Source organism: Coturnix japonica, chromosome Z (genome assembly GCF_001577835.2).
Source record: "Coturnix japonica isolate 7356 chromosome Z, Coturnix japonica 2.1, whole genome shotgun sequence".
In the NCBI taxonomy this organism is placed as follows: Eukaryota; Metazoa; Chordata; class Aves; order Galliformes; family Phasianidae; genus Coturnix; species Coturnix japonica.
In genome coordinates this window covers 58552259-58663294 of record NC_029547.1, presented here as the reverse complement: position 1 = coordinate 58663294, position 111036 = coordinate 58552259, and the positions used below count along the sequence as shown (strand labels likewise).

At 43.1% G+C, this 111036-nt stretch overlaps 3 protein-coding genes across 9 annotated transcripts; 1 reads left to right on the top strand and 2 right to left on the bottom strand.

Annotated features, from left to right (window-relative positions):
- Positions 1–14330: 14330 nt before the first annotated feature.
- Positions 14331–21911, bottom strand: HSDL2 (hydroxysteroid dehydrogenase like 2). Its single transcript, XM_032441510.1, is given in 7 exon segments — positions 14331–14623; positions 14626–14640; positions 15016–15144; positions 15698–15844; positions 19213–19311; positions 21485–21655; positions 21884–21911. Coding segments are annotated over 7 exon segments (684 nt in total). The 3' UTR covers positions 14331–14528.
- Positions 21912–33713: 11802 nt separating this feature from the next.
- On the top strand, positions 33714–89921 carry KIAA1958 (KIAA1958 ortholog). Of its 3 annotated transcripts, XM_032441534.1 has the most exons (5): positions 33714–34139; positions 59083–60344; positions 76401–77453; positions 77876–77966; positions 83815–89921. In XM_032441534.1, exons 2-3 carry the CDS (start codon positions 59189–59191, stop codon positions 77444–77446), a joined length of 2202 nt encoding a protein of 733 aa, XP_032297425.1. In that variant the 5' UTR covers positions 33714–34139; positions 59083–59188; the 3' UTR covers positions 77447–77453; positions 77876–77966; positions 83815–89921. The 3 variants fall into 3 exon arrangements, with proteins under 3 accessions (XP_032297425.1, XP_015705329.1, XP_032297424.1); XM_015849843.2 differs by having other exon boundaries at positions 33716–34139; positions 76401–77966; positions 83891–89921; XM_032441533.1 differs by having other exon boundaries at positions 33716–34139; positions 76401–77966.
- A 5346-nt stretch (positions 89922–95267) lies between these two features.
- On the bottom strand, positions 95268–104161 carry INIP (INTS3 and NABP interacting protein). 5 transcript variants are annotated; one of them, XM_015849848.2, is made up of 5 exons: positions 104034–104161; positions 103801–103878; positions 99844–99946; positions 97078–97168; positions 95268–95982 (listed from the first exon to the last, which is right to left on the bottom strand). In XM_015849848.2, the coding sequence occupies exons 2-5, from the start codon at positions 103823–103825 to the stop codon at positions 95887–95889; spliced, it is 315 nt and encodes a 104-aa protein (XP_015705334.1). In that variant the 5' UTR covers positions 103826–103878; positions 104034–104161; the 3' UTR covers positions 95268–95886. The 5 variants fall into 5 exon arrangements, with proteins under 5 accessions (XP_015705334.1, XP_015705332.1, XP_015705333.1 ...); XM_015849846.2 differs by having other exon boundaries at positions 104020–104152; XM_015849847.2 differs by having other exon boundaries at positions 103982–104145.
- Positions 104162–111036: the final 6875 nt, after the last annotated feature.

The window sequence follows — 111036 nt, the reverse complement described above, 5'->3', positions numbered from 1 at the left end:
CAAGATGACACTCCATTCTTCCTAGGTATCAGAATTACAAACAGAAAGTTACAGAAAATAAGTTGTGAGATGAAAAAGCCTTCTCCTGGTTACAGCAAAACACAGGAAGGTGTACACTGTTAGTTTCCTGAAGTCTTTCTCAGGTGTCTGGAGATACACTCAGCTTCCAGCATGCTCCTTAACAGTTCAGTGGATGTGGGCACCAGTAACTGTCTAATGCATACCCTGCTGTGGCTTATTTCTGTAATCAGTTGTATGGCACAAGCAGGCACAAGACAGCAGGGGCAGCCCTGATGACTGTCATTAATTACTAAGTATGTTTCCTGTACATGCCCTTTAAAGATGCAGACCTTCTTTTCTAACTCTGTGAAGCTTGTTTTTACAACAGATGGTGCCATGGTTTTTCCCTTCTTTTCCTTAGCTTCCACCTTGTAGGCTATCTTGAATGCCAACTTCGCATAGTCTCACTGAAACAGTGATCCCCACTTGTACGTGCTTTGAAATACCAAGACCCTTCTAGCAATATCATAACAAATGCTGAAATCTAGTCACTCCTTTAGTGCTTTTTTTCTTCCTTTCTGGATGTTCCTTCTGTCTCACTCCTTACCCACCCTTTTGTCAATATCCATCCTTAGGAAAACAGCAGCCTATTGGAGCTTTCTGAAAAAAAGTAACATGGAGAGCCACACTATTATTCAGTACTAGATGTAGTACTTTGTGTACAGTCTGCCCTGTGAAAGCAGCCAAACAGACACCTGCGATCTAATTTATAGTAATAAAATTCTTGTAAAATCCAAAATCATATAGAAGAACATCAGGTAGGAGGATCTCTGTTTTAAAGACATTGGAAAATAATTAAAAAAAAAAAAAATGTTTTCTGCTTGACACAGGTTATTTGGCCTTGTCTGAAGCTAGCCTTGGCATATGAAATTAAGGAAGAATGATGTAGCTGGAGTACTTCTAATTAATCTTCTTGTTCACATTGGCCCCTTAGTTTTTTTGTATGACTATGTATGTAATTCTTAAAAGGGCAGGCTGCATCTTAGTTGATACATTATTTAATGAATGTTTTCTTTTTGCTCAGCTTTGATTTCATGGTAGTTATACTCACTGATAATTTATTGCAGCCTTATTGAAAAGCTTTGCTTTGAAGATTAAGATGATAGTTTCACAATGAGTTTTTGTTTTGTTTGATATTGGTTTTGCTGGCTTTCTTAAAAACAAAAATGTCTAAAAGGTTTATCAGTGAGACATTAAACAGAAATAAGAAATTACATTTGACATTACATTGGCTTAGTGAAACATTTTTCTAGCCACCTGCATTTTGATCTGCTGTTATAATCACTGTTCTCCATTTATCAAACTATTCTGAGATATGATACTATGAAGGATATGGGCTAGATATTGCTCTTACCATTTTCTCTTCTTTTAACAGCAGAATCCACAGCATCAGTACACTGCACCAGCCTCACCACTGCTTCAGGACAGAAATGTAACTAAAATAGCCACTTATCAAGACTGCCTGTTATTTAGCTGTGATCAACACTGAAAAAGTTTTGCATGTACGATACATATTAAGAAGGAGTCTGGAACAATTTCTTAACCTCTTTGCTGGACATATCTCCATTAAGCTTAGCAGAAAATAAAAACATGAAAAAAGAATCCTTTTGATGGTATATAACTCTGGCTAACTCAGTCTAATGGAAGGATCATCAATATCTCTTGCATACAAGCTGGTAGAGGCTTGCTCTGTTAACTGTGTCAGTGGAAGCCTACATTGCCTTTACAAAGAGAGCCACAGCATACCTGAAATTACCATTGGCTTTTTAGCTGCAGTAGTAAAAGTAATAGAGAATGGATATAGGTTCACACTTGGTCTATTTGTTTGATTCCTGTCTAGCAGAGCTGGCAGATCTTCAAGGAAGTTTTCCTCAGGACACAAGAGCTCTCCCATCCCTAGGTGTAGGAAGTCAGGAAAGGATGGCTGAACCAGTATGGCTGAACCAGGACCTGTGTGTCAAACTGAAGAGCAAGAAGAAAATGCACAGGCAGTGGAAACAGGGACAGGTACCATGGGAAGAATATAAGGAAACTACTATTCTGTCCAGGGAGAGGATCTGGAAAGCCAGGGCCTGGCTTGAACCAAGCTTGGCAAGGGATACTGAGAAGAACAAGAAAGGTTTTTACTGGTACCACAACCAGAAAAGGAAAGCCCAGGGATGTGTATCCCCTCCTAGTGAGTGAAATAGGCAAGATGGAAAGAACAGGCAAGGAGAAGGCTGAGGTACTCAACAATTTTTTTGCCTTGGTCTTCTCTGATAACTGCTCATCACACAGCCCTCAAGTGTTTAGTTTGGAAGGAGGGGATTGGTGACGCAATGGTACCTAAGGTGGAACTGCTCTTCATATCTCTCCAACTGAGAGAAAAGAAAGTGATGTGGGACCATATGAATGACCTTGCAGAAGTCCAGGTAGATGACATCGATGTGATGTTGACTGATGCCATCACTCCATTGTAGAAAGCCACCTGACTAGCCAAGCACAGTCTATGCTAGGTGAAGACACATTGGCTCATATCACTTCCTCTTTTCACGCGTCCCTTAACATAGATTCTAGGGTGATCAGTACGGTACTGTGATCTTCTCAGGCACAGATACGAGGCTCGCTATCTTGTAGTTCCCAGGTCTTTCTACCCTTCTTAAAAGTTGGAGCAATGTTTCCTTTTTGTAATACTTCTACATGCAAATGAGCTACAAATATTAATGCCACACTGATAAATGTTTGAGTTTATTAAATTATCTCTATGCATTTAGTTTTCCTTCTTGAAATGAAGGTAATTATGAGTCTAGAAACAATAAGCAATTTGTCCATCAACTTTCATATCCATGAGAGCTGTGATTGTTCTGAAAGTTTTTAAGTGTGAACCTGAAGTTTTCAGTTTCCTTGTCTTCTAGGAAAGTTTTTCCACCAGCAATAGGTACTGGAAGATCCCAGGCAGAGCCATGCTCAAAAGACAGACAGCTGAATTTCAGAATCCAAATCTCAAAGGAGGATTCTGCAGAAAAAAAAAACTGAACAGTAGCCCAGAGAGGATGTGCAGAAACCTGGAGTCAGAGGTGTCTGATCAGTCATGAATGTGACACCAAGAGTGGTGAATGGTGATGCTGGCAGGTGCTGTCGCTGGACGTACTTATCAAGTCCTATCTCGCAGCTAGATCCCTGTAGGCAGAGCTTTGTGCCTGCACAGTGTCTGATTGAAATCACTGCATAGCCTCAGGCAGCTTTCTGTTATAATAATAACCACTGGAGCCACTAGATACAGGCTCCCTTTGCCTTAATGAGGAGTAATGCTTTACAATCCTTTATTGTCTACTAGATAACAAAGAAAACGCTTTCACCTGTTTCTCCTGGGTTTAGGGGTTTGTTGTATTTACTTTCTCCTTGTCTTAGATTGGCTTTAACACCCATTTTATTACCTGTATTAGCAGGCTTCTTTCAACCCAAGCAAGCACAGAAACCTTATGATAGTATTACAAAGCATTAATTTTGTAAAATCATGGAATCATGGAATCATAGAATTGCTCAGGATGGGAAAGACCTTAAAGACCATCAAGTACAACTACAACCTCACCATATTACCCTAACTAACAATCTCCCACTAAGTTATGTCCCTGAGCACCACATCTTTACAAACTTGTTTTTTATTTGATTTTAATGAGGACAGTCACTAGTATTTGTGTAGGGCTCTTCTGTTCTGTTCTGATCCTGCACATCTCACAGAGCATGGCTGTTGGGTTTTGTTTTGGTTCATTTGTAGTAGTATTTCTCCATAAATAATATCCATAGATTTGAGTTGTTGCTCAAGCCTTAGCATCACAGCTCTCTTCTTTCGCTTCATTTCACATGGATTTTTTATTAACCGACTCCTTTTTTCCAAAAAATAGATTATTTTGTCTCATGTTTGACACAGTCCTGCTTGTATTTGGTGTCATCTCACTGTGCTGGAGAGTCCTTCTGTCCCCTTGAATTTCCCTTTCCTTGAATTTCTAATCAGACCTTCCTTCACCTTGCTTGGCTTATTCTCATTCTGGATTACTATTTTTTTTATGTTTGGTTAATCACTGCAGTCAGCTTAGGACCTATTCTCACTGTTTTCCTTTGACCTGTTTGTTAGAATACCACATAACTCAGAAGGCAGTCATTCTGATTCCTGGCACATTTCCCTTCTCTTCCCTTTGATCTATAAAATAACTGCTCTGCAAGCTGACCTGTCAAGCAATTCCTTGTAAATAAAATGTGCATTTCCCAAGACAGGTTCTTGCATGGATCAGGAGGCTGAAGATATTGGCCTTGCCGAGTAGAAGGTTTTCCCATCTGCATTTTCTCTGGAATTGTAGTTGGAGGAGATGACATGCCCATGGATTCATAGCATCAGGAAACTGATGAGCCAGTGTTTTGCATATGGCTTTGAAGAAGTTTCTCTACTCCTAATAAGATGCATCTCTTAGTAAGGAAACTTCCATTTCTGGTAAGCTAATTTTCAGCTTCTGCAGGAGTGCCTCACAATCCTGTAACTGTAGGCACTACAGTGTGTGCTTCTGTGTGTGTAGCTGTGTGTGTTTTCCTTTTGTAGTATCTTGCTCCAACTCACTTCTAGGAAAATATGGAACTAGTACAGTGACTCCTTGCAGTTCTCTGACAGATCCTATCCCATGCAAAGGCAATTAGGTTTATTTGCTTCAGCTTTGCATGCTAAGAATGAAATTAGACAAGATATTTCAGTGACAAATCTTACATTGGCCTGTACTTTGTTGGGTGCAGTTACTAATGGAGACACTGACAGATTTGCACAATAACTGGATCATTTAGGATGCCTTTTCAGCATAGAGTAATATCCCAAATTTTTAGAGAGTAAATAGAAAGGAAATACTTAAAAAGAAGATTGGTTTTCAAAATCTATAGGAGAATTGCAAAGGAATGCTGCTAGTTAAAAAAAAAGAAAGAAAAAAAAAAAAGAGAAAGAATTACATCAGATTTACTAATCCTGCAACCTTTATTTTTTTCCTTATGTTTATTCTCATTCTTATGATTTGAAAGGCCAAAGCAACTTCTATGTTGTTTTTGTTGTTTTTCTAAATGAGGATTAACCTGGTTGTGCAGCACCAGGCTGAAGTTTATTTTGCCTGAGGGAGTTTGATGCATTGCTGAAGCTTGTGATAGACTTTGTCTGTGAAAATTCTGACTTTCAATCCCAGAGAGGATTCTCAGTGTCTCCCAGAACTGGATCAGAACTGAAGGCATTGGTATGCAGCAAAGTGGAACACCTGCCATCTTCCAGGTAGCCTTCTCTGCAGTCTTCCCTTGTACAAGCAACACCAGAACTCTGTTTCTCCATTGGTTACCTGATCACTTCTGTTGTATACTGAAATGCTACAGCTTGAAAAATGTGTGTCAAGTGAACCAAGGCACATGGAACATAACCCTTACGACAGCATCCTCAGGGAAACTGAAGGTCCTGCACTGTGCTGTTTGTGCCATCAGTCTGGCGCCGTCAGTGTAAATCTTCACAGATACACGCAGACATGAGAAAGGCCAAAGCAATAAAGGCTTGGTTGTAGAAGCTAAGCCTTAATCAACAATTGTTCTCACTCATGGATTGCTTACGGTTGCTTTGAGCTATCATGAACTTCTTGTTTTCAGAGAGTGGCTGATTTCTAGCTGCAAGTTTTAATGGATCAGTCATCCTTCTGCTGCTCAGTGATTCAAGAGCTACATGGGAAACTTCAGGCCCACTTGATACCTGTAGCAACTTGTTCAGTCACTGACTAAAGCATCATCTTTACATATATTCTTTCACAGTTATTATTCAAGTCAATGTCACGCAGTCAGAAACCAGAGTGTTGATCTGCTCAACAGTGCTGTATTTATCTCTGTTTTGTCTTAATGTGCGACAACATTTTCTGTTCACAGAGTTGTTTTTTTCTGTATGAATTTTTTTTCCATTCAAGAATAGAGGCTGTCCTTGAGGCTATGTTTGTCCCTTGGGAAGGATGGAAAAATAAGTGATAGAGCAGTTAAGCCTGCAGGTTTTCTGCCTGAACAAAAACTATGGCTTTAGTTTACTCTTCCGGTGGTGTCAGTGCCACTAATATGGATATGAATATGAATATGGAGTTGTAGGTAGCTGCTATGGAAGAGAGCTGTGATTCAAGCAGATCACATGCACTGGCTTGCACTCATGTTGGAAGGAAGTCTGATGGCTAATGTGTTGCAGCATAGAGCCTTGAATGTGGAAGGTGAATGTGCATGGGCTCAGCAGCTGCTATGCAAAGAGCAAAACAGGAGTCCCTGACTGCTTTGCAAAAAGGGTGGGAGGATAACTTGGAGTGGGAGCCCTCTCAGCCGTCCAGCTTTAGAAAGAAGATCTTAAAGATGGATAGCAAATATTTGAATACCATAGAAACTCCAATAAAGTTATTTCCTGTCAGAGATAAGTGATCATGACAAAGATTTTTTAAATGAATCATCTGCTTTTAAAAGCAGGTAGCTGAGCGCATCTCTTAGAAGTGTCTCTCTTGTCCTGTAAGTAGTTTGTCACCGTTCTTGCTTGCTTACTGTTCGGTTAGGGTGCTTATAGGTTCTGCTGCTATTGAACGTGTGAGGTACACACACCTCCAGCCACAAATCCATGCTGAGGGGGAAGATTTCTTCCTGCACTTTGAGCAAGGCTGATGAGCAAGTGCCCACCTGAGTTCAGGAGGTGGTGGTTTCTAAACAGATGAAATAGGATGATTCTGAGAGACCTCTCCACCCCACTGTTGTCTTTTGTGAACACGACCAGCCAGTCATGGATTGTAACCCCAATGATAGGTGTAATGGTGGCTGCTGCCCTGTCCAAAGGCCTCATTAGGGGTTCTTTTCCTTTCTGAAACACAGCAATGAGATTATCTGTGGGTTTGGGAAAACCAACCATCACCACTTAGCCAGATGCAGTTAGACTAATCCATCCATGCAGTTTTCCACAACATGTTTATCAAGGCTGAGTAAACCCTATAGAAGTAGGTGTTCAAAATTAAGAAATACTATGGAATATGAGTAGCAAAGATACAGCATTTTTGTCGTCTCTGCCGGGGTCAAGGACTGCCTGCTGGCAGAAAGGCTTGCTAGGGCTAGTTATAAGTTTTGTGGCATAGCTCAGCTTTTAGTGGAAGCACTAGATTGATTTCTGACCCTTCATGTAATGTTACTTCTGGTTTCATTTCAGGGGTATAGTGAGTGAAACCAGAACTTAAATCTCAATTAACTTTCTATGACAGCATATGACGTTATTATGACAAATACTGAATATATAAGTGTCATAAATAGTAATATTTTGAATGATAGCTTGTTTTAAAACAGTTATAAATCCATCAGTTTTTCTTGTACTTGACTTATAAGTAATATTTGCCTTGCTTCTTCTTTTCTGGCTACTGAATAAAGCTGTCTGCTATCAGTAACAACTGAATTAGTATGCTTAAGGAGATGAGCTAAAACTTTAAGGCAGTAGGTAGCCTCCTCTGCTTTTGTTAGAAATCTGATAGGATTTGCTTTCATTATCCTTGCTTAATAGCACCCAAGTTGGTGCAGCTCCTCTGCTGAAATAAGTCTGCTTGTAAAGGAAAAGCTGGACATCGTGTTTCTCTTACATAGTTGCTTTTAACTTTGCCTGACTTTGGTTAAATTAATGAACATGTCTTCCCTTTGAAATCCTTGTGCTACATAATGCATGTTAGAATTGTATTTCTTACCCATGTTTTGGCCATACTGGACCAGAGTAATGACTAATTAATTCTGTGCTCTGATACAGATCTCCTCTACCACCTGTGAAACACACAGTGTTGAATATTTATTGTTGTAAATTGCTAAGAAATTTTGATTTGGGGTTTATAATAGGGAAAACTCAGGACTTTTAGTGACTCTCTTCATGTATTTATGTACTGCTTTTGATTAGGATGCATAGTAAGATCCCATTACAACTGGCTTCTCTGGATTTTTGCACTGAGGTCAGACAGTTTTGGTCCTTTTGCAAAGGAATGAGGGAGGAAAGCACCATACCCTCCTCCTTGCATACCTGCCTGAAGGCCAAGGACACAGCAACCTTGATAGTGTTACACTGACAGCTCATTCCAATATGCCAGCAAAGGAGTTCCTGAAAAACAGCTCTAATTTTTAGAAGTTAGTGGAATTTTTTGAAGACAGAAAATAGCCTTCCCTCACCCTTTCCCTCTCTGACTCAGCTGACAGCTGTGCTTTGTATGAGAGCTTAGGAACAGGACAACGGGAGAGGGAAACTGGAGTCCCATGTCTTTGTGTCAGGACAGTTAGCTGCAGCACCAAGCTTACAGGATTCACCATTCACAGCTGATAGGAATGGCAGAAGAGACCTGCATCATAAACCTGCAATCAGGCTGTGTATTCTTTACCAGTGGCTCCTGGGGACAAGGGTGGGACAGGTCGTGCTCAGCCTGTGTTCATGGCTGAGCAGCCTCCCAGGCAATACAGGTTACAGCAACCAAAACACAGCAAATAGTGGTCAAGAGCAAACTTTGTGAGAGCAATTTGTGTTTCACAGAAACCTCTTGCTAAACACTGAAATCAAGAACTTTCTGCTAAGAGCACATTTTTCCTGCCAGTGTGCACGATGGAACTGCTCTACTGTTACAGAATCACCTGATGGAGTTACAGAGGGAATGGCAACTGCGAATGCTTTTTGCAAGTCAAAGAGAAAAATACCATGCATCAATAAATCCAGAGGAGGTGTAGTTGTCAAGTTTCTAAGTTTTAAGTCTGATTCATCACAGTACAATTTGTAAGAACTGAACAGTTTTGTCCAATTTTTAAAGTGCTTCTTTACTCACAGTGAGTCACAATACCTCTGAGATGTTTAAAATCACTGGGAGCAGAAATGCATCTAGCTGCTCGCAGTCTTAGACTACAGCAGTCTGCATAGCTGGGATGTTCTTTATTCACTCAATCAAAATAGAAGAAACATTTTAAATTCATTTTATCTGAAGTAATCCTTTATGATATACTCCCTATAGGATTCACCATTTTTAGTCTATTAAATCAAGAGGTGTGAACAAAGAATTTACCATTATGTTGACTTAAAGCTGTCACTTGGCTTCAGACCCATCTCTAATACCTGCTGAATTGCACAGAACAAGGCATAACCACAAAGAAAAGATGTTTCCCAATATCAGCTTGCCTTCAGGTGTCAGAGTTACACTCCGTAACTCTTGCATTTAATACTTGTCTCTCGGCTTCGAGTTAATAACAATAAACTTCCCCTCTAATTTTGAAATAACAGAAGGCTGACTTTTATCTACTGATTAGTAAGAAATAAGGAAGAGACTTTGATGTCCTCCCTTTGGAATTGTTGTAATACTTTTGCTTAAGCCTCCTGATCTGATTTGCAGGGGGCTCAGTTGATGAAGGATTACAATTTTCTCTTAACCAAAAAGCGATTCTCTGCCACTAGCTCCTTCTGAGATTCTTCTCTTATCTCCAAGGTCAGGTGGAGACATCAAGGCACTGGGAATATGCTTTGTCTGTGAGATAGCTCCGGAGGACTTTGCAGTGTTCTCCCACATACCAACTCTATTTATTTCTTCTTAATTTAAGCAATGTACTCAGGCTTAGAAGAAAACCACACATGAGTAGCCTCCAGCTATTTTAAAGCTGCACTTACCTACTTTTCAGGCTGTTTTAGACATCTTTCTTTTGTTAGTTTTAACAAGCAGTATTTTCATGAGGTGCCACTGCTTCAGGGCAGCTTTCTCTTCCTGACACGGCTGCTTTAGATTTTTATCCCTAGTAGACTACTTGCAAGATTCCCTTTTTGTTTTCCATAAGATATTAAGGAGGATTTCCTCTACAGATTACATCTTTGTCACTCTGGGCATTTCATTACACTGGCTGTTAAGGGAACATTTCTTTTCTATAGTTGATAGGTGCATGAAAGTAAGTTCTCCAGGAACAGAATCACAGAATCACAGAATGACCCGGGTTGGAAGGGACCTCAAGGATCATGAAGCTCCAACCCCCCTGCCTGGCAGGGCCACCAAACATACACATTTACTAGATCAGGTTGCCCAGGGCCCCATCCAACTTGGCCTTGATCACCTCCGGGGATGAGGCATCCACAACCTCCCTGGGCAGCCTGTTCCAGGACCTCACCACTCTCCTAGTGAAGAACTTTCCCTTAACATCCAAACTAAATCTACCCCCTTTCAACTTAAAACCATTTCCCCTTGTCCTACTATTGTCAGCCCATTCAAAGAGTTTACACCTCTCTTGATTATAGGTACCCTTCAGGTATTGAAAGGCTGCAATGAGGTCACCCCGCAACCTTCTCTTCTCCAGGCTGAACAAGCCCAACTCCCTCAGCCTGTCCTCATAGGGGAGGTGCTCCAGCCCCCTGATCATCTTCCTGTCCCTCCTCTGGACCCTTTCCAAAATCTCCATATCTTTTTTGTACTGAGGGCTCCACACCTGGAAACACAGTACTCCAGATGGGCCTCACAAGAGCAGAGAGAGAGGGACGATCACCTCCCTATCCCTGTGACCACCTCTCTCCTGATGGAGCCCAGGATCCCATTTGCTTTCGGCTGCAAGAGCGCACTGCTGGCTATGTTAAGTTTCTCATCCATCAGGACCCCCAGGTCCTTCTCTTGCGAGCTGCTCTCAAGGACACTCCTCCCAGCCTGTACAGGTGCCTGGGGTTCTTCCAACCTAAGTGCAAAACCTTGCACTTTGCCGTGTTGAACCTCATTAGGTTCACTCAGGCCCACCTTTCAAGCCTGTCAAGGTCCCTCTGAATGGCATTCCTTCAACTGCACCACTCAGCTTAGTGTCATCATGCACACACACCCATGTGGACAAATTCTGTATAATCATCTCCTCACTCTGGTGATAAAATCTCCCCGAAGAAGGATCCTGCAGCTCCACCATGGCACCTTCTAACTGAGGAAGAGGACCTTTGGTGAAGAAAAGAGCACTTGGGCAGTATGAGTCTCCAAGCACATGTGCTTCGTGTCTCCAGGCTGCTGCTGAGACCCAAAGGTGCTGTAAATCCATATAACTACCTTCACTTTTGCAGTATGACTGAATTAGGCACAGAAATATGGATAAAAGAGGCATTAAAATCAGAGCAGTTGGCCTTCAAGGCACACAGCTTTCAAAATGGCTTGGAGAGCAGAGCAAACTCTTTGCAAGTAACTATTACCACACAGTTCCATTTGGCTAAGTCAAAACATGTGCATTCTATTCGAGTATGATGATCTTTACATGCAGTTTATAACTGTAAAAAGGTATGTTTCAACTTGGGGAGAGGGGAGCTGTGGTGAGAGCCATGGTTTGGAATCCTTCAGGGCCAGCATGCTTATCTGTGAGTCTGAGGGAGACGCCTCCAGGCCAAAGCAGGTGCTACAGAGAGAAAGGTTTGACACAAATGGTTTTATTTGACTGCTAGAGACAAATGAGTAGGAAGAAGCTATGATTTCTTTGCTGACTGCTGGTAAATCAGAACTGCAGACTGTAGGAGAGCTTAAAGGAGCAGTAGTAGGAGTGTGAATGAATGCTCTCTGTTCTGCACTAGGATGGATGTGTGACCAGCATGACATACCAATCTTCCACTCCCAAATCATGCTTTCCTGGAGGGCCTTCAAAACACTCTCACTGAGCCAAAAAAGACACTTTCTGGGCAGGGAAGGTCCCCAGAATGCCCATAGCCCCACCTGAGCACCTGACACTGGCACTCTGTGCCTGCCTCACTGAGCCTCTTTGTATTTTCACCTCTGCCCAGCATCATGTAGAAGGGCTGCCAAGGGCTGTGTGCCTGCGTGCTCCCCTTGTGACAGCATTGTGTTGTAGGTGCCAACAAAGGGAAAGCACGGACAGTGCAAAGTAGCTGATAATTGCATTAAATGGGACTGTTTTGGCAGCACTTTGATTGTGTGCTGAACATACTTACACGGATCTTCATTAATTTAGGGGCTGAAGAGAGGCTGCAGCTCATTGCACAACATTCAGAGGTTCCCTCCCACATGCAAACGCATCTTTTGAAAAGCCAAGCCTTGATCTCGTTTGAGGTACCTTAGAAAATGTAACTGCAGTGGATCTGCTGAAGCTGAATTACTTGTGGAGAGAACATATTACATGTCTTCCCTTAGATCTAGTCACTAGTTATCTCACATGTGCTGTTGTATTAGACAGAAAAAGCACAAAATGGTGTACTTCCTCTTGTTCCAAAGGAAGTGACAGTCGTTATTCTTTCCAGCAAATGTAATTGCATCAATTGTTTCTCACACAATACTCACAATTAAGGTTTCCAAAAGAACAGCTAAACTATAAAGCAGAGGGGAGCTGTTATTCACAGGTGTTGGATTAGATCTAATTTATGAGTGTAGCAGAAGCTACTTAGATGCGGGTGCTTAAAGCACATTCCTTCCTCCTATATTCTGAAAGAATACTTAGACCACTCAAGGATATTTCAATACCCTGAGCTTTTCCTGGAAATGCTTGAATATGGCGTAGGCAAACGAGAGATAAAGGAGAATCTTATAGCACAGGCAGATGACTAATGATGGTGCAAGCCATAAAAAAACACAGGACTACTAACAAGGGAATGGAGATCAGCTGAGTAACCAAAAGAACAGGGTTTCAAATATTCATTTTTACACAAATGCAATTGTGATAGAGTAGGTGCATTATTCCGAGGGAAGGCAGAAAGTGAGATAGAGTAAAAGCTCTGCACTGTGCTGGTCACAGCACATTCAGCATTTTGCAAGCAGCTCCCAGCTGCATAGAATTGAGCAACACACCCATGAGCAGCCCACAGCACTGGAGGTGCTGCTGCCCTGCTGTCACCTACAGGTTGTGCTTAACAGTACTACTATATGTGAATACTTATGCTGCAGCTCTCTCCAGCTCCTCCAGATCTGAGCAAGACTGGATCAAAGAAGGGTAAGGTGCCCTGTTTTTTGAGGCAGCAAGGTTTTTTATTCATAGGGGAAAAGAGGTGTAGTCCAACATGAACATGTGCCTCTAAAATCTTTGTCAGTCTTCAAGGGAGGGAGCTGGAATTTCATCTGATTAATTTTTCCCCACTCTCAGTTCTCAGGAGGGTCACCGGCTGAGGAACTGGCAAAACTCTTTTCCCATTTTGTTTTCAACCTTTACCTTTTGTCAGCTCACTCTGCATCTTCTAGATCCCAGCCACCCCCAGTTTCCAAACACACCACCTTCTCACCCATCCTCTGCTCATACATGAGGTACCGCCAGCTGATGTTTATTCAGCTCAGAGAACAGCAGCGTATCTAACGGTCTTTAGTTATTAACACAAAAATCTTACCATGTGCTCACACCAAGACAATCTGGTACCATCACCCTTTCAGGTCATGCAGCAAAGCACTTGTTTGACTGCTTTTGAAAGATTCTTTTTCTTGCACTATCCCCTCAATACTCTTCATGTTATCTAGATGAGAACAAGCCACATCTGCTTACATCTCCTTCCAGATGTAACAGCCCTGGCAATCCTAAGGCATACTTCCTGATTGCACTGCTGCAACCAGCATTACACATACAGTATTGCATAATGTAGCCAAGTGTGGGAACAACCACACAGCCACAGGCAAGCTGTCACCTCAAAAGGAAAGTTCCTTCATGTTTTTCATGGCGCTGGGACTGCAGAGTGCATAAGTGAATTCAACATTCTCTGTATTATTACCAGAATTCAACAGGGATGGAACCTTTACAGCACAAATAATTTTGTTTGAGCACAGGCTTTGAAGACTATAAACTATTTGACCATTGCACGAGTTAGAAAATAAATTCTAAGTCTTGAAATATTCTCTACATACTTAGGAGTAAAATGCCCTACATTTTGAGCAGTTCTGTTGGCAACACTGTGAGGTTGCTACCTCTGGCTTTGCACGTGCTCTTGAACCAGGAGGAGGATCTGTGCTCTTGTCCCCTTAGAGAGCATTTGTGCTTTTTCTCATGAGTTTCCATTCTTTCCATGCTAAAGAGGGAAGGTGATGTGCCTGTAAACATGTTGTAGTTTAAACCTTCTGGTGCTGCACGCAGGTGCTGTGGGAGGGATTACCTTGTTTGTGGCAGTCTGGGCTGGGGGTGTGTTTGTGTGAAGATCTGCAAGGTGATATTTGCTCCTCCCAGACTTCTTATGGGACATGCACGCATGCAAGCAAATATGTAAAAGAAAACCCACTTCAGGTGTGTTGCATTGCTCCAAAGGAGTGTAAGAAAGGAAAACACCAGTTACATAATAGAAGTATTCTCAAGAAGGAATTGTTTAATCACAAACACCTTTCAGTCTTAATAAAACTAAATTAGATCTTCTCTAACAGATCAGCATTTTATCCACAGTTGTTATACACACAAAAAAAGAGAAAAAAGTAGATTATCGTTTTAAAATGTAGCATTGCTATTATAAAAGAAAGGCTGGATGTTCTGCTGGTACAGCTTCTCCCTCACAGTTTAGCATTAAACTGTGTCAGCATCTTCTCTAGCTTCAATGCTAGTGCCATGTTACCTTTAATCCTTAATTTTCCTGACATGAAGGCCATGTTGGCTTTAGTTTACCTAAAAAGAAGACACAGATCATCAGGAAAAGGAAAGGAACTGGAGATTGCGATATCATATAGTAGTTACTTTGCTACCAAGTTCTACTGTAAAAGCATCAGAAAAGAGGTTCAACAGATTGACTGGATGCTTTCTGAAGCTACGCTCTGAAAAGTTCAATAGCTACTGAACAAAGCAGTAGATATTTTTATTATAAAATCATGGACTCACAGAGTGACTTACGTTGGAAGGGAATTTAAAGGCCATGCACTTCCAGCTACAGCTCATCCAATTCCAAGACCACAAAGAGAGGTGAGCCTGTCAGCTCATCCATCAGCAAGATGTTTCCTGCCACCAGTAGCTGCCTCAGTTCTGCCAAACCCGTTTGTTACTCACCAGTGAACATCTTCACAAAGTCGCCACTCGACATGCTCATCACAACATCAGCTGCTGCAGGAGGCTTCCCAAACCCAGCACTCCCACTGCTGGTTTTCAGGTCAAGGTACCAAGTGCCTCCTTCATCACCTGAGTGGAACAGGGAGAACCTGTGGCAGCACCACAAGGACTGATGTGCCCTGCCCTTTGCTACCCCCGCTGCTTTCTCTCCCATCTTCGTGCTAGACGCTGGAGGTGCTGTGCCAGAAGCTGCCCCGCGCTCTCTGTGCAGACAAGGTCAGCCCCAGCAGATGCCCCACAGTGCCACAGTGTCAGGGGACAAGGCAGTGGCTGCTGGTGGAGCTGGAGGCAGCAGGGGTTTGGAACAGAACTACCATGCTGACCCTGTGCAGCACGGCCAGCAGGGTGACACAGCAGAAATGAAACACCAGGAAAACACACCACAGTCCCCAAAAGAGCAGCACATGCTGCTGATGCAGAAAGCATCTCCCTGTGACAACAGCAGCAGGGTAAATCCCACATGTGCTGAAGTTGGCTCTGAAAGGCAGCATCTTATAGAGCACACCCAAAGATGTCCCTGTTCCTAGACCAGTTATAAAAGACAAGTATTTACATGTGAAAATACAGACTGACTCTTGCTAGAAAAGTGAGCATTTGAGAATTTTACAAGTGATGGTCTTACCTGACAATTCAAACTGAAAGACGCCCTGCGTGGATTTCACTATTTCTTTATTGAGTTCTCCCTGAATAACTCTGAATGTTTCTGCAACAGGCCCCGCTGAAGCTGATTCTTTATTAAGCTTGGCTCCACCTGATGCCTGTGAAGCACCTAAAAGAAACAGATGGATTCTCTGTAAAATGCTGGAACGCTCTATCTCACTTATCTTTCTAAGAATATATATGTTTTCAGCAGTTCTTCTGCAAAAGCTTCTAAGGTGTGAATCAATTCACTACTTTAATCAGCAACTTTCTACACTGCAGTGAATGTGCTCATTTAACATTAAGAAAGAGCATTTGCAATTTATAAGGCATGTAATGCTTAGCAGCCCCTAAAAGCCATGCAGAAGGTCAGTGTATCAGGGAAATAATATTCTACTCAGTGAATTGCTACTGTGTTGGAGATCTGGGCAGTTGGCAGTATCAGTTCCTGGCAGAAAAGTCTAAGTGCGCACTCACAAATAGTATTTTCAAGGGAACTGGGCTCTTTTCAAACTTAGCCTCTTTCTTTCCTATATTTGTTTTGGCACTCCTATAAAACATATTCAGTATTCCTATTTGCCCTCCAATAGAAACATCACTATTCTGAAAAAGTGAACCTGATGCTTTTGTAAAAAAACAACTTCTCTATTTCATCTTGTAGACATTCACATCATGTACGACTGTGAGAACTTCATGTAGGAATAGAGCTTCTCAAGTTCTCACACTGCAAGAAAGATGTAACACTCTGCAAAATATGCTGATGCTTGTGATTTTTTTACAGCAATATTTACTCATAATCTTCATACCACTTAACTCTGGTGGTAAAAAGCAAAAAGGTTGTTCAAAACAAGGTGCTGATTATGAACTGTGAAAGTTGCAGACACTAAAGTCACTTCCATAAATCAAACAGCCCAAATACAAGAGATTTTGCCACATAGCTTGAATGTAGTCCAAAAGTAACTTGAAATAGAGGAGGCATTCATTATCATCACAAATAATCGACATGTACATGCAGAGGTTGCCCTCCACGGCCTTCTGATTATGTGGCTGTCATGTCAGTTTCAGCATCCAAGAAGAAGTCAGGCATCAGGGGGTGACCTAAAGGGGAGTTGAACAATAACAGTAAGCCCAAGTAAGGGTGAACAGCACAAACAGGAATCCATTCTGAAGGCAACAGCACCTCAATTTACCAGTAAATGAACTACAGGTTGAAAGAAGACGAGTGACATGTTTAGGTTCTGGTACATTTAAAATCAGACCCAGAAGCCTCTTACAAATTCAGTCAGAAACATCTGAAGATGAAGAAACACTATCTCACTATTTGGTAATAGTATACATGCGCTTGTGGTGCAGGTCTATTTTCTTTTGCTAATGGGTTTAAAATATATATATATATATATATTTATATAGGCATTGATTATTAGAGCCTCAGTGGACTATTATGTGCTTTCCCAGAATCCACATTCTCAAACGTGAGGCAAAGCATCTTTTGACTGAGTCAAAGGAATATATCCATATTCCCCATATGGCCTTCCTTCCTTCGCAAACTTCTCATTTTAAAGATCTCTTTTACCTGGTGCAATTGCATAGACATCAAAATCCTTAACGCCTTCTTCTCTCAGTAGAACTTCATCAATAATGAAGTTTCCAGTGAAAGTTTTCGGCTTTGTTAAAATGCAATATGCAGCATCTGCAATTATGTCAGTTTTTCTGCACTGCTTCTCTATTCCGGATCCTCCCAGCATATCCATAGCAGCTGTATGTATGGCTGGAAAATTCAGAGGACAGGAAATTACAAGTTTAACACTAATGACATCACATACTCATCTCTTTGGCAAATGCATAAACTTTATTCTCCTCTCACATGAAGTAAATCATGAGAAGACTAAACTGTGAAATACCATCAACCAGCGAAGAATGGTCAACCAGCAAACAATCCTCAAAGTGTAAAGATTCCCTACTTGAAAGTATTAAAGGAACCAAAAGAGAATAAAGGGAAGACTCTTGTATATTCATATTATTCAATGCTTCTATCAATACTTTCCACACAAAGACTTCCTCTGGCTTTATTCAGGACATGAAAAACTAACAGGACAACTATCTTTCTCAAAGTGAATGTGCATCAGCAATTAACATTTTCTGCAGCATTACCATACTGAAAATCTCAATTTTTAGCCCCACAATAACTTGTGAGATACAAAGTGACTCTAAGTTAAAGATGAGAAACCCAATAGCACAAACTCAAACTTTTCCTGGCTTATGCTCCTCTACTTTCACATTACAGCCAATTATTATTGTTCTAAATATAGCAAAACTATGGGCAAAGACTGATATGAAAAACCATCTACTGTCCTGCAATCTGCACATCCTTCCATCTATTTCATACAAAGTGCTGCTGGTTTTCCATTAATTCATACATACAGCATCTTCCACTTTGACCCTGCAGTACCTCTACTACTCATTCACACTCTTACATCCTTTTGGCAGGCTACCTCTTTCACTTTTAGTAAATCGAGAGCTCATAACATCTCACTATCAGCATATTTTCTTGTTTCAAGGAGCTGGATGAACCAATAGAACCATACTAGCACAGTGTTAATCTCCAGCATTGAAGCTGATCACATATATATGATGTTCTTTAATTAAAAACTTTGTAATTGTAATGTAGATACTACAGAAGTCACCTCTCTCACTCTCTAAAGTAGTTAACTTTTGTTTTGGCAGATAAACCTTTCAAAACAACATTTTTCTTCCTAGACTGAACATTACAAACTTTTATACTTCAGAACATGAACAGTTTTCATCAAGGAAACACTGATATACAAATTTTGAAAGCTCACTTGCTGCTTCTAATGCTTTCAAGACACTGGTCTCTTTGTTCAGCAGCTACAAACCTTCAACAGCAGCCCTGGTCCTCACTGACCCATGGACAATAAACTGGAGCTAGTATAAGATGGGCACACCAAGTTATTTTTCTGCTATGCGGCCCTTCAGTGTGCTGTGACTTGCAAGAAGTGTTGGATGGTTGTGTGAAAAAGCAATTGATTTCCCACTCAGCCAAAACTTTTTTTTTTTTTACATCTACAGAGGTACATATCTTGTCAGCTTCATCTATTTCCTGGCAATCTAACTAGCTGGGGATTCTAAATATGTTATATATATAACATATTTATATGTTATATATATAACATATTTATTTAATAATTAGGATATTATTAAAATATCCTAATTATGTTAATACTCAGGGATGGTGTGCAAACCAAAGTTTGAGTCATGTTGAAAGGAGCAGTGACAAGACAGGAGAAAAAGCAGAATGTGCTCAGGCTGAAGGCAAGTTTAAGTGAAAACAGGAAGGCAACAGTGAGAACTAGGAAAGAAAGCCAATACCCACACAACATCTTTGATCACAAAAAAATACACAGAAGTGCTCGGTGTTCTGAATCAGTCCTAAATAAGACCACCTGTATAGGACAAAACACAACAATTCAAAATAATCACCTGTTTTAGGCCATAAAGCATTGACAGCAACTTCTCCTTTAAATTCTTCTGCCATTCCCAAGACACACATGGACATGCCATATTTACAAATTGTGTAGGCTACAAAAAGCACACAAAAATCCCATATTTAGTAGGATACATATTTAGTCTACACATAGAATTTTACTTTTGAAGGATGTAAGTCACGGAAAAATCAACTTTCTGGGGTCAAAGCATCATCTTCCTAGAGTACAGAAACTCTCCCAGCTCCTACCACCCCCTTCAGATACAAACTGACCCTTTTACATGAGTATTGAATTGGGGAGGGAAAAAAAAAAGGAAAAAAGCACGTTGTAAATCCTTTTTGTATACTCTGAGAAGGGGATGTTGCAGAGAAGGAACATGGACCTGCAAGAGGAGTTTAACCATGTTCCAAGTGTTGAAGTTTAAAAGATAATCCACAGGTTTAAGATGAGCAACATATGTTCTAGCCCAAAGACGCAATTGGGGCCTCCTTCACTCCTCAAAGATAATTTCTATTTAAAAAGACAGCAATGAGCTTTATCGCTATCAAATCAAATGTGGAAGCATAGAGAAAAAAAGATTTTGCCTTCCTATCTCTATTGGGAATAGAAAACATGGTGTAGTATTAAGAAATCCTATGAAAAACTCTTAACTCTTACCTGCAGAACCTTCTTGGAAATATAAAGGCCACGCTAGGGGCATGAGATTTGTACTGTGTAATAATCCAAGGCTGCCCACAACAGAACTGCTGCATTCTCCAAAAGCAGAAAAGGAGTGACTTCTAAAAACAACAAAACCAACCAATTCTAACGTTTTGATACTCAGTGCAGCTCTCTGTAATTTAATTCTTTTGGCCCTCTGAACACAGAGGACCAGTAGCTCAACACGCTGTAAAGGCAAAGTCCAGGATCACAATCCCAATGCAGGGTGCCAAAGACAAGAGCCAAAAATCAGATTTTCAAAAATGACCATGATTTTCCTTAAGGCTTTCACAGTAAAACTCAGTTTGCAAGTAACTGCATTTAACCCAATAAATCCCCACAAGTCTGTCCAACCAACCAGCAGGCTGACACAGCTGTGCAAACGACTTGTGACTGAGCCCCTGTGTACAAAGGTGTCACACAGAGTGGAAGCACCAGTGAGATAAAAAGGAACTGGGAATATTGCATGAGCATATCAGCACAGTGTGAGGAGAACCAAAGTTCACCTGCAGCTGAGACTTGCAAGGGAAGCCAGTGGCAACTTGTTTATCTGCTATAATGTGGGTAGGAAGAGCATGAACAAGGGAAAGGCGTTGCTGAGTGGCATGGGTGATTCAGTGAGAGCAGACACTGGTAGTGCCTTGCTTAGGAACATGGTTTACCAGGACATGAGAAACTAGCCATAGATGAGAGGTAATCTTAGAACTTGGAAGGTTGGAAAAGACAATATAGTCCAACCTTCAACCATCCCCACTATGGCCACTAAACCATGTCCTTCAGTGCCACATCTAAACCCTTCCTGAACATCACCAGGGATGGTGACTTCACCACTTCCCTGGGCAGCATGTTCCAATGCATCATCAATCTCAGTAGGTAAAATCAAGCCTGGTGAACCTGATTGACTTCTGTGATAGAATGAAAGGATTTGAGGCCAAAGTGATAACAGCTGACACCATTCACATTAGCAAGGCTTTCATTACATCTCTCAAATACTTTTGTATCCAAGTAAATACATAATAGTCTGATGGTTGAACAGCCTAAGGGGTAAGAGAAATGTTAACTGGACAGGTTTCAGGGAGTTAGAATCATGCAGGTGGGCTCCTTTTGCAGCAGGCACGGCCGCAACCAGGGCAGCCCACAGGCTGCACCGTGGGCGCTTTCTGCACTCGTACAGGATCTCATGACTACTGCTTGCAACACACGGGAACGAATAAGGTCAACGTATGTCCCCGTTCATTAGCAGCGCAGAAATAACGCCGCAGCAGTCACTCAATTCAGATTCCACAGCACACCCACAGCCGCACTTTGCCCTCCGGACGTGCACACAGCTCGGCCCGTGAGCAAACAGCACGAGCGGGACTCGGGTCCGACCCAGCCGCTCCGGGGCCACCGTGCCCGGCCGCGGCCTCCACCCCGCGTCCCATCGCCCTCAAGGGGGCTGCGGAGCACGCGTCTGTCCCTCCGCCCGGCCCCGGCCCCGGCCCGGCCCCAGCTCTGCCCCGGCAGCTCCTGTGGCTCGGAGCTCGCGGCCCCGCCGAAGGAAGGAGGAAAGCCCAGGTCGCCCTTACCCAGTGTTGGGCAGCATGGCGGCACGGCCATGGGGCGGCTGTCGGCTCGGCACGGGACGCGCTCCCCGCTCACACCGCCCTCCGCGCAGCCGCGGCCCGGGGAGCCGGGCGGAGCCAGGGCCGAGCGGGGCGGGATGAGGGGCGGGTGATGGAAGTATCGGGATGAGTTCCCTGCGGGAGTACACCTCGTTCAACCAAGCCAAAGCCTTGCACGTTTTCACTGACAAAATTAAAATCGCATCTGAGATCTCGCCTCAAGGAAAGGACTGAATGACCAAACTGAAGTGACAACTGAAACGATTTATTATTGAAACAACCTGTCCTTATAACTATCGTCTATCCACTACCACCTCGGGCCACTATGCGGGCGCCGACATGACCCCACTGCAGGGCGCTCACTCGTCATCTTCATCACTGTCATCTTCATCGTGCGCAGCCAGCAGCCTTCTCTACCCAGACAGAGCTGGTGAAAGGTGGGCGCTGCGGGTCCTCCAAGGCTCCCACTCCTCTGGCATCACCGTGACTTCATGCTGTATGTTCACCGTGAGCGATAAGGAGTGGAAAAGCAGGCCGGCCTCAGGAGCACGCTGCTCTTGTTTGGTGCAGCAGGGACGGGTCCAGAGGCTGGTTCATTCCCCAAGCTGCTGCAGCACGCATGGCGGCTGTGAGAGGCTCGAGCTCGCGTCGGCTGCGGTTTCTCCTTCGGCGCTTGGGAGGCCGGGTCCCCTGGGCTGCAGCCGCTGGTGCCGGCTGCCCGGACCCGCTGCCTGCAGGCAGCCCCTGCGGGAGCAGGAGCAGCAGCAGCAGCAGGAGCAGCAGCAGGGGCCCGTCTCGGCTCTCCTTCTCCGGGCAGATCTCGGCCTGCGCTGCTCGAGGAGCCGAGAGCTCTCTCCTCCGAAAGTCTGGGTTCCAGTTGACGAGAGCTGCAAAAGGCAAAAGGAGAAGAGTCAGTTGTTATCACTTGCGCTTGAAAGACAGCAAGGTACAGGAGATTTTCAATTGCTAAAGACGGGACATGGGAGTGAGCAGCATCACGAGCCGATCCTTGACCACTCTTGCAGGGTGGGAGCGTCTTTGCTCAGTCCAATTGAAGTTTGTCCTTGCAGACATTTTCTGCGACAAAGCGTTTTCGCTGTGCCACTCGGCAAGTGAAATCCTTCTGAACACCCTGGGGGTTCTGATGGGGTGTCATTGTGATGGCACGTGTTTGTGATGGGGGCTTCGGCCACTCCCAACATGGAGTCACAATGATCACCCCAAGGTGATGCCCAGCCCTTTTCACAGAGCTGTGCTCTGTCCTTTCATCCCCATCTTGTCTCAATGCAGTGCTGCTTATAAATCAGATTATAAATCAGATATAATTCCATGGGCTTTCTGACTCTCATGATCTGCAAACAAGAAGAGAGCAAGAGTTTCTACTGCTTTGTCCAGTATTTAATGAAATGTTCATCTCTGATCTGTGGTTTCATCTCAGTTTTAAAGCTGGTTCTTTTTTTGCTGTTTAATGTACAAAGTATTTGTTGAGCGAGGGTCAAATCGCAGCTTTTACAATGTTGAGTTCTGGCCATGTTTTGGATCTGTGATATCCACATTTACTGCCATTCAAATCATTCCTCAGTTCCCTTCAGCAAAACTTTGGAACAGAGCAATTAAACATGAGGCAAAGTGACAAAAAGCAAACATAAAACACATACATAAAAATGTTATTCAACAAGTAAAGTAACTGTTATGGGTTAGCCCTCAGCTGTACTTCAGAAATGGCCTGGAAAAGCACATTCTTTTTCAGTCAGTCAGCCTCCTTGATGATGATTCTCTTTCTTCTTATTTAGAGACTTAAAGCCATCCCTGTCTTTCCTCACATGGCTTCCTAACATTGCATCTGTGTTAGGAAAGCTGGGATTTAATGTGATGCAGTATTTGAAATGAGGCTGGAAAAGGTGCTGCCTTCAAACCTTGGGAGGAAAGCATTACTAACAGAATATTGGCCTCTCATACCACGCATCTACAAAATGCCCGTCCTCATTTGACTTGACATGGTGTAAGCATGAATAAGATGTGGATCTCTAAGAGAAGACGTAACTAAATCTGCTGCAATGCCAGCAAGGAGAACATTTTTTCTGTAATGACTGTGTATAATGACTCAAAGAGAAGACATATAACAGTATTTCTTTATGTTTTGTGATAATACTTCTTTTGGTTTTCACCTTTTCTGCAGATAGCAAACTGCCCTCTGTTACTGTGAGATGTATGCCACCTAACTGAACGTGATTTTGCTGGAGATGCATCCAGAGCAGAACAAAGCTGTCTCTGGCTGCCCCTGTGTTTTCCCTCTCATTAAAGCAGTAGTTCATCCTGTGGGATGAAAGCTTACTGTGCTGCCCTGGGGGATAGTGATTGTGAATGGCAACTGTGTCAGGGCTGTGTCTGGCTGCTTGTGTGGTTGTACACATGTTTAGAGGGGAGAGAGGACAGGACTGTCATATCCATATATAAGCCATTATGGATTCGAGCCCAATGGAACAAGAAATTCAGTAGCAATAGACAAGGAAAAACAGAAAGATGGAATCTTTGTTTTTCTGATGATGTGTTTTTGCTATACTGCTTATCCAGGGATGAGCATGTGTCCTAGAGGCAGCATCATGGGAACATAGACAGGTATCACCACCTTCCACTCAGGTCCTCAGTGCTGTGCTGTGGGATATTGTGGGAGCTGATGGTGCTGACTATGAGGTGTACTTGATCCTTGCATTACAAACTTTCATGTGGTGCCATTCTTGGACTTTATGCTCTAAACAGACAAGGCTGAACAATGTGCCAGTCTGCTCTGCACTGGAAGGACAAACCCCACAGTGGGTGCTAAAATTCTTCTGGACATTTGCATTCCACAGGATTTTTACATGAGTGTAGAAATGCTCTGCTTATAAATCCGTTCCTCAGGTCACAGCTTTTGTAAAAAAGAAGTGACTAAACAAACTTGTTGCCCTGTTATCAGAAACTGAAGAAAAACTTCAGATTCTTTTTACTGGCCGTTCCAGTTAATAAGAAAACCAGCTCTAAGGCCTGTGTAAAATACAGGCGCTATCTGCATGGTGCTGAAGGTAATGAACGACGCTGATCGCTAACTGTACCAAAGAAGAAAAGGTAAGCTCAGCCTTCAAGTCCCACGGGCTCTGTTTCGATGACCTCTTTCATTTCATCAGCTCCACTGGCACGTTTTTTTCCCAGCCTGAGAGTAGGGAAAAATCAGCTATGTGTGTGTGCCAGCAGAGGGAGCGCTCAGCACACGAGATTGAATCACGGAATATCCCGATTTGGAAGGGGCTCTCAAGGATCATAGAACCACAGAATAGTTGGGTTGGAAGGGACCTCAGGGCCCAACCCCTGCCATGGGAGCGCTGCTACCCAGCAGGTCAGGTTAGAACAGGGCCATCCAACCTGGCTGACCCCTTTACTTTAACCCTTTGAGGCTGATCTGTCAGCCCATGGTTCACCCATATTTTGCCTGGATTTTATTTATTGTGGTGGTGGCCCAAATGTGGTTTGACTCCCCACCCCCAGTTTCTTTTAAGGCTAGGGCCCCTACTTGTTCTTAGGCTTGTGGCTGGATTCTCTGACACACACTGAGAGAGCTTGACATGCATTTACTACATATTTCCTACATTTAAAGTCAATGATTGACGGGATTAACAGACTACAAGCTGTGAAAGCTGAAAGGAATGAGGGTTTATTTAAAGCAATCAGTAGATAAAGCTTATCTTTGTTATAGGTAACATTCCTTTTCCATCAGTAAACTCAGTGGTGCAAATGTAAGCTGAAAAGTAGAGAAACAAAATCTGTCCCTCTCAAAGAACTAGCATAGATTTCTCACAACTTATAAGCCAATATGATAACTGAAAAGGCTAGATTTTTTATTTCTCTACTCATTGGTGTTTCTGCACATCTCATTATTTAAAGGGACTCTTCCTTGCTCAAGTATGATGGTCTTCTGAGTTCCCAACTGAAGTCATGGCTGTGTGGTACCCTCCTGCACCAGCTCTGCTTTGGGGTCTGGCAGTTCCTTCTGTAACTGCCTCCTGCCATTCCCACCTGGAGATTATGCTAAAGAATGGAGAGGGAACTTTGCAAATGAGTGAGGACAGTAGCACAGCACCTCCTGAGAAAGGCTTACTTCCACAGACTTTTATTGGTGGGCTGCACACATCAGCTTGATGTTACCTTAAGGAAATGAGAAAGTGAAGAGAAGGGACAACTGCACAGTAGACAGCCAAGAAACAAAGCCATGTAGTCCCCAGAGGATTTTCTTCTCCAGTGTCAGCAAGTAGTAAGGATGAGGAAGGTGACAATAACTCTTCTTGTCAGACTTTTCCCTCTGTTAGCAAGGGAAAATGAGGAAGAAAAGTGTATGCATTTCCTCCATAGCAGATAAGCTTAAGCAAGGCAACTCTGTGCAGGAAAACAAAAAAATCTTCTCTTGTATTTCCTTAATGTGAACAGTACCTTCTAGCTTTCCCCCTTACTTTCTCCCACTGATAGGAACCACATGGCATGAGCACTAGGTTGTGGAACACACCTTTTTCATCAATGGATGAAGTTTTATCAGGGTGGAGGATAACTGCCACATCATTATTTCCAGTTGTAATCTTTGTCCTAAGGGTGTGTTAGCATGTGTGGGATATGGTACTGGGAGACTACAGAGCACAAAGTTCTGGATCTTTTTTCCCTATAAATATGAACTGTACTCCATAAAAACGCTTTGTCCAGAAGGTTGTTGTCAGCTATTTCTTCATAAGCTGAGAGCTTGCTTTTTTATTATTATTAATTTTTGTTTTTATTTATTTATTTATTTATTGGGAGGGGGGAGGGGGAAAGAAAGCATTAATGTGATATGGGGGAATGCAGAGATTCAGACTTTGGAGTAAAAGGAGAATACTGAAGGCCACATCTATTCACCAAAAACCACATCTCTCAGAACTCCAAGTTTACCAGGCCCAAAATGGAGGGAATAAAAGATTAATGCTGTTGCCTCATTCAAAACTGGGAAGAGACAAGCCCAGATGGCTCGTTTTCTTATTTTCTTTGCCTGAGGAATAAGTGTTACACTGCTGTTGACTGTTAAACACATCCTAACTAAGCAATGTCCTATGTTTGTGTTTATCATTTTGATTGCTGTCATTTTCCTTTCTTTGTAGAAAGGGAGAGACCCAAACAGAGTGAGGTTTTCTCCATAGGAAATGAACCCTGCTCCAAGAATTCTGCAGCCTGAACAGATGTGACGCACAAGACAAGTTTTGTCAGCCTATTACAAATGGGCAGTTGCCTGAAGGACTGCAAATGGCCCTGGGATTTCTGTGACAGAACTGAAAATCAGCCCCTCAGCAGCCCAGCTTTGTCACCACAGACTTTCAGCCCTTCCCTCTGCCTTTCTGTGGGTGCAGCAACTGGCTAAGCCTGAGCTCTCTAAAGCATCTTATAGAACAGTACATCTGCGCTCACAGGTCAGCAGTAGGAGGGCAGAAGTGGAAGGACTGTGGGTCTGCCATAGCATCTGTGCATCACTCATTGATAGCTAATCCAATTCTGAACAGAGGATCTCACACTTAGCAACGCAAGAGGGCTAAGAGAATGATCCAGTTCCACATTCTTAGTGTTGTGAAGCACACTAGGGAATAACTTGGGGAGACAGCCTGGAGACCCAAGTGTCAGGGTTTCTTAAACATAGAAAACAGCCTATTGTACTTATCTGACACATAAAAATTACACATTGCACATTCTTACTGACGTCAGCCAAATATCCATTCTATAATTAGCATATATTCACACTGCCAGATCCCCTGCTTTCTTTCAAGTGGTTTTCTTGTTGAGCTGTTATTACACAGTTTTTAATCATATTCATTGTACAGGCTCTCGTTTAATTTACCCTGCATTACCTGTGTATGTCTGCCTTGTGACAGCTGACACATACCTGCTGTGACCACAGATATTTCATGTCCCACCAAAACCCAGGGGTCTCTCCCATCATTATTTACCTTCCCAGCACAAAGAGGGAGCTGCCATCAAACTAAGAAGGGAATGATGAACCATACTCCTGCCCTTGTTACCCATTCCTGTAGGGTAATAAAGAAGATGGTTACCCTAAGGAAACTCTGCCATACTCTTCATGTGCAGCTCATCAGGAACTTTTCTGACTCCTATTTCATATTTTCCAGATTAGTATTTTTTGCCTGTAAGACATTCATGTTATTCATCTAAAGCAGAAGTCATTTTCAGTCCTGAAAGGGGCTCGTTCTTCACACTTTAGAACATTTTTTCTATGAGCTTTGTCTTCCAGACAAATACTGAAGAAATCAGAAATATTTTCTGTATAGCAGCAGTTTATATTCTGACTTATGGTGCACTGTCAATCTCCTTTGTCCTTCCACAAGAGAAAGCAACTGGAACAGGTTACTTTGTGTGGTAAAAGCGTAAGGAGAGCTGAAAATGAGACTTCTTGGACTTTAAGGAGCCACAAGAAGAGCCTAGAAAGTGAATGACACTCATGTCTCTGAACATTTAGGTGGACACCAGGGGAGCAAAATCCTTCCTACTGTAAGAGACGAGCAAGTCCAAGACCTCCTCATAAGACTGGATATGTCCAAGTCCATGGGGCAGGATGACGTGCTTCCCAGAGTCATGAGGGAGCTGGTTGATACGCTCACCCAGCCATTCTCCACCGTATTTGAAAAGTCATGGCTGTCAGAAGAAGGCAGGAGAAGTCCCTGGGGTCTGGAAAAGGGAAACATCACTCCCAGTTTTTAGAAAGGCAGGAAGGAAATCACATGGGAAACTACAGGCCAGTGAGCCTTACCTCTGTGCCTGGGAAGATCATGGAGCTGTTCCTCATGGAAGAAATGTGGAGAACGATTTGGAGGTTCTGGTGGACAAAAAGATGGACATGAACCAGCAGTGTGTGCTTGCAGTCTGGAAGACCAACTGTATCCACAGAGAAGTGGCAGCATGGAGAAGTAGGCTCTTGCTCCCCTCCACTCTGCCTTCATGAGTCCCCATCTGCAGTACTGTGTCCAGATCTGGAGCCCACAGCACAAGAAAGGTGCAGAGCTTCTGGATTAGCTCCAGAGGAAGGTCAGAATGATAATTAGAGGTCTAGAGCACATCTCCTGTGAATAAAGAGAGGAGAATTAGGCTACATGTTAGGTTAGATACTAGGGGGAAACTTTTTCAGACAGAGGGTGGTGAGGCAATGGCACAGGCTGCCCAGAGAGGCTGTAGATGTGAGTTACCAACAGTGGAGTCTGGGAAGGACAAGAATCTTCCATTAATCGGTGACTGCTGGAAGGCGACAAAAATAGTGCTCTGCATTACAGTAGTTGAATTCCTGTTCCTCAAATTGTCCCACACTGCCTTCTATTTAGGAAACAAGCTCAGGGCACTCCTTGCCTCATTGCTCCTTTTAATTCAGACCTGCTGCTTCCTACAGGACCAGAAAGACGTCTGCTTAAACACTTGCGTAAGCCTGCCCTGCCCCAGTCAGGCAGAGTAGTATTTGCAACGCCAAACCATAGCAACCTTAATGCAGATGGCTGCACCCTCAAGCTTCTCTGCCTGAATCTGGCTTCTTGTGGTCTTGTGTCCTCCATTGCTGTTCCAGCAGGGAAGACGCCTCCAGACCCTTGTGGATCCCTTATACTTTCTGTGCCTTGGTTTCTGGCCTGTGTAGGAGGGATGTAGGACAGAGTGTTGAGCAGGAGACAACCAGATGCTGCGGCGATCGACTGGCAGAGAAGGACCAAAGTACTTCAAAGGTGAAGTACTGAAAGCGTCTTTGAGAGTGACAGAAATTGTGTGGCAACATGCAGTGTCCCCACAAGTAACTTTGGGACTGGCAGGTAAGTGAAGGGTAAATTAACTGACAATTCTTCACTATAAAACAGTGTATTAGTCTTTAACTACAGATGTTCCAGGAATATGGATATGGTACTTCACAGACTCTCCTTTTAACAACTTTCTATACATAAAGTGAACACGTGCGAGTGTGAAGGAGAAGTAGTTTAGTTGCTCTTCCTCTTTATGGATTGCAATGGATTGAAATGGATAAAGTTGTGAGGCTGTTTTGCTGTGCATTGGAAATTGAATTGTCCTTTGGATTCCAAATATTTTCTATAAAAATCATTAAATATATATATATATATAGAATCATAGAACCACCAAGGTTGGAAAAGACCTAAAAGATCATCCAGTCCAACTGTTCACCTATTAAATAAATCCCCCCAGACAATTATCTTTGTCCCTGCTGCACTCTGCTCTCCTTATTAGACATTCCCCACACAACTTCTCAGTGACAACCTCCCCGTCCTGTCCTCTGCTTTGCTCCCTGAACATGTCAGACAGATGATGTCCACAGATATGTTGTCAGTGTTTACAGCCACGCTGACTATTCTTGTTCTGGTCCTCCCTATAACAGCATAGTTCTGCTATACTACTACTGAAGACATGGGGATGGGTAGCCCTCAACCCATGAGAGAGAGTTTGCTTCCTTACTCAGTAACCCTCAGCATTGCTGGAGTGTCGTAACACCCCACCTCCACTCGCCACACAACTTGTCTACAAGTCCAACCACTCACCCTCTGCTGATAGGGAGGAACTGCCATCCACCTTGTTGCTCTGGAATTCCCATGCTTGTAGCTGGGTGGGTGTCTGGAAGCTGAATCTTTTCCACTTGCCTACCTCCTGCTCTTCCCTTCCATGGCACCAATTTCCCACCTTGTTCTGCCCATTAGTACCGCTTGCAGGCATCCACTCCTACTGAGCACTTGCATCCAGCGAGGAGTGTGACCAAAGGGAGGATGGTTCTATAGTACTCTGAGAACTCTAGTACTCCCTGGAGTTTTTGTGGTCATATGCTTATTCAGCGGGAGGCCATTCCCATAAGGATTCAGCTGTCTGCCTGCTTCTTGGAAGGATACCTGAAACGAGCTGCTCTCACACTGGGGCACAATGAGACATCACAGGGCTCTCACAATGGCTGAGGCCAGCATGCACCTTGGGAACTTTCTGACACCATACAGGTGTTAGTCCTTCAGAGCTACAGCTGACAGACAGCATCAAATCACGCTGGATCACAAACTGTCTGGAAATGAAGACTTTTGTTTTAACTGACTCTGCTGTCTCTGGGGGGTGCTGATGGCACCACTGCTGGTTGGTACTCATCCTTAGCAGTCATCCTTAGTGCACACAAGTGCACGTAATGTGCAGGCCCAGCCACATCTGTGGTCACGATAAATAGTACAGTGCTGGAGGGTTGCCAGGGAATACTGGTAGGTTCCTAATTGAGCCATTCAGTTACTGGGTGCCACCTGTTTTCTGCATGGATATGGTACTTGTGCTACAATCCATGACAGAGGGATGATACAACCCACAGGCTTATCTTCAGGCAGATGGGCAAGTGTTTCTAAACAGGAGGCCAGAGATCCCTTTACCTTCTGTTTGGCAGCTCATACATTCCATTTGGCAACCTACTGGTTCAGCCAGTTTTTCTGTGCGGAAGACTTTGTGCTTGTGGGATTGGAAGGCTTTTGCCTTTGCCTATTGTTTTTGTCCTTATTCTGTTGATGTTGATGGGAGAGCAGAAAGCCTGGCAGGCTGCTAAGGAGTTCTGTAGAGTGTAAGCTCATACTGAGCACCACAAGATGTTGTGTTTCCAGCACTGGAAAACCAGAGTGAGCAAATTCCTTGTCAGCCTGGTGAGGGATGTGATTGGTTACATCACAGATGGATAAACAGAAAATGAGTTGTCCAGTGTTGTAGAATAAAGTCTATGTTAAGTCCTGGATACAGACATAACATTCATTAGCTCATCAAATTAGAGACAGAACTCTGTACATGAACATGCACCCCATCTACTATGAGGTGCCTGGCACAGAATTGTGGGGTTTGTGCTGATAGAGCAGCAAACTAAGCCTCATTCATCTAAAAATGTAATTCTGTGCTGAAGGGCTGGTGACATTACTAGGCTAACAGAGATCATTGGCAGCACGTGTGATATGAACCAGAAACCTCTGGCGCAATTACAGCTCTGCATACAACACTGTGATGATAATAGGTCATATTAGTCAAGCAATGGCACCAGAGGTTTAAAAAAGATTCTCAAATCCTCCTTTTATTTAATGAGTGCAGATATGACATTGATCTGGGGCTGCTCCTAACAATGAAGAAGTGAAGGAGTAGGAAGGAAGCAGGTAAAAGGTGGCAGGTGGGCAAGTTTTGAGGCTATTTGTCCTACTGCCAGAAAAACATGAGAGAAGAGGAAAGAAAAAATGCAAAGCAGATTGGAGAAGGGGAGATGAGAAGCAAGACAGGAAATGTGTATGGACTGCTCCTGAGTTATCTGCAAAATCAATTGCTGAAAGAAAACTCACATAGAATTCAGCAGCAGTACACATTAATGTCATCGCAAACAGAGTCTGCTCCTCAGCTGCAGAAAGGGAGTGAACAAAGAGGTGAAAGACCACCAGCAAAGAGCAAGTCCCATTTGTTGTCTGACTACAGGCACCTGGTTTTAGGGAGCTAATTCCTTTCAGAGTGTTTGTTTGGAAGGCAGGTGTCTTCTGCAGGAACTCCTTATTGACATAACTTTTGGAAATATATGAATTGAATATTGAAAAGACCATTTGGTGGGTCACCTTGGAGCTGCATTACCTGTGTAGTCTCTGATGGGGGTGTGTCTGATGGAGCACACTCCTCAACTGCAGCCTATCCCAGCCCTGACCAAGCAGTGGAGACCAAGAGGATGATGGTCCCCTCCTCAGTGTCACCAGTGCTTTGTCTCCATGGCCATCCACTAAGAGCAAGATATGGGAGCAGAGTGTCATTCTTTTGGATAGAGGACAGCTGTCCCTTCTAGTAATGACTTATCCTGCTAGTAATGACTCCTTCCGCTTCACTTCTCAGTCTTCAGGATTTTAACACACAACCTTCAATTTCAGTGTATTTGAGATCCCTGCTGTGTTGCAGCAATGTGATGGCATCTCATTGAAAATAACAAGAGCAGAAGGCATGACAGTCTTCCCCTGATGCGGTTTATGCTGCAATCAGATTCCCCTGCCGCATCACAGGCAGACCTGGAAACAGCACTGCTCTTGGCATTAATACACTTCCAGATTGTCTCCATTATAATCTTGCATAAGCACTGTTGCCATCGTAGCATGTGTTAGCCCATTCAAGTTTTGCAATGCTGGCATATGAGAGAGAAAGAAAGGGAACCTCTGGGGCATGGAGCAGGCAGCTGGTATTCTGCCAGCAGCATCCAGGTCCATTTCCTTCTACAGTGATGCAACAACGAAGGGGAAAAAAGCCAGTGGAGGAGATGAACAGAGTTTGCTTTGGCACACATCTTGCTTTATTGTAGGAGAAACCAGCACTCAGAGATAACACTGCAAGTGCATGGTGAGCCCTCCTGTGATTAATTGCAAAAATATTCTCATATGAGTAATGTTGCAGCTAACATTTCTAGCCACGGACAAATGAAGAAATTAAAAGTTACAGTTTTCATGACAGATAAATTGCTTTGGTGTATGACTGCTTTTTTATCATGCTATATACAGACGTAGGAGGCACACACATGCATGTGTGTGCAAATTTGCCCCACATGAAATTAGCAAACAGACATTGTTGTACCTGCAATCTCATGCCAGGGGGGGAAAAAGGCAAGAAGCAAGTTGAGTATCTCTGTATCTGCATAACTGAGCAGCAGTTCTGTGGGTATGGCTCCTTGGAGTAGCTCAGCTGGTGTATGTCCACACACCTGCATCAGATTAACGAGGACAGCTATTTTCATAGAATCATAGAATTACTCAGGTTGGAAAAGACCACAAAGATCATCAAGTCCAACCGCAGCCTAACCATAGTACCCCAATTCTAACAACTCTAACAACTGTTAAATCATATCTCTGAGCAATTTTGTGCCATTACTACTGGTAGAACAGTCCTGGCTTCATGTACATCCTTGATGAAAATGGATGGATGCCAAGTGCCATCCCCAGGGGCCATTTTGCTCCCTCATCTTCCAATCATCAATTCCATCCTCCTGTGGGCAGCCTTCCTCCTCCTTATCCATCCGATTAACTCTGCCCTGAGCACCTGCACCTCCACCCTCTTCCTAGTCCTCCATTCCCATCTTCATCCCCCATCCTCATCCTCATCTTTCTTCTTCATCTTCCTCCTTCTCCAACCTGGTCCTCATCTTCCTCCTAGTTCTCCATCCACATCTTTCTCCTCCATCCTCATCTTCCTCTCCTCCCCCTCCTCCCCCCTCCCCAGGGGCCCCGCTCCATGCTCCGCGGGATGCGTGTTCCGAGCGCCATCCCCCGCCCCGTGCCCGGCGGCGTGTGCGGGTGTGCAATTGCACACTTCCTGCGGTGTGTGAGACCCGGCCCCGGTTTCCGGTAGCTGACAGCCGCCGCAGCCCGTCCCTGCCTCCTCCGGCGGTAGTGCCGCCGTGCCGGGCAGCTCGCACGGACACGGACACGCACGGGAGGAGGAGGAGGAGGAGAAGGAGGAGGGAAGAGGAGGGACCGGAGCACTCCCAGCACCATCACCGATCCCCCCATGCGATACGGGCGGCATCGCGCAGCCCCGCGCTCCCGCGGACAAGCACCTGCAGGTAGGGGACCCGCCCGTGTGCGTGTGCCCCGCCGCGTGGGGGGCTGCCCCCATCCCCCCAGCTTTGTGCTTAGCGCGGGGCTCCCCGTCGGCTGCTGCCCACCCTCCCGGCCTTTGTGCTTGGGCGGGGGGAGGGCTCCACGCCGCGGGTGGGGGCATCGCGGGGGGACGGGGCTGCGAGAGGTGGGGGCGGCCCATCCGGCCCCAGCGTGTGGAACAAATAGGGCGCCCAGCCATCCCTGGAGGTGCGGAGCCTGCGATCTGTCAGCCGGGGGATCCGGCCCGCGGGGAGCGGGGGACGCTCGGAGGGGCCTCGCGAAGTTGGGCTGTCAGCGGGCAGCGAGGGCACAGCGCTGCGGGACGAGGATGGGAGGTTGGATTGAGCTCGGGGGTAGGCACCGTCCGGGCCTTATGCAGCTGTCCGGCTGTGGTGCTCCCCTGCAAGGGAATAAGCGTGACACATGCGTGCAAACACAGCTCCCATCCACGACGTGAATGGTTATAAATATCCCCTGAGTGCAGCTGGCTACAGGCAGCACTCAACACACAGCCAGGATGCTCCCCTTCAAGTGAATGAGGGTGATCTTGCAGAGAAGCCAAGCAGCCCACTGGCTAAAAATGAAGTCCCTGGTATGCGCCCAACTTTGAGTACCAGAGTTGTTGATCTGTGAAGTTTTCCTCTGCCTGCTAATTGTGCCATTGCCCCACTGCCATGCTCAGAAACGTGGTCTCAGCAAGCAGTGCAGCAGCACGAACACCAGCTCACCTCTGAGCTGCTGGGGACAGTGATGGCTTTGGAAGAGAGATGGGACCAGGCCACTCAACTCACATGCTCTAGCAGCAGTCAGAAGTGCAGTAAATCAGTTGATTACATCGTTGCCATCCGGTCTTGATGGCAACTTTTCAGGTCAGCGATCAGGTTTCTTAAAGCCCTTCTTCAAACCAAACATCCCCTGAAGGAACACCAGGTGTTTCTCCTGCTGTAACTCAGTACTGTGGTGGTCATTGTAGTGTAACAGAATACTTTGTACAACTGAGCATCCCCAGCATTTCAGCAGTGCAGTATAACTCTGCTCAAAGGATGCTGATGAGTTTGCAGGTGCCACTAGCTGGGCCCATGGCTCTGCTCTCCATGGCCATGGCTGTTCTCCTTCCAGTGACACGGGCTGATGGGCAGCTTGGTGCCTTAGTGTGGCAGCTGTGTAAGTCATTTCTTTGTGTTCCTTCTCTGTGGAAAATATTGTAAAAGCAGTGTTAGTTTAGGTCAATTGTTTTGTTGATGGATCTGCCCGGCAGCTGAGAGGAACCTGAAAGACTCCGACTGTGCGGCTGTTTATGAGGCAATCCCATGGAGCGTGGCTGATTCCTCTTCAGCTCCTTGACCTCAGCTCTGATCTGCTGATTTATGGACCTGATTTACAGGCAGGACTAGCTGTATTTTTGGCTAATTCTTTCACCAGGCAGGACCCACCATGTTTCCTAGGCAACAAGCACAGTGTGTGCCCCAGTAGGACCTCAGCCTGTGTCTGTGGTTTGGCCATGCCAGGTCCTGAACCACGTGCCAGTCTTGGGCCCACAGCAGGCCCAGTGCCAGCAGTCCAGGTGGGGACAGGAAGGAAGGATGCTTCAGTGCAGTGACAGCGAGCAGCTCTGTTGTTCTGCCTCATTTCCCATTACAGATGTTGCCCGTGTCTGGTCTTTCTCATGGTTGTGTTGCTGGAGAGTTCCTTCACGTTACCCCATTCTCTTTTCCTATTTATTGTCCAGCAAAAGGCAGTGGCTACCATCATGCATTTGCTTGACGGGTGTTAGCTGAGAAACATCACATGAACCCCGCTGGACCTAGGGCTTTAGCCCTGTGAAAAGCTACAGGAACAAAAGTTTTCCTGTGAGTACGGAATCACAGGATTAGGTTTGTGGTATTTAGAGTACTGTGACCTGCAAGCATTTATTGCCACTGCTGGAATTCAAAGTCATTATTTTCTAAAGATGGCCAAAATATCTTCTGTATGCAATTCATAAATAATACCGAATATAAAATATAAGGGATGGGGTTGAGAAGCAGTGCCTCTCCCCTTGTCTGTACTGCTTTGTTTATTTCATCAGCCTTTTCGTGTGATCTGTCCTACTATTCTCCTCTGTGATGCTCTGCAAAGTGAGTGCCTCCGGTCAGTGTGGACAATCCAGCTAAAAGGAAAAAAAAGGGAGCATCGATGTGTTGCAGTGGGCAGACATCCAAACCCACACATTGCTCAGCTCTGGCAACTGAATGGATGAGAAGCAGCTTTCTTTTTTCTGAGCGGTAGTTTGAAAGCATTGCTGTTTTGTCCCTCTGCCTATCAACAGCAGCATCGTAATGACAGAAGAGTGCAGGAAAGTATCCTTGATAGAGTTGTCGTCTGTGTCAGGTTTATTCTAAATGCAGGGAAAGCCAGTGGCAACTAAATTTATTAATTTCAGTTTCGGGTGTCAATCCTCCCGTGGCTTAAGGCCAGAGAAGAGAAGAATCATAGATGATCTAATGGCTTGTGTTGAAATTCACTCTCTGCAACCTGCAGTGGTACAAGCAGTGGCATTTCAAAGCAGTGTTTCCCTGGCATGGAGATGTCTGTGGAAAAGGAAGCTGCAGTCCGTTTTAAGGCTCTGTTGTTGTGGCTGCTGCCGCCAAATGCTTGTTCAGCTCTATTGCCCAACGAATAGCCAAGTTTCTAAAGCACTCCTAACTAAACTAGCTGTTTTGCAGGTGGAGATTTCCACTCATCAGGCTGGGGACCTGGGCTGAAAATGGTAGGTGTGAGGTTTAACATGAAGGCTTCTGCTCTGTTATAGGAAGCTGATGCTGAATTCACAGGCTGAGTAGCAATGCTACAAGCAAGAATTATTCACATAAAAAGAAAAAAAAAAAAAGAAAGAAACCAACAAATGCTTTGCCACCCACTAGGTCAGGTTGTCCAGGGCCCCATCCAACCTGGCCCTGAGTGTATCCACAGCTTCCTTGGCCAACCTGTTTCAGTGCCTCACCGTGCATAGTGCAGAATTTCTTCCTAATATCTATCTAGCCTAAATCTACCTTGTTTTAATTTAAAACCATTTATCCTTGGCCTATACCTACAGGCCTTGGTGCAGATTCTCTTGCCATCTTTCCTACAAGCTTCCCTAAACACTGAAGCTGCATCTGAACTTCCAAGTGCCTTTCATGCACAGACCTTGTGTTTTGAGCAGCACATACATATGCTTCATCTGTACTGCAGTTGTGTGCTTAATTCCATGAACTGCCATGAGGGAGAGCCATGCCTGAATCACACACTTGGTGTTGCAGTGTTTTCTTGTCTTGTTCCATAATCCTGTAGCCACATATTGTGCTTTCTGTGCTTATGGTGTTCCTGCAGTCTAAGTACAGTGAAGAGAGGACATATTCATGTTGTCTGCAAACTGTACTCCTAAAGCTGTGTAGAAAACTCTCATCACCCTGTGATAGTTTGCAAAATTGGTTGCAACACGCCATAAGGAGCCAACATATTTTAGCTGGTAACGCTCCAAATGTCGTAGCTTAGAATTTGCAAAATATTGCAGGATGGAACAAAATTAATGAACAGTTCTCAGCATGTAGAAGCTGATGCTTTTGTTTTCTGTTTAATCTGTGCTGTTTTGATCCTTGCTGCTGAGCCACTTTTGCTTGGATGACTCTGGTGTACTCGGGGAGGGTTTTCCATTCTCCATCATGCAGACTGTCACCTTACAGCAGTCCATAGTCACACCAGATTGTGTCACTGTGCACTGTAAAGTTAAATATTTGCTCAGATCTTACAGTAGCTGCAAGCTTTTTATGGAATCTTATTCACATTTAACTAGGAAAGTGAATATTTCCTCTCTGAAATTTAATTTCATGCTGTCATTTTTTAAGCTTTGTCAGGGGGAAATATTATGTATATCTGGCTTTTTTGTTTGTTTGTTTTTGTTTTTTAGTTAGAACATGTTTAACTTTCTCATCTGCAATTATAAAGCCAAACTTAGCTCTTACTCACTGTCTCAGTGTTGCATGTTTTAAACCCAATAGGCAAACATTTATTGTGCAGACAGTAAACTACTATTGAAACCGTTTGATAAAGTGCATAGCATGGACTGTGCCAGATGTATGAACCCTAGCAATTTTAGCACGCTTGATTAGAGTATCTTCATACATATCTCATTACAAGGAATATTCTGTTCCTGCCTGAATCTCATACCAGATTACCCTGTTTGGTTTCAAACCTCCAGATTCCCTCACCAGCCAAAGAGAGTGGCCTGTAGCTTGCTGTGCTTACTCACCCCGTGCTGATGTGCCAGCCCTGGCTGAGAGTGAACAGCCCTACTGAACTCTGCAGCTCCTGCAGCTCTGCCCTTTTGGTGAGGTGTCCCTCCAGAGCAGCCATTCTGTGCTATAAATATATGGTGTACGTGTACCTTTTTGCTCTTGCCCTGCTTCCTCCTAACCATAGAAGATGTGAAAATTAACAGTTATCATTTCCAGTTAATCCTCTGGCACTGCTGAATCCTGACTCATGCCCTTGAATACTGTAGCTGATTCACACACCAACCATTCAAGTTAAACATCTCCCTCTCTGATTTCCAAAAATATGGATAACTCTTGTGGAGCCAAACCAGATAAATAGTAATGTTGTCTTTGAAAAGAGTTCATGAACATTTTAAATCCCCCAGAAGCTTGATAATTTCCAGATCTTCTGGATTTTAAGTTATATTTAGGTATAGATTTTTTTTTTTCTGCAAATTCAAAGCATGCTAAAAAACCTTGTGTAAAGAACTTAATAGGAGGGTGTAAGCTAAGAAGCCTGTAAATGGTGTATTTTCACTGGAGAGAGTGCAGTGCAGAACTCCAGCCTCTGAGTCTGACCTGGTACGTGGCATCAGCCTGTGTATCAGGCATGGTGCTGAGCATTGGTGAGCTGGCAGTGGGGTCTGATTGAAATACTGGTCACTGATAAAGGCATTTTGGCTGGGAAGGACTGAGTCAGACATCTGTATTTTTAGCCGCCTGTCTTGGTTCTTGAGGAAAAAAAAAGAAAAAAAAAAAAAAAAAGAAAAAAAAAAGAAAAAAAGAAAAGGATTTATTGCAGGAACAAGTGAAGAAAGGCAGAACATTATATCTACTATATATACACACGTTTAAGTCCACAGTATATGTATTTTTTTCCCTTGTCTTAGCCTGGTTGTATTTGCTTGCTTATCATAAATACTGTAAAGGCTCAGCTGTACAGCATACTGGATGTTACAGTGCAATCAAGCAAAATACAGCCAAGTGATCTTCCCAGAAAAAGAAACATAAATCAATTAATACTTGCAAATTTTAGTCAGTGATTAATCAGTGATTTTTTTCCTCTGCTTTTTTTCCCCAAATTGTCTGTGAATGTTTTCTCTTCATCGAGGCTTTCTTTTTTGTTTGTTTTTTGGGAGGTTTTTTGTTGTGTTGTTGCTGTTTTTTTGTCTGGTTAGGTAATCTATTCTAAATTACTGAAAATGACCTTGGAATAGAAATGTACAGCCATTCTTCCTGGTAATGCACTGACGTGTACAAAAAAGCCCAGCTCTGACAGACAGGGAAATAAAAAATCTGTAAATTTAGATTTACAGTTTCTTTTGACTTTCATGAAAATATGCGATACCAGTCCTCACAAATAAGTCCCGTTTTGCAACAGTTCCACAAGATACGGGAGCTCTACTGGGATACAGCGCCATGCAATTTATATTGAGGGCGGTTGTTCACATAACCTTCTATTTACAAGAAGCATTCTGCACTTTAGTTGAGCTCTCTTTAATATGCTGCATCTGCTTTAACACACCGTGTATGCTCTTTGCATCTGTACGGTCTCACAAAGATGGTTAAAATTTGTTTAGGTCTAGCTAAAAGTCGGGGAGAAATAGAAATTCAGAGCCATACAGTGAAGATATGCACTATTAACCACTGCTGCTTTTCTTTATTTTCTTTCTTCCTTTCTTCTGTTGTTGTTGTTGTTGCTAACCTTCCCATTGGATCATTAACCCTGTAAAGGCAGTTGACCTCTTTTCAGACAGGCATCTCCAAAACTATCTTTGCTTTTTCTGACCTCCTAGATACTGATTAAACTGCTCCACTGTGTTTGATTAGCTTAGTTTACAGACCATTTAGCTGGTGCATAAGTATTAACATGTGATAATCCTGTGAAGATTAAGATGGGGGAAGTAAAAGCCTGGAACCACTTCAGTAGGCTTTATGACACAAACTGGGATGAGTCTTGTGTGTTTATGTATGCTTTAAAATCTCAGGACTTGCCCCTTGGGCTCAGCGATATACTTTATTTCTGGAGCAGAAATTGCTTCTGCTCCTTCAGTGAGAGGTGGTGATTTCCATCCCTTATGGCCATGCACTTTTGTCTGTGCTCTGCCCATGGCTGTTAGTTAACACTGGGCATGGGGAACATGCTATTCAAGGAGATCGGAACTGAGCAAATTGCTCTGTTGTACTTTTATTAGTGCTGATGCAACTCTACTGTGCTAGTGCAATTAAAAAGCAGAAAGTCTGCGTGGAGGCATTTAGACATCAGCTGGTTGATGTCATTCCTTGGCTGCCTCTACCTGTGAATTTCACCATCTGCCAACACTTTGCAGTGCTACAAGCCAGGTCTTCTTGTTCCTGCTGTTACAGCTGAAGGTAGATCTGTAATACTGTACTATATGTTTCTTTTTATATATCCATTTCATCTGAAGCCCCTTTCCCCCTACTAAGGGCCACTGACATGTTCCAGTGGAGCAGCCAGCACTTCTTTTTCACTTGTTTTTTATTGACAGATGATAGTTCTTCATAACACAGTGATATGGCCAGTGCAAATTCCATTTCCTTCCCAAGTCATTCATTGAGAGAGACTGCACTGTGGCCATGGATGAGGAGGTGACAGATCACCTGTGTCTGGCTCGAGTGTCCACTGTGATAGAGGGAACTGGTCACTTTGCTCAAATGCAGTTTTGTCCTAGCTCTTACTGTCAGGGTTTGGAACTACCTTGCTGAGCCAGTAGGATAGCTTCAAGGGCCAACCAGATTCCCTTGACAGGGTAGTAAAGACTTCCTGTAAGGTTAGTGCAGATTTTGCTATCCTTGGGAAAGGAAATAGATGGAGAAGTCCTGGCTGTGTGGAGAGATGGGGCTTTTGTGTGGATGGAACTGCTGCTTCTTTGGGCTTTGAGTGGGTTTTCTGCCTTACAGAGTTGCAGTGAGATTTTCCTTCCTTCTTCTGTGGGCTTTTTGTCCTGGCTGATGTCCTATTAAGAGTGCTTTTGTGATCAGGTTAGGTGGAGATCTACAGTGCTGTGTGGTGTGAAGGCTCCTCCCAGCTTACCAGCAAATGGGAGAGTTGCATCCAGGTTCCCACAGCTGCTGCCAAAGTCCTCTGCCCAGCAGGGTCCTTCTCCCAGAGTGAGAGGGTCTCTTGTTCCCATTGCATACTGCCTCTTGTCAGTTAGTACCTATTCCATTTAATACGAGGTACCTTGTTGAATCTTTACTGAAGATCAAGTAAATTAAGTCATGTAGGTCATTTTTATATGCTTGGGTCACCTTTCTTCTCTATTTATTGGCTGCTTTGAATGATTCTGAGCCATCAGAGGACAGCAGTTTTCCCTCCTGATTGTTGTGCAAGTGTAATCCTATCTGGTTACATTAAGTGCTGTGGTACGTAATGCTTAATCATTCCCTGCTTGTGCAAGATAATTTTTCAAAAATAATAGAAGTGCATCATTTTCACTGTATTAATAATTGCACTACGTAGAAATCAGAAGAAGGTCAGGGTAAAATTTCTGCTGATATGACATGATGTTTGAGAAACAGTGATTCTTTGGTTTGGGGGTATTGTGGGTTTCAGGGGACTGACAAAAGAAAATGGCATTACCATTTTTCACGTGGTTTGACCCATTAGGTTGTCTAGTTGAAAGTATTTGAGTAGGCGTCAAATTGAATTGCTTTTACATTTTCAAGACGCTTAAGATACAAAATAGAAGAGACAGCACTAGATAAACATGCTGCATATGTAATAATATTACTGCCAAGGAAATTTAATTCAGTCTTCAATGATGGGTTTGGGCAGATGTGTTGCATTTAGCTAGAGATAAGTTAATACATTCAGTGCCATTTCAAGTAACGAGGAGCAGAATGAAACTGATATTTTGCATTAGTTGTGTATTATTTATTGTATCAGATATAAGTGTGCAGCAGACACCTGATACTACCACCATCTGCTTGGTATCAGATACTGTGTCTGCGTGTGGAACGGGCAGGGTGGTGCTGTCTGAACTTTCTGTACGAGAGTTGCCTTGGAACAGCTTTCCCTTTGTAAACAATGACTTTCTTAGTGGTTTTCTGAGTAATTTTCTTCGCTAATGCTGTAGTTTTGTCATTAACAATCAAGATTTCTGTTGATATTTGGCAGCAGTGTGCCTATATTTCTTATCAAGAAAGTGAAAAGCATCATTTGTAATCAACTCCTGTATGAAAGCAGTTGTTTCTGCTCTTTAAGAGTAGCAGTAGGTTATTCTGACAGAGTGTTTGCTCTGACAAAATTCTGTTTTGTTTTGGTCCATTTTGCGTTCGTAAAGGTCTCAGTAGTGTTTGCTCAGGCTGAGTGGGCTGCGAGTGGGAGGTTGCAACCTGCTGGGAAGAGCAGTTTTTTAAGTACTTTGGCTGCTGAAATATGCATGTATGAAACCCACGGCCTGTCTGGTTCCCAACTTTTTCAGTGTTAATGAAGAATATTGTCTCAGAATTTCCATGAAGGATAATCCTCGATTATCCTTTGGTAGGGCTAGTTTGAGAAATTCTGCAGGCGTTGTGAATTTAGTCTTAAGGCATCTCTGCATGCACTGCTCACCAGGAGAGCTCTCTGCTTCTCCTGCTGTGCTGTCTGGCTCCAGCACCATGAACAAAATGCGCCCTATTTAGAGCCTGTGCAAGTAGTGGCACAAGTCAAACACATCTTGCCTGTGTGTTCTCAGGAAACTCTGAGGTTCACATGGGAGGAGTGAGGAGGTACAAGAAAAATCAAGTGAGTGCGTTCACTGTGTGTTACTTTGTTGTACAGCTTCAGTCAACTGGAAGTCTCCCTTGGGTGTGCAGCACGTGCCGTGGGGGTGCATGGACTGGATGGAGCTGGTGGAGTTAAGGCAGGCATGAAACCTTTATCTCAGCTTCCTCCAGTCCCTCTGTGGTGTCACTGGCATCTCACTTGCTTGTCCTTTGTGCCTTTCCTTCTTGCCTTTGTGCCTAACAGCAGGACCACTGGTGCTTCTGAGACATCTGGATGTGCTGAGGAAGCACTAAGTTATGGGCACACACAAGCTTTTCTGAAACTGGCAAGTGATTTATGTGATTTGGACGAAGACTGGATTTCCTAATAGTAATTATTAAAACTGATCTTTAACCTTCACTGGAAGCACTCGTTAAACAGAGGCTGGTGACCTTATTGCTCTCACTTAACAGGTTAGTCTGTGATAACATTACCACTTGTGTTCTCCCTGGTCAGTTGTTTAAAATATTCCTGTGTTTTGTTTATTGGAGCTTTTTGCTGACATTCATTTCCATAGTAATTTTTTTCCAAATGTTAATTGCTGATGTAATAGACATTGTGTACTGCCAGTGCTGAAAATAGTCCACAGGTAGCAGGAAGAACTAGTTGTTATTAAATAATGAAACTAAGAGAAATCCACGCAGGGCAGTGCCACAACAGGGACTCCCAAGTGATACAGCTCCCCCAAGCCCAGCACAGGCAGCTGCCTGGATCTGGCTGCTGGTCAGATCTGTTCTGTGTTTCTGTGATGAACGCCTCTCTGCTTCCCTCTGCCCTTGCCCATGGTCTGACCCATCTCCACGCATTGGATTGCAATGGGAGAACTTCTCCTGCATTCCTTGTGTCTTCAAAGGGTGGGCTCAAGTGTAAACTCTACTTTCTGGCACCTTATGAGCACTGTTTGTGGAATGATGAATACTAGGTATTGCTCTTTTATCCCCTTCTTCTTACTCCATCCATCGAGCTAGACTCCAGACATGAACAACCAGAATCCTTACTTCTGTATAGTTTTTATTTTATTTACCAAGCATGGTGCTATGACATATTTAACTTGCACAACTGTGCTGTGAAGAGATCTTCTGACTGCTGTTTCACCATCTATCATCTTTTAAAAGCATGCAGCCAAAAGTTTTTAATTTCTTCCCATTTTGTTTTTGGCAGATTTATTCTGATGTTGCACAGCTATTCTAAACATAAGCCTTGTGAAATGCCTTCTGAGGTGTTATTTTTCTTCATATCTGTTTCAGAAGTATCAAATAGTCCATTTATTCCGGTCTGGCAGATAGTAAGGTTAAATTTCCTCTGACATCTATGAGTGTTTTGCTTGCTTTAGTGGTGGCAGGGTTGGAGTCAACTGTAGTGCAGTGTTGGTGCAATTTGGAATGAAAGCTGTTTATAACAAAGGTGACCACCTCCAAGCTGAGATGACAACAGTTCTGAACTGGTCTAAGGGCAGTGTTACACCTAACAGAGAACCAAGCCAATCACTTCTGTCTCCTGTTGCTGCTGAGCTTTCTGAAATGACAAGCTAAGGACATGAAATCTGGTCAGAATATACTAATTACTCCCCAGGGGTCATGTGCTCTCACAAATGACTTTCTTGGTGCCATCCTTTTGTTTCCTGCAACTAAATGAGAATATCTTCCAAGCCTATGTTGCCCCTTGGTGAACAAGGTGCCTGTCCCCATGGAGGGGACCAGAGAAGCTGATGCTAAAGGTGGAGGGGCATTCCCATGAACACTAGGCAGAAGGAATGGCTGATTCCTTGTGTGCAGGAACGGTCCCACCTTCCTGTGTGTCAGAAGGACCTACAGACATCCCCAAGAGGGGGACATCAGGGGATCACACTGTTCACCAGGTGCACGCCAAGTGCACACTAAGTTTCTCCTCTACCACACTGGCTCTGGCATTTTTGCTGGACCACATTGAATCACTGGATTGTACTCCTCTCAGACAGTGAGGCGGAGCTTGCCCTTTGTAAACATAATCTGAGATGCCCAAACTTCTCAGATATCTCCTGCACTTTGCAAAGCTTGTTGGGTGCATTGTTTCAGTGCAGTTGTTTTCACTGACGTTGGTTACTGTAATTTGACAACAAACAGGCATGTTTGCAGAAGTGATAGCCTTCATGCCCCATCAGAAGCAGCATTTAAATGCTTACATTCCCCCTGTAGTAATATGGTTTAATTTGAGCAGGTGACTGTAAAGCGATGTATATGTGTCCTATAAAAGTACACAGTTTATTTTTCTATTTCCAGAGCTGACTGCAGGTCAGACATTGCTTCCAAAACAGGACAGGGGCACACTATACTTCTGCAGGACAGCAAGGGAGACGTATCCTTGTATTTGGCATGCAAGCAAGGCTTCCAGTGCAAGGGGCTGTAATGCTGAGGGCTGATTTGCAGCGTTGTTGTTGGCTTTGTGTGTGTAATGGAACTCCTGCTGGCTATGCCAGTACTCTCTGATCCTTGACTGTAAATGCAGTAGCCAAATGCTATTGAAACTTTAGACTGAGCTGGCAGGATCAGCAGGGTTAGGAAACTGAGCAAAGCAGGAAGGCTGGCACTTTGTCAGTGGTTCCAGTGATAGTACGCAATCTGAGCTGCTGCCCTTCTCATTGAGACTGACATGCACCTTCTACTTGCAGTTGTGCAGGTGGAAATGAAGAACGGAGAATGGGGACTGTCCTTTGGATCTGGTGGGTCTTTGCTGCTGCCTTGCACGTGGCACAGTGGCTTAATGAGGCAAGAGCAGAGCAAAGGCAAAATCAGCCTTATGCCACTAGTAGAGGTTTGCAATTGGAAAAAGCAAACCAGATACCAGCGGAAAGGTGGAAGACATTAATTCAAGAACACATAGTGCAGGTTCTTGTTTTGGACTCACTGTTATAGTGATTAATCAGCCATTCTGATGGCAGCAGATCTTTCTTAGAGAAGATGAAGCAGTTCAAGCTTATTGCCAAACAGCGGCAAGCTGGTCAGGGAAACGGAACATGCTTACTCTATGTATACATGGCAGTGTGTTCCTTTCCACGCTTTCTGTTTTTTGTTTGGATTCTACTTTATAAGTGATAGTCTGTGTCATTCCTCATTGAAATTCCAAAACAGCCCTTCTTGGTTCTGATTTATTTTACTGAACAAGACATGTATAGATATCTGCTGAATCTGCATGAACAGTTAAGTCTGTATTGTGAGGGACCTGGCTGGCTGCAAAGCAAACACACTCTGTGGCACAGCTAGATGATTGGGTATCTAATGTGTGCATGTTCTTACAGTAAACACAAAAATGAGACTGGTCGTTACATATATTCAGAAGCCTTGTCCTGCTTGGAGTGTGATGTTCAGATATTTGTGACCTAATTTTCTGTGTAATTAGCTGCTAATAGGTTGTTTGTATCTTTAGAAAGCAGAAGAAGTTAGATACTGGAATCAGTGTCCCTGGAATCACCATTGGGCATGACATTTTGGCTCATATATAGCATAAAATTGAGTGGTTTTTTTGGTTGTTGTTGTTGTTTTTATGATACAATGACTATATATTTTCAATTAACTCAATTTAAAGCCTGGGATAAATGCAGTCCTGGAAGATAATTAGTGGGGAAGCTTATCAAGTTGGTGTAGTAAAATATCTTCTGGTATCTTTGAAACCTGCTGTGTTTTAGAAAATATTTTGGGTTGTTTGTCTTTTAATTGGCAAGACAACAAAAAGTCTGGAATACCATAGATGGAAAGTTTTATATTTCGAACTTTTTCTTCTGTTATCTTTGGAGAGAATAAGAAGTTTATCTGTGTGCATTTCTTAAAAGAAGTTAGTGTTGTGCTTCTGGGGTATGTACCTTTAAAAAGTTACTATCTTGCCTGCAATAGCTTTTGTTCAGATGTTTTTACTAACATGCATCTTGTCTGTGGCCATTTCTCACTTTAGTCATGAAGCAAAACAATTTGAACAGAAATGGGTAATTTGGGAAGGGTGTCCTATTTAGTAGTCTAGATCCACTACAAATGAATTGTAATGAGAGTAGACTTTAATAAATACATACAATGTATGTGTTGTAAGTATGCATGTACGCTTTTCCTTATGCACCCTACTTCCATTTTACTGATTGCCTGGGGTACAGCCTTGTTTTCTCTTGCTCTTCATAGTATTCCTCAGACTAAGTAGCATGTAGTTCTGAACTTCAGTTGTCTGAAGGCTACATTTGTGCTTTGAAATCTCAAGAAGAAATGAGTCCTCCTTGCTAGAGCTCTTCTTTGGAAATCTTCCTCTGTGTGTCTGCTACCAGTGCATCTTGTAAGTAAAAGATGAATATTCTGAGCATTCTCTATGTTTCTTAATTACTCGTTATCTGCATATTTCCGTGTTATACTTGCCAAATGCTGGGCTGTTGTAAGAACTGTGCTTGCATGAAAACACAAATTTAGCTCTTTTGGCCAGAGCTTTGGAACTTAGTGTGTAAAGCTTTGACGGGTTATTAAACATGCGTGGTGAGATTTTATAGTTGTTTACATATCTGTGGAGATCTCTGAAAACCCCACTTGGTGCCTGTCAATCCCTTTAACTGCACAGAGCCTTTAAGATCTGGGACTTGTGTTGATTGAACCGACTAAGATCAAAGGAATCTTTTCCATGGAAAAATGTTTAAGCCCTTACCATTTTAGTCCCACTGAACTCAGATCTTCAGGCTTTCCAAAACCTCTCCATTGAGCTGTGTCTAATTTGCTGTATTTTATGTCAGGAGCAGAAGCAAGTCCAGCTATGTGCCCTGCTCCCTCGTGCACTCAGGCCCAGCATCACAAGGCTGGTACTCTTCAGGGTACCCCCAGAAAGCACACCTTTGTGGTTTTGGGGTATCATCTGCTTTAAAATGCAATTTAAATCTTAGGATAATCTGATCTGTTATTATAACATGTTAGAGGCTTGCAGCTGGAAATGTTCCCAGGGTTAACAGAAAAATTAACAAATAGTTGGATGGAGCATTTACAGTTGTTTGTTTTTTTTTATCCAGTGACTTCTGGTGACAGAATGTTACCTAGTACTTCTGACTGGCTTACATATGAATGCAGATTCTTGTTCTTCCTTGCTCATCTCTGTGGCAGCTTTCCTGTTACTGTTTCTTCTACATCTCATCGAAGTCTTGCCTAAGAACTTTATTAGAGACTCAACTGCATGTGGTCTGTTATGCATGGCTGGATACAAGCCAGGTCATAGATTAATGTTTTTTTGAGGATTTTAAAGGGAAACTGCAGGGCAGGATCTCACCCTGATGCTAGTAGTTTAATGATAAGGATCATTATTGATCCTTTAGAAAATACACTATAAAGACAGTTTCAGAATTTTATTTTTGCTGAGAACTAAGTCCTTGGAAAATCATTTTAAGTCCAAAATAATCCCCGTGTTTCCAAAAAAACAATGAGAAAAGATAAAATTTAATGTAGAAAGTTCAGTTTTGCCCTTGCACAGAAACACTGAGTTGCTGTGGTTGCTCTAATTTTCAGAAGAAAACAGCCTCCCTATTTTATGTAGACAGTTAACAGTGTGGTTTCACTCTTACTGTTTAGCCAAGTGGCTAAATAGCTGCACCATTCCAGTTTTCCTTAGTTTAGAAGAGACCTGAAGGGAGAGAAATCCTGCATTTGAAAACACAAACCAAATCTGGAATGGTGAAGTCACTCACGGGAAAAGAAAGTCTGCTTGTGTTTGCTTGTGAAGGAGAGTGCGTTGTAGTTAAGTGTCTGGGCAGGAACTTAAGGCATTGGTTTTCCAGTAAGAGAATGAGAGAGCTGGGCTCTTATGATCTGTGTGTAAGTCAGTGACAACATTCTTGTTTTCTTTTTATTAAATTGCATGCAGATTTTCTTCTAGCAGAAGTTCCAGGAAAATGAAAGACCAGGGAAAGCATCTTGCCTTTAGGCTGTGTGCTTGACTCTCCTTATTATCATGCTATAATTAGAGAGAGTACACACACTTCATTGCAAATGCAGGCAATTATGTATTTTAAATATTTTCCAAGTGTGTGGGTCATTGTCTTCAACAGAGAATGGTTGTGAACCACAAGCTGAGGAAAATGCTGGGATATTTGATTTAGTGTGGTTTTATATTCAGACCATCCTGAGAAATACTGTGAAGAGGCAATTTTGGAACAACAAAAAAGAATCAAGCCGTGATACACAAGCCTCTGACAGCTGACTAAAACCTCGGACTTTTTTTTAACTGCTCATCATTTAAAAATCTTATGCGTTTGTAAGAGGCCATGCTTTTTACATTACTGTCTCAAAGTTTGCTGAAATGGACAAGTTCAGGCAAGTCCTGGCCAAGGTTCCAGGACTGAGACACACAGGAACCAAGGTTCGAGAAATCCCTTTGTTTAGGAGATGGACAAGTCCGGGAGCTACGAAAGGGAGATAAGATACTGATCAATGGCCCTTAAGTGGTCTTTTGTGTTGGCCTATCTCAAGGAAGATTGACATCTCTGAGGAAATCACAGGACGCTGACCCGAGCCGTCCGGAAATCTCTCAAAGGCTGGAAAGAAGGATAAAAAGGGCACGGACAAACCACGGTTTTGTGGGCATCTAGGTATCTGACCTCAGATTCCTCCACCGTTGTCCTACTGCTGCCTATTATCTCTTCTGGGATTGCTGCTCGAGACTCTGCTCCGAGGGACCTCGCTGCCCGAGACTCCACTTCCTGAGACCTCGCTACTCTGACTGTCTTCTCTGCGTTTCATTGATCTGCGGCCTGCTACTCCGCTGCTGCTCTCCCCTACACTTATTTTGCCCCGGACCGAAGTTAACAACGTGCTACGGGACGCTGCTGCTTCCAGGAGGTGACTATTCCCGGCTTTAACGTAATTCTTGCTCTTTTTCTATCGCCTACTTTCCCTTCCCCATCACCCTAATTTTGGCATTCGTCGCTCTCCCTTCCCCATCCCCTCAATTGTCTATTATTTCCAATAAACTGGTCGGATCAACATTTGAATGTTCTTCTTCTTAATCTCACGCCGGGCATAACATTATCAAAAGAACCTTTGCCTCACTCCTAAATTGGAGCGAGACAGTGTTATACTTTTCAGAAATGATTTGGCAGAAAATGTGTTCTTCCATTGAAATAGTCTCTTGCTTGAATACAGAGGTAGTAAAATATAAAAGGCGGTTAAGACTGACTTTAGGCCACAACTCAACACTCTAACACCGTTCGCTAATACTAATTAATGCATGGGCACCTTCTTGAGCGGTTGGTGCATGGTCCACCAGTTGTATCACACAGCCCCCAGTATTGCCATTGTGCATCCCTTGACAGTGCTATCAGCAGAGTTTTGTTGCCAAAGATATTAGAGGTGCTGTAGAAACCATCTTCCCCTTGTCAGTCCAGCATAGCATGTGCCAGGGGATGGTGCTTAGCTGGAAGTCATTAAATGTGAAGGTAGGCATTTATAGCACTTACAAGAGATGATGAATTAAGAGAAATGGATCCCTGGGTCTTCCTCTTGTTTCCTAGAGACTTGACTACCTTGCCACACTTCAGCTCCTCTCTCAATAGAGGCTTGGACACATTGACTGGAAATTCCCAGGAAAAAAATAAGCTTGGACCAGAAACAACTCCAGTCAGGCTGTTTTCCAGATGTGTAACACAACTTGCAAAGCTCTGGAGAGAACTTTTTAGTGAAAAACTGAGTCTTGCTGCGTGAGCAATCCCTGCTGTAAGTAAAGATACCCACTCAATGATGGCAAATATTCTTCCTTAATAATAAAATCCGTAGCAAATATTGGGGTCAGAGCATGTTAAATCAGTTGTTCTGCTGTTTATGGTTGTTTTATTTTTCTTATATAAAATCTTGGCAGACAAAACATTAACTCAAAGCAAAAGGGTCCATCTTATGACAGAGATCAAAGGACTGGTGACTCAGCCAAAAAATTACATCTACCAGAGATAATGATACAAGAACGGTATGAGCATACATGTGTATTTAAATCAGTTCCAGCTCCCCAGAGAATGAAGGTTAAAGCTCTTTCTTTTCTCTTTCTCAGGGAAGGGGCAGCAATGACACTATTCCTTGAGTAAGTCCAACCTCATAAAATAGGCATTTGAACCTGCTGTAGTCAGTGGAGTCTTGTCTTTGTGGGGTATTAGATCAAGACCTCCTGAGCAAATCTGATAGTGCATATTCTGGTTGAAGTCATACCTGCGTTAAAGGAGGCTGCAACAGTGCAGTGATAGAAATGTCAGAACTGGAGACCTTCATTTTGACTTCAGAGAAAAGGACAAGTTGGCTCTGAAGGCTTGAAAAAGTTGAATATGAGGCCCATTGAAACACTGAAGGAATGCAGAGTCAAGTTCATGCACAGATTTCCATGGGCGAATTCTCAGGATGTATTTTACTGAGGTCATCATTTTTGATGCATCTTTTCTACTGTTGCTTGTGTAGGACTTTAAGTGTTGCTAAAAATGGTTTCACTCTCTGTGCTTCCATTCTGCAGGGCTGCTCTAGGAACACTGAAGTGAATGGGGACTGAATTGCTGTTCCTTGTGGGCTGGTGTAACACTTTTGTTTTTTAAAGCAGGATTTAAGGAGGTCCAGCTAGTGGTTTTTTATTCTGAAATTCTACTTAAATACATGCAAATGTGCATGTAAGTGTATGATTATAGGTTATGTCATATGCTTACATTTGGTCATGTTTGGCCATTGCAGCAGTCATCATTCTGATATGTGGAAGTAAATTTCATAGTGTCTCAAAGAGGAGAGATAAGGGAGAGCCAGATTCGTTTTAGCTGGTGGAGGTATCTCATGCTTTGGCAGTTCAATAATGCACAGTTTGGCTTGTGGGTCTGTTCAAGGACATTTCAAACAACTGATTAAGTTTTCCCTCTATCAGAATTTTAACAATAGTATTGAAAATTGTTACATGGAGGCAGCCTCCTGAAAACTCACCAGTGACCCAATTGAAACTTCAGCGTTTATTTCTATACTTCTTTTCCCTGTCTAGATTTGGAATTTTAGGAGGTAGAGCTAAGAATAAATGTGCATAAATGCACTGAGCACACAGCTGTGTTCATTTAGTGGCATGTGCGTATGTAGAAAAAAGAAACACAGAAATCCAAAATTAAAGAAAAAAGCCACCAGTTTTACAAAGGAGAGTTTATACATGAAATCCTGACATGTATGTGCAGCTGGAGTGCTGAAGCAGAGGTAGTGAATGCACAGAGATGAGACAGGCAGATTAGATTTTGTCAGTGATGCAAGCACCTACAAATGCTGCCCAGCACTGCACTCTTATGAGGTGAAACGCATAATCTGAGCACAGCTCTTGGAGTGTAAGTAGAGGGGGAGGTTATTTCCATGTTTCCCACATCCTGTGCCTCTGCCCTGGGAGCATGTAATAGTCACAAGATGGTTCATCTAACAATCTGTATGTCTACACCGTGGCTAGTGCTAAATTTTTCTTGCTTTTGTCAGCAGAATTTCTTGATACTCTGTGTTTACACTGCACAAGCCCTTGTGTTAATAGTTTGTGGGATATCAGCCTTCAAAACCCCGAAATCTTTGCTGAGCACACTGCTCAGGAAAGCAACATAAGCAATGTGGACGGTTAGTATTTTACAGGATCACCTTACTGCAGCAGAGCCTATGGAAAGAGCTAGAAAGGATCAAGCCCCCAGGCTGTTCTTCAGTTTACTTAGCTAGTGATTTGTTGGTCATTTAGTTTTGTGGGTGAGGAAGGCTAATGTGAAGCTCAAAATCCTGTAGTGCTCTTCAGTGTGAAAGGTAACTCAAATCCCCAAACCCTCTCCCAGTCAAGTCCTTTTCTTTCTTTTCTAGCCGAAGGAATTTCACCAGCATACAAGTTTTGCTGCTTTCTGCAGGCTTGCTGTGATGACAACTGCAGTTGAAGGCATGCCATGCTTGGCAAGGAGAGTGTCTTCTCTGAAGACTAACCATCAGCTTGGGAGCAGGCTCGTATAGCAAGTGTGACAGACAACTGTGAGATTTTTTATGAATGGAAAACAGCACTGCTTTCCCAGAAAGACATGCTGTTATTTTAAATTCATACCTCCCCCTCAGTCTCCATCTCAGGAAGCAGTGCTTCATGCTGCGTATTGGTGACAGGGATCATAACTCTGGTTCTCATCGTTGTGGTTGAAAATCCAGTTTGCTTATCCAACAGCAGAACCCCTACTGAATTCAGAAAGCCCAAGATGTAAGCATTGGAGCTCAGAAATATTTAAAAACAAAGGCACTTCCTACACATAAATGAATTGATAGGAAAATTGGGGTGACCCTTGAAGTGCAGGGGTGAAAAAATAGTGTGGAGGTTTGGTTTTGTTCCTACAGTGTAGTTATTTCTAAATCCACTCTTACTGAACTAAAAACATAAGAGATAGTATAAACTCACATAGCTTGGAAATAGTCCATGAGTTTTGTTCAGGTGAGAGGTTGTTTTTCACTGAAGACTCTCATCTGGAGTCTGAGATAAAGCGATGAGGAAAGTGTGACAAATTAATGGAGCTGGAGGAAGTCTTGTCTGGTTTAAGGGTTCATTACCAAACTATCTTGGAAGCTTGCAGAACTTGCCAGAGAACTTTATAATTTATACTCTATAATTTATACTCTTTATTTCCTGCAGAGACATTCAATTAAAAACATGTTTTCCTAACTAAAGGGAAACATGTGCAATTCATATCACAGATGGAGGTCTGCCCCCTTTCACCTGTGGTAGAGCAGGGCACCTGAATGCATCACATGTTGCCTGCAAGCTGCATTCTCAATGTACTTTCTTCCTCTCCCTCTCCTTGCTTCTCTGTCTGTCTTTCAAACCAAAAACAAATTCAGTAATATTGTTGAGATGGAAGTTTCATGCTCCTGAAGACAAGTTAGAGAAAGCACGCGGCTTGTTCCTAACCCTTCCAGTTTGGTGGCCTGTTCTGAACAGCTGAAAGTCACATTTAAGCTATTGTAAGACTGCTTTGAAATCCATGCTACCTAAGATGAATAAATACAGGTTTTCTACATGTCTTTTAATGTTTCAGAATCCAAATTTTTGAGTTTTTGTACAGCTGTATGATTATAAAATTACTTTTTGCTATTAATAAAAGCAAATTTTTGTGTTGTAACCTTATTTGAGAATCTAGGAAATTTTGAACAGGGTATCCCAGCTTTGGGATGATGTCCCAGGGGTTGGTTGATGTACATGGTTTTACTATTCTCTTGAACAAAAATCAGTGTGGAAGTTCTTGAAATGCTAATAATCAGCAGTGGTGATGGGATTTCAAACGTGTGTTTGTGCGATATGTGGATTTTTCCAAGCCTTTGTTGACTTGTCTAACATTATTACCCTGGGGAGGAAGTCTATTATTGGTTACCTGTGATTATGTGAAAGGACAGGACATGTTCTTTGCCTTCCTTATCACAGAGTGCACTTGCCACCTTCCCTGAGATGTAGGTCTGCTGAATGTGTGCTCCAGTGTGCAAACTCTGCTGGAGGACCTCCACTTTCTGCCACTAGCTTCTACTGCATCCCATTTTTCATGTTCATCTCTTTCCCTGCCTCATCACCTCTTCTGCCTTGCTTCCTGGTAAGCCACAGCACAAATTTCCTCATTTGTCCTGAAGGACATCCCATAAGGTCCTAACCAAAACTGCTCTGGCATACCTAATAGAATCACAGTATCACTCAAGTTGGAAAAGACTTCAAAGATCATCGAGTCCAACCATAACCTAACCATACTACCCTAACTCTGACAACCCTCCGCTAAATCATGTCCCTGAGCACCACATCCAAATGGTTTTTAAACACATCCAGGGATGGTGACTAAACCACCTCCCTGGGGAGCCTCTTCCAGTGCTTTGGAACGTGCACAGGTTGGAAGAGAAGGAGCACTATTTTAGAGACTGCCGTTTTTCATTACTGTTTGCTCACTAAGGAAATCTCCTCTGACAAAACCCTAGATACAGAAAATATTCATATTCCCAAATCAAATGATGTTCCACTGAATGTATTAACACATCTCAAAGAGTGGTTTTGCAACAGCAATGCTTTCTGGCATAGCATGTATTCTGTACACATAACTCACTACAGTGGTATGTTGTAAATGAAACTGTAAAAATGTAAACAGCAATAGAATATGATTTTTAACTTAGGGCTCAGAGTGCTGTAGTGAATTTCCAGACCTAGGGATGCTTCGCTCTGTTAGCTATTATTAAGCTCTGAGCTGCAGAAAATTGCTGTGGAAAGTTAAGGCTTTGCAGTCTGTAATGCAGTTTAAATGCTCTTATGAAGCTGTAGTATGTTTTTGCCAGCTTCTGGATGATTTCAGAGTGTACATACGAACAGGTTAATTAAGCATGAGTCATCTTATTGAATCTTGTCCATCTGAATGAAGGACTTATATAATCTTTAAAATGTGATTTAGCATACAAGAGCAGACTGTCAGAGAGCAGCAGTGCTCTGTGAGCAAGCAAACAAGCTCATTCTTCAGGAAATCAGGTAAGTAATGATGGATTTGCTGACTCTCTGCTGCTTTCTTCAGGGTGAGCCTGCTCCTTTCAAAGCAGAACTGTTGGCTTCTGCTGCGGGTTGTGAACCAGAAACACAGATTTTCTGAGCAGCTGACGTTTTTGGATTTTCAGCCCTGCACAAGCAGTCTAGGCTCAAGAGCTTAATGGATGCCATTTCCCAGTTCTTTAGCCAGACTGGGCTTTCCATCTTCCCAAGATATGTACCTGGTTATGCAACAACTTGGCAGCTCTGTGCTTTCCTGTGGCTTTGCACTGATGTTGCTGATGAGTACAACCCTGGAGAGCAGCTCTCTCCTTCTGCCTGTTTGCTTTCCTGGCTATCCTCTTTATCTTGTGTGAGTTTGATGTTAGTCCTCAGTCATGGTTTTAAGATTTTTGTTACCAGTATTCCACATCATAACATCATGTAGAGCATTGGAAGGAGTCAGTGCTCTGTTTCCGTGTATTTTGGATAGTTCTGGGTATACTTGTTTCAAAGACAAGGAGAACTACACATCTCAGAGAACTGTTCACTGTTATGTTTCTGTTTTCTGCTCAGAGAGAAAGATAAAACTGCTGCAGGTCATGAGACTTCCCCTCTTCTGCTGCTTATTTCTGCAGTGCATGGTCCATAGCCATCTCGCCTTCAGCATCAGAGCAAGGCCTTTGGTTTTTGGACACTCACTTTATTTGATTTATTAGCTTCAATTTTAATTATGTTGTATTATATCGTGTTGTCTTGCATTCTGATATTATATTTAGTAAATTACCCTTCCTTCTCAGACTGTTGCTGCTGTTTTGTTTCAGGGCCGTCTCCCTACTTCTTCCCCTTCCCACCTTCCCCTTTTCTCAGGGTGTTGGTCTGTGGGTCCCTCTGCCCCATTAGTTATGGAAATGGCTAAAGCAGACCAGAAAATGTTGACATCCTTTTCTTTGTGTTTATTCTGTGATGGGGCATGTTTTATACCCAGATCTTTGCAAATACAGCCGGCTGAAATGGAGGAACCTCAGGGACTTTGACCCTTTCAGAATTGACTGTGTACCTTTAAAATTTTTACACGGCTGCAGTTTCTTTGTTGTTTCTTGATTAGTTGATGAAAAATGTTTCACTCAGTTCATGAACAACTGACAAAATGTATTTACCAAGTTAAGATTGTATTGAGTTGTGATACCTTGTTTGGAAAAAAAGAAGACCTCTGGCACAATTGGAAACACAGACATCCTTAGTTTGGGATACAAATATACTTTTAATTTCTACTGCTTAGTCTGAGAAATAACTTTAAAATGTTTTCAGCTCAAACTCATCTGAGCAAACATGAAATTCTGAGTTGTTAACTCACTGAAATTATTGATCTTTTCCAGCCAAATAGGTAATCCCTGTTTTTAGAGGTAAAGCAATAGCATAAGGAAGGAGGGAGAGACTGTCCGGTTTCATCAGGCAAGGGGTAAAGGCTGTTTGTTTGGGCATATCTGCAAAGTGCTATCTGTTTTACCAACGTCTGGGACCTTCTGAAGTCAGTTAATGCTTTGCAATTGACCTTGATCTATGTCAGGAAAAGTCCTTGAAGGGATGATTTCCCACCTTGCTAATGGGCTCCTGAGTGATCCAGTATTTTGCTGTCAGATGCTGGAGTAGATTGTTATCTGTCTTTCAGCTAGGATAGAGTTAACTTTCTTTCTAGGAACTAGTATGATGCTGTGTTTTGGATTTAAGATGAAAATAATGTTGATAACAAGCGGATGTTTTAGTTGTTGCTGAGCAGTGCTTACATAGAGTCCAGGACTTCTCAGCTTCTTGCAGTGCTCTGCTAGTGAGCAGGTGCACAAGGAGCTGGGAGGGGACAGAACCAGGGCAGCTGACCCAAACTGACCAAAGTAATGTCCCATATCATGTGGCTTCATGCTGAGCAATAAACCGGGAGGAACTGGCCAGTAAGTGCTGCTGCTGCTCAGGAACTGGCTGGGCATCTGCTGGAAGGTAGTGAGCCTTGTGCATGGCTTGTTTAATATATTCTTGTTTTTTTTCTTACCCATTTCTTGTCAGACTGTTGTTGTCTCAACCCATGAGTTCTCCTATTGTTTCCTATTTCTGATTCTCTCCCCCAGCACCCTGGTGGGGAGCGAGCAAAGGGTTGTGTGACACTGAGCTGCTTGCCAGGTTGAACTACAGGGAAGAGAATACTAAAGCCCAAGCAATTATCTGTAAATAATTTTAGCATCTTTAGCTAAGTTATGTTACAATTCCTTGTTCTTCTTTATGTGCTGAGTAAATGGTTAATGTTTAAATGTACTTAATTTTTTCTTTTTTTTTTTTCTCTCTGTTCACTTAATGGAATGCTCTTTGTCACATCTGATTGTCTTTTTTTGTGGTAAATAAATGAGTATCAGAGAAAAAAAAAATACAAGGTCTGCTAGAAAGTCCTTGCACTGAAAATCTGGGAAGCTGAGGGCTTGTGGTGTTTTGTGGGTGAGCCCTTGCCTGGAAAGTACCTGTTGCATGTGGGTGGAAAGCAGTTTCTGGCAGAAAAAGATGAGCATGAGACAGACTTTGTCTTTTATGTTTGACCAGAAATATTACAGGATTCGTGGCCCTGACAACAGATGTCTTTGTGCTGCAAATGTGTAGGTGTTTGTGACAAGTGTTTGTCTTCAGCAGAACTGCAGTTTGGATCTGTGAAGACAGAAGATGTATTAAAAGTAAAAATTTGCAGAGCTCATTAAGACATGTTATAACTTAACCTCTTGCTGGTCTCTTAAGCTTCTGATAAGCCTTTGGACAGATGACAGCACTCAGTACTGCACAGCAAAGGGTGAATTTACTAGCCATTTCTGGATATCAACAAGTAAAGTTTCAGGCCTTAATATCCCTGAGGTTTGCTTATAAAGGAAATGTTTTATAAATTGGAGAAACGTGCAAAAATGATGTAAAATGTTATAAGTTTTCATCAGGTGCAGAGTGGATGTCTGAGCTGCTGCTTAGATTGCCACTTTGATGTTCCAGATAAATTGTATGCTTAAGATTTTATGTAATTTTCATGGCCTGAGTATGAGGTCACGTTCACAAGTTTTCTGTCTGTATTTGCATTTTGTCAGAGATTTAAGCTTCAAATCATATTGCCGTTAATACAGATCTTGGTTGCTTGGGAATCTATTTTTTATGTTGTTTTAGTTGTTTATCGCAGGAATGTTTTTCCCCAAGGTTTTAAAGGTACATTTTTCAAGTGGAATAAAGAAAGGGGCTGCAAAGAAGCAGGTGATGTTTTGTGAAATGTCTTTAGGAGTGCATGAGATGAGGATAAAATGGTGTTAGTAGAGCTTACATATGTCTGACAGCACTGAAAAGAGGGGTTTTGCTCTCTGTTTGCAGGTGAATGACAAGCATGAGCCTGGAGGAGCACAAGTGTGAGTGCTGGGATCCTGTTATCTAAACTGTGTCTCCAACTGACTTATAGCCACTCTACTGATCCTGCACCATGGAGGACTGCCTTCACACCTCCTCAGAAAACCTCTCCAAGCTGGTGAGCTGGGCCCACAGCCATGGGACCATATGCAGCCTCATCCCCAACCTCAAGCACCTGCTGTCTGAAGGGGCCCACGGCAACCTGACCGCCATGTGGGGCTGCAGTGCTGGCCATGCCTACCACTGGCCCCTGGCCGCCACTTGCCGGGCTGGCTCCCAGGAACGTGTCTGCTTCCAGGATAGCCGCAGCTTCAACTCAGACAGTCCCAGCATGTTGGGAGTGCCCTCTGAGGCACAGGCCAGCCCACTTGAGCGTTACCCAGGCCGGCCAGGGAAGGCTAAGTTGGACTGCACCCGCACCCGTGACTCCTGTGACTTCTCCTACTGCAGTGAACCCTCAGAGCTGGGCGAGCCAGTGGAGGAGTACGAAGATGAGGCCACGCTCTTTGACATGGTCTGTGAGTCCTCTGTCACAGATGAGGACAGTGACTTTGAGCCACACCTCCACCGCATGCCCGGCGGCCCTCGGAAGCGGCCACCGGCTGGGCTCCCTGCTGCTGCCCAGGCCCAGCCAGCTGACGAGGGCAGTGGCGAGGTTCTCCTGAAGAAGATCAAGCAGGAGCTGCCCGAGGACTACTACATCGTGGCCAATGCTGAGCTGACGGCTGGTGCTGATGGGCCAGCCCTGGCCCTCACCCAGATGTCCAAGCCCAAAGCACCAGTGCAGGCTGGGCCCTCTGGCCTTGGTCCCACCAGGGCCCTACCCCTGCCTGCTGCTGGCCCCGACCCTGATCCGCAGCACCTCTGTGCCTCCCCACCTGGCCCGCCCCGGCTCCCTGTGCAGAGACCTCCACGAGGTGCCCTGGCTTCTCCAGCTCGTGGGGCAAGCAATGGCCCCCCACCTGCCCTGCAGGCACCAGCCACTAGCTCCAACACCACTGCTGTAGGGAAGGCCATCAGCATCCCTCTGTCAGCCCTGCAGCTGCCTGGGCAGGAGGAGGCCCCAGCCGCAGAAGAGACTCTGCTGCCTGCCCCACAGCCGGCCCCAGGGGGTGGTGAGGCAGCTGTGTCACCCTCAGTGAGCACAGAACCCGAGGTCAGCTCCAGCCAGCAGCAGCCCCCTGCTGCCCCTGCTGCTACACCTGAAGCTGCAGTCCCATCAATGCCAGGTAGGACCCTGGGTGGAAGCAGCATTTGGGGGTCCTGTGGCTCAATGTGAGGCGGGAGACTGGGGATGAAGCCCAGTGTTTTTAACTATTAGTAGAAGTTCTCATATACCTAATGTCTCCCTCTCTTTTTTCCATCTCTTGCTGCTGCTGGAGCAGTGAGAATTGGCCCCAATGGCAGTACTCCTGCTGAATGATTGTCTTGTGCCGGTCTGCAGGACAGCTCAGTGTTGGACACAGGTGATTCTGAGGCAGAGGAGGCCTGCTCCTAAGTGCAGGTGGCTTGGCCCTTCCAGGAAATGTGTGGTGCTGTCCTTGGAGTAGGCAAAAGCCTTGCAAGAATGAACACAGTACCATGGTTTCTACCCAGAGTAGGCTTGGTCCGCATCTTATGTCTTGCTATGAGGACAAAGTGAAGTATCTAGATTTACACCCCTCAAAACCTCGTAACACTGCTTGCATAGACAGCAGCGTCACATCAGCATGCTGCCCAAATTCCAGTTCAGTCAATTACATCCTTAATTCTTGAGTTTCTTGTGTTGTTCTCAAAATGTGTTAAGTGGTTCCTCTCCTCAGTCTGGCATAGTGTTGTAATATGCTGTCACTGGGCAAAAATGTATCTGCATGTTAAGCAGGGTAAAATGATTGATACACAACTGTCACCTCATACGTCTGTCAAGTCTTTAATTTTATAGATCTATCTCCTTTGGCACAGAAGTGCTGGCATAAATCTTTGAGCTGCAGAGAAATGGGTAATGTGGCAAGTGAATTTATTGTGAATTCATTGCACAGCAAATTCTTGCAGCTAAACAGTGAAGGTCTGATTAAAGACTGTCATGTTTATTGTTTGCATACATAATACTGTTAGTTAGATTTTCTTAGCAAACAGGGATACAGAAGTGGTGCACAATGCGTAAAATTTGAGCAGTATTGAACTAGATGAATAATTTTATCTACCCTATATGGAAATGTTTATGTCTAAATAGAAGGACAATGATTAGTACAATTCTTACATAAAAGAAGGTAGGAAATAATTATACAAAAGAGCCTGGAGCTGGTGTTAATTTATCGACTTGGTTGGTGTTTTGACAGCAAAGATACAGTTGCTTTCTTTATTACTCGGTGGCAGATGAATGTTGCAGAGACTTTGAAAAGGCATTTTCATGTCTTGACAGTGAAGTGGCACTGAATGTTTGATGCTGATTTCTGTTGGGCTCAGGTCTCTATCTGAGCACCGTGGAATATACTGAAGTATTCTTGTTAAACTCAAACTCTAGTATGTCGACATTCATCTGTGAATTTTCTGATTGTTTTTGTTCTACTTTTTTAGCAAAAGCTTCAAAAAATATACTTAGGTATGTACATTCTACTTAGTCCTTTCTCTCTTGTGGAAGAAAATTAGGGTATTTATATGCAAGAAAAGATAAATTTCTGAAATTGAGGAGAGCAGGGAATTCCTGCTGTTTCTACTTCCCAGATAGCCTCGTTTATCTTTCTTTTTTGCTAACACTTGGTCTGCTTCTGTCCAAGAGCCAGCAAGAGCAGGGTGGGCCACATCAGTTTCATCTGAAAGGTGAGTAAGAAACACAGGTTGCAGTACATACTACCTTAAAAAAATTGTTGTCATTTGGATGTCTGAAACCAGAAGTAGGAAAAAAAAGCCAAACATTTGGTGAAGGATGTGTAATAAGCCTATGGCTTGGAGGAGGATAGAACTTTCTGTGTATAGAGGCATTTTTTTTTTATCTTTAGCAGTGCAGGACTCAATTTGTAGGCAGAGAGGCTGAGCATTCTGAAGAATGCTCCCCATCCTTCTGAGTGTGGAGGCTCACCTCTGGCTGAGGGTGAAGATGTGCACTGGGTTAACAAGCCACTGCAACAAGATATCTGTAGTCCAGCACTACTCTAACACTGTCAGTACAGGAGGAGCAAAGTGTTCTGTGAGGAGTCATTAAAAAGATGCGCAATCCACAAACTCAGTACAAGCTCAGATCCTTGTGACCATACGATTCATGGACTTGGAGCTGTTAGATGAGGATCAAAATGTTGCATGACTCAGGAGGGAAAAGAATCCCCTCATATCTCATGGGTTGCCAGTAGTAACTAAGTTTGGCTTAAGCTCTGAAATCACCGTTAACGTGGCAAGTAAAAAAAGGTGCCAGCCAGCACATTCCAGGAAAGTGCAAATAAGTGAAAACAAGAAATAAATAATGCCTTTTTTGAGAGGTATATAAAGTGTCAGCCATGTCTACAGAAAGGCCAAATTAATCCCAGCTGTAATCCTTCCAGTGAAACTGTGCCAAGAATGAGTGTAACACGAGGCGAATAATCACATCAAGGAAACTTTACTTAAGCTCTTCCAAGAACACTTGAATAATTGCTGATATATCTCCGTGTTTTAATGTGTACAGAGATTTATGACTTTTGGGTAAAGTGAATGCTAAAGTCTTTCTCCAGGGATGTATACTGCTGAATGTGGTCAAAGGAGCAATTAAATGGTTTCTTGCTCTTTGTGTTGGAGTAAAGACTTTGTAGCCCACTGGTGTCTCTTTAGGTCACATAATTGATTCCTATTACTTCTCTATAAACTCAGCAAAGAAAGAGTGCTGAAACAAATAATTGTAAAAAAGTTGTGCCTTTTTTTTTTTCTTTTTTTCTTTAAGTTGCAAGGCCCTTGTTTATTTAGAATTATAAAATTAGATAATTGTGTTTTAACTCATCAGAAACAAGGAACTGGTGATTTAATTAATCACCTTCTGCATTGCCACTGCTTTTTGATCTTGCAGAATGGATCTGCTAGTCCTCTCCCAAAGGAACCAGGGCAGGTTTGAGAACTGGGCCCACAGGAAGCTAATGAGATTCTACAAGGCCAAGTACAAGGTGCTGCAATCCTGGGTACATGTACAGACTGGGAGAAGTCACTGAGCCCTGCAGAGAAGGACTTGGGAGTTCTGGTGAATAAAAAGCTGGGCATGACCCAGCAGTGTGCACTTGCAATCTAGAAGGCTATCAGTATCCTGAGCTGCATCAACAGGGGATAAGCAGGGAGAAGGAGGGGATTGTCCCTCCCTGCTCTGCCCACATGAGGCACCATCTGCAGTACTGTGTCCAGGTTTGGGGCCCCCAGCATAAGGAAGTTATGGTGCTGTTGGTTCAAATCCAGAGGAGGGTTATTAAGCACCTGTCCTGTGAATAAAGGCTGAAAAGCGTGATTCATTCAGCCTGGAGAAGAGAAGGCTGCAGGGAGACCTTGTTGCAGCCTTCCAGTACTTAAAGGATGTTTATGAACCAGAAGGGAGACTAACTTTTTACATGTTTTGGTAGTGACAGGACAAGGAGGAAGGGTTTTAACTCAGATGAGAGAACACTGTTATAAGATGCTAGGAAGTAATTCAGAGGGTAGTAAGGCACTGGAAGAGATTGACTGGAGAAGCTGTGGATGCCCCATCCCTGAAGGCACTCTAGGCTAGTTTGGATGGGGCCATGGGCAGCCTGGTCTGGTGGGGATCACAGTAATTAATTAATTAATTAATTAATTAATCTGGTGGGGTCCACAGTGTGACAACTGAATTTAAAAAATTAAAAAGTTTTGTACTAATCGTTCTAATGTATGTTTTGTGAGACTGTTCCTGCAAAGAGTTTTTATCATGTTATTAACTCTCGAAGGAGAAACCTGAAATGAATGCTCAGTGAATACTTAGTGAATACTTACTGAAGAGATGGGGATCTCCTTGCTGCCCTAAATATTAAATATTTATGAAACAATGCAACTTTGCACACAAAATAGAGGGGCTGGTGCTTTTCTTAAATGTAGCCTGATATGGAGGAAGGTTGAGGATGGACTTGGGTAGTATACATGGAGTAAAAGATATGTAGATTTGGAAATCCATTCTAACACATGAGAAATTGTAGTTTCCGTGCAGTCTGTGGCAATTCCTTACCTGTAGTTAAAAGGGGTTTGAATCCTCCAGAAGGACCCACTGCAGTCAGACCCTGGAAGTATTTAAGGATTAAACCTGTAAAACATGCAGAGCTTGTCTGCTGGTTGAAAGTATCTCTGGGCTCTGAACGGAAGAATTGCATCTCAGAGATTCGCTGAAATGTAATGTAAATATACTTTTTCAGTTTTAAATGTTATAGCACAAACAGTATTAAGGAGATGTGTCATATTGGGAGAGTAACTGGCAGCTTTGGTAAAAGATTGTGTTTCTAGGGCTTCACTGCTCATTTCAGGCTTGGAAACTTCCTGTCTCTCTTGTCACTCCAACATAAAATGCAGAAAAGCAGAAGATAGGAAGCAGAAGGGAGAAGCAGAAAACAATCCTTTTCATGACACCAGCAGGATTATGCTTTTGCTTCTTAAATAGACTTCTGCTCTGTGCAAAGTTACATGTTTTGTGATACTGATATGTAATGGAAGAAAGTAATTCCAGAGCTGTGTATTTGTGGGCTGCTTCATCAGATTGCCTTCAGAAAACTTGTTGACAAATGTCTCTGTCACTTTCACCATTGTCTGTTTAATTTTGAACCAGTTCTCATGGTATGATTTATGAGTCTCTAAGCAAAAAGAGAGAGGCAGGGTGAAATCAGATTGGGATCTGCAGAGGAGACAGATCACAGCAGCCAGGATAGGCACTGATCCTGGAAAGGCCTCAGGCATGAGTTCTTTTGCACTTTGGATGGGATGCTGGAACAGAAAGGGAACATAGGGCAAGGCTTTTAGGTCAGGGTACATAATGAGACTGTTTTTGCACTTTGAACATTACTTAGTAAGTTTGTCTGCAGATCTCACATATGTCTTCAAGATCTAAGCTTTTAACAGGGGAAGTGAACCATGCAGAAAACTGTCGTCAGCTGTCTCTGTTATGGGAGCAGGCCATTTTTGCATAAGATGTTTAGTAAAATAAGCACACAGTGACTTCCTATTTCTTCAGTTTTCCTCATTTCTAACTGCTACCATATATATACAATATGTAGGGAATTACCAACTTTGATCCTGGAACCGAAATGCAGTTCTGAAGCAGTGATGTTCTAAAAAGCACTGCTATGAGGATGGTGATTGCTGCACCAGGAGTCACCAGCTTCTCATCAGAGCTGTGGAGCTGGCAAGGGTACAGCCTGCAAGGATACTGTAAACTTTAGAAGAAGAAGGCATTGAATGGAAGGATGCATGTGGTCTGAGAAAAGAGCTTGGCCTTAATTTATAGAATAGCTTTCTCCTGTGGCTCAATAGGAAAGAGCAGAGCAGCTCCCTTCAGTGGCAGACTCAGGGCCTCCACAGCTGGCCCCATGTCCCTGGGCAGGGCACAGGGTGCCTGCACTGCTGCCTCATACTCTATGTTATGTGCTTAATTATGCTTTCACCATTAAGTGCACTGGCTACGTCTTACTTCTAACACATTCTTCTTGCTCACATTAACTTCAGTCATTGTCAGTGCACATGTATACACACAGCCAAGTACTGTATGTTTTCCTGTTCTTTATGCTAGGACATAATTAGATTGGTGGTGGCACTGCAATCTGCTCTTGCTTTGCATTAGCTAGATCTTCATTATGAAAGCATGCAGCCATTGATTAATGTTAATCATTTACTTGATAAATTATCACTGGGAGGAAAAAAAAAGTTGACCTTTTTTTTATTGAAAGAAAGAAGAAATTGATTCAGAGATGGTCTGACCCAGGTCACATCACCCCAGCACAAAATCTGGACACTCTTCATTGCTGAATTATTACACGCAGGACATAACAGTACCCAAAGATACTGCCTGTGAAAGATTAGGATACTCATCTGGTATCTGAGTAACTTGCTTTACTTTGATCTTTCTGTGCTAGTTCATGATCAAATATCCATATATGCATGTATATACTACACATCCATAACTACATTCCTTAAGTTATACTCCAGGTTGTACTCTTTCTTGAATTAGTGTGTCATTTTTGTATGAAATCATTGAGTATCAGGGGAACTTTTTGTTCCTACAAATTACTTATATGGAAATAACAGTACAATTCAGACAGGAAAAGTTTGACATTGTAATTACAGAAGGGAACTAACAACAGTATTCTGAGCAGCAAAGAGGTGTGTATGTGTGCATACACTGTGTGTGTGCACGTGTCTAGAAATAATTTGAAAGCCTTCAATTTGTTTAAACAGACTTTCTTCAAATACAGCTGCAAAATGTGACTACATGTCTCTTCCATTAAAGTCTGACAAAGTAAGTTTAAACACGTATTTGGGGACAGACACAAACAAGCCATGCCAGGAGCAGCAGACTGATGGCGCCTGCATGTTCCTTATCTCTGCGTCTCTGCTCTCTGCAAAATGCCCAGCTGTTCTCACTGCTGTGTCTCCAGGGCAGATGTGTGCCTGCTTTGGCCATCCAGGGTGAGGGAGCTGCTGCTGCTCGGCTGCCTCTGATACCCGAGGTCTGTGGTCTTTCTCTCAGTTGGGATGCATTCACCCCTCTGCCCTTGCCCAGCTGCTCAGTCTCCTACAGCCTTGTAGGAACTTCAGGTCTTTGAACTTCCACCCCTTCCATTCATGACTAGCATTGTGTTTGCAGAGGTTAAAGCAAAGTTCAATTTTGTTAGTTTTTGTGGAGTGTGAGGAAGAGAGGACTGTCCACACTGAGACAAGGCAGCAAAGCAGGCTAAGAACTTGACCATAGGAATTTTTTTGCTTTAAGTGTTGCACTTAATCCTTTCTAGAGAACTGTATGCAGAAATGGTCCTTTAATTCTGCTCTCCGACCCTCTGGAGACAAATACATGCATTAAAAGTGTGTTCTGAAACTAGTTAGATGAGGCTGTAAATTGTGATCTCTTTGTAACATTCATGCCCTTTGCAGCTTGCTTTTCTCTTCATGCAGAATGTAGTATTGGAAGGCGAAAACAGATTGTGTGGTTGGGATCGATCACCGATCAGAATATCAGAAACAAAGCTGCAAGCTCTCTAATGGGGCAGTCTCAGCACTTAACTAAACATAAGATAGTTTTGGGAGTAAAGGTCCTTCAATACAGTTTTCTAGGGTACACGTGCTGTGTTCCCTGCTACTAAAAGTCAGTGGTGCTGGCTCCCTGCATATGTTTCCTGCTACACCTGCAGCAGATAGTTCAACCAGAACAGGAAAGTATACCTTTTGATTCACTACCAATGGCACTTTAATAAAATAGAAGGGGAAATGTCTGCAGTCTCTAATAAGCAATACATCAAATAAGCACTGTCAGCCTGTGCAGAGGCTCCGCAGCATGATTTATTACATTAATTACAGTCATGTGGGCCTCATGCTCTTAAGTCTGAAACTGCTGTCACATTCTAAACTTGATTTAAGCATACATTTTGGCCAAGACTAAAATACAGTCTATTATGATTAATGTAATAAAATATTTATTACATACTCTCTTTGTTTCACTGCTCGTTGTCCCAGTTAGCCTGCCTCATTCCAAAACCATGATATATAGTCAGATTTCAGACGATGAGGATCCTCATCTGTTTTTCATCTCTTCCTTCACTGTTGTTCCTTTTTTTTTTTACATCTCTTTGTTCTGATTCTCCCTTCTCTCCCCTTCATCTTCATTTCCCACCCATAATTCCCAACTCTGCATCTCACTGCTGTCTGGAGTGAATCAAAAACAGCCACACTTAATAGCCTTAGCCGTTCCCTTCGAGACCTCTTGCAGTGGTTTCTCAATTATACTTATTAAGGTTAGATCTGAAGTGCAGTGATATTTTGAACTATTGGTAGGCTGTAGCTGAGAATTTGCTGCAGTGAGGTAGGATTGTGTGCAAAGAGAGCAGCCTGTAAAGGGAAACGTGGTGGTGTCCTGTTTCCCATTCTTCTTTCACAGGGCTTGCAAGTGTGGAAAGGACCCAGGGTGTGAGACTGTGTTGTTTGGCAGGTTTGGTCCATAGGAATACACATGCTGAGAGGAAGAGTCTTCAGCAACAGTTACTACACTCGGTGTAAGCATGTTGTCCTTTTGGTTGCACAAGCGGACAATAGCCTTAATGTTCCTTCCTCATGCTGCTTTTCATGCAGACACAAGTCTTAGACAAAAGGTGTGTCCCCAAAGGTCTCCTGATATAATTAGCATTTTCATGCCATTGTGCAGGATCTTTAATGAATAGAAACAGCTCAGCATAGAGATTGTTGCGGCACAAAGTTCCATGGGCCCAAATTTCCCAAACCACCGTGTACATTGGCACCTGTGGTTTTGTACAAGCCAGCCCACTCTTTAGATTACTGGATGGGTAATTAATGTTTACAAGGTCCATTTATAGATGTAACTCCAGCATTCTCTGTATAAGCATAATAAGGGTGGAAACAGTAAGGGAAATTGGATCTCTCTGTCTCTGTTTAAAAATGGTCTTTTCAACTTGAGAATTCGTATTTTTCCCCTAATCCTTCGCTGGTTTTCAAATAATAAATGTCATCCAACAAAGGAGGTTCTTTTCACATCCTTTCAATTTTTTTCCTTTTTCCTCATTTTGAGTTTTTCTTCTTGTGTTTTCTTCTCATAGCAGCTTTTTAATCTAGTCATCTTACATGCATGAATGTTGTTCAGTCTTGCTTCTCTACTGCCATCTAAACAAATAATGACTGGCCAATGTCTACATGTCTGTATAAGTACATGCTTGCACACAGGAGCTACAACGCATTAAGCACTCACTGTATGCTTTGCTGAACTGGGATGCTTTCTGTACTACTGCCAAGCAGGCCAATTGTACTTGGAAAATAAATGCTTCACTTCTGCAGTGCCACATCCAGCTTTCAGTTCTCTATTTAGACAATTGCTGACATGCCTCTTTAGTTCCTTCTGCTACGGATTGTGTAGTACACAAAATGCTTTGAAAGAGCAACTTTACTCTGTGTTGCTGACAAGTCCTGGGTAAAAAGGAAGAATATTTTCTAATGTTCGGTGTCTAATTTGAAGAAAACACAGGGCCTCACTGCCTTCTGAGTGAAGAATTTCCTCCTAGTAACTGATCAAAATTTGTCCTCTTTTAGTCTGAAATCATTACCACTTATCACTTCACACCCTGACAAAGAGTCTCTTCTCATCCTTCCTGTGGACTCTCTTGAAGGCTGCTGTAAGGTCTCCCTGGTACTTCCTCCAGACTGAACAAGCCCAGCACTCTCAGCATGTCTTTATAAGAGCAGTGCTGCAGCTCTCTGGTCATCTTCCACATTGTTTATGTGCTGAGATCCCCAGGCTTGAACATACTACTCCAGATGGGGCTTCTTGAGAGCAGAGCAGAAGGGGGCAATCCCCTCCTGAGCCCCAGCTCCCTCAGCCTGTCCTCCACATCTGTGAAGAGTTGTATCCCTGAATCTCAGTTAAATATCCTAGGGTCCAAAGAATTTGTTCTTAAAAATCATCTGAAAAATGAGAATAAGAGAATGATGAGGCAGGACAGGTGAACCTTTATCTGTTTCTGGGCTTGGTTGAAACTCAGATTACTGATTTGGAACAGGGCAGCTAATGTGGCAGACTCCATTCCAGCTCTGAGCTCCAAGTACCTTTCACTTAAAAAAATTCAGGAATGGTAAATGCACTTTCTGTGCATTTTTGGGCTGTTTCAAGATCAGAAGATGTTACATTACAGTCAGATGGAACAGCAGTGGCTTCATATGAGTTGAAAGTCCCCAGAGCTCTCCTGATTTGCAGTGTTCATTAGTCATTGCTAGTACCTGCTGCATAGAAGATAGATCTTGTCAGTCATAGGTGAACATAAATTCTTAATCCCTTGTCATGGCTCCAGGTTTTCTGGTGTCTGAGGATGATATAATAGCCTCATTAATATTGATGGAAATTTTATTGTTGAGTTTGCGCCTTTCATCTTTTTTGGCTGTTGTGGCAAGAAAGTAGTGAAAATGTGTGCAAACTAAAAAAAAACCACTCCAGCACCTGAGTGAGCATTAATCTATCAGACCATTCTGCATCTTGCAGAAAATGTACAGATGGGTAATGGTTGTTCTTGTGACTCTTGCTTCGTGGATATGCGGACTTATAAATATTCTCATGCTCATTTGCTTGGAATCTGTGTTCCCTTTTCTTGTAGGGTCCTTAATTTAGAATCGTAAAATATTTCACTGACAGTTGTGCTGGAAGAAGTTAACAGAATAGAAGCATAATTTGTTTGGTCCAGAAAATGTAACACCTCTTATAAGTGGATTTCAATTAAGAAATTTCTGCCTTACTAGAAGTTTTACATACTAAATGAAAGCACTTGCTGAATGTGTTAACGTGTATGGGGTTTGTCTTAATGTAGTGGAAACTGGGAACTGTAACTGTTAAACAGAATTTAGTAGCGAAGTCAGATTGGTGGGGCAGAAATAGAAGAAAAAGTGCAGGAACACTTTCTTCTGCTTCTGTAATCTGCAGCTAACAAGTTAATCCTTTGATCCTGCGGAGCTCAGAAGCTGTTAGATGTCAAGCCTGATGAAAGTCTCCAGGCAGTCACAGGATTTCCCTTCCTCTTTTGACTGACTCACCAAGCCTAAGCCTAAATAGGTATGATGTATTATGGCACAGAAAGTGCGCTTTAGTTGGCCTCAGGACTTTCTAAAAAGCAAGTTATTGTTTGGTATTAAATAATTACATTAAAACATGTATTTTTTACCAAAGCCTTTGACTACTCCCTGTGTATAGGAGTTGCCTTGACAATTCTAGTCTGGAACAGGTACTAAAAACACTAGAAATATCATTCCCCAAGTGCATAACTCTCCCTGTCTCTCTGTCTCAGCATGATTCTGGGAGTACTCAGGGACACCTGTAATGGGGTGGTCTCCTACTTTTTCTATCCTCAGTGGTGATACAGGAGTAAAACCTTCAGTTATTTATTCCTGTGATATAATGAAAGACAGCAGCTCATTTTCTAAATTTTATTTGCAGTAGGATGGCAGATACATCATCACTGACCTTGGCTGGTGCTGGCTGTTATTAAACAGGTTCATGTTGTGGTAGGACTTTGGTCACTACGAGCAGGTGAGCTGTAGCACTGCTTGTAGGAGTACACACTTGTTGTTGGCAAGTTCGTGAGTCTTTACCTCTCCATGACTTGGTGTGACTCAGTGCACAATGGGGCTACAGCTGCCCGCTGTTGTTATTGACACCATGTGCCTGCTGATACACTCTTGAAATAGGAAAGACAGGTAGGAGCAGGCTCTAGTTCACATGAATCATTTCAGTTGGCTGTTTATAGCCATGTACTGTGGATTAGGTACTAGTACATTTCAGTAGTTGCAGAGTGGAGACAGAAGCTACCCTGCAAAGTGCTTGGGGAGAGAGCACTTAGCTCCAGCACAGAGATATATGGCATCCTGTGTGTGCTATGCTTTTTCACTTGAATAAAAGCATTGTGGTTGAATTGGGCCTTCCCCAGAAAGATATTTCTAGTCAGAGCACAAATCAAGTAGAGGAGATGCTGGCTAGTAGTGTGATTGCCATCCAAAAAAACCTTTTTTTACTGGAGATCTTGTTGACATCCTTATGCAGAATTTGAAGCTGTGTGCAGCAATATCTCAGGTTTACAACTCCCATTAATGCTACAAATCCTCACTGAATGTTAACAAGAGGCAGCATTCTGATGTGAATGACAAAAGCAAGTGCCTTTCCCCCACTGTAGATAATGACAGAGGAGGTCATGTTCTGGTGAGTCTGAGTTTGTCTAAGTGTGTGAGCTGAAATAAAAACAACCCCACGTTTGATAACTCAGCTGATAATGTTAAGACTTGTCTGTACTAAGATCAGATTATGAAAGATCAGACCACAGCTGTTGCTGTGTGGGAAGGATCATCTCATGGTTGTGGGCTAGCCATGAGACACTCAGCTCCCACTGGATCATCTGTGTAGTCTCTGCCAAGTCACTTTATCTCTTTGGCTACTTTTAAATTGAACACTTAAATTACTCAAGCAGTCTTTCTAACTCTCAGCTGGGAGGTGGCCCCCAACCCAACAATATGGTGAGATTTACTGCCTTTTTCTGACATTCTGGTTTTCCTGGAAATGAAACACTGATCTGGAGTGAGACAGAAATTAAAGATGTGTAGATCAAATGTTTTGTATACTGTGCAACTGTGGGCAGGACCTCATAAGATGCATCTCCAAGTCAGCTTGTTTTGTAGGTTTTTGCTCCTGGTCTGCATAATGGGGAACAGCACTACGAGCTCCTAAAGTTGTGCTGCTGCAAGGAAAAATCATTCAATTAATCTTTGTTTGGTAGTTTGTTGAGAACAATAAATTTTGGTTCATTGGTTCTGTCTCACTAGCCAAAACAGATTAGATCATAATATGAGAGCAGTGTTTTCCCTAGACCCTAATGACATGCATGTAGCTAAGAACACAAGAAGACTGAAAGCATATGTGATATCTCCCCATTGTCCCATCCTCCAGCAGTTTACAGCTCGAGCACCTTTCCAATTTGGAAACACAATCTTGTGTTGAGGAGCATTCTGTAATAGCCTTCTGCACTGTTACCCAGTATTTGAACCCCTTTTAGTCTTGAATTCTTAATGAATGAATTGCATTATATTTAAACTCTTTACCAGCCAATATAGATTTGTAAGGAACAAAATGACATTATAGCAACATAATCTTCCTCTCACATGCTAGCAAGGCCATGTGGCTAGAGCAGAAACAATGCCAAATATCCACACTGTAGAGGGTGTTGGTTCTCTTTCACAGTATTTCCCATGGGAAATCTGAGGTGTGTAGAGTAGAAGGGCTTATTGTAAATATTTTTAAAGAGCCATTAGCAGACTGCACTCCAGTCATATTTTTTGTCGTATCTCATTGTCCAGCCACAGGTTGTGTGGAAAAGATGCAAAATAGGCCTGATCTCAGGCCACAGTTTGATTAGTGTTCCAAGTGGCACAACTGTTTTGGGTTTGACTGGGATGGAGATAACACTCTCACAGGAGCCCATAGAGTGCTGCAGTTTGGATCTGTGGCTACTACAGTGCCAATAACAGACCAGTGTTTTGGCTGTTGCTGAGCAGAATTGCACAGCATTAAGGCTTTCTCTTTTTCCCACTCTGTGTCGCAGCCAACTAGGCTGAGTTTGGCAAGAGGGTGTGAGGGGGCTGACCCCAACTGACCAAAGCAATGTTCCATGCCATACTATATCACACTTAGCAATAAACATTGGAGAGGGTTTTTTTTCTGTGGCAAGTAGGCATTGCTTTGGAATCTGGCTGAACATTATGAGAGGTGGTGAGTGATTGCCTTTGCATCACGTGTTGGATTGCTTCTTTTCTCTTTCCTTTACTCACTCAGTTTTGTCTCAGCTCTGACATTTTCTTGTTTTCACTCTTTTCTGCCCTGCTGAGTGTGGGCAGAGAGCAACTGACTGTTGTGGTGATTGCTGGCCATGGTCAATCACCACAATAATAGAGAATGAAATAATGAAATTAGCAACAATCACAGTTTGGTGACAGTAGTACAAGGGTGTTTGGATACAATTTAAGTCTCTGTGGTGGCTGGATTGTGTGGCTTGGGGATAGATTGTCTTTCAGCACAATGACTTCTCCTTGGTTAAATAAGGAATTAGGAATTTGATGACATGAAGAGTTATGTCTCCTTCCTAAGCTGTTCTGGGCTATAAACACTGTATTAGTTAAGTAAGGCTCATCTAACTGATCTGCTTTTGCTGTAGATAAAAAGCATGTGCAGATCGTGGCTGTGACTCACTTGACATCTGTTAACTTTGGTTGTCTCAGACTCACTGGGTCTCGCTGTCTCACTGCATTAGTCCCATGCTATGAAATATCTATGATATTTGACCACTCCCATAGAAAGAGAATAATTCACTACAACTCCAGGCTAGATTCCCAGTCAAAACTGGCATAGATCTCCTGATTTGGCTGGTAGATAACCTGGCCCATTTAATTTAACATTTCCCTCCTGCCTTGATGAAACACATCAGAGCACTGCAGGAATGCAGTGTTTTAGGGGCACTGTTTTGCTCATACAACTTCAGGGGATCTTTACTGAGCATGGGTTTTATAACTGCTAGCTGCAGTTACAATTTCCTTTGCAGTTTAAGGAAAGATGCCAAAACGTAAATGACTGAGTGTCACTGCTGTGTTGTGACAGGGCATTCTGTAAGAAATAGTGATTGATGGCATGTATAAAACCAAACCATTGTATGTGCTTTTTATATTGCAACAGTACTTAAAATGTGGGCTGTCAATCAAAGAACAGATTACTTACGCAGTGCTGTAATAAGTGGTGGTGGGTGCAGTGAACAAGGTATCAGGGTAAATGTTTTGTTTCTGCACTTCAAACAGCATTAGCTCTTTATTTCCAGCCTGCAGCTACCCGCACTAAAAGGATCTGTGCTATACATTGCTTGAAGCATGAGACTTCACTAAGGGCTGCTTGTAGCTCTTTGATGCTGACATGACAATTAAAGCCAGTTTTTGAAACAGACTGGTTACATTTTCTCCCTGAGCGCAGTTAAAGCGAATCTTGGTGCCCCGTGGCAACATTTTACATGGTTGCAGAAACCTCCAAAGGCCTCAGCTGCAGATCTCCAGCTCTCTGTGCTTTGCCAAGGGACTGAGGACCCTGCACAGCAGGTTTCACTGAGTGCTGTGGGTGCAGTGGGTGCCTATATGTGAAGACAGAGAACAAGGGTTCCAAGCCACTCTCAGTGCCCGTCTGTATGGAGGTGAGGAGAGAAATGCTCTTCAGACCTTGATGCTGTTGCTTTAGATGAGTGGAAAGGGAAGCTACCCAGCTACATTCCAGTCTGAATTTTGCCAGGTCCCATATGACTTTGAGATATGTATACAGGGTGGGAGATAACAGGTAAATTCCCTATTGCTGTAAATGTGGTGGAGAAGAGACAACAAAGCGTATGTGATTTTTGCAATTAGACAGACAGAGCAAAAGAGAACTTTCCGTTTTCCCTCTTCTTGATAACTGAGAGAAAAGGAATGTTCCATTTACAAGTGCAGAAAATAGTCAAATCATTGGAATTTTCCTTCTTTACACATACTGCTCATCATTTTCTAAAACCATTAAGGCTTATCTTATCCATAATGACAGTTCTGCCTGTGTGCTTACAAATTGCATCCTTGTAAAGACAGCTTCCACATGCCAAGAAAACAGTCCTTAAGTACATTCTTCACTTCCATGTAAAAAGCTTTTCCCTTTATGCTGATGACCAGCCTGAAAATTGTTTGTCATTAAGAACCATCTTTTGAGTCGCATCTGGAAGCTGTGGTTTGATATGTCACTGATTGCAATGACCTTTGAATATAGTTTTATGGAACAATATAAAGTTGTTTCCTGAATTTGATTTTTTTTTTTTCCTGCAAAATGAGAAAAAATACTCAGGATTGTGCTTCTTCTGTCAGAGTATGGCTTGATTATATAGAGGAACTGTATAATCGTGTTAAGTGCTGACAGTTTTATTTGATATTTTCTAATGTAAAGTATTGCATTAGCTTTTATTCTTGTATGTTTGTAAATTACACATCACTGGGTTGTACCTGCTAACTCCTTTCTTAGGATGTGCTGCATTATTTTGTAGTGTGCATTTCTATCTATATTTATTGGCTCCTTAGAAAAGTGTCTAATTAAAGGTAATTATAATATCACAAATTTAAGGCTTTGGTGATTCTTCATAGAAAAATATGTCAGAATGAGTACAGCCCCTTGTTTCACAAATGAGTCAGTTCGCAATGGGCTCATTACTCAGATGGGGCTCAGCATGTGGCACCAGAGTCTGCTGAAACACCTTGCATTTGTTCTGGAAAGCAGTTTGCCTCTAATTAAACTACTTTCCACTGATCTCTGTGCACAAAGTTGTGTCCCAGTGCCGTAAGGAGTTCACTTTGTGCCGCATTCTAGCTACGTCATTTGTAGAACTGAAGTTGATTTTTCAGTTTTGTGGCAAGTATGTAATGATGGTTTCAAGTGTTCTCTGTGAAATTCATTCTCATTTCTGTTTGTTCATGCTTTTAAAGGCAATTTTCTTTGGGAAAAACCTTTCACACAAGCTCACTGCTCTTTCTGCTTTGTTTTGTCCTTTTCCTTCTCCCTCTTCCAGACCAGGATGAGAGAGCAGCAGAGCTCAGCAGGGAGCAGAACGAGAAGACCATTCGCAGCACACAGACAGCTCTCCGCAATTTCCGGGAGTTCCTCATCTCCAAGTATCCCTCTGAGACCCGGGAGATCTACGTTATCCCCTGCAAAGAGCTCGATGCCTACCTTGCTTCATTCTTTGTGGATGCCAGGCAGAAGGATGGGTCTGAATATGAGCCAAACAGTCTGGCTAACTATCAGTGTGGGCTGGAGCGTTATCTGAAGGAGCACAGGTACGGATACAGTATTACCAGGGATAAGGAGTTCAAGAGGTCCCAAGAAGCCCTAAAACAAAAGCAGATAGAGCTGAGGTGTAAAGGTAAAGGAAACAAGCCACACAAGTCCATGAAGCTCACCTTTGCTGATGAGCTTATCTTGCGCAAAAGAGGCTTGTTGAGCCGGTACAATCCCGAAGGGCTCTTGAACCTTGTCTGGCTAAACAACACTAAGGCATTTGGACACTGCACAGGTTTTCATGGGTCCACCCTCAAATGGGGAGACATCCGACTGCGGGTGACAGAGACTGGGTTGGAGTACCTGGAGTGGATGGGACCGGACAATGGAGATATCAGTGCCAAGAGCAAGAGAGGTGGGACAGACTCTCGGGTGTATGCCACCCAGCACTCCCCACAGACCTGTCCTGTGCAAGACTACAAGGAGTATGCCCAGAGGCGGCCTCCGGCCATGCGCTATGAGGATGCACCTTTTTACCTGTCAATCAAACCTGTCGTCAACCTGGCCGCCCTTCACTGGTACAATTGCCAAGCTCTGGGGAAAAATAAGCTTGCCAAGATGGTAAAGACAATGTGTGAGAAGGGCAACATCCCTGGTAGGAAGACCAACTTCAGTGTCTACCAGAGCTGTAGCACATTGTCAGAAGCTCAGAGCAACCAGCTTGTGCTGATCTGCAATAACTTGAGCCAGCAGGCTGCCCAGTCCATGGCAAGCCATACCAATACTGGCAACTTCATAGTGTCAGCATCCTATGACTCTTCCTCTGACACAGCTTGAAAGAGGGGTATAACCTGGACAGATTTTTCTCTTCTGTTTTGTTGCAAGTGTTGAGTTTGTGCCCAGTAATACACATCAACTGTGATTGTACACTACTCTCCCACAGCCCTCTTTCCAGTGTTAATTCACTTTATAAAAATATATAAATCTATAATATATTTTTCTTTTTACAGATAAGTCAATAGAGATAGTTTAGTAATACTAACATAGTATTTATAGTGTTAATACAAAAATGAAAGTTGCATATGGGTTATAATATAATTGTAGATTTTAAAAGGACAAAAATGGTTCTCAGGCAACACAAGATAGACTGGAAATACCCTTTTTAACATGCACACATCAGTGACTGTAATTCCCCAGTGAGGCTTACGTAGCAATTCTGTTTTAAAGCATTTTTTTTTCACTTCTTATTTTAACATGGCCTCCTAGAGTGGAGGAGGCAAACCTACCACTGGCTGCTGCTTCTTACCTGCTGGCTTGTTCTTGATCAGAAATACAAGGAGATAAGAGATGCATCAATGTAAGTCTGTGAAACCATTTACAAGAAGTTTTTTTGTTTGTTTGGTTGGTTGGGTTGGGGGGGAGAGGGGGGCGTTGTTTTTTGTTGCAGTTTGTTTGTTTGTTTACTGAGGAGTATTTATGCCAGAGGGAAAAGGAAATCCTGAAGTCAGCAAAAGACTTTTTTTAACTTTTTTGTTGATTTTCTGTGATCAAAGCATCACTGATCTTTAGACTAAAAAGTATTGTTTTCAACAGTAAGCAAGGGTATGTTGGCAAAATCAGTGGTATACACAGTTTTAACTGTTTAAGCACCGGTCATTGGTGTTTTGTCACCGTGTGTACTTAATATAAAATCTACTGACTTTGATCCACTCTTTCAGTATTCTTGGGGATGTAGGTGTGCAGAAAAATCCATTATCTTATCCCAGACCATCCAGATAAAATGCATCAAATCTGTCCTAAGCCATTATTTGAAATACGCAAAAAAGCAAACAAACAAACAAACAAAAACCATAGGGAGCACAAAGATAGTTTTTTATTTTCTACAGAAGATTAAAAAGATGAGTAGTTTTAAGCACTGGAAAACAAATCAAAATCACCTACGTGTAATCTGTTTTCATTGCAGACAATGGAAATCATGTGAGTGATTTTTAAGGCAGAATTTGGTCCTCTAAAGACTTGAAATAATGAATACTATTGTTCCAAGATTTGACTTTGTAGCATAATTGTTCTATGTGTATGGGGAAAACACTAACAGATTCAGTGTGTCAATGAACCATTACAATCCTTGACTTTTAAAATGATGTATGGTACCTCTCCAGTAATTCAGCTTAGCTTATTCAGCGTTACAGATGGAAATGTTCCACTAGCATACCAGAGGGACTTGGTAAGTCTATAGACAAGTCCCCTGACATGGTATGGTGTCCTCCAAAGTCCATGAAAGACTCAGCCTCAGCTCATGTCCCATCAAACTGTTACAAAAGACTTTTCACTCTTGTGTTTCTTTGAATTTCTTTGCTATTGTTTCTTTACATTCCTTCCTTCTTTTTATGTTGTTTAAATATGCAGCTGGGCAACAACTTCAGTCCTCACTAATTTAAAAAAAAAAAAAGTGAAACAAAAGTAGCAGAAAGAAATAATTGCATCCCACCTGGTGCCATTTAAAACTTGTTTTCATTGTTGCTGCAATGAGGTGTGTATTCCTGTGAATGAAGGAGGTGGCAGAACGCCCACATCTCACTTAATCCTGGAGGTCTGTTTCGGACAGCGGGTGGATGCCCCATAGAAGGTTTGGGAGCAGAGATTTCCTCTTTAATAAACATCTGCCCTCCCAGGAAGCTTTGTGCAGGCAATACAGGCTGAATGATGGCTCTGTGCTCTGCACAGCAGAGCTAATACAAAGCCTTGGTTCTCTGTGTGCTGGCTGCTCCGGGGTCTGGCACATCACGGCAGGGTAATCATGTCTGCAACCCCTGAGATTGCTCTCTTAGGGCTGCAAGGTAAGCATTGCTGTGGCAGGCACTCAGATTGCAAAGCTGTGCTTCTGTGGCTTAGTTCTTCTAGTGAAGATGAAGGAGAGGGAAATACAGACATCTGCTGCTTTGCTTCCAGATGAGGTCAGCCAGGTTGATTGGTTTGAGTGCAACCTTGTCTTTTCGTGGCAATGCTTTACATGTGATACAAATAATATAATTATTTAAAATAATAAGCAGAAATAATTTTGTAAGGCTGATGTTGCTCTCTGTAACATTTCATTGCTGTTTGCTGCTGAGTACTCAAGTCACTGGTCTCTGTATGCAGTGAGTGCTGGGGTATCATGCTAGAGAACTCATTCATGATGTTCTGTAGAGCTCCACAAGGAAGCTGCTAGGAAGAGTTTTGCTCTCGGTTTCCCCCTGTGCTCACCTCTTAACTATTGCAGGACCTGACCCATCTTCCCTTCCTCTACCAAAGCAGAAAGCCAGGTACCTGCTGGCCTTTGTGGAGCAGCACATCACAGCAGCACATCTCTCCTCCTCTACACACCCACCCCTCTTCGCTGGGAAGATTGATTTGCCTTGAGGTTGTACAGAAAATTAACTATTCCATTAAGTGGCTGTCTGCTGTCTCTTCTCAAACCCCACAAAACATGAAAACAAACAACCAGATTGTTCTGTTGCTATCAGTATGAGGGCTTGGTGGTAATACACAGTTTCTCTGGTTAGGGCTTATTGCTTCACAGTGGGCTGTTTTGTGTGGACTAATAACTGGTAATCCCACACATTTTCTTGTCAGGAGGCAGATCACTGGCTGCAGATGTGCAGTGCTTCATGTGATCTATAATATTCTGATTCACATCTACACTGTAATTCATCCCCAGCACAGATCTTGACCTTGACTCCAACTCCCCATACTGTCCACATACAGAGTTGCTTTCTTCAGTTTTAGGATGGTTTGTGCCTTGCTGTGCCAAGGCAATGTCTCTGATAATGTTGCATGTCAGCAACTTTTGTGTGTCTGGTTAGGCAGTAAGGTGTGGATTATGTGTTCTCATTGCAGCATTAAAGGGCTGTGTTTTCTCTGCTTTGTGACATCTGCAGTAACTCCAGCCCACGGTGATGCTGATGGCAGATTGCCTGGCAAATTCTGATTGGGCATCCCCAAATAGACTACTTGTAGAAGCACTTAAACACATATGGCCAAAATATGATACCAAAGTAGTATCATATCCCAAAAATAGGTATGTTATCTTTGAATGGCATTTAGCACCACATATTACCCAGTCTTCATTTGTGGACAGTTGCAGGGAATTGCTTGATGACAGCCTAATTAATTATGATCTGTATTAAGCCCTTGGGAGCGTCATTAACCCACTGGGAGGGAGACTTCTGAGTTAAAACACTGTCATGGTTCTGTTTCTGCTTGGCAGAAGTGTAGTGTCCCTGCTGCTATGTTGCTGCTGACAGATGACAACCCATTTGCTTGCTGTTGTCTCCCAGTGCTTTGAAGGTGTCAGAACCTGCTCACCAGTAAGTCTCGTGCTTATCATCATGGTGTGATAAAAGCCATAGGGAGATAGCCAGTAAAAAGCCATAGGGGGATACACAGGGAGTAGTGCTGCACTCTTACAATCATAGAGTCATAGAATAGCTTGGGTTGGAAGAAGACTCAAGGATAATCTAGTCCAGTGCTCTTTCTGTGAGCAGGGTTGCTGACTGCTAGATCAGGCTGCCCCAGTTCTCAGCCAACCTGGCCACCCACAGTTTCTCTGGGCAACTGTGCCAGCGCCTTACCACCTTTTGAGTAAAGAATTTCCTCCTAATATCTGATCTGCAAGCCTCTGTCTCTGCCTAAGGCCTGGTGTGTTCTACCATAACTCTTGATACCCACTGCTTCTTATCATGAAATCAAGAGGCCAGCTCTCAAAACACTATTCGTCTCCTATGCAGCATAGCCCATGAGGTGATGGCTGGGTGGGTCACTTGCAGAGATGCCCTGCAGGCAGACGACAGTGCTTCTTTCTCCTTCTCTCTTTCATAGAATCACAGAATCACAGAATTGTAGGGGCTGGAGGAGACCACCCGAGATCATTGAGTCCAACCCGCTGCCAAAGCAGGTTCCCTACACCAGGTCACACATGTAGGTGTCCAGGCAGGTCTTGAATATCTCCATAGAAGGAGACTCCACAACCCCCCTGGGCAGCCTGTTCCAGTGCTCTGTCACCCTCACCATAAAGAAGTTCTTGCACACATTCATGCAGAACTTCCTATGCTCCAGTTTCTGGCTGTTTCCTCTTGTCCTGTCTCCACACACTGCTGAAAAGAGCCTGGCCTCACCACTTTGCCCCCCACACCTCAGATATATATAGACCTGGATCAGGTCCCCTCTCAGGCTTCTTTTCTCAAGGCTAAACAGACCCAGTTCACTCAGCCTTTCTTCACAGGGGAGATACTCCAGGCCCTTCACCATCTTTGTCGTCCTCCGCTGGACTCTTTCCAAGAGATCCCTGTCTTTTTTGTACTGGGAAGCCCAGAACTGGACATGGCACTCCAGATGAGGCCTGACCAGAGCAGAGTAGAGGGAGTGGGTCACCTTTTCTCCTTCTCTGAGGCCCAACTTCTTCAGCTCACTAGCCCAGCAGAAAACATAGCTCAAAGCGAGGGAAATCAAGATAGTTCTCTGCCAGATTACTGACTTGATTCTGCTCAAAAACTGATGTGCAGCTCCAGTGGGAGAGGCAGAGGAGGATGTTCCCTGTCAGAAGACTGCAGTCACTGCAGCTTTGGAAACCCATCACAGGGATAATGCAGTGGGAGCACCTTCTATGTAGTTTACAGCTATGTTGTTTGCCTTCTGAACCATTACTTGTGCATGTATTTGTGGCGCTGTGGGCTTGCACAAGGTGCTTCTATTCATGACAGTAGCTGAAACTGAAATTCTTGATATCTGGGTTTTGAAAACTGCCTGTTTAATTTTAAAATACAAATGTATGCAACATAATGTGTTTTTAAGTACAGGAGAATGAAATACTATTTTGAACTACCTTGTAGACTAAATTATGAAGCATATCTAAAACAACAGCACATACCTTATTCATTTACACAGTGCAATAATTTATGATAGCATCCGTGCCATTGGAATATAGGACAATCTAACAATGGAAGTAGTGTCCCTGATGCATGTTCTCCTTTGTGAAGAATATCAGTGCTTTTAAGCTATTTTGTACTTTTATTTTTAGAAGCTGCTCATCACAAGTATTCAGTCTACAGTGTGGTTGCCCACTTATTTCTCTTAGAAGGGAGTGTAGATATGAGATTTGAGCAGCAAGTTAAATTGCTGCTTGCCCCTTCCTTGTCTGTTTGTGATTATCTTCCACCACAGGTTATGCAAGTGCTCTGTGATGTGAAGGCATGGATTGGGAAGAATTGTGTCATGGCAGAGCCAGGGCTGTCCCAGTCCTTGGAGCAGTCCTAAGGGAACTGAGATTATGTATACTCTACATTTCTCTCCTGTCCAGCTCGTATTTACCCCTTTTTGTCTCTCTGCCTGAGGACATCCCATAAGTGCATTGACTTACATTGACTGACATGGTGTGTGGGTTGGTTATTCCTTCCAGCCATCAGCTGCAACTGACTACGGCTGACCAACTGGTCTTCCCCATCCCCAGCATCCTTCTCTCCATCCCTCTGTCCCTCTGACATTCCTCTCTCCTGGTATTTGTGACATAGGGGAAGGGGACTGCCCTGTGGAGGGCAGCCCAGCGTTCCCCTCCCTACTATCAAGTGACCTTGTGCTTTGGGGATAATGTGCTCAGGGCAGGCTGCCTCACTTTGAGTGCATGTGGTCTGTGTGATACACCATCACTCAGAGGCTCACATCTTAGCTCCCAACACTCTGCCTTTCCCTTCTTCTGTGCTTTTTGTAGGAATGCTTTCAAATCATTAAGGGAGAATGGAACTCAACAATGTGTTGAGGGCCAGTCTTGTGCCTGTGCACTGGCCTTCCACTGATGTCTTTAAACTGATTAGAGATGTCTGATTATCCTCCGTACATACATCCTGGACTGATACCAGACTGGAAATCAATTTGTCTTAGGCAGTGTGGGCAATTGGAAAGCAGGACCTCCTTGATGAATGTGTAGGAAGGAGGAATGCTGACAGGACGCAGAGCTGAGGTTTTATTTGCCTGAAATGAGCCAATGTATGCTAGGTTAGTGGGGATTCAGCTGTACACTACTAAGTGTGGCTGGTAGTGGATCTGCACTTTTTAACAAGGGTTCTTTGTTAAACATGAGCGTTAAAGAGATAATTGTCTTGCCTAATGTGAGTTGCTGTCCTTGTTCTTAAAAAGGGGATGTATTTTCTTTTATTTCTGTGCTTTCATGTAAGTGCTGGATCTGCACGCTCTGCTGAGGAAGAGTGTGAAGAGAAGGCAGTCCAGCATAAAGCATGGCTATCTTTCTAGCAGGAGAACTGGGACTGCACTTTCTGGGGATGGTCCCCATGCACCGAGCCTCCTTTGTAGCCAGGAGCACTGGCACATCATCCAATATCTCCCACGTCTGATGGCCCTGTGCAGGGTGAGCACCTGTGGGTGTCACAGCACCTCTCTGAAAAATCTGAGCCCTGGCCAGCCAGGTAAGGCCACTATGCTTTTGCAAGCTGAGCAGGGAAAGGCCACAAGCACAATTTGTTGATGGTGGTGGTGATGGACAGCCCTGTGTGCATGATGGACATATGCAACTGGCACATGGGACTGTGATGTATCTCTGCGTAGGTTTTGGAAAGCTGAAGACCAGCAGGAATGTGGAGGCTGGCTCTCCCTGATGCTCTACTGCATAACGTTAGCTGGCAATGGAGTGATCCTTTAGATGAAGACGGGTTCCTCAGAGCCCCAGCAAACAGTGTAGCTGCATGGCTGCCAGCTCTACCAGTGAAACCGGGTGCTGATTCCACCCTGCCCCTGGGACTCTGCTGAGGTTGTCTGCCAGCACCTCGACTCTTCTGAATCCAGCAGAGAGCCACTGACTGCAGCACAGCTTGGAAAGCCCCACAGCTTGGAGATACCTGTGAGCTCATTCAGAACTCTGACAATGGCCATTCACTGGAACATATTCAAAGCAATGGGGATGTCTAAAGCTTTAACTCCTAATCTGATGGGGAAAAAATCGGATTGGCACACAATTTACTTGTTACATGAACTGGTGGGTGTTAACAGTCTCTCAAATCCATGTCTCAAGTCAGGAATTTATTTTCTCACTGAATCATTTAATGTTGATTGGTAAGATGGACAAAATTTGTTTTTTGGTTTTTTGGTGTTTTGTTTTTTTTTTTTTTTAATACAAATGCCATTAAATGAGCTGTCTGTGCATTGGAAATGGACCTGCTGTTTCCAGGGGATTAAGACACTTCTACCTTCTCTTATATTCTGGTGCTCAGCATTCATTACACAGCAGTCACCTATCTCTGAAAAAAAAAACTAGTACCGTTTCAGATCTTTATTTGATCTGTTGTAGTTAATATAAGATTTACTCACAGTGTTTGGGATTTCATATGGTGAATGCTGACTTACTTTGATGTTAACTTTCATGGGGATTCCCAACCTTCGGGATTTTTGGCTAGCTCTGTTTTGTACAGTCCATAAGCGTCATGCAAATAGCCAAACTACCAAGCAGGGGGAAAAGAATCACGAAAATATACAATGTTCTTTGCAAATACTGTATTATTCTTACACTAGAAAAATAAACTCCTAACATTAATTTTGCTGACACTATCTTCACCATTTCAGCTGTTCTTGTTGTGAACAGAGAAGACTGCGGTGTTCCTCATGCCTAGAATTTGAATTGCTTTGTGAAGGCTTGTGATCCTGCTGAGGTTGTCTTCTGCATCATCATAGCGTGTTCTCAGCTGACCTGAATAACATGTAGCCTTAGGTAGCACCAGGTCTGCTCCACATTGCTCCTGCCAGGATTCCTCCTTCCTTTCTACTACATTGCATCCAGGCTGGGCAGCTCTGCACAAGGCTGGGTGTGAAAGGCAGAGCAGAAATACCCACAGCACTCAAGACTCACAGGCAAATTGTGACATGGAAAGTGTTACAGGAGTCTGCAGGCTGGCATGGGGAGAAGTGAGAAGTGGCTGGTAGTGCCCACAAGCCCCAAGTGCTGCTGGTGGGCAGAGCTCAGTATGGAATGCACCCCTGGGCCTCATGTTTCTACCTACTTTGTTGTCACAGGTGGGTCTGAAACGTGCAGGAGAGGATATCACCTGGCCACTGCTTCATAGTCAGGGCTCTGTCTGTGCCTGCATGACCAACATACCTCTGAGCCACCTCAAGACCTATCAGACAAACCAGGTTATTCAAGGCATAAAACAAAGAAATGGCAAAATATCTGAGTGTAGTGAAGGTAGTGGAAAGGCGGTAGAAAAGCCTGGCAAATGCAATAAAAGTTTTTGTGGTTTTTTGTGGGGGTTTTTTTTGTGCTTATTTTTTATTCTAAAAAGGCAAGCATAATCCTCATCTTTAAGCCATCCTTTAGTATCCCACTTTGTGTTACACTGGAATTAGAAAATCTTTTCCATTTGTTTTAATTATCTGCTGACTTTAATTCTGCCTTTGAAAAATGTTTTTGCTATGACAACCCCAGCTATCATGGTGAGCAGCGTTAGGGAAAAACAGCTAAAGTGAAGCTTTTATCTTTCCCCGCATGCAGCGTTTAATCTTTCTGATCTTTTAATGTGAATGTGTTTTCTCCCATTCTGAAAATTGACAAGATTAGGACCGTCTCTCCCAAAATAGCAGTTTCAAAAGCATGTTTTGCTTAAGCATAGCTAGTGCAGTACATAATCAACTAGCACAGTGTGAGAGTTCCTGTTAGCAGTCCACTGATTCTCAGAGTTAAACCTATGTCTAAGGCTAATTTCCACGTGCCAACTTTTCTAACTCTGCCTAAACTCAACTTTTTTAAGAACACTTTGTACAAAAAAAAATAATAAAAGTAGATTTTAATTCCCTTGTTTTATATAAAAAGGATGTGAAAAGATTCACTGTTCTGCCAAACAATAATATTTCTATGCATTGTGTCCTTCAGTGGTGTTGCTGTTCAGGTTTTGCATGTTTTCTGGATGTTCTGATATCCGTACATGTATGTGGTACTTGTAGAAATGCTGACCATTGCTGCTATGATCACCGCCACTGAGAAACTGAGAGCTGTACTCAAAGCTGTGCCAGCCAGCAGGTATTTCTGTGTGCGTCACAGTAAATCTCTGTGTTATGATGTTGTTTCCTGTGTTAAACCAGCGTTCAGTGCCTTCTGGAGGAGGAACAAACATGTTGCGGTGGGCAGGAGGTGCTGAACGTCTGGTGTCTCCTTCTGAACAGTTGATCACTTATCAGCTTGATGCTTAAAAAAGTACATAAAACATCTCATTTTTCTTTGAGGTATCTTCTGATCGGTTTTAATTTGGAGTAAAAGAATAAAGATGCCCCACCACCCTGATGGAGCTAAAGGCTCCTGCAGCCGTCTGCCAGCTGTGAATGTGAGGGGTAAGGGGGAATGTGCAGCACCCAAACGTTCCTGTGGGTAACAGGTCCGGTGATCATTCAAGCCTGTGAGAGCTGCTGTGGAGCTTGCTAAAAACGCCTGCTAATGAAAGCAATCCTCTGGTTACTGTAAGGAACTACCAGCTCTCCTAGCAGCTGTGAGCCTGCCCTGTAAACAAGTGTCAGCCTGGTCAAGTGGTGGATTCCAGTTCCTTTCCTGCATCCGCTGAAGCCACACGTTGCTGCCAAATGAGCCTTGGATGAAATTCAAGCCCAAGATTTTTAGTCTCGTTCTTTCCAATTGCTTTCATGACAGATGGGCCCTGTTTATCAAAATTCTGACACCGCATTTTCAGCTCCTTTTCCACCTTCCCCTTAGAATCTGGCAGTGTAACAGATACACACATGCACAGAATTAATTCTGACTTCACTAGGATTTTGACAGGCTGAAATCACACCATATTGTATTTGTACAACAGAAACAAGCTGTGGGTAAAAGCGTGATCTGCCACAGATCCCTGCCACCATCAGGCATGGTCAGCTGCAACTTTAAGGTCCATGAAACAGTCCTCCAGGACAGCAAAAAAGCTGGTAGAAGGTCTGGAAGGCAGGTGCTGTGAGGAGAGGTGGGCAGACCTGGGTTATCCTGTCTGAAGGAGGCAGAGGAGTGCTTACCGCTCTGCAGATCCTTGAGGGGAAGCAGAGGGACATGCTGGGCTCTGCTCCCTGGTGGGACAGAACATGAAGGAATGGCACACGACTGCACCTGGGGAGGATGAGACCAGGCACTGGGAAGCATTTCTTTACCATGAGGGCAGTCAAACACTGGAACAGGCTTCCTAGAGGTGTCTGATCCCCCACAGCTTTCAGTGGACAAGTAGAATCTGGGCAATGCTCTCAGTGACATGCTTTAACTGTTGATTAGCAATTGATGTTGAGTGAAGGCTCCTTCCCACTGGGTTGTTCTGAATGTTTCTAGTTCTTAGTCCTCCAGTCCAACCAATTGCAGAAACTGACCTACTAATTGCAACCTACTGTAGGGAACCTGTTTTGGAGTGGAGGATCTCCAGAAGTCTCTTCCAACCCCTATAATCTGGTGATTCTGCAACTCCATAATGGGTAATTGGCCATTATAGCTCCTTCCCACACACTGACCCAGCCTGCCAAAAGGTGTGTCAGGCTCCTGGAGAACTGTAGTTGTATATTCCCATCTTCACTTTGGCTGCAGCTATATCTACACTGCTTTCAGCTTAGATTTGAATCAGAAGAGCAACCAGAACCATTTATTTAGCTCTTTGCACACTGGAAATCCAGTTGTTGTTCTACAGATGCAAACATGGCATTAGGTTTTTGCCTATTGCCTGCAGTGTGTCAGCGGTTTTCCTGGCATTTGTTTGTTTTTCACCACAAGAAGCAAATGGGCTGAAGTTAACGCTGTAGTGGATTAGATGCCACCACCCCATCAGCGTGATGCCTTCTGTGTGCATGCTGTCTGTCATAAGCTCTCGTAATTGCATTTTGTCCTGAGAGCAGCTTGGTGCAGGAAAAGCTCCTTGCTTTTTATTATTGTTATTAAATAATAAAATAGAACCCTGTTGCATTTCTGTCTGTGCTGCTGAAAGGAGACAAGAGAGAATTTATCCATCCAAACCCTGCTGGAATTAGGGGACCAACTTAGGTTTCTTTGGACCCCTTTGCAAGCCCCAGTTATAATCCACTATATTAGGCACAGATGTTAACTTGAGCAGTGATACCTTTCTAACAACATTTTTAAATGCAGTTTTTCTGTGGGACCTTCTCATACTCACCTCTTGCCTCTGCATTTGGGAATTTATGTATTTGTTGGGGAGAAGGAAGATTTTAATACATTTTAATGCATTAATGCTTCGCAAATCCAGAATATCTGAGGGAGAAAGGAGGTTTACTGGATTTTATTTTCATTTTTTCTGAAGACATCAGGAAAATTGTCAACCCCAGCCCTTGTTTGGAGCTACCTGTTCAACTTCAAACCTGATTCATTCTGTATCTGAAAAAAATAAAATAAATGAAGAGACCTGGGGAAAAAAAAAAAAAAAGATGAAGAAAAAGGCTTCACTGATAAATGAGGAAAGATTCCATGGCCTTATTGAGCAGTAGGTCCCCAGATGGGTTCCCAAGTCCGCCAACCCTTTTACTTGATGGCTGGGTGGGTTTGAACTCACGTGGATGCCACTTGCTCTTTCTGCAGCAGATTTCTAAGAAGCGAACCTCAGATTGGGTGGGATCCTTGAGAACGATATCCCCATCAGTCTCATGACACCTTTGTGCCAATAGTACTTTTTTCCCCCTCTGCAAAAGGCTCCACTTCTCTTTACTGGGGGTGGAGTAAAGAGATGCTTTGCTGCCGTCAGTTGCACCACACTTCAGCCAGATGTCTCCTTAGCTTCCCCAAAAAACACTCCTTCCATGATTGAGTTGAGTGTAAGATTTATTAAATAAGAAGACAGTAAAATGAAGAGGTCTTTTTTGTTTGTTTGTTTTTGCTTTTTTTTAGTGGTCTGGATTTCATCCCTTGCTCACTTATCCAATAACTGGGCTTTTATGAAGCATGAGTTCACTCATACGTTAATTGGAGTATTCACTTTCACCAGTCTGCAGATTCCAGCGACACTCTGATCTTCATCAGCTCTGCTTTTATCCCCCTGTGATAACCTTTATCATGTCTGGTTCTGCTGCCTTAGAGGTTGATTTCACTGTCCGTACGACATTTGCTACTGCTGTAGTGTGACTTTTTATTTCTGTTTATTAATATTTGCATTGGTACAGCCTTAAACTTACTGAATTAAAAATCATTTCAGAGATAATCAAGGTAGTCATTGATGTCTGTGATAAGTGCATGCTTTATTCACAGTATTTTGTCTGTAATTAGGTGTAGCGACCGGTTCTCATATATTTAATAAACTGTCTTCTGCAACATTGGCTGCATTGTTTAATCAAATGAAAACCACTTACTTGGAATTCTGAGGTGCATTTGTGTGAAAAGCCTCACAGCCCTCTCGTAGTTTTCAAGTACGAATATCAGCGTAGTGGGAAGTTCCTGTGGACCTGTGAAGCATTCCAATTAGCAGAGAGCAAATAGGCTCAGCAAGAAATAGCTGCTGCCGTGCCCTGCTTTACCTCTGGGGTCATGTTACAGGGAAAAATTAAACAATTGCTTACGTCCTTCCCTGCTTAGGAATGTGCTTAAAAACAGGCTTGACTTTAACTGCGTGCTTGTTTAATCTCACTTTAGTATGAGTTAAAGCGTACAAACTATGAACACTTTGGAAGTCGAGTATTTTCTGGAATCTGCTCTGCTTACATTGGTTCCAAGGCACAGCAGAACTTCCTAGAATCATAGAACCACAGAATAGTTGGGTTGGAAGGGACCTCAGGGCCCACCCAACCCCTGCCATGGGAGCGCTGCTACCCAGCAGGTCAGGTTAGAACAGGGCCATCCAACCTGGCCTGGGCTGCCTGCAGGGATGGGCACCCACAGCTTCTCTGGGCAGCAATGCCAGGGCCTCAGCGCCCCCCAGAGGAGGAATTTCTTCCTAACATCTCAGCTAAATCTCCCTTCTTTTGGTTTAAAACCACCCCCCTTGTTCTGTCACTAACAGACCATAAGAATGTCCATCCCCCTCCTGACTGTAAGCTCCCTTCAGACATTGGAAGGCTGCAGTGATGTCTCCCCAGAGCCCTCTCTTCTCCAGACTGAACAAGCACAGCTCTCTCAGCCTGTCCAAGGAAGAGCTGCTGTTCATGGGGTGATGGCTGTGTTAGAGGAGGGTGAATTCAGCCGTATAAACCTGAGGGAAAAAAAAATAAAAAATAAAAAAAATTCAGGTAACTGACGTATTCATGTTGGGGACCTCAGAGCTGAGTGACAACATGGGTGTGGGACAGTGGAGAATATTGTTCCATGGAATGTTCTGCAGAAGGATTTCCATCACCTGGCAGATTCCACCAAAGAAATACCTGCATGCTGTCCATGGTGGTGCTGCCCATCAGCATAACCTCTGAGGGGCAGAGGCACCTTTCCAGAGGCCCTGCAGATCTTCAAGTGACAAGTGGCAAGAAAATGCAGGGGCTTTGGGATGAAGAGGAAGACAAGTAATGTATGGACAGGTGAAGGCCAAGGGCCTGTAAAGAGCTGGTGGTTTATTCTGTGGTATACTCCAAAGAGAAGCAGCTGCTCCTCTGAGAGCTGTGAGGAAACCATACACAGAAGAGACAAAATCCTATGTATACACAGGTCTGGCTTCTAGGTATTGCTCAGCACAGCCCTTCGCCTCTGACACACACAGGGCTGCAAAACCCATGAGTTTCAGCTCTGCGGAAAGTAGAACTGAACTATAGTGGGTGTAATAAAATTATAGTGGCATCATAAAAATGTATTGCTCTTTCATAAAGGAAATTCAGTGCCTGAATATCTTCTTCATCAATCTTCTTTCAGCTCCTCTCTGTAGGACTGAGGCTCTCCTTTTGAGGAATGTACGCTGAGTATCATCACTTACATCATAGTGTTCATCAAGACCCACCTGCCCATGGCCCACTGCAACACAAGGCCTCATCTGTTGTGCCTTGCAGGGAGCAGAAAGTGGGCTGAGCGAAAGCCCAGAAACAGCAGCAGCAAATCATAGGAAAAGCTATTCTAATCCCCTTTCTTTCTTCAACTATGCTCAATAAGTTTCCCATCTTTAACTTCGACGATGGCTTGAAATATCTGTGTCCGAGGGCAGCCGTGGAAAAGCCCCGCTCACACCTTTGCAATAGAGTTTCTCAGCTGGGTTGAGCCGAGGCAGCCTGACGGCAATGCTGACACCTCATGGCCAAACGGAGGAGCTGCTGATGTTCCGCTTTGGCTTTCTTTTTTAACGCCTCCTCCTTTATCTCCGTCGTCTGAGTATGGAGCATCATTCCCAAGTCGCTGTCACACGGCTGTACTAAAAACTGCAAAACCCGTGTTTTATCTAATGACATTTAATTCACCTTTTTGCTTTGCCTCGACATATCCTTGTATCTGTTTCAGCAGTGGCTCATGTCCTTCATGTCAGCCCGTCAGCTGTACCTGCATGCAGCCGTCCCCTTGTGAGGCAGTGCCTCCTGGCAGTGAGGATGGGGTGCAGCTGCCCCTGTGTGCAGACAGAGCTGTGGGCTGGGGAAGAATCTGAGGGTGAGAGTGAAGGAAGGTGGTAAAGGAGGCTGGCAGGAACACCATAGTACTATAACAGCTCCCCTGGTACTACACCTTGGCTATTTTATATGTATATAAATACAGGGGCCAGCTCATGGCTGTCTTTCAAAGCAGGGACATTTTCTGGCTGTGCCTCATGCAGTCAGAATATCTCTATTTTAAACATTTGCAAACATCATAAAACAAAGCAGCAGTGCCTGGAATAGCAAGCCTGAGGGGAATTATTGCTTTTAACATGAGCGGAGGGCTCGTGGTGAGGAGGAGAGACGCCAAGCTGATTACTCTGCGCTCATTCAAACACAGCAGGGAGGAGTGACACCGCAGGGACAGTCAGTTGTGTCCTATATCATCCTGATATAACAGCCTGCACGAGCCTGGAGCTGGGTCAGAGCTGGGGGAATGTGACACTCCTTCCCTTTCTGCTTGGTCACCTTGCATGCTCATGAAGGACAGAGCTAAACTTGCAGGACATCTATGTGGCACACAAATAGATACTGACCAGCTGCAAGTTACACTTCAGGAAGGCCTAGGATAAAGCAGGGGTCAAACACAAGTGCTGAAGGTGGTATCAGCCCCAGAAGCAAGGTCTTTCCAGTCAGGAGCATTCTGTTGTTAGTTTAATTTAGTTTTTTTTCCCAGTGGTGTTAGATTTTGTATTTGATGTGGCTTGTGCTTTTGATGTTAACTAACAAACTCCTGCAAAGTCCCCTGCCTACCTTAGGCGTCAATAAAAATCCCATTATAGATGGTTTTATCATTTCAGCACTGCCCTCTTGTGCTTTTTGTAATACCTCTGTTACACACAGGGAACGCCATCTTGGAGGCTTTTAGACATGGCTAGGAGTTAAAAACTGCTCTTTTCAGGACTGGTGTTTACAGACTGCTTTAACTCCTGGAGCTCAACAACACGTCAGAGGTTGGAGTAGAGGATCTTAGTGGTCTTTTCTAACCAGAATGATTCTGTGACACCAGGAGTAACATCACATTTGATATGCTGGAAGGTACAGGCTTCACCTCCAGTCGGTTTCAGCCCTGACAGGAGCCTTACCAGCTCACTTTCTGTGTGTTGGTGGGATCTTTAGATCAGGAGTCCACCCCCAGGAGATGGTGTTTGGTTGCACACGTTCAATCACAGATTTGCAATAGGCTGTTGAAGGCCAGAAGCATAAGGATAGATGTGAGCAGCTGCCTTGATGCCCAGGACCTGAATAAGCTGAGCGTCTCTTAAGGACTGAGCTCTCACTCTTGGGCAGGCTGAGTGTCTTCCTGCATTGCAGCCCCTCTGTATTCTTCTCCACCAGCAGAACTGAAGATGGTAACAGTAACTTCATTTTTTCCTCAGTCAAAGAAAAAGAGCAGACGGCTACAAAGAAAGAAGCAGTGGTTCAGTTCCTTCAGTGCTTCAGCCTGTGACTTCTTTACCTCTTGACAAATTATGACTCTTGCCATCACTTAACCTCGATCTCACTGTGCTCATCGGTAATGCTGTTAAGTGTAAGGAGTCCTCATTTTCAGGGCTAGCTCTTACCCAGCATCTGGGGCATACAAGGGCTCTGATCAGACTCTACACCAACAACCTCTGCTAAGTGGAAAGGATAATTAATGCTGTAGCAAGTGAAATAAAATGATTCACACACTGCACGTGTGAAGGTGGTCTTATGTACACTGGTCAGCACCAGATTACAAGCCTCCTGCTCTTAAATGACCAAGATAATGGACACTGCCAGATGCACAACAGCCCAGGCACATCCTCGTGCAGGAATATGCAACTACTGATCGGAATTTAAGCATGCAGTCAATTTCAACAGGAGAAAAGCTTTTGCTGAGGTTACCTTATAGAGATAATTATTTTAATACTGATTAGCAGCAGAAAAAATGCAGCAAGACAAACTGATGGAACTGACACTAATTGCTGGAGGGTGGTTTCTAAGACAGAAGCTTCCACATACAGCTTTTGTATTTCTGACAGTTAATTATACCTAGATATATCAACAAGTCCCTCACAATCACATTGAATAATTTCAGCCATTACAATTTAAAAATATTACAACAGCTGTGTCAATTTTTCCCCCCTCTTTCAACTACCTCTGAGCCAGTCCCTAGATTTGCAAAAGCAGATTTATTCACCTTCTTCTGTACACGAAGATTACCAGATTCTTTTCTTCAAAGCCTCAACATGCTCAGCTCACACTAATGAATAATTTGAGTAGTCAGGACAGCTTTGTGATGAAATTACTCTTGGTAATTAAAAGCCAAAAACCTACAGAGACCCAAACACTGAAAATGGAAGTGAAGAAACCCTTTTCTCTACTGTAATTTTCTATAAAAACCATAACCACTGCCATGACTCACATCAAATCCCTCAAAAAGCAAATGGTATGAATAGCTGATACTGCAGTTGCACATCTTCTACCCCTACCAGACCTCTTCCATACAATTCTCCTTCTTAAAAGGATTTCAGTACATCACAGCTTCTGCACAGCTCCATACTCAGCTGAAGTACATGGAAGTGCTGGCATTTTCTTCATACTTTCACCAATCTCTTTGCTCTCTGCACATAAGGAATTAACAGTTAATAGTGCCTACAGCTCAGTAATGCTCACCTAGGTGAGGCAATCTCCTGCAGAAAGAAAAAAGATGGAATGCCACTTGGAATTTCTGCAGTTTGCTTCCTGCACTCTTTATGTGCTGTCCATGCTCCTGAATTCACTTCTACAACCCCACGGACTATACAGGTAAGGTTCTGCACAGGCCCAATATGCTTCAAATAAGCACCAATTTAACTGATGCGTTCCAAATGCTGACTTTCACCTCAGTCCTTTTTTGCTTCTTGAATCCTGCCTCCATAGGAAGAACAATCAAGGTACAGTTTTACTGCTAAAGCTGAAGACACAAAAGCATCTCTGTTTTTCGTATTGGTAGCAGTCACAAAAGCAAAAGATTTCACTTCAGCATGGAGATGCAGTTGGTTACCACAAACAAAAAAGGCCAGGACTAAAGCAAACAAAAATGAAACACACCTGAAGCACTGAAAAAGACAACTTCATGATGCTTGAACTGAAATGTCCTTGCACACTTCCAATCTGAAATTAGAGGATCTTCATTTTATTGAAAGACTTCTTGAAACAATTATTTTTTCTCCCATTCTCCTTGGTGATTTTAATTCATTTTCATAGTTCACAAAATAAAGAGGTAGGTACCCCACAACAAAGGACTTGTGAAGACCAGATGATGCTGTAACAGCAAACAGTATGAGAACAGTAATGCCCCTGCATGTTAGAAAACAAAAGGGACTTACTGATGTGCCTGATAAATTCATGTTGGCTTTGACACAAAAAAAGTGACTTCCTCTTTCATCAAAGTAAAAACTTGGTACTTGTATACTTTGTCAGCATTTATGACCTTTATTATTGTGTACATCTCTTGATGACTCGGGCTTGGCCATTTATTAAAAAAGGAAGAAATGAGCAAGCACCATGCACTTGACACACCAATGAGGTCTTATGCTTGACCTCATCCTGAAATATGGAAAAAAACCTCTGTTCAAGAACACTGCTTTTTCAGTTGAGCTTGTACTTCCAAAGGCAACCACAAGAATACCAAATGAAATAGGATTTAAAAGTCAAAAATAAAGGAATTAAAAGATCAGACAGTTCCTGCTATGGCTAGAATCAGACTTCACAGTTCTGAGAAACAGCATCGCTCATTCTGCCTCTAGTCGAGGTAAGACAGGAAGAATAAGATTTCCAAATGCAGAGTCTTGAGTTATGAAGTATCCTGAGGAATGTGCGTGTGCATGCTGGAAGAAGAAAAATACTTGTTAAAGCTTGTACAATTCAATTGAATACTTGTACAATTCAAGACTATAGTTTTTGCAGCATTAAACAGTGTTTCTCCCAGTCTGCTCTTCAGCTCTGACATTCCAACTTAATAACACCATTTAAAGTCAGACACATTTGAGAAGGGCCTATCAACTGTATAACTTGGCCATTCTCTGCTGCTCTCTTCTCTTGAAATCCCACAAAGGTAAGGAGAATGGTAGGTGAGCTCCTGCTTTTCTTCTCAATGACTTCACACTTGCACTTGTGCTGATGTCACATGTGACTGTATACCAGAAGGGTGCATCAAACAACCTGAGGTTGCATGTACAAATGCCATACAGTCACACACTTCTGGAACATCAGCATCGTGCTCAAGTGATATACATATGCTTGCTCACTGGAAGGGGACATCTGCCGCTTATGGATCTAGACAGCCTTAGTACAATTCTATACGGCCCTTTCCAGTTCAAAGACTGGGCAACTTGTGGCTTTTTACTGTTAAAAGGAATACAACAACGCATAAAAGATACATGAATAGGGTCATTAGTTTGCATCTCCATTTTTTTTCCTATGCTCTCTGCCAAGTTATGCTGGAACAGCAAGGAAACAAGAGGCCATGCACTGGCTTTCTTGCTCAGTTTCCCATTTCAACACTGAAATCAACTTCACCCAGCATGAGCAAGATAATCCATGAATATTAAAGTTTCCCAAGTCTTCTGTTGGTATTCCTCAGAACTGCAGGGTATTTACTTGGCACCTCCTCAGATTCTAACAAGGAAATCTGTACCACTAGTGCCCTCCCTGCAATTCAAGAGACATTCCTAAGCCTGATAAAAATGACAGAGATGAACAAAATGTCTGTGATTATGCTGTATGTTACAACCCTCCAACTATACTGAGAGGGAAGCTGATAGGTTTAAACTCATAATAAAAGATTAAACTTCAGTTGTGACCAATGTGTGAAACCTAACTGCTAAAGATTTTTTCATTCCCCTAAGAGGAGGACTGTTCTTTGAGGGGAACCACACCTGAAACAGAGCTAAGCTGAATGGAACCCTTCTGAATTAGCTCACCTGCAGTGCAGCCTTCTGCTGAGCTGCAATGTGCTGTTGTTCAGCATGGTCACGGAAATCCTTGTTGAGAGGTGATCTTGCAAGTGCAATGCTGCAAAAAAAGAAAAAAAAAAAAGAACATCACCACCACAGTACATACCCACGGATAAAACTGCCATTAACTTTCACAGTTTAGGATTTACTTGATTCGTGGCTTGACTTTATTTGAAAAATATATCTGTTAACATAAGTAAGAAAGGGAAAACAGAGTGACCACAGCTGTATCATTTGACCTAGTGAAACCAACTGATGAGAAACTAAGCCTGGGAAGCTCACAGTCCTGAAGCCTGTTCTGGATTTCGCCCAGTGGTGAAGTCCCACTAAAGTCAGTGGAACAAGTGGAATACAATCATCTGCAGTTCTGAAAGCTGCAGCTTCGTGTTTTCGCCATACCTCAGTCACTCCATGATTGCCCCAAATCACTGCTACAAACAGAAGCACTAACAGGAGCTCTACAGTCCTCAGTGTAAAAGTCAGTTCTTGGACAGTACGTTCACTGCTTGTAGTAAGAAAGCTTCCTATCGACATAACCAAAACAATGATCCCCTGACAACAGCTTAGGGTACACAAAATTGATTTTGCTTATCTCAGTGCAGCTTATACTAGGTTTCAAATTAAAGTTTATAAGCAGTTTTATTTTGCTCTTGTATCTTGAGACTAATTCAACTTGCTAAGCAAACATAAGAAATTAAAAGGAGATGTTTTCTCTCGCTCTATGTAATTAAAACAAGCACTCATCCTCCAGATAAAAATCGGTGAAGATTGCCATTAGAGCTGTAATGCAAGGCAGCTGACAGCTCTCTCTCAAACTGGCTCTAGATACTGATGCTCAAAAAGTACAGTTCCGCTGACTCAGAAACAGAAGTATGAAGAACAACAAGGGATCCAAGGAAATTCATCAGCTGATTTTTCCTAGCAGCAATGATGTCAACATCTGATTTGCTAAATAAAGTTTAACAAGCATGGTTGCTTTCGAAAAAGATCTAAGAGTAAGATTAGCTAAATAAGTATCATGTAAGCCAGGTAGAAATCGCTTAAGCATATTTCATGACAAAAATGAAGATAAGCATCATTGCTGGAGAAAAATTTTATTTAAAAGAAAACATTTTCCTTTATTTTGAAGACATTTCTGTTACATTCAATTCTGTGTCCTCTAACTTTTCAGTATGACTTTTGTCTTGAGGCTTCATCATAGGCTGACACACCTTAGAGCACTTAGCTTTTCTTAATATCAAATGCTTTCTAGTTACTTGATCCTAATTATTCTTTAAGGAAGACTTTGGTTGAGCAAACACATCTGTTTCCCTCCTGCTCAAATGGAAATTAAGTAATCCAAAATTCACTGCTGGTGAACAATTTCAAATACTAACATGTGCAAGGTGTATCTGACTGGTGGATGAAGGGAAGGTGACCGATGTCATTTACCTGGACCTGAGCAAGGCCTTTGACATGGTCCCCCATCACATTCTCATCTCCAAATTGGAGGGAGGTGGATTTGATGGGTGGACAACTAGATGGATAAGCAATTGGTTGAAAGGCCGCAGACAGAGGGTGGTGGTCAATGGCTCTATGTCCAGGTGGAGGCCGGTAACGAGCGGCGTCCCTCAAGGGTCTGCCTTGGGACCTATGCTCTTTAACGTCTTTATTAATGACATCGATGAGGGAATGGAGTGCACCCTCAGCAAGTTTGCTGATGACACCAAGCTGAGTGGTGCAGTCGATACAGTAGAGGGAACGGATGCCATTCAGAGGGACCTTGACAGGCTGGAAAGCTGGGCTCGGGTGAACCTAATGAGGTTCAACACGGCAAAGTGCAAGGTTTTGCACTTGGGCCGGAAGAACCGCAGGCACCTGTACAGGCTGGGAGGAGTTGTCCTTGAGAGCAGCTCGGCAGAAAAAGACCTAGGGGTCCTGATAGATGAGAAACTTAACATGAGCCAGCAGTGCGCTCTGGCAGCCGGAAAGCAAATGGGATCCTGGGCTCCATCAGGAGAGGGGTGGTCAGCAGGGATAGGGAGGTGATCGTCCCTCTCTACTCTGCTCTTGTGAGGCCCCATCTGGAGTACTGTGTCCAGGTGTGGAGCCCTCAGTACAAAAAAGATATGGAGATTTTGGAAAGGGTCCAGAGGAGGGCCACAAAGATGATCAGGGGGCTGGAGCACCTCCCCTATGAGGACAGGCTGAGGGAGTTGGGTTTGTTCAGCCTGGAGAAGAGAAGGGTGCGGGGTGACCTCATTGCAGCCTTTCAGTACCTGAAGGGAACTTACTCCCAGGAGGGGAGTAAACTCTTCGAAAGGGCTGATAATAGCAGGACTAGGGGAAATGGTTTTAAGTTGAAGGAGGGAAGATTTAGGTTGGATGTTAGGGGAAAGTTCTTTACTAGAAGAGTGGTTAGGTCCTGGAACAGGCTGCCCAGTGAGGTTGTGGATGCCCCGTCCTTGGAGGTGTTCAAGACCAGGTTGGACAGGGCCCTGGGCAACCTGATCTAGTAAAGGCGTATGTTTGGTGGCCCTGCTAGGCAGGGGGGTTGGAACTACATGATCCTTGAGGTCCCTTCCAATCCGGGTAATTCTGTGATCTGTGATTCTGTGATTCTGTGATTAGTGAGATGGTCAGCAATCACTACTGGTAAGTCATTTAAGTAAGTTCACAGCTTACTCAATTTCTTTCCCCCCCACCCTTCAGTTTAACTAGTGATGTCCGAACAGGTCTAAGAACATAAAATACCTGGCTCCAGGGTGATTTGTGGAAGACTGGTTTTGCATAAGTAATTTTCTCTTCTCCTTGTCTAGTTCTGCCAGGATTGCAACCCTATTTTTATTCTGGAAACCTGGTGAGAATGACAGAAAAATATTAGAAAGATTTACTCAATTTCTGCGGCCCAACTCCAGCTTTGTGGAATTAAAAGTCTCTGTGCAATATGACATTATGATGAACACACTAATCTTCAAAGCTTTGCTCCAATCCAAAACGCTATTAATAAGAAGGATTAATTTTCCTCTTCTCATTTTACAACCTGAAATAGCTTCCTTAAGCTATCATTCATATTAATACGTTTTAAAATAAAGGTCTCTATCTCAAGTTAGACCCTACCTCCTCCCAAGCCACTTGGGGAGCTACAGCCATGTTACATGACCAGACAGCCTCCCTTTCAAAGGAGAGGTAAACCAGATTCTACATTTAAAATGCAGTCAAGGAAAGTATGATAACAGTGTAATATAATCCCCTGACCTAATTTTTCATGCCAGTCACCTAAAACTGTAGTACAATATTTACATATGCAATAAGTAAGGATGAGACCAACAGTAACCTTGCATATGTGCTTGTACATGAAGTGACAATCTCTTACTCAATTCATGCAGAAATTCAATTGGAAAAACAGAGAAGCAACAGTAATGAGCTCAAGATGTTGGAACATAGCTGGATGCGCATTCTGATGGAGGCAAGGGCGGTGAGACCCTGCCAGCAAGTCGTGATTCAACATATCTCAGTTGCAGCTACCTCAGATCTTCTCATTAATTCTGGAGACAATACAGTAACTATACAGGAACTGAAGTACTTCTAAGACAGCACAAGCTAAGGTCACCAAGTCTGCATATATCTTCTACACAGTTTTCAGGCAAAAGGGTTAAAATTTGACATGCTACCCAGTACCCTTCTGCCAGTGCTGGTTTATCCTCAAATGCATAAATCTGAGTGCATGCTTGGAAGACGGACAATATGGTGACTCAGACAAGAAAAAGGAGAACACTTTTTAATATGTTACTATCAGCAAAAAAATAAGAACTAAATGTACTTACATTTATCATGAGGCAGATGTTATGATTCAGAAAGCTTTAAGACACTTGTAAGAATAACATTTTATTTGCTGTTTTTGGACTACGATCAGAAACCAAGCAAGACTATGATCCTTCCTTCTAGTGCAACTCTTGCTACAGAATTGCACATCTATGGAGAGATTTGAAGGAAACTTTAATTGCTGTTTTTTCTTTTTCCTCCTCAGAGAGTTTTATTTATGTATTTATTAATAGTTTGCTCCAGAACTCAGTCATTACCCATCTGCCATCCTCTGCCCTGAAGAAAGAGTCGCTTGAAAGAATTTGTCAGTGATAAATAGAAAAAACCCTACTTGGGAAAATGAATCTAACAAATACAAGTCATTTCCTCAGCTGAGTACCACGGAGATCCTACCAGCAGCAATTTTAATCTGTTCTTAAAGCAAAATAAAACCTGCTCATTTAAAAGTGAACAATTGAGAGAAGGGGGCAAGAGAAATCCATTTTAGTGAGAAAAACTGGCATCCTTACATCATCATTTATCAAACCTGGCAGTCCCTTCAGATGTTCCCTGCTCAGGCCCCTCCACTACTGCACTTCAGTAAAAGACCAACATGTAATAGCTATCTAAGTTACCTATTTGGATTGCAAGGCATGTAAGTTTCTATCTGTCATTTTTATTCTGCCTCTCAGCTTTCTTAAGGCCACCTCCCCACATCCTTGACCTCCTATCCATTCTACAAGTCTTTAAAAAAGTAAATATGAAGGAGAACCTAACCACCTAATGCCTGGGAGAAAAGATGGAGTTACTCTACTTTGATTTTCTCATCTCCCTATGGCTAGTGGCATAACAAAACATCATCTATCATTATATTGTATAGCAATACTTTCAGTAACAATTTATACTCTCATATACAATTAATATGAAAGCATAACTGTGAAACAAACAACACACTAGCCATTCAGTAAATTAACAAAAGATACACTAGTATTCTGTCTGTCTCTCTAGTCAACAGCAGTGTGCATCAGTAAATGTAATCCACTGACTGCTTTATGGCTGTGTGTTTGCCCAGCAAGGAGATCTGCAACAGCCCCCATGTACTGCACTTGCACACAGATCAGACTGAGATGCAGAGCAGAGCAGTTTATAGATTATATAATTCAATGTAAAACACCACAGTCTTCCTCTTTAAAAGGCAGCCTGCAAACAGAACGTGAAGTCTACCTGCTCAGACTGTGTAATGTAAGCGTGCTCTAAGACAAAAATCTGAACAAACACCAGAACAGCAAGAGATTTTTGCAGAACTGCTCTAATTTGAAGCTTTCAATCCCGCATTTATCTCAAGAGCTTACTTCTGCCATCATTACCAGAACTCTTCTTCCTGGAATCATTCAGCCCTGTCTGAAGCATGAACTCTATTGCTTCCATCTGTGGAGATCTGAAGTACAGTTCCTCCTGCAGCACCACAACATTCATCTCAGGGGGTTTCCCCAAGGGGACCCTACACACGCAGGGTCTTTGATGCAATAACATGCTAGGTGAGCTCTGGTCTTGCTGCACACAAACAATAGCCTTACAAAAGCAACCTCATTAATGCACATTGCCTAAGTATTGTGAGGTGCTGTAGCAGCAGCAGCATCGTATTATGAAGAATGTTTAAGTAAATACTCCCCTCCCCACACACTTTTTTTTTTTTTTAATGCTGTAATCAGTTTCATGCAATCAGTGTAATCACTTTCATGTGGTAATAAAGCCCTGAAAGTGAGGCTTTCATTAAGTCCTATCTGTTTTTGCTGTACAAAACAGCTGCAGATTCTCATCTTTGAAATTCTAATAAAATAAGTGCTTTCATAAGAGAGGTCCCTGAGCTAAAGCTTCCAAAAACTCTTAACCTTTGCAGTCTGAATTTGGAAGCATCAGGAAGCTGAATTAAGTCCATCTAGTTATGATTAAAGGGAAGGAAAAACCTGGCACAAAAATGTTCTGCATGCAGCCCAAGTAAGTTCTAGTGTTCAGAACTCTCCCAAGGAGTGTTTCAGAAAATTCCTCTTTTGTTTTTTTTTCTTTGTCCAAGAATAAACATGGTAGAATGAATTACTTGAACAGAACTGATATGCACACCATACAGCAAGCTGAAAACACAGCATTTCCCTCATACATCTACACTATTGAACTACATCTGGCCACCAGAAAAATACAGAAAATTCAGAAGCCCTAAGCTGTTAAATATATGTTGAATGTAGCCCATGGAATTTTGAGGGAAGCAATCCTAAGGCAATCTTACAGTAAAATTCCCCACTACTTCCCAGTAAATTCACATATGTATTTAAGAAAAAAGCAGCTTTAAACACTAAGTGACATCCTATCCCTTGCACTGATTCTGACTTGGTATTTACAAACTAAAGCAAGAGTTGCCATTACAGAACCTTCAAATCTGCAAAGAGATCCCTATTCGCAGTACTCTTCTCTCATCACTTTTACAGAATCCCAATAAGCTATACAAAAACTACCTTCTTTTGGTCAAACAGCAAGTAAAACACATCTTTTGGACCAACACATTTCTTCTGTGTTTATTTTGAAATTTGAAAGCACATAGAAAAAGGAAAGTATCTAAAATATAAGAAAATACAAGTATCTAAAATATAAGAGCCTGGTAGCCCTTTCTGTGCTTTCCTGGTAAGGGTACTGACACAGCACTGGGAAACTGAATTCACTTCTTGTAATCAATAAGCAAAGAACTGTCCCTTGGAGGCTTCCTTCTCCTTAACTTTTCCATAGATGAAAGAAGCTTTGGAGCTTCATTAAGACTTCCAGAGAGAGAAGAGAGCGATTTAAACCCCTCCTTCCTACATATTAAACGTGTAATCTGAGGGCTGCTGTGCCCAGAGTCCTGCTATCAGAGCCTACCTTGTCCCGAGGGATTCGCTGCCATCCTTCAGCTCCGGACCAGTTTCACACAGCTCAAACGTTAACCTCACCGATAACCTGCAAACCACACACACACAGAATCACACAATGACCCGGGTTGGAAGGGACCTCAAGGATCATGTAGTTCCAACCCCCTGCCTGGCAGGGCCACCAAACATACACATTTACTAGATCAGGTTGCCCAGGGCCCCGTCCAACCTGGCCTTGAACACCTCCAAGGACGGGGCATCCACAACCTCCCTGGGCAGCCTGTTCCAGGGCCTAACCCGCCATCCCGACCCGCTCGCGCCGCTCCGTCCTCTCCACACGGCCTCAACCAATCAGCTCACGGCAAACATGCGTGACGTCACACGCAGCGCGACGAACCTCTCCCAGCCCTACGCTTCTCCTTCCCCTTCCGGGTGGCGAGGCGATTTGATTGACGTGGACAATGACCAATAGGATTCAAAGAGGCGGGTTCGCCCCGCCTCGCTCTGTAATCACGGCTGGTTTCCACGCAACGCGCCGCCATTTTGGCTGTGGGCGGGCTGGGTGGTGCGTGGTCAGCCGCCTCAGCTCCGGCTCTTGGCAGCCGTACCTTCCAGCACAGTGAAATCAGTTATTAAAACACTAACAAACAGATAACGCCATCGGGTAGCAAACATGCCCCAGCACTGACCCGGGGCTGATCGAGAAGGCAGCTATGCAGCCGTACTGTAGCTTTATACACAGGGTTTTCTTTCAGTTTTCATGAAGTAAAGAACTCTGTGTGTGTGTTTGTGTGTTATTTCAATACGTAGCACTGAGATTGCAGATGCTTAGTGGGCACTTTTAATCCACTGGGGCTGTAGAGACACCAGGCCGCTTACATTCATGTGCCTCACCAAGTTCCCAGCTGCTCGCCAGCATCCAGGCTTCAAGTGGAACTTGTAAAAGCCGGAGTTGTTTGACTTGAGATGGAATTACTCATATTGGTAAGAATGTAGAGAGAGCGGCTGCCAAATGCCATGCTATTCCATTATCTTGGACAACCCGATACATACTTTGGTGCTGCTGCAGACAGAACAGATTATGCAGAAATAATGTGGGGGAATACACAGTATCTGCAATGTCCATTTGACTGGAAACAGTACGCTTTTTCATGCAAGTTTTCCTATATTTGTATTATGTATACATGTTCTGGGATGGGAAACATTCCATTGACCAAAGATGTTGCTGTTTATGCATTTGTGCTTGCTCTCAAGCCCTCTCTGAGAGTGAGAACTTTAAAACTGGGCAGATTTATGTCTGGAGACTTGTGACTTCCAGATTTAGGATGTGGTTCCACAGACTGTTTGCCTGGTGAAACCTGTCTTTGTGTGTTAGTGTGTGTTGATGAAAAACCCAACCGGCACTTGAGCAACCAGCAAATAGCTGACAATCACAGGGAGCTTTCTGTTTGCTTTGGAACTACTAAAGTTGTGTTAATACTGCTGGAGGTAAACATTGCTGCTTTATGCACATATGGCCATTATTTTCAAATCCCTTTGTCTAAACAGCTGACTGAGCTCCTTCCCTCTGATTTTTTTTTTCTTGATTTATTTAAATAATTTCTCATTTTCTCTCGAAAGTTATCATATGCTCTGTTTTTTCTCCTTTTTAATTATATTGTCTTGATCTGTGGTTTACTTCATGTGCAGGTTTTGTATGCTGTCCTTAACTATTGAGAAGCACTGTGGGTAAAGAACGGTGCAGAGCTCAAGATGATGATCCAAAGCAGGAGTATTTCACTGCATTTTTATGCCAGAATTAAGGTGCAAGTAATTATGGGAAGCTGCAATTAGAGTCAAACAGGCTGAGCAGTTCTTTAACACAGCAAATGCTAGTGACAAGATTTAAGGAGTGGACCATGGTTCTTGTCTGAGAGCGAGGGAAGAGGGCAGAGAAAGGAAAAATAGTAAGGTAAAGATGTGGAGTCATCAGCAAGGAAGCTCAGTTGCAGAAAGGCTTAGATCTATAGAAGTAAGATGAAAATTAATGACACTTAGCCTTGAGCATCTGTCTGGAAATATGGTGCTGCCTCAAGTAAAATGATTGGCTTTGAAAGAAGTTTCATATCAGCACATTAATTTCCTCTTTGAGCTACAGAAATAGGAACACAGGTAACTCTTGAAAGGAATGAAGCCTAATCTCTAGTACATCAGAGTACTTTCATTTTCCCTAAAATTCTTCCTTCATGTTCACCATATCAAATAAAGCGTATAAAATGTAGCACTTATATAGTAGCTATCAGATGAGGTAAGCTTAAAACTGAGGTAAAGAAATTATATACCTGTTTTTTGGCTTAAGTGAAAATGGGCTGTGCAGGGATGAACATGTGATTTTTCATTTGACTGCTGGTTAACACAGACTTCTCTTATCTGTCACAAGTGCACTGTATTTCCGCTGTCATGTTTATTGCTTTCCCATCAAGCTTGACAGCTTTGAAGCCTTTTGATGCAGCAAAACATACCCATTAGTTTAAATATGTCCATGAATACCACTGTTGACTAGAAGTGTTCACATCTCTGTGCAGAGTCAAGCATGTGAATAAGATTTAAATGGCTTGGGTGCAAAAGCCTGCTCTCTTCAATCTATGCAGTGAAAGACATGAGCTGTAATAACACAGGGAAGAAAGGAGGTTTTTTTTCTGTTGCTTTGGTTTTGTTTATCCAAAAAATATTGTTGAGTTTTAGTTTTTGAACATCCTGTAGGATGGGAGACTTGGGTTAGACATCAGGAGGAAGTTTTCCACTCAGAGGGTGGTGATGCACTGTAACAGGTTGCCCAACAAGGTTGTGGATGCCCCATCCCTGGAGGCATTCAAGGCCAGGCTGCATGTGGCTCTGGGCAGCCTGCTCTGGTGGTTGGGGCCCTGCACATAGCAGGAGGGTTGAAACTAGATGGTGATTATAGTCCTTTTCAACCCAGGCCATTCTTTGACTCTATGATTCTGTGATTCTATGATTCTGTGATTCTATGCTTATGTGCAGACAGGTGCTAACTTTGGCATCTCCAAATAGTGCATGTGTAGGAAAACATGTAAGTACCAAGGGGTGGCTCTCAATTGCCAGCCAAGCCTGAGTGTCTGACTGGTGTGACCTCTGGTCTACCCTATTGTTCGTATTGTCTGGAGTGTGCTATACAGAAGAATCCTGTTTAGGTTTTAAATGGAATACTTGATGAAAAGCAAGTCGTTTTTCAATGTCTGGTCTGGTAAATAAATTCAACCTGAAGGTAGCCTAGCCACTTGCTAGTCATTTTAAACCTAGTCGGGATTTTATGTCTCATTATTTGAACAGGACAATGGAGGTGCATTAGAAAAAGAATGTTATGAAAGAGCTGATGGAGTCCTTTTCAGACTCATTCTGAGCACTTAAGAAGCCATCTGCCATTATAAAAACATCCTAAGTGGTATTATTGAGCACTTGGCAATCCAGATCAGAACAGCTGTAACCCACTGGTGCTGCTTATCTTTGTAAATAGCTTCTCCTACAGGTCACTTTCCATTATTGCTGAGGAGCTGCTCCAGTCCTTACCATGCAGGCAAGTACTTTGCAACCAAATTATTTTGCTGCCAGATAGCATATTTACTATTGTATGTAACATCTGTCAACTAATTTTAAGATTAGAATTGTTTTAAATAGAAAAACGTTCCTTTTTGGAGGACTTAGAAAGACAATACAGAAAGCACCCGGTTCTCAGAATCGACTGCCAAACTACTTCTATTCCAGAAGCTGTAAGTATATCTAGTACACAGTGTGAGTCAATAGCGCTGTGTAGTGTCTGTTCAAAATTCTCCTTGCTTGTGCTGACCTAGGTGCTATCATCAGTAAAAATATCAGGAAATCTAACATGCATAGAATGCTGGACATTTAGTGCCAAAGATTCTTAATAGTAATGAACCTCAGACCTGGATGAGAAGATACGGATGAAGTCCAGAAGTGGTAAGAGTACTTTCTAAACTAACCCTGCCATAATGGAGGTATAAAAGCATTCCTATGTAGCCTTGCTGTATCTCTAGCAGAGTGGCAGGGCTGAAAAGGCAACTCTTAGGTCTTTCACCTCTCAGCTTAACCTGGTAAAAGTCTGAAAAGATAGTCTGCAGGATTTTCATTTCAGCGGTACAGAGGTAGAACTATTCAGAAACAAACATGAACATACAAAAGCACAATAAACACACATGAAAATGGTGACCTTTGTCTTGAATTTATGGGATTCTTGATCCCCAAGTCCATTTGTCTTCTTTGTTCATTAAAAGTAAAGACATGCCTACTATATCTTTTATATTTTATTTTTACATATATATTTTTTCCCAGCTAAAATGATGTAAACATAAGAAATAGGATTTTGACAGGAGAATGTACCTTCCTTTTCTGGTTAATATGTGTTACAAGGTGGGCACTGAATTTCAATCTCTCTTTAGCCACTCACTGATTTTGATTCTCAATCTGTATTTTAATTCTATGGGTTTCACTATGCTGATTGTTTGTTTGTTTGTTTTCTTTTTGCTTGCAGAGTATTTAACAAAAAGAAAACTATCAATAAGCATGCATAGGAATATACCGCAGGCAAAAAAGAATACTGTTACATTTCATGGCATGGAGAAGGAAATGGAGACTGGAACATTATCATCTTTTTCATCAGTCATAACTTCTTAGCAGAATTGAGACATTTATTTACTTCAGTGCTGCTGCTACTAAGAAAAGAGATACTTTCCTTCCTCAGCTTTTGGCTGTACATTCTTGTGCCTGCTGTTGGAGCCAGATAACCCACATGCTGATGCATTTAGAGGTTTTCTATTTGTATGTGGAAGAATTTTTCCTACAGGAAGTCAGCTACATGACATAGTTCTCTTCTCTTCTCTTCTCTTCTCTTCTCTTCTCTTCTCTTCTCTTCTCTTCTCTTCTCTTCTCTTCTCTTCTCTTCTCTTCTCTTCTCTTCCTCTTCTCTCTCCCTCTTCCTCTCTCTCTTTTCCTCTTCCCTCCTTCTGCTCTCCTTCCTCCTCCTCTCCCTCCCTCCCTCGCCCTCCCCTCCCCTCCCTCCCCCCTCCCCTCCCTCCCCTCCCTCTCCCCTCCCCTCCCCTTCCTTCTTCCTTCTCTCTCCCCCCTCTTCCCTCCCCTCCCCTCCCCTCCTCCCCTCCCCTCCCAATCCCCCTCTCTTAAAATCATTGAAATCATTCTTACCTTTACTCCTTTCCTTACTCTGAACTGTTTTGATACACAAAATTCATGCTATTACCAGAAATTTGTTGTTGTGAATGTTTATAGAATCACAGAACCATTTGAGTTGGAAAGGACCCTTAAAGACCAACTCCCCTGCAGTGAACAAGGAACCTACACGCTCACATCAGGCTGCTCAGAGCCCTGATCCAACCTTTACCTTTGGTGTCTCCAGGGATGAGCATCCGTCCACTCTCTGGGAAACCTGTTTCTGAGCCTCATCACCCTTATTGTAAAAAAATTCCTTCTTTACATTCATTTCTAACATCTCCCTCTTTTTCCTTGTGAATCATTCTCACCCTTGTCCTTGTCAACAAACCAGACCCCTGCTTTACAGAGGTCCTGTCTCCATCTTTCTTATATCCCCCCTTTAGATACTGAAAGGCTGCTGTCAGGTCTCCACAGAGACTTCTCTCCAGACTGGAACAGCCTCAGATGTTCTCTCCTATATTGAGGACTCCACATCTGGATTGCAGTACCAAACTTATCACCAACCAGTACTCCCAAATCCGTTTCAGCAGTCCTTGTACTTGGGGGCTGCCATGACCCAGGTGCTAGACCTTGCACATTATGTCTGGTTAAAACAATCGAATGTAAGTTCTGCGGCGACAGCTTGACCATTTCCTAAGTCTCTCTGGATTGGTTAAAATATGCCCACTCCATATCGAGAGACATAGATGACCTGCAGCACACAGCAGGGTGTCACTCACAAACGTGCCGAGGGTGCACTTGATTTCACTGATGATATCACTGATAAAGATATTAAAGAGCATCAGTCCCAGTACTGACCCATGGGGGATGGCACTTGTCACTTATCTCCACTGGAACATTGAATCATTGACCAACACTCTTTGTGAACAGTCTTGCAGCCAGTTCCTTACCCATCAAACAGTCCACCCACCGAAGCTATATCTTTCCAAGTAGGAAAAGCAGTTATATGTCTTGATTTTATAGTGCACTCTGTGGCACTAGAATTCTGAAAGTTAAACACAGATATCATAGTGAGAATTTGAGACTATTGCTATATCAGGTTTATATGTTTTTCCAGATAAAAAGTCCTTCTGTTAATGTCTTCTGACCTTTTTAAAGACAGACTTCAGCTTACCGCACACAAATCTTCTTGCATTTTGCAGATAGCAGTCCAGTTTGGTATTTGAAAGAGTTTCTAAGTAGTTTGGATCAGATGAAAATACTAAAGACAACCTGTTTCAGCTCCAGGCAGAAACCATCCAGGGCAACACAGAAAAATGTGATTAGTAAACAAAGAGGCACATTGCCTGGCCATACAGTATTCACAGGGAGCTAAACCAATAAATAAATCACTAGAGCTTGGAACTTCATCCTTGTAAACAGGAAAGTCACTTTAGAAACTAGACATATGGCCTCCATAGTAGCAAACGTTATCTGAGTCACAGAATCACTGAGGCTGGAAGGGACCTTGGTCCAATCTCCTGTTCAAAGCATGGTCAGGCATGAGATCAAGCCAAATTGCTCAGGGCTCTACCCAGTCAGATCTTGAAAATGTCTAAGGATAGAGACTGCACAATTTCTTCTGGCAACATGTTCTGCTGCTTAGAGCTGTCTGCATGGGGAAAATCAAAGATTTCCAGTTTCAGTTCATGCCCTGTATCTCCTGCACAGCTGCTGTGCACTGCTGCGTGGAGCCCCGCTTCACATCCTATTCACCTTTCTATGGGTACTGGGGTACTATGGGTATTGGTGGGATTGTGTTACAGTTGGACTGGATGATCTTAGAGGTCTTTTCCAACATTAAGGATACTGTGATTCTACGAAGCACTGTTTTATTGTGAAAGCCCACAGCGCTGCATTCTCACCCGCATTCTGCTGCGCTGAAGTTGCCACCTGTAGGCTTCCTCGCCCACCTCCAGGCAGTGGGTTGCCCTGCATCAGACGTTAAACACAAGTGAATCTTCACAGCATCGCAGTTGTGACTGGTCACTTATTGCATGCTTATTTTTACATACCTGCATCTAGC

What these genes read in the sequence shown, in the direction of transcription:
- KIAA1958 (XM_032441534.1), top strand. Translation starts at nt 59,189, where the DNA reads ATGGAGGACTGCCTTCACACCTCCTCAGAAAACCTCTCCAAGCTGGTG. An exon ending in TGCAGTCCCATCAATGCCAG is followed by an intron (nt 60,345 to 76,400) that starts GTAGGACCCTGG and finishes TCCCTCTTCCAG; the next exon opens with ACCAGGATGAGAGAGCAGCA.
- INIP (XM_015849848.2), bottom strand. Translation starts at nt 103,825, where the DNA reads ATGGCAGCGAATCCCTCGGGACAAG. An exon ending in AGCGAATCCCTCGGGACAAG is followed by an intron (nt 99,947 to 103,800) that starts GTAGGCTCTGAT and finishes CATTCTCACCAG; the next exon opens with GTTTCCAGAATAAAAATAGG. An exon ending in AGCAGAAGGCTGCACTGCAG is followed by an intron (nt 95,983 to 97,077) that starts GTGAGCTAATTC and finishes TTCTTCTTCCAG; the next exon opens with CATGCACACGCACATTCCTC.